This window comes from Podarcis liolepis (genome assembly GCF_965112155.1).
Source record: "Podarcis liolepis genome assembly, chromosome: Z".
In the NCBI taxonomy this organism is placed as follows: domain Eukaryota; kingdom Metazoa; phylum Chordata; class Lepidosauria; order Squamata; family Lacertidae; genus Podarcis; species Podarcis liolepis.
The window spans coordinates 49,737,269-49,857,132 of NC_139570.1; the positions used below are offsets into that span (position 1 = coordinate 49,737,269).

General features: G+C 46.1%; 1 protein-coding gene across 18 annotated transcripts; it reads right to left on the minus strand.

Moving 5' to 3' along the window:
• Nucleotides 1–3,940: 3,940 nt before the first annotated feature.
• Nucleotides 3,941–119,655, minus strand: STRBP (spermatid perinuclear RNA binding protein). 18 transcript variants are annotated; one of them, XM_083485848.1, is made up of 18 exons: nucleotides 119,182–119,287; nucleotides 63,566–63,753; nucleotides 60,798–61,018; nucleotides 48,484–48,649; nucleotides 46,392–46,536; nucleotides 35,953–36,044; nucleotides 35,363–35,458; nucleotides 33,959–34,070; nucleotides 32,682–32,779; nucleotides 31,102–31,213; nucleotides 25,799–25,891; nucleotides 23,501–23,700; nucleotides 19,589–19,747; nucleotides 17,357–17,491; nucleotides 16,453–16,593; nucleotides 13,887–14,010; nucleotides 12,239–12,289; nucleotides 3,941–6,221 (listed from the first exon to the last, which is right to left on the minus strand). In XM_083485848.1, the coding sequence occupies exons 2-18, from the start codon at nucleotides 63,566–63,568 to the stop codon at nucleotides 6,127–6,129; spliced, it is 2,043 nt and encodes a 680-aa protein (XP_083341974.1). In that variant the 5' UTR covers nucleotides 63,569–63,753; nucleotides 119,182–119,287; the 3' UTR covers nucleotides 3,941–6,126. The 18 variants fall into 18 exon arrangements, 17 of the variants coding, with proteins under 17 accessions (XP_083341974.1, XP_083341973.1, XP_083341975.1 ...); XM_083485847.1 differs by having other exon boundaries at nucleotides 35,953–36,047; XM_083485849.1 differs by lacking the exon at nucleotides 119,182–119,287 and adding an exon at nucleotides 69,432–69,569.
• Nucleotides 119,656–119,864: the final 209 nt, after the last annotated feature.

Genomic DNA, 119,864 nt, shown 5'->3' on the forward strand with positions numbered 1-119,864 from the left:
GTTCTCCTCTCCCTTCATCCTCACCTAGACGGTGGCTCTGCTGAAGGTCTGGCGACTGCATCAGAATTTAGCTGGTGAGCTTTGTAGCTGAGCGAGCACTGGAAACTCTGCACTTTTATCCTTGGTTGCAATTTGAACCCATTTCAGAGAGGACGACTGCTGAGAGAGTCACTTGGGAAGTTCAACTGCTGAATGTTTACCCTGACAAGTGGGGAACTTCACAAGACATCTCTGAGCGCCATTATGGATATATTACAGGAAATTGCTAATTGTCATCTGTTAACTATCAGCTTGTTGGTCTATAGCAGCAGTGGCCAGCTCCCAAGAGACCTACTCACAGAATTGAAAACTAGGGTTCAGGTCAAAGTTGTTGACCTTTTTTGGGAAAGGAAAGCCCCCATTTTGGGGAGTACAGGGCAGTGTTGTTAAGCTTTTTTTAAGGGGGGGAAAGGGAAGCCCCCATTTTTTTGGGGAGGGGGGAACAGTCACTCAACAACAGATCGCTGGGAAAACAAACAGCCTCACTGAGTAAACTCCGTCTTCCGTTCTGCAGATCAACAATGGTAGGCAGGGCGAGGGGGCGGGGCAGGATTCTATTTTTCAAACGCTAAGGGAAGGGACCCAGCGATCGACCATGATCTACCAAAACCTCCCGGGGATCCACCATTGGATTGCGATCAACCTGTTGGGCATCCCTGGTCTATAGGACTGCAGGAAGATGCCTTACCCTGAGTATGACCATTGGGCCATCCAGCTCAGCAAACCAGCAATGGCTTTCCAGGGTATCAGGACAGGAGTCTTTGCCACCCACGCCTGGAAATGCTGCCAGGGACTGGGACCGTCTACGTGCCAGGCAAGTGCTGTACCACTGAGCTGCACCCCGTCCTTTAGCAGGTGCTGAATTGTGCCCATGGATGAAGGAGTGTTTTCTGAGTTGCTTCCAAGGTCCACTTTTCTGCCTGCTTGTGGTACCTTGGCTAGCAGTTAGAGAACTGGCTGCAAAGGATGGCTGTCATCGGGTTCCATGGTCAATCTGTGCACATGTTTGAAGATTCAGGTTCAACGTGGAATCGAGCCCCTTCTGCCCTGTGTGCCTCTCGTGGGCTGTACATTTGTTGATGGGTCTCAGAAGGTGGTGGACTCGCCTTCATTGGAGGTTTTTAAGCAGAAGTCGGATGGCCACCTGCCAGGATTCTTTAGCTGCGATTCCTGCACTGCAAGGAGTTGTGCTAGATGACCCATCCACCTCTACAGTTCTAAGCTGTCTGTGGACAAACTCTGGATCCCTCGGCCTGAAAAGTGAGGCGAGCACCACACCCCATAGTCGCCTTTGACTGGACTTCACTGTACAGGGGTCCTTTACCTTTCAACTGCAAGCTGAAGTTTGCTCATTAGATGCAGCAGCTTCCAAAGCACGCACAGGTGTTGCCAGGCTGCCTAGCAAGGGAGATGTGCTGCAGCATTCTGCTTTGTTGCTAATTGCTTAGGAGCCTGTCTCTCCTTCCTCCCCTTTTGAATTTAACAAAGCTAAGAATAGCTTGGAGGCCACCTTGGGGCAGGCAAGGCGGCTGCTTTGTGCAGGAAGAAAGGGTGCCTGCCTGACCAGAGCATTTAAGGGGCAGTGTTGCTGTCAGGAAGCAGAAGGCGTGTGATGCTGGGAGCCCCCAGGGATCCTGCCCTAGTGGGCAGGGAGGGGACAGCCTGCTTAGAGGCTCTGTCTCCAGAGGCCACAGACATAGCAGGCACACGTTGGGGCGGGGGGGGTCTCAGCTGCTTCTCCAGAGCCATTTTCGCTGTGCAAAGGCTGGGAGCTCAAAGGTTCTCCACCATCATTTTCCTCTGGGTTCCACTTTTCTGGGGGGTGGGGATGTACCGTATTTTTTGCACCATAACACTCACTTTTTTCCTCCTAGAAAGTAAGGGGAAATGTCTGTGCGTGTTATGGAGGAAATTCCTATGGGTGGCATGCCTACGGATTTTCCTCCTCTAAAAACTACGTGCGTGTTATGGTCGGGTGCATGTTATAGAGCGAAAAATGCGGTATATTGCATGTTGTCCCTACAAAGTGCTTGCTGACTTCTTTTGTGTGAAACAATACATTTCATGTAATCAATTTTCAGGAAGTATGGCTCATTCAGTGCAGCAGGGTCGTGCCCCCCCCCCCAATCTCTTACAAGTCCTTTATTCAGTTTGTCTCAAGTTCCTTTAGCGCAGAACAGGCGACTGTATGGAGAGCCAGCTGCCTTTCTGGCACCTGACGTACCTTGCACCTTAATGCATTGAAACCTCTGGCCACAGAATTGCCTCCTCCCTCTGGGAATCCTTTTTATTGCAAGGGCCGCATGCCAGTGGCAGGTAGGGCCAAAGGTGAAAGTAAGTGGAGCAACAAATCTGAATTTTAACTTTGCACAGTGGGTTAGCTTCTGCACACGTGCCACACCCGTCTGTGTCCTCCATTCACACAAGAGGGAGGCATCGCAGTCCAAGAATAGGCAAAACCACTCTGGGTGTGAAGTGGGCTGGGGAAAGGTGTGGCTTGGGCTGAGACCCAAAGGCCAGACGAGAAGGCTTGGAGAGATGCATTCTGCCCCTCAAGGACCCCAACCCGATTTAGGCAATGCACTGCAGCTCAGTCTGCAGTGACCGCCTTGACCTTCTGGCCTGCTCTGTGCATGTGATGCAGTTGCCCTGGGCCACAGGAGTATAAGAGCCCAGGGAGAGGAGGCAGGGAGCTGGCAGGCTCATTGGTCAGGCTTGGTGGCCCTAATGTGGCCACAATCACTTTCTTCAGCCACAGGACTCTACTGTGTCCCACCAGTTGCTCTTGACTGGCCTTCTGAATTGATGTTGCCAGTCAGCACAGCCAAAGAAAAATGTTCTGAAAGTGAGCCAGGATAGCAGGGATTGAGGACACCCAACGGAATATTGAAGTTCGTTGGCATAAATCTAAAGGTAAAGGTAAAGGGACCCCTGACCATTAGGTCCAGTCGTGGCCGACTCTGGGGTTGGCCAAGGGAGCCGGCGTACAGCTTCTGGGTCATGTGGCCAGCATGACTAAGCCGCTTCTGGCGAACCAGAGCAGCGCATGGAAACACCATTTACCTTCCCGCCGGAGTGGTACCTATTTATCTACTTGCACTGTGACGTGCTTTCGAACTGCTAGGTGGGCAGGAGCAGGGACCAAGTAATGGGAGCTCACCCCGTTGCGGGGATTCGAACCGCCAACCTTCTGCTCGGCAAGCCCTAGGCTCTGTGGTTTAACCCTCCAATCAAAAGGTAAATGTGATTAATTCTATCCTTGAATAATTTAGCCAATAAGTACTAGGAGCATAATAGAAAGATGCATCTGTGGAGCTTTTAAACTTTTTTTCATTTGGCTTCCCTTGGCTTGCAAAACACCTGTTTTGATTTCAGTCACAATCTGGAGGTACTTGCAGGGCGTGTTTTTAGCACTGTGGAATCCGGCGGAAGGAGAAGTTAAAGTATGACTTCACCACGCAGAAAAAAGGAGAAAAAGGTGTGAAAATTGGCCCTTGCTTAATAAGCAGCTTTGGAATAAGATGGTGGTGTGCAGAACAGGTAGCTGCTTGAAGGAGAGAACGAGAAGCAGGCTTTTTTTATAAAAGAAAAAAAGCGCACATACAGAAGTCATTATAGCACAGGGTCTTCTTCCCACTTCACTTTTCTAGGTTCTGTTGACACAGTATGCAACATTTTAAAAATTGAACCCAAGAGCAGCTTCAGAACCTCCTGCGACATTTGGAGAGTTTATTAAAGTTTCCCATCCAGCACCAGCCTTATTAGCCTATAAGTTAAACACTCATTCTCCACGCCACCCTTTCACCCCCACACAGGAATTAATCCGCTCTATTTATAAACACGTTCTCTGCTGACTAATGTTTCTTTTTAAATAGTAATAATAAAAACATCAGAGCATCAGTTAAGTGATCAGATTTAATTATTGATAAGAAAACATTCATTTCTTATTCATGACAGTTATTATGGGACATCCTCTTCTGTTCTTCAGAAGCCAGCAATGAGGGTGGTGGTTTCAGCACAAGCCCAGAAAAGAGGGTGTGGGTTGTGGCCTGTGGAAGCACCAGCCCCCCACCTCAAGGACTGCAGCGTCTAAAATGGGTGGGGATTCAGTGCCAGGAAAAGTTTGGCAGCTTCAGCACAGGCTGCTATAAAGGGGGGAATTAGGCAGACTCACAGAGTGAAGGTAAGGCTTTTTCATCATTGTAACTGCAGGTGCCCAAAACAGAACCGTCTAGAGGTCACCCGCTGCTAAATTACTTGGTGCCGGGGACCAGGGCTGCCACCAGCAGGGGGGGCTCTGGACTAAGAGAGTGTTGGGGAAACTGGGGACTCCAGCTGTCATCAGCCCCAACCACAAGCTTCCCACCCAGACACAAACCAGGCTACTCTCTGGTCCAGCTGCGCTGCTTTTAGGTCATTCAGATGGAACACAAAAGAGAGAAAGAGAGAGCTCTAAATTGAGGATTTTTCAGTGAGGACAACAGTAATTGAACCACCTGCTCAGAAGTGTGTTAGGAACCAGGTCTCCCTATTGGGGTCCACCCAGCTCCTACGCTGATTGACAGTGGCTCTCCAGGGTTCCCAGGCCCATGTGGGGATGCCATGGGGGTTCAACTGGGACCTTCTGCATGCAAAGCAGACACTCTTCCACTAAGCAGTCCTCTGAATGCTGCCTGCCTCAGTGCTAATGGTGTCTTAAGACAAAACAGAAATAATATTTTCCTTACGGTCAATTCCTTGAGCAGGACACTAAAAACACAACTTAAATTGGTATTTAACCAAAGAAATAAATATGTAAAAAAAGAAAATCAGAAAATCCTCCCTGGATATTTACATTCCATTTCACAAGTGAAAAAAAACTACAGAGGAAAGCCTATTAACAGTAAGGTGCAGTGAAACAGCAGCATGATTGAAAAGGAAGAAACAGAAACATTCTCTGGGCCAACAAATAGAAGTGCTGTTCCTCTTCCAGCCACAGTTCAAGCCTAACTTTATAAACAGAAGTCCAGAATGGCTGGAAGCGTGATTTCTATTAGACCTCCTAAGAAGCAGGTATAGCAAGGATTCACTTGCTATGGAGATATACCCCGCAAGACACAGCCTGCACATCCTTCACAAGCTCTGCTGGAATAAGAGGGCTGCTCTTGCCCCTGACCCCCCCAAAAATTCCAACAGGACTTGAGGATTGGCTGCATTGATAATATAAGTGATACACCTGTCCTTGCAAGGGGGGGGGGGTTGCAAGGTAGGCTTATTGCTCCCATTTTATAGGAAAGGGCTGGCTCTTAACCAAAGCCACACGGAAGATCCACCGCTGAGCTATAATCTGAAGCCAAAGGTTCTGCACTCTCTTGCTAGCAATTGAGCTGGATTCCCCCCTAAGGAATTTGCTTGTTCCCCATGGACCCAGCGCCCTCCAATGGCACCCTTCAGGCCATGAGGTTTCTAGGGCAAATGCTAATGGAGAGGGGGGCAGCAGCAGGAGGGGGCACATTTATTTGCAGGTGAAAGAGCCTATAAGTTTCATAAAGTTGTGCATAAGGAGTGAAGCTTTCTTAACTCCCCCCGCCCCCCAAAACCCCCATCTAGAAACCAGGAAACTTCCCACCCCATTGCTGCAATCCAGGGGGCGGGCAGGCGGGGGGGGGGGAGTGGAGAGAGAGAGAGAAAGTGTTCCCTCCTATTGCTCAAACTCAAAAGCCCAAACTGGAGTGCCAACAATTTGACCCGAGCAGCTAGGCCAGTGCTCAGAATGCAAAAAACCCCCAAAACCTCTTTTCGACAGGGTTGTTCCTTCCTTAGTGAAATGCAGAAGTAGCCAAACAACATTCTTTTTGTACATCTATTGCTGTGGTTTTAAGAGCCGGGGTGGGTTGTATTGCTTTTTGGGAGTTCAGGAAAGTTGAGAATTAAAAAAAATATAAACGAGCTTTTTTCTTTTCTTTTCCCTGAAAGAGAAAACTAGAGAGTCCCAAATCTGATTGCTGAAGGCTGCCCCCCGCTCCCTCCTTCCAAGTCTTGCTTTTAAAAACGCGTTTGTTGGAGGGGAAAAAAGCACCTTTTTCCGAACCGCATAACCTGTTTGCTCTAGAAGTCAGAGAAGAAATCTTGAGGGCCCAAGTGAATGATAAAAGGAGCCATGTCGAGAGGTTGGCAATAAGGGCCGTCAATGAAAAAGCCACCTACAGCAGAGAGAAGAGCAGAGAAGCAAGAGGAAGAGAAATCGCAAGTTAATTAAAGAAAAGGGAAAAGTAGCGAGCGCCGCTTAAATTTCTCTGCTCTTTCAAGCTGTAAGTGGGATTTTCATTGCAAAATGGGCACATTTTTTGATATCTTTTTGGGGTAGGCGGGTGGGGTTTTTTAGGTAAATAAAAAATATATATTGAACCATCCTATATTAGCAACCTCAAAAAAAAAGTTAACAGTTACCTGCTCCCCCCCACCCCTTCATATATTTGTCGGCATATAAAAAATAAGGAACCGATAGCTTATTAGGATTTTCAAGTAAAGCAGAGAAATGTAAAATACGCAGCAAAAGGGCAGGTTTACAGACGTGGTTAGTAACTCCCGACATGACAAAAAAATAAATGGAGAGGAGAGGGCAGGGGGGAATGACTTCATATCAATTATTGGAAATGATTTTGCCATCAAGTTGGAAAAGAGCATAGCACCCACAGAGAGCTGTCACAACTGACCAGGGAGAGGATCTCTCTGGAAAGCGAATCCTCAATAAAGTCAGCAAGATTTGTGCTTGAAAGGTTTTTAGTGTGGGGGTTGGGAGAATTTCATGGCATTAACCAAAACAAAAACACACACCAAAAAACACCCCCAACCCTCGAAATTTATCAAGCTGCCAATTTGCACGGAAACAAATCTTTGTTTGGTAAGTCTTATCTGCCATGCTTTTCCAAGCTCAGTGATGGTCTTCCTTTCATCCATAGGCCAGCAAGAGAGTCAATGGTTTTATCAATACTGTTCTCGATCTGAAGGCACCCCAAGCCTCAGTCCCATTCCCAACCTCCCCCCTCCCTGCATTAAAAATAGCAGTCCCTGTACACAGATGCAAGGGGAGACGAACAGCAGACTTGATGCTGCCCATCCAAGACAGCCTTTAAAGCACCACCGCCACTGAACCAAAAAGCCAGAGGACAAAGTGGAAACAGCTGTGGAGGACGGAGAAATCACATTCCAAAGAAGCACAAATACTTAGGTGCTCACTTTCCACCGCCACCTTTTCCCAAAACCACAACTGTGGTTAACCCCGAAGAAAGCTGCTTGTTTATATACTCTGCCCCTGAAGAAGGCATCTTAAGGATAGAGCTCTTCCTCCATGGAGGTTTAGAGACCCCACAACTCAACCTCCTTCCCACACACACACACACACCCCACCACACATTGACCAAGACCCGCCTTGCCCCTGTCCAAGTACACCTGGAGGAGAGCAGAGTATATAAAGGCCTCCTCTGGGCAGCACAAAACCATCATAAAAAAGGTGAGCCACAAATGGGTGACGTTTGAAAAGAAGAGAGCAAGAGGAACACTTACGTTTTTTGTGGGGGTGATGCCTTAATAGCAGTTCCCTTAGCTAAGTCCCCTAGTGCAAAAGAGTGAAGAGCCCCCACATAACCACACATATGTCTTTCTCGAGAACAGTCTCCTGGATCTTAAAGCGAAGCAGGTATGTGCACAGGCAAACCCAATGCACATGACCCAGCAAATCGCCGCTTTTGCTTTCAATGCTCAAATGTTAAAAGAAAAGGGCAGATACTGGCCTATGGCTGAAACGGCTAACTTTCCACAGCAGCACTGGACGAGACCAGGACAATTAAGGTAGCAAGTTTTCATGGGGACCGTGTTGCTGCTTCAGATTCTTAGAATTGTACAAGGTTGTGGGTGGGAGGGATGGGAAAAGGATAGGCCTTAGTTTTAGCTCTGAAAAAGGGGGCAAAAAAATTCGCACCAATGAGCTACAAGATCCCAGACTGAGCGAAGGAGGCCACAAGAACATCCATGAGTTGGGCTCATTTATTTGAGGTTGGTTTTCTTTTTTTTAAAGGTGGGGGGGTGATTGGGGGAGCAGACTTTGGAATTAAAGGATCTAACTATTGGAGCATTTAACTCCAATAGATCTAACTACTGGACTTTTATTATATTCCAACGCTCTCATTTATGGTCTGAGAACTTTCTCAATTTGGATTATTTGATATGCCTGACTCATTTGAAATTTGAGGGGCAGGGGAAGAGGACATTCGAAACTTCTCTATAGCCACCATCTCTGGTTCCCAAAGTAGCAAAATGAATCCTAACACAAGAAGAGAGCATATTCTGGATCAAAAGTGTCCAGGTAACCCTCCTAAATTAGCAGCAGATTGCACCAGAGTATGAGCAATCCGTCGCACGTAGGCATAGCCCGCATTATCACTGTAAGTGCTAAAGAGATAGGAAGTCCTTCCAAGACCTGGGGTGGCCATATCCTAGGAAGGACCTCACAAAACCTTCACATGGAATTCATTCAAAGCTTTCTCTTTGAAGCAGTAATTGAGCCCATATTCTACTGGATTACATGACTTGGTATTTACAAAGCTAAACAGGTTTTTCAGGGGGTGGGTCTTCTTCTATTTTATTTTTAGTGCAGAGAGTATGTTTTTTAGAAAAGCAGCTACACCACATATCCAAAGGCCTAAAGGGGACAGGCACACGGAGACCATGGCCCTGTGTTAGAAAACAGGCGAAAACTCTCCATTACAACAAGAACTGATTTTATTATTCCTTTGTGATCAGCGTCTTATACTCTATACATCCTTCACAAGTTTTTTTTTAAAGTTTTACATAATTTGGGTACTTCACTTAAAAACAATGATTTTAAGCATCTAAGTTTATTCCCTATAACAGAAGGCTAGTATAAGTTATTTAGGAAAAAAAATGAGGTAACCATTTTCACAGACCATTGTTTGCTTGCTTCAAGTTTTTAGAGAACTAAATTTGCATTTTCTTAAAATAAAAAAGTAGGAAAAGATGCTTCTTTACAAATGGTTTTTGCTCAAGTATGCGTTCAAAGAAAACCAGGATTAAAAGCAGGCAGGACGTCCTGTCAATCTGCCTGTATCACTTTTACTTCTAGCATTCTGTACTGTACTGCAGTGGTCAGCCAGCCAGAGGGGACTGGTTTCTGCCATTTGCTAAAAGAAGGAATAATGGGGCATTGGGTAGGTGGGAAGCTTCATAACTGGCAACAGAAGCATTCTCTTGGGCAAACCTAAAAAGAGAAGAAACCAAGAGGACTCCAGGTAAGTCTAACCATTGGAAAAAGGCAAGTTGTCTGTTTGCTTGTTTAACTGAGACAAGAGGAAGCTTCCTAATGTGGCCTCCTGGTGGCTACCCAAGGGCAAAGCGGCCAGTGTGCTCAGGGGGACAAGGTCACCCTCCCCTGAAGCCAACTCCCCCCCAAAGCAGGCCAGAGCAGACAAGGAACAGGAAGTGGTTCATTGGGGGCCTGCAACTAGTTTTGTTGTTGTTGTTGTTTTTTTAAAGGAGAGATTCAGCTAGAACTTTGGCGCATACACCAGGGCAGGCTGGAGTTTGTTTCCCAAGCCTGCTATGGTGGCAAATACAGCATCAACACCCTGCTATGTGTGTGGAAGGGAAGCGCGTCCGAAAGCTGTCCCTGGGGGGCATTCACACCCCTCCCTCTGCAGAAGGCCTCAAAGCAGACAGCAGAAATGAGCTCAGGCAAGTAATTTGTGGGAGTTCGTCCTCTTAGGCGGGGGAAAGGGGCTGGAAAAATACAACCAGGTCTCTCTCTGCCTAATTTAACATTCTTGTGGCCTCACTAAGAGTCTGTTGCAGATGCTTGTTTTGTTTTGTTGGGGGAGGGGAAAAAGAGAGTAAAACAACAAGTGTTTCCTGTTTGAAGGGCCCTGGGTCTTTTCACCTACATGTTTCTTTTCAGAAATCAGAAAGCAGCAACAGCAGTTATTCCAAGAAGATCGAGATGATCAGGGAAACTTTCCCAACATGCAAACAGCTTCACAGAGGCAGAGAGAGAGAGAGAGAGAAAGAGAAAGAGAAGAAAAAATGGGGGAAGGTGGGTGGGTGGGTGGGAACCTTACAGCCAGGAGCAGCGCTTCTGTCCCCAGACTCAGCACCACAACCAAGCAGTCAGACATTTCCCAAAAAGTGGTGAGGATCCTTTATGCAGAGAATGAGGGCAGCATTTCTCCAGGCAAGATGTTGGGAGTCAGCGATGGGCCGTGTAAGGTGGGAGGGAGAGGGAAAGGGGAAGAACGACACAATTTTAGGTGCCCAATTACCTCAGCCGCCCCCCCCTCCTGAATTCCTGCCCAACTTTCCAGAGCTATGATGAGAGAAAGAGGCACGAACACTGTGGCACTCTCAGCCTTTCCCCCAAAACTCCACTAAGGCAGCTCCCATTTCTCCACTCTGAGGTGAGAGCCCAGTGTCTCAAGGGAAGGGACTAAAAAGCCCTAAAAGAGCAAGACATTAAAATCAGCTGCAGAAGCTCTCCTTTGCCTCTCACCTCTGAGCTGTGGGTGTGGGGAAAGGCTTTCTCTGTGGAAAGGCTTTTCTCTGTGGCTGCCCCTTTTTGTGTTCTTGCCGCTAGGAATAGAGAACTACAGAACTGCCGAGTTGGGAGGGGGCCCCAATGGTCTTCTAGCCCAAAGCAGGAATCACAGCTAAAGAATCCCTGACAGATAGCTAGATTAGATGGTTAAGATTCCCCCCTAATGCTGAAGTGAAGAATGGCTTCCATTTCCACCCGTTTTGGTTTTGCCCTCTGGTGCAACAGAGACCAAGAGTGCTCCATCTAATGTATTGCTCTCCATATATTGGAAGAGAGCAGGGCTTGCACATTCCCTCAAACTCCTCTTGTTCTGGCTGCTTTTAAATGTACAAGGAATGGTCGGAAGAGCTGGCTGTGACTTGAGCTTCCAAAACCCCTAACTGGCTGCCCCCCTCTCCACTTTGCCAAAAGCAGTCTTAAGAATGCAGTGTTCAGACCTGCAGGAACCTGAGTTGCAGGAAATGGTGCAGGCAAACAGCAGGCCTTGTTCTCTGGGAAGGATGTATCCTCAAAACAACAAAAGCTTCTGACTCCTTCAATGGAGAAATGTGTCACAGCAAATGATTCAGGGAAGGGGGGCAGTTGGGATTCCACAGGATCCGGACCGTATCGCTGACTCCAATGGGCTTTGCTCTCATTGCTGCATAAAACTACATTCAAAGTAATCCAAAGAGCCTGGGGTTTTTTCCCCCAATTAAACAAGACAAGGTTGTTGTTGTTGTTGGGTGGGGGCCAGCATGGGGGGGGGGGGAGAACTACACACTTTCGGAGGAAGGAGTGTTGAGCTTCTTTTGCTCAGCACACCAAGTGGCACTGCCTAGTTTTTTGTTCGTTTGTGGGCAGGAGAGTAAGCAGAGCCAGTTGGACTCGCTCACACAATCCTGTAGGAGGAAGAGTTCACACATTACCTTGCTCAATTAACAGCCATTGCAGCTATTGTTGCTCAATATGAGATCTGCCGCTGTGGACTGCTGCCTCTCGCCAAGCCCAGTTGAGGAGAAGAAGGGGTGCACAGCCTCAGGTGTGTGAACTTAACCACCACAACAACTATGGCTCTGTTAACATGAAAGGGACCCAGGACTGTGTGGCTTCAACACTGTGTCTGTGTGTCCCCAAAAATAGAGCAGTGACAAAGAACTGGTTCACTGCAGATTGCAAAGAGGACCCAAGAGAGCTGTACAGCCACCAATAAGCCAGCCATTTTGGGGGAGAGTTGGGCGGTGCAAGTCAATTGAGCATTGGCCCTTCGGGTTCCTTTGAATGGAGTAGGAGATGGCTGTAAGAAGGTAGGAGAGCTACTCAGGCAGGGGAAAGAGAGGTTCAAGTTCTGGTATGAAAGGGGAACAGGCAGTTAGAACAAGCAACCCTTCCACAGTCAGGCAGAAGCAGGAGGAGGAAGGAGGAAGCTACTCCAACCAGAACAAGAGCCACGGCAGGGGCCAACAGCCTTCCAGAGAGACAAAATGAGGTGCTGCGGTTTATCAACGTCACTGGGGAGTCAATGATTCCTCCCAGGCCGCTCCCAGAAGCCTTTGGCTCACGCCCCATGAGATAATAAATACTGTACATACATACAACATGGCCTGTGGGGTCACGTAAGGAAGAGGCTGTACATACCGTAAGCTGGTGCTGCAGTAGCTGTGCTGTATCCATAGGGTGCCCCATAGCCTGCAACAGAAACACACGGAGGGGGCAAAACTGATTTGTCATGGCAGAGTGTTGAGAAGAAGCAGATACTTGAAGGGGACCTCAGAAGAAGCCTTCAGGCATTTACGCACTCAAGGAAACTCGGGTATCTAAAGGAAAAGCATCCCCTGCCCGGATGTTGATTGGGGCAGTTTATTGACACCCTACCTTAAACTGAGCCCCAAGGCAGCTAAAACAATTCCAAAAACTTATGGCAGAGAATCTGGGTGGGAAACCCTTCTGTTTTTAAATAAACGCCTTGACAAAAATGCAAATGTGCAGACTCATAACCAGTGCTTTTTCTCTAGAAAAATAGGTGCTGGTCCTCACCATGAAGTTGTTACAGTACAGGACACTGAGATCCAGTGCCGAGGGCCTTCTGGCGGTTCCCTCATTGCGAGAAGTGAGGCTACAGGGAACCAGACAGAGGGCCTTCTCGGTAGTGGCGCCCGCCCTGTGGAACGCCCTCCCATCAGATGTCAAAGAGATAAACAATTACCTGACATTCAGAAGACATCTTAAGGCAGCCCTGTTCAGGGAAGTTTTTAATATGTAACGCTGTACTGTTTTTAACACTGATTGGGAGCCGCCCAGAGTGGCTGGGGAAACTCAGCCAGATGGGCGGGGTATAAATAATAAATTATTATTATTATATTATATAAGTGCCACCCCCTTTTAACAACAGCCCCTTGAAAAAAGCACTGCTCATAATCCCCAGGTTTGCTTGGTGATAGGTTTTTATGAGGAGGGTGGAGAGATCTTCAAAAATGTAGGAAGTCTCCAAAGGTTTGCATTCAGTGAAGATGGGAGCATCAATTTAATCCAAAACAGATGCCTCTTTTGATACTCCAAATACACTGCTGGCTGCAGCTCTGCCTAGCCACCACAAAGTGCCACGGCACATGGGGGGGGGGGGGAGAGAGAGAGAGATATGGGAGTAGGTGGCACATTCATTAAGAGCAGAGAAACATGCTTAAAGCACAGGCCAGTGTTAGCTGCTGGGTGCTGGTGAGCTTAAAAACCAAAATGGGATGGAAGCCTTTCTATCTATCTATCTATCTATCTATCTATCTATCTATCTATCTATCTATCTATCTATTTATTTATTATATATATCTATTGCATTTACGTCCCACCTTTTTCTCCAGGGTGCTCAAGGTGGCCTTGGGGGAGGGAGGTCAGGCTGAGAGGCCGTGACTAGCCCAACATCACACCCAGCGAGCTTTTTGGCCAAATGAGGAATTGGACCCTGTTCTCTCCCAAGTCCTCGTCAAGACACCTTAACAACAAGACCACACTGGCGCTGCCCAGAATCCTCTCATCCTCTCAGCCAGGGTTGAGGTACCTGTGACATTCTAAAATCTTGGTGGCCCCCACCTCCCATCACCCTTGACTGTTGGGACACTCTGGCTGCTGGGATCTGGAGTGCAGCAACACCTGGAGGGTGTGGGACGAGTCGGTCCCCATTCCTGCCCCATGCAAAGCTTGACCCAGTGCTCCCGAGATGTGGGGTGGACCTCTGCAGCTGGGCTTGGCTCTCCATGGCCACAACTGGGGGACAGGCCTGGCTTGGTCATACCTGGTGCTAGGTAGCCAGTGGCAGCTGTGGCCCCAACAAATGCGCCCCGTGTGAGGGCCCCTCTCCCTCTTCCTCGAGCCACTTGGACCGCTGCAGACATGGCTGTGTTTACGATCCCTTTTGTCTGCGTGGAGAGAAAAATGCAGATGAGGCACAACCAAGGAAAGATGGATCCCAGGTAGCTGGACACCTGGGCTATTCAGGACACCCAGAGACTGTTCTCAGTGGTGCTCAGAATCTGGTGCTGCCTCCTCATTCAAAAGAGCACCAAGCTCCTTGAACACAAGAGCATAATAAAAGTCTGCTGGATGAGGGAAGTGGGTCGTTAGTCCAGCATCCCGTTCTCAGGTGCCCCCAAGGGAAGTCTGCAAGCAGAACCTGCGCACAAGAGCAACTCTCCCTTCTTGTGGCTTCCAGAAACTGGTATTCAGAAGCAGAGCCATCGTGGCCAGTGGGTTAATGAGAGCCCCCTCCTCCGTGTCTCTGTCCAATCCCCTCTAACGTCATCGAAGTTGGTGGTCATCCCCGCCTCCTGTGGCAGGGAGTTCCACTGTTTAACTATGCATTAAGAAGTACTTTCTTTTCTCCGTCCTGAATCTTTCAACATTCAGCTTCACTGGATATCCCCAAGTTCACATGTTATGAGGGAGAAAAACTTCTCTAGCGACTTTCAATAATTTTTATAACTTTTTAATAATATTATTGTGCCACCTCTTATTTGCCTATTCTCTAAACTTAAAAGTCCAAAATGCTGCACCTGTCCCCTTGATCACCTGGGCTGCCCTTTTCTGACCCTCAATGCTTTGGGTCAAAATAGAGATCTTCCCCTCATTTTGTAGCACTGAGGACAAAATGTGTTGTGCTCTGGAGCTGCAAAGCATCCCTACAGTTCTTGGCTCCTTCAGATGGTCTCTTCCTCTCCAGTGTGTTTGCATGAAGAGCCTGAATCCAATGCCCTTTTCACGTTGTAACCATCTTATTCCTTAATTACCTTCTGGCTCCATCTGCTCTGCTCTTCCTCCACAGTGGAAAGTAAATATGCTCTGTTCTGGGGCCTGGTTTTAGAAACCACATACACACAGGGGACCAGGCCCAGCCAGGGGCAACTTATCTGCACACCCTCTCTATGCTTCAGGCACCCTGCCAGCCTACCCAAGGCTCAAATCGCCAGCTCAGCTCGCGGCAAGTGCCCAGCTGAAGCTGGAAAGCAGGACAGACGCCCTCCAATGACCTCATGGTGGCCTGTTCATTGGGGGAGATAGGAAGCCCAGAGCACTTGTTCTTTCTATGTCCCTTTTATGAAGAGGTACGTAGTGAGACCATTGATCCCCTGCTGGTGAGGCTCACTGACCTCCCGGAAAAGCAAAAATTTGACCTTTTCCTGTTAGGCAAAGATTATAAGATGACCCAGATGGTCGCCAGATTCTGTGTACAGATCTGTAGGCACAGACCATCCCCCGATCCAAACTAGTGAGTTAAGAAAATCCCCAAACTCGTTTCCATGGGTGACTCTGGGTCATCTCTCTGCGGTAGCTTATCTTAAAGTTTTAAGTGTCTATATGCTTATCACATTTATAAATTTTAAATTTAGTGTTGTACATCATTTTAAATGTTTGTTTTCTGAGATTGTACCCCCAAGTGTGTTTTATAAGCTGGTCTCCGACCCTAATAAATTATCTTGCTTGCTTGACTTTATGGTGTGTGTGTGTGTGTGTGTGTGTGTCGGGGCAGAGCTTTCTTGACTCTGGTCTCATGGTGAAGGGAGCAGCCTCAAAGGAACCTGGAAGAGCCAGGTCCCTCATACCTGGCAGTTCCCAAGATATAAAAGGCTGCTAGATCAGCCCAGCATCTAGTCCAGCACCCTGTTCTCACAGAGGCCAACTAGATGCCTGTGGAAGACCAGCAAGCAAGACCCAAGCAGAAGAGTTCCCTCACCTCCCGTGGTTTCCAGCAACTGCTATTCAGAAGAACTGCTGCCTCCGACTCTGGAGACAGAGCAACGCCTAGGAGCCATCAGTCGCCCTAAAACAAGCTGACAGAACTGGAGGAGGAGACAGCATTTTCTCTGGTTTCACTGAAACAGAAGGCTCAGACTGAGAACCTCTGCTGCCACAAACTGGTTGCTGGATCTGACCATCCCACCAGGAGAAGCAGCTACCTGGGCAGCTTCAGAGCATCTTTGCCCAGTGGACCCAAACCATTTAAGTCAAGCTGGCATCCTCCAGAAGATCTGGACTGCGAGTTCCTGTCAGTGTCGATTTGTGCTGGCTGGGGCTGATGGGACTTGCAGTCTCAAACCACCAGAGAGCACCATGCTGACAAAGACTGCTTTAATCAAGGCTTCAAAACAGGTGGCTGACCTGCAGCCCATCAGCTGGTGCTTGGTCCAACTCCTATCAGCCAGCATGGCCAACGGGCAGGGATGGTGGGAGCTGCAGTCCCTCCAAGAGGAGAGCTAAAGGTCCCCTGTCACTGCTAGAAAGTTCCAAAACCAGCTATCGGGTGTCAGCAACCTCGTTTCTGCTGCACTGGCCAAAAGGAAGCGGCTCTCCCAGACAACCCTCACCTGGGGCAGAATCTTCTTCTTTTTGTTGGCAGCTGCGTTGGGGCCGGAGAAGAGCTTCTCGAGAGCTGCCAAAGCTGCGCTTGCCTTGGCCACCTTCTTGTTGGGACCGGCCCCTCGGAACTTCTGCCCATCTACTTCTACCTGGAAACAAGATGCCTGGTTTTACACCTGCTGCTCTGCGTCCTCCGCTGGGGGCTCTCAAGTCCACTACTCTTTCACACTGGCACATCACAGCAAAGGTGGGGAGAATCTGGTGCCCTCCAGAAGTTGCCGTACTCCAACTCCCACTATATGGGAGCTGCTGATGGGAGCTGCAATTCCATCACATCTGAAAGGCCACAAGATTTCCTCTCCTGCCTCACAGGTTACCAACATTTGTTACCAAGTCTACGCTCCACAGCAATACTTCTGGGGGCCTATATAAGATGATGCCCATTGTATCTGCCGTACCCACACATTTCAAGGTGCAGATTTAACACATTTTAGGTGTTCAGCTCCCACCCTTTGGAACTGCCTGCCAACAGACACCAGGCAGGCGTCTTCACTGTTCTCTTTTGTGCACCTGCTAAAAACATTTTTGTCTAGGCAAGCCTGTACAGTCATGTAGAATGTCCTTTGATCTCTGTTTTAGCTTGCTGTTGATTTTTTAAAAACATGTGAAATCACAGTTTTTAACTGGTTTTACTCATAATTTCATTGTTTTGTTCTCTTGGTAAAAACAAAACAATCTCCTCCTCAAATGCTTTACAACCAAGCAGTACATAATTCCTATGAAGTAAATAAATCAATTTTGCTGCCTGACACTCTCTCTCTCTCTGGCCCAGGACTTTGTACCCCATCAAAAGGTTCGGTAAAGCAAAACTGAGGCCAGGAGGCCACCATATGCTTCCCCCCCCCTCCTCACCTCCATCACGAAGCGCTTGTCATGGCTGCCGCCTGTCTCGGAAATGAGCTCATACTTGAGACCTCGCCGCTTCTCATTGAGCTCCATCACCGGATTCTTGCCACTAGCTGTAAGGATGGGACCCTGAGTTCTCACCTGAGCGAAGTAAAATACGTCAAAGTCAAGCAAATCAAACCGAACTGATCCAAGACACAGACACACATACTTCTAAGGCAGGGACGGGCAGACTTCAAAAGCTTGTTCCCCACCCCACAGACCTCAGGGGCAGGAGGAGGAGGGAACGGTCAGCATTAAGGAACAGGAGTCTGAGTATTCCTCAGCTGAAGAACTTGGGGGGAGTGGGGGAAGGAGTCAGAAATCCTTGGTGATCTATTGCTGGTAACCCAGAGATCTTGCAGGAGGTCCTGACCTCTGAGTAAGGCATGGTTAGCCAACTGGCAAAGACACACACACACACACGAAATGCAGCAACGAAGACAGCTGTGCTAGCAGTGCCTGTGGACCACATGAATCACTGAGCTAACACATCCTTGTTTCAAAGTTTCTCATGTTGCCATAAACATGTATGTGTAAGCCAAAATTTATACAGCGGCCCTCTGGCTTATAAAACTGTGTGGCAGCTGTTAAACAAAGCCCTATGAGGGATGGCCTGACCACTGTATTCCAGGCATTTGGTAACGTCAAGGCTGCACTGCTGCACTGTGCTCTGCGTGGGGCTGCCCCTGGGTCTGGTTCTGAGGCTCCAGCGACTGCAGAGTGCAGTGGACAGATTGCTGGTGGGGTCACCTGGCCAACAATGTGTGGCCACCTTGTTGAGGCATACAGACTGTTCAAGCAGGTTTCCTTTTAAAAGAAGAGCAGGGACTCATGATTTAGGAGCAAGGACCTGTGACAGCTGGGAAAAACTATTTCCAGATTTTTGGAAGAGTTTGTAATGGCTGGGGAAGCTGCACAATATAGCTGGACTTCCAGCTCCCACCATAGCTGACCAACAGCCATGCTGGCTGGGACTGAGTCGAGCTCCATCCAGGAGGCCACAGGTTCTCCATCACCGCTGTACAGATGTGTGAAACATCCTTGCTGTCAGTGAGTACCTTGTTCAGGTGTCCAAGAGACACGGTGTCACAGCACAATATGGTCTGTGTGGAGGACTGCCACAAAAGAGCAGAAAAGCAATACAACTTTGTAGTTGTATAATGAGTTTAAGGGCTCAGAAGTATTCGTGGACTCTTTCCTGTTACCCCCAAACTCTAATGGAGGCCTCCTCCCTGGCATTTTCAATTCTAAAAAAGTATCTCAGGTCGAAGGCCCGGAAAAACTTGGGTGAACTGCTGCTGCCAGTCAGAGAAAACAATACTAGTTAGATGGACCTGTGTGTGGCCTGATGCCTTGGGCTATAGGATTTTCCCCACATTAGTTTAGGGAGGAGGGGCAGTGTCTGAGGCTGAAAGAGAACAAGGTCTTCAGTTATGGTTGCAGCCTGCAGTTCTAGTGTTGAGCACTATATTCTGTAATGTTCAATTTTCCTATTTTGAGATGACATTCTAGACATCACAGAGAAAAATGAGTGGACACAGATGCAAGTTTCTAAAGGAGATTCAAACTAGGGAGGGAGCTGGATAGAACGTGCAGCAGCTAAAGAGATTGGGGAAATCTCTTTACTGCCAGAAAGATTACCACACAGAGGGAGGAGGAAGATCCCAGAATCACAGAATTCTAAGAGACCACAGGGTCATCTAGTCCAACCCCCTGCAATGCAGGGATCTCAACTAAAGCATCCATGACAGATGACCATCCAATCTCTGTTTATAAATCTCCAAGGAAGGAGACTCCACCATCTTCCTGGGAAGTCCATTCCACTGTTGAAAGGCCCTTATCCCCAGAAAGTACTTCCTAATGTTTAATCAGAATCTCTTTTCTTGTCATTCGGATCCATTGGTTCAGGTCCTACCCTCTGGAGCAGCAGAAAACAAGCTTGCTCCGTCTTCCAAGTGACAACCCAAGAGCCCTCCAGACCAGGTTGATGGACTCCCAATTCCCATCAGCTCCAGCCAAGATGGCCAATGATTAGGGATGGTGGGATTTAGTTGTCCAGCAATGTCTGGAAGGTGCCCTGTTGAGGGAGCCTGAGACACAGAAGCAAGAAGCATTAGCACCCTGTTCTCACTAGCTCGGCCTCTCCACCTATTTACTATCTCCCACTTCCTCACTGGATGACGACTGAACAACCACCTCCAGGGTAGCAGAGGTGTCAATTGTAGAGTTTCCAGTATTATTGCTTGAGTTTGAAGAGACTGTCTCGTTTTTGCCTTCAGTGTCTGACTTCTCATCAGAGCTCGTACATTCCATGTCCATGTCGAAACCGGTGGGGTAGCCCATTGCTTGCAAAACCTGCATGTACACAAAGAAAGAAAAGAAAAATCACATTTGTGACTAGGTAGGATATTGAACCTGCCCCTCTCTCCCCTTTTAAGAAAAACCCGAACACGCCATGTGTTTAGGGTGACCTGAATTGAATTCCGTTGCTTGACTTGTTGAAGAGGAGGAAGGAGCAGTCTTACCCCAACCAAGTGCCAACTCAGTAGGCCTGATGGGAGTTGTAGTCCAAAGCACCTGGAGGGCACCAGGCTGGGAAAGGCTGAACTAGAATACTTCCTGTGCCCAATAGCAGCTTCCCAGCGCTGCTGACCCTGTGGATACCATGAAGCAGGGCTGCGAATACTCCCGGGTTTTGTAAAACAAACAAAAAACAAATCCAAACTAAATTTAAAATATCTGCTCCTAGAAGACATTGACTCCTGAATCCTGTACAAATTATGCAAATACTCAGAACTTTTCCTATTTTGTTTTGCATTTTGTTGTGTTATTGCCTTCCTTAGTGGGCTGTGCAAACCGCTATTCTGAATAGTACTTTTTATAAGATCAGGTGAGGGACATTGGGGACAGGTTTATGAAACCCAGCTGGGGGTGGGGTGGCCTGAAAAAGTTTGGGAACCACGGATCTGAACCCTTCTCCATGGTCAGTGTGCTACATTCATGAAATTATCTGTGGCAAGCATGCTGCATCCCCGCATCTAGAGGAAACTGAAAACTGTGTGATTAAAACGACCCAGAGTCTAAATGTCACTGCTTTACATGGGGCTTAAACCTGTTTTGCCTTTCCATGGATTGCGTGCAATAAGCAGCAGGGAGAGGCAGTATGGTGTAGTGGCTAGAGTGTTGCACTTGGACTTGGGAAACCAGGGTTCAAATCCCCACTCAGCGGAGCAGACTTCCAGGAGAGTTTTCAAGCAGATGCTGGATCTGTCCTGTATGATCTAGTTGAGATTCCTGCCTTGCAGGGGGTTGGACTGGATGACCCCCAGGGTCCCTCCCAACTCTACAATTCCTTGGTTCTATGAAGCACACAGAGTGTGACATTGGGCCAGTTACTCTCTCTCTCTCTCAGGCTAATCTACCCTCACAGGGTTGCTGTGGTGATTAACTGGAGAGGGGGATGAGCTATGCACATCAACTTGCACTCCTTGGAAAAAAGGTGAAATATAAATGCAATAAATAAATAAAATATATAACATGTCATAGTATGACCTTTCCCCCTGAAAATACTGTTTTTCGCATTATTTTCAGAACTGGGGCTCTTTTATTAAGAATACCAACGTTGACAGTTTGATGAGAATTCATTCATTCTATATCCCAATTAGAGAGATAGATAGATAGATGCTCTAAAATGCACAGCAAGGGGTTGGGGAGGGAAAGAAGGAATATTCAGCAACTGGATGGGAACGGACAGTGCCCTAGGAAAGAATAGAAAGAGCTTCTCTCAAATACTTTGGAGGGACTTTCATGTTCAAAGTGAGCAATGCATAAAGGAAAAGTTTCTCTGGGCTCTGAAATGAAGGAATCAAACCGCTGCCAGATGAACTCTGAAGAACGAAGGCCTCATTCCGAACACATGAAAGGAACCACGTTTTCATTTATTTTTTTAAAGACAGGTGGAACCACTGCAGGGCCTCTCATGACTGAGAATATGCCAGCTTGGGGGGGGGGGGGAGGAGTCCTCCTCCCCGCTCCTCCTCCAAGTCCTCCTTCTCAAGCTGGCTGGAGGTGAACTTCCCCTATCAACTATCACCAGGGCATTGTCTTAAGGCTGCCACCTTGCTGAACTTAAGAATAGGAGAAGCGCTGCTGGAGCAAGCCAATGGCCCCTCTGTTAAGCACCCCACTCTCACAGTGACCAACCAGTAACCCACAAGCAAGACCGGAGCACAAGAACAGTCCCTCCTGAAGCATATTTGCTGCTATGTTCATTAGGGGTATAACATTTAAGAATGTAAGCGGTGCCTGCTGGATCAGGCCAATGGCCCACCTAGGCCAACATCCTGTTCTGGGAAACACGGAAGCAGGATTGGAGCACAAGAGCAATCCTCTCCCCTCCTGCAGTTTCTAGAAACTGGTATTCAAAGGCATTGCTGCCCCCAATTGTGGAGAGCAGAGCAAAGTCATCGAAAGTCCTCCCCTCCATGAATTTGTCTAATACACTTTTAAAACCAGCTAGATTGGGGGCCATCACTGCCTCTTGTGACTGTGAGTTCCACAGTTTAACTCTGAACTGCATGAAAAGTCTTTTATTTCCCCTGTCCTGAAGCTTCCAACATCAGCTTCTTCCGGTGCCCACAAATTCTAGTGTTAGGAGAGAGGGAGAAAAAGTTTTCTCAATTCACTTACCCCATACCAGGCATAATTTTATAAACTTCTATCACATCACCTCTTACCTGCCTTTTCTCTAAACTAAGCTAAGCCAGGTCTAGGTCTTGTAAGAGTCCAAATGGGTTACCACTTGGCAACCATATATATATATACAATGCCCTGGGTTCCAAAATAGTAGTAGCAAATAAATAGAAGAAAATAAATAGAAGCAAATCAATGCTGGTAGGCTACGGAGTCATTCTAACCTGCCTCTAATGTTTAGTCTTAGCTATGGTTTGCTGAACACATCAACTTCAAACTAGAGTTCATAAGGCTTGCTTGTTTTAATAAACCCTAGTCAAGATTAGCCTTACAACTTAACCACATGCTTTTCAGGGTTAAGTACTTAAACAGCAGTTAATTGAAATCAAATGCTTTCACTTGCGCTAGAGGAGGGACAGGCAGAAGCCCAAGGTTCAAGCATGTGAAACTAACCCATTGCTTACTGTTACGTTCATGCTTTGCCTCTGTGACCTGGGAAGACAAAGCTGGCTACTGCATTTGAACATGTCTTAACCACAGTTTGTTCAACAGATCACAAGCAGCCTCACAGAGAAGCAAACAAGTCACAGGTTTCCTTCAAAGCTTTGTTTGTTTCCCAGCTGCTCTTGCCTCGTGCCAAACATCTGGGCTACAGTGGCCAAACAAACCATGGTTAAGCAAGGCTGTTGTGGCACATAGTTTGGTCACAATGCCAAACCATAATTAAAGCTTCAACCAGAGCCAGGGCCTTCTCAACACTGGCCCCGGCCTGCTGGAACGCTCTGTCTCGTGAGACCAGGGCCCTGCGGGATCTGATTTCTTTCCGCAGGGTCTGTGAGACAGAGTTGTTCCGCCTGGCCTTTGGCTTGGGATCAACTTGATCCCCTCCCCCTCTTTCCTTTTTCCTTTCTCCTTCTGTGATTGAACTCCTATTTGGGGACTTCCCTGGCTTTTTTCTGGCCCATGTAGGACCAGTCTAGATAGTTAGCCTTGATGAAGACTTGACGTTTTCATCTCCCAAAAAGTTTTTGACTTGAGTTTCTACTGAAATGAGGCTGCATTTTAATGTTGTATTTTAATCTTGCTTTTAAGTTGTATTTTAATCAGTTGTTTTTATACCTGGTGTTAGCCGCCCTGAGCCTGGTCTTGGCTGGGGAGGGCGGGGTATAAATAAAAGTTGTTGTTGTTGTTGTTGTTGTTGTTGTTGTTGTTGTTGTTGTTGTTGTTGTTGTTATTATTATTATTATTATTATTATTATTATTATTATTATTATTATTATAGCAAGCCAGAGTTACATGGCAACAACCCATGGCTTCACATCATGGCTTGTTGAGGAGTACAAACCATGGTTAGCCTGCGAACTGAGTTTGGATGTTCAAATAAACCACCTTTTTGGCTCTGCCACACATCTTTACCTTCACTGCAACATGAAGCTTGGCGGTTTTCTTGGAAGGCCCTGAAGCTTCATACGTCGTGCCATCCACATCAACTGACATGGTGAAGACCGGGGCATGGACAGGGCCAGACTGAGAAAGGAGCTTGTACTGCAATCCAGGCCGTATCTGATTGAGACGCATCAAAGCATTCATGAGATCTATTGCTTTGCTGTCAAGGACTGGAATGGGAGGAAGAGGAGAGAGAATTGGCAGTTGGAACAGAGCAGGCCACATACTGACGTGGGGCGAAAAACTTTCCACAGCAAATTTCCCACTGGAATGCTGTTTCATAAAATTAATTAGTAGCAATGAATGAATGAACACAAGGCATTTTGCCACCGTCACCAGCGCAAGCCCTCCGCATCTTGGGCTACCATCATCCCTGGTCCATTGGCCACGCTGGATGGGGCACCACATTGGCCACCCATGCTTAAAGGATTCAGTAATGCTCAGGGCACACATTACAGTGCAAGCTCTCGTGGACAAGAGTCAATTTCATCAGATGCACGATATGTTATCCTAAATTGGCTCGCATCCAGAAGTAGTGGGGTTAGAGAGAAATGGAATACAGAAAATGCAGGCTAGGGTGGTTATGTCAAACCTAAAAATGTATAAAAAATTAAGCCAGTGGCAGCAGTGCTGGTGAACCATTTCTGAAAATTTTCAACTCTACACTGTCCCTTTTTAGATGAGGCGACCAGAACGCCATACACAGTACAGTCTTACCTTGGTTCTCGAACAGAATGCGTTCCGGGGGTCATTCAACTCCTGGAACCATTTGGAAACCAAGGCGTAGCTTCCAATTGACTGCAGGAGCGTCCTGCAGGCAATCAGAAGCCGTACCGGACATACGGCTTCCAAAAATTCTTCAAAAACTGGAACACTCACTTCCGGGTTTCGATCGTTTAGGAGCCAATTTTTTCAGAAGCCAAGGCATTTGAGATCCAAAGTACAACTGTATTCCAAATGCTGTCATGCCATAGATTTCCATAACAGCATTGTGTAGGCAGTTTTATTTTCAATTCCTTTGCTAATGATGATCCCTTGTATGAAACTTATCTTTTTCAGAAATGAAATAATTGACAAAGACCCCTCCATAAGTGGGGCCAAGCATTATAATTCAATAAACACTTAGCAGGCAGCAGTGCTGGTGAACCATTTCTGAAAATTTTCAACTCTACACTGTCCCTTTTTAGATGAGGCGACCAGAACGCCATACACAGTACAGTCTTACCTTGGTTCTCGAACAGAATGCGTTCCGGGGGTCATTCAACTCCTGGAACCATTTGGAAACCAAGGCGTAGCTTCCAATTGACTGCAGGAGCGTCCTGCAGGCAATCAGAAGCCGTACCGGACATACGGCTTCCAAAAATTCTTCAAAAACTGGAACACTCACTTCCGGGTTTCGATCGTTTAGGAGCCAATTTTTTCAGAAGCCAAGGCATTTGAGATCCAAAGTACAACTGTATTCCAAATGCTGTCATGCCATAGATTTCCATAACAGCATTGTGTAGGCAGTTTTATTTTCAATTCCTTTGCTAATGATGATCCCTTGTATGAAACTTATCTTTTTCAGAAATGAAATAATTGACAAAGACCCCTCCATAAGTGGGGCCAAGCATTATAATTCAATAAACACTTAGCAGAACAGCCTTCCCCAACCCAGGGCTCTTCGAATGTTTTGGGCAGCAACTCCCATCATTCTTGACCACTAGCTATCCTGGATGGGGCTAATGGAAGTCATTGTCTAATAGCACCTGGAAGCACCAGGTTGAGGAACACTGCCAGAGCCATCAATAGCCTCATCCGCCATTGTTTTTCAAGCCACAGTCTACAATCACTTGTAGCACTACGGCAAGGGTACAGGCCTAGAAGCTGCTAAACCACTGCATACTCTCAAACACCAATGGTTGCGTAGAATGGCTGTATAGATCTGCCGTCCCAAGAAACTGAGCACATTTTTCAAGATGCCTCAATGGAAGTTCCAAGTCAGGGACAGGCCCTGCTGATGTCATTGGAGTCCCAACTCTCATCAGCCCTAACCAGTATGGCCAAGGGTAACCCGGAAGGTCAAATATTCCTCATCCCTACTTGTAAGTGCAGTACTGTGGAAGGAACAACACACACACACTACCACCCTACTCCTCGATCAACCTGGGGGTCCCTGCCTCTACCCAATCCCCACAGCACTTCAAAGGCTTTCAAATCAGCTCCCTGCACAGCGCTTTGGCTCCTCCTTGGAGCAAAACAGAGCGGGGTGGAGATATGACAACTTACTTTTCCTCAAGTTACGCTTCATCTTTTTATTTGGGTCTTTCTCATCTCCCAACCCATCTTCAAATGGCCTCTTCAAAGCGGAAGAGCCTGCACCTACAAAAGATAAAACTCTCATTAGGTGGGTTTTGGAGATGGACCAAAGTGAGCGTTCAAACAGTGGTAGTAAACAAAAAACACAACAAAACACCCACCCAAACATTTGTTAAGTTAAAATTCTGATTGCAAGTAAAGCTCTTTTGCAACTTGGCTAAAATTCGCACAATCTCCCCTAATAATTCTGCACTGCCCTCATTTTGTATTCTAGTCTTGCCAATTCCCCAACTCCCACTGAATCAGCGTTGCCAAAGCAGCTGTTGAGAGCTTGGAGATCTTGTTCAATCCATTCCCATCCGGCTTCAGAATTTTCAGTGGGCATTGCGCACGCATTTCCAATAATATCTTCAAGGTCTAAAAACTTGGTCTTTCTGGTTTGTTTCTTCAAAGAAGGAAACTCTGATTCTCGGAAATGTGAATTCTGCGCAGCCCTGCTTGCTGTTTCCAAACACTGCCATTCACCTGGAGCCTCAGCAGAGAGAGCAAATTAAACGTATCAAATGATTAGGGCTTGTACTTTGATGTCTCTGGCCCAAATCCAGCTACCTCTCACCCAGCCACCCACTGCTCTTCCCATCAAGACCACCCAGCAGATTACTCCCTTCTGCAGCTGAGGGGGTGCATCCCACGAAACTTGCAGTAGCAGCTTATGCAGTTACGTGTGGAGAAACAAGAGACTGGGGCACAGACTTGTCCTGCCTCAGAGAGCAGAATTAAACCTAAGGTGCTTAAGTCACATGGATGGAGGACTATTAGGAAAACTTCTCAATAGCAAGAGGAGCTGGACAATGGAACCCATGACCTAGAGAGTGGTGTGTGTGTGTGTGTGTGTGTGTGTGAGTGAAAGAGAGAGAGAGAGAGAGAGAGAGACTCTCTCTGCCTGGAGGAGTCTTTGAGCAGAGGCATAGCAGTCACCTGGCCCCAGCTCTGTGCTACAGAGACAGCTTTACACAGAACTCAGCAAGCTAAAGCACTGGGCTAGAGGTGGGTTGATGGTGTGTGGCGTAGGACCAGGCAGCTTAGTAATTTTAAACAAATAATGAATAAGGGCAGCAGATTGCTGCAAGGATAAAGTTGCTTTGTAAGCTGCCTAGTTTTCCACCAGGGAAAGCCAGCACCCTCATTGGAAAGGAGGTGACTTTCTCCTAGGTAAACCTGCAAAAACCAGTTCAATTACAAGGGACTCAGGGGCAAATTAATTCAACGAGGCAATAATTTGCTGGAGGAAAAGTAGGAAAGCAAGTCCAGGGATGCCACCGGTCGCTGGTGCCATCAGCTGTTGCCTAGACAAAACTTCCTACCTGCTGTATTCTAATGGTCAGTTACTAGTTTTTCTGGATTACAAATTTAGGTATTTCTTGCCTAACTCAGGGTCCTAGGATGGGAAGAGGTAGGCAGAAAACATTTAATTTGTTTTGTAACTTAAAAAAAAATGTGTTCATGGGATTCTTACTGTTAACAGAGATGGATCTTATTACCGGTGGGAATTTAACTGATTTACTGTCAGATCATTGGAACTGTCTTGACATGGATTTGTTCTGTGTTTTAATATGTATCCCGGGGTTTTGGGGTTTTTTTGCTTACTGAATATCATTCTGATACTGTGTGTTAATTCACAGAATCAGTGAATTGTAGATTTGGAAGGGACCCCAAGGGTCATCTAGTCCAGCCCCCTGTAATGCAGGGATCCTCAGCTACAGCATCCATGGCAGACGGCCACCCAGCCTCTGCTTAAAAACCTACAAGGAAGGAGAGCCCACAACCTCCCGAGGGAGTCCGTTCCACTGTCAAACAGTGGGGTTCCACTGCATTTTGTTGTCAGGTGATTTTGGCTCCTCACCCCCCAAGAAAGGAATGTGGCATTAAGAAACACAAACAGCTGGAAGAACGTTATCACTGGGAAGGTCCCTAGAGACCAACTAACTACAGGTGAAACTCGAAAAATTAGAGTATCGTGGGAAAGTTCACTGATTTCACTAATTCAACTTGAAAGGTGAAACTAATAGATGAGATCGACTCATGACATGCAAAGTGAGATCTGCTTCTACTTCTCAGAGGTCCAATCTTGCTCGATTTGCAATCCTTGTTTTGCTGATTTCATTTAATATTCTAATTTTTTGAGATTGTTAATTTGGGGTTTTCATCAGCTGTACGCCGTGATCATCACAATGATAACAAATCAAGGCTTGACGTATCTCGCTTTGCATGTCATGAGTCGATCTCACATATGAGTTTCACCTTTTAAGTTGAATTACTGAAATAAAGGAACTTTTCCACAATATTCTAATTTTTCGAGTTTCACCTGTATTGTGCTTGCTGCAGGATATACAGTGCAGAATGCATCCCTGAAAGATGCCTCCCGTGTCTCCCTGGACTGTTTCCATGCACAAGGCTTGCTGACAGATCAGTCATGGTCAAAGAGGAGCTGGCAAAGTACAATGCCACACAGAACCAACAAACTGCAACAGAATGAACAGGACTGGGGCAGGGATGGTAAAGAGACAGCACATTTGCCCTAGGCCAAATATTAATGAGGCTCACTGGCACATCCTGCGTGGGTATAAATAAAGCACTGGATTTCCACAGCCAGAAGTCACCTGGGAACAGAGCGTCTTGCTCCCTCCCTCTCTCCTTACCCTGAAGGGACTGATAAGCCACCTCCAGTCTGAGAGTCTCTCCTGCAAGTCTATCTTAGATGCTGCAAGCTAATAACTCTGCTATAAGCATCCCGGCTTCAGCATCCATCAGGTTGGCTGGAAGGGGAGGGAACAGAGAACAAGGGGCCTATCTATCGGCATCCATCATTTGCCTTAATAGCAATAAACTCGCCCGTAATAGAGGGTGTCACAGGATCAATGTTCTCACTTTAAAAATAAATGGCTGGGGCGGCCTAGGCCATCACTAAAGTGCCAAGAAGCCATTATGCTTTTGACAGCAGCGGGTACCAATAGAGGCAACAGTTTAATTGCTGGGAAGTCCCACATGCAGCCATTGGTGTGGGGCAGCTGCACAGAGCTGCTCGGGGAAAATGGGGTCTGTGGAGAGATGTAGCTGGCAACTGAAGCCCAGGGACAGCTCCTGCAGCAAGGAGCCCCCTCAAGACACCTGTATCCAAACAACCCTCTGGAGCATGGCCAGCTCTGCCAAGGCATCAATTAGATTTATGCCAGCTGGGTTTGAGAACCTTAATAAATGAACAAACAGACCAGTGTGTCTGGTAAACCACCCAAACATTGTCTGCTATTCCCACACTGCAAACAGGAGGCAATGGGGAAGGCTAACAAATCAAAGGTCTGTATAGTTCAAGCTATGGTTTTCCCAGTAGTGATGTATGGAAGTGAGAGCTGGACCATGAAGAAGGCTGATTGCCGAAGAATGGATGCTTTTGAATGATGGTGCTGGAGGAGACTCTTGAGAGTCCCATGAACTGCAAGAAGGTCCAACCTCTCCATTCTGAAGGAAATCAGCCCTGAGTGCTCACTGGAAGGACAGATCCTCAAGCTGAGGCTCCAAGACTTTGGCCACCTCATGAGAAGAGAAGACTCCCTGGAAAAGACCCTGATGTTGGGAAAGATGGAGGGCACAAGGAGAAGGGGACGACAGAGGACGAGATGGTGGGACAGTGTTCTTGAAGCTACCAGCATGAGTTTGACCAAACTGCGGGAGGCAGTGGAAGACAGGAGTGCCTGGCGTGCTCTGGTCCAGGGGGTCACGAAGAGGCGGACACGACTAAACAACAACAACAACAAATCTGCACCTTGCAAAGAGTTCGAATTCTGAGTTGCACAACTGGGATGTCTATTAAGAGAGAAAGCCTGAGCAGCTGAGAAGAACCTGAGCAGCAGGTTAGGAGGGAAACTCAGGATTCCTTGCAATTATTAATCTTTATTCTGCTTCATCCCACTTTCAAAGCAGGTTATGAATCACACAGTATTATTCATAGAGAAAGACAGATATTTATCTTACAAGCCCCTCAGGGTGGTTCCCCTCCCACACACTTTTAACTTCACAACCGCCCTCTGAGGTAGGCAAGGCGGAAAGCAATGACCGCTCTGACCCCAATTAGCAAGCTTTGTGGCTTTCATGGACTCCCAGTCCAATATTCTAGCCACTGGTTCTCAGAAGGGTAGTGGTCTCCCACTTCCCTGGAGATCTTCAAGCAGAACCTAGATTTCCTGCATCAAGCGGGGGTGGGGATGTAAGTTTAGCTGGCCTACAAGGAATCCTCTAACTATAGGATTCTATGAAAACACAAAACACATTACTTTTCCAAATTTGGAATAGACAAAAATGGAACAGCTATGTATTTGGTCCCCCAAATCCATTCAGAAATATTCACATATTCTCTCTCTCTCTCTCTCCCCCCACCCCACTGGAAAACTGTTTGTTCCCTATGCATTTGAACACTGCATAACATATCCGAACCAAATTTTGAATGATGATTCCTAAGGTGGAGGTTTTGGTAAACAGCATCTGTCATGGATGCTTTAGCTGAGACTCCAGCATCACAGGGGATTAGACTAGATCAGGGGCCAGCAAACTTTTTCAGCAGGGGGCCAGTCCACTGTCCCTCAGACCTTGTGGGGGCTGGACTATATTTTTTTTTGGGGGGGGGATGAACGAATTCCTATGCCCCACAAGTAACCCAGAGATGCATTTTAAATAAAAGCACACATTCTACTCATGTCAAAACAGGCTGGTTGCTGGACCGTCCGCGGGTTGGATTTAGAAGGTGATTGGGCCGGATCCGGCCCCTGGGCCTTAGTTTGCCTTCCCATGGACTAGATGATCCTTGAGTGTTCCTTTCAACTCTACAATTCTATGATTCTGTGATTTGGATGCTTTTTTGAATCGAGGGGCCAGGCTGAACCTTTCACAACTGCACTGATTTTAGCAACTGATTTCAAAACTGCCCTGGTGGTAGTTCTAACCCCCCCCCCCCCAATTTCTTAGAGTTCCCGAGCAATGCTGGGTAAAAGGCTGCTAATCATTTGCATTTGTTCGCTGCCCCATAAACACAAATTCTCTGGGTGGAAGATAAGATATACTTCATGCTGTTTCTGAAAGTTAAAGGAGGAAATGCTGCTCAGGGATTCTTGAGCCAAAGACTCAGAGATACCACCCTCTTAGTTCCCACCCTCCTAAAACAAAGATAGCAAAACCAGATACTAAGCCTCCTCAACTGACAGGGAGATTCCCTCTCCAGGTACCTTCTTTGTCGGATCCTGACCAGGAATATTTCTGGAACGACTTATTGGAAGGGAGAGGATCCATTTCCAGCACCTTGTAGATCTGCCCAAAAGCTGACTGTCTCAAGGCATGCTGCAAGAAAGAAAGGTTATTTTCAAGCCCCATTGCTCCACAAGGTTCTCCTAAACACATATCAGGCTATGTTCTGCCCTGCAGGCTGATGCCCACCACCTAGGTAACGGAGGTGTGAGAAAAGCACATGGAGAGAGAGAAAGCCCCACTCCCACCAGCAAGCAACACCTGCGCTGCAGGTAAGACAGGTGCCAACCCAGTTTTTTTCTTATGGGAGAAGACTCTTGAGCTCTGTAGGAAAAGCAATCTGTTCTTCCTCCCCATTCCCTGACTCCTGCAAGGAAGCCAGTTTTATGACACTTGAGAGCTACATATTTTAGAACCCACTCTATTTTTGTGACTGCAATTATTTTAAAGCTGATTTTAATGTTGTATTTTAAATTGCTGGAAGCTGCCCTAGGACCTAACGGGGAAGGATGTAGGAAATCGAAAAATGCCAGTTCCAATTTGTAAGTAGGAATTCAGGTTTGGTATTAAAACTCCACAGAGGGAAAGGCCCACTAATTCCACACCCAAACCACTCCACCGCCAGTCCATTTGTACCCCACCCCAAACCAGTTCATTTTTAATTAATCCAGTTGACTTCCCAACAGATCCTGCTCTGAATAAATGAAATTCACCTTCAAGTACCCACAAAGTCATCTCAAGATAGTCATCATAAACTAACCCCCCTGCCCAACAGATAATCTGCCTAGGAACACAGATTACCCCCCCCCCAGTTCAGTTTTTCCAAAATCCATTAACCACCCGGAAACACTCAGAGAAAGATTCAAGGCCCACAGCCCACAAGGCCAGGTTTATCAACTCCTCTGCAAGAGGGAGCCATCTGTGCTCACCCCCTGCTTCCAAAACCCAGAGGGAGGGAGGGAGAGGAAGGAAGAGTCCAGCTTGGCTCCAGGACTAGCCTGGTACCCTTAAAAAACAAAGCTGGCTGGTGAACTGAATACACATCTTGCCCATACATACAACTTAAAATGCTGGCTTTCTAAAACAAGTATTGCAGCCACAGTAGTCAATTGGTACTACATCTCCTCATACAAGGTGGTATTACTCAGGATGCTATTACCGTATACAATGTGAAGGATGCAGATGTTTTCCATAGCCAACGTTAATGTCACAGGCTACCTTGGGGTTTTTTGTATTCATAGAACGTTGGTCTGGAAGCCAATGTGCTTATTTTGTTTTGACCCAAACGAAAGCTCTGACCTAAGGGTTTTCCTAGGCTTGCCATACGTCAGGAAAATTCCTGACATGTCCTGGTTTTCGGGTGTAAAGATGGCATCAGGGGTGAATTTTACTGAATTGGCAAAATGTCAGGGAAAACCCGGGTGTATGGTAACATGATGGAAAAAGCAGCAGAAACAGCTCAAAATATGGCGACTCTAGTTTTCCAACCACTTGTGGCCACAGGAGATGAACAAAAGGTGGTCCAGGATGCTCTCCCACCCAGGTGTCTGGCACATTTTACCTGGGCACTGTGGGTAATGGCTTCTCTCTGTTGAACAGTCAGATTGGACAAGGCATCCGTTGGCTCCCGCTCACATGGGTCATGCACACCAGGCCCACCTGTGGGGCAAGAAAGCAGGACAGCTCAGCTCAGCACCAAGGACTTTAGGACCAGGGATTGGGGATCCTTGGCCCCTTCCAGGTGCTGTTGTGGCTGCAACTCTCCGCAGCCCCAGCCAGCAGGGCCAGTGGTCAGGGATGGTGGGAGCTGTAGTTCAGCAACCCTGGCGGCCCATCGTAGCCCTGTGCTTCCTTCTTTTCTGAACTGCTGTGAGGACAAAATTATTAAGGAAACCAGGTAGTTTCAGCAGAATAGGGGCAGGGGGAATGGCCGCCCAAAAACACCTGGGTGGAGGTGGGGTTTCTCCAAATGAAAATCATAAGGGCCCAATTTCTCTATTATTCTAGGACTGTTCATTCTGCCATATGCTGATGCTTTTAAGCCAGCTTCTGCTGCGTTTTGTGGGATTTGACCATGTATGCTTGAAGAATGTGAGTCCTTGTGACTGCTCAGTGGGGCAGGAAACAGGGATACCAATGGGAAGGATGGGAAGTCTACACTGAAGCCTTCACCCAAGTATCTTTTCTCACAGTGAGAGATCAGGAGCAGACCTTGGGGGAGGGGGAGGACTCTAGGTCAGTGGTAAGAGAATCTGCTTCCACCGCAGAAGGACTTAGGTGCAATTCCTAGCAGATCCAGTTCAAAAGAGCAGGCACCAGACCATGGGGAAAGACTCTCCTTTCTGCTGCCAGCCAGAGCGGACACCACTGGAGTAGACAAAGAGTCTGACCAGATATAAGGAAGCTCCCTTAGTTCCACTACACTCTTCTTAATGTAGGGAGAAGGGAAGAAGCAAATCTAAAGCCGGCTCTCCCCACAAGGAGAAAATAATGTCCAAATGAACCAAGGCATTTCAAAACCTATCGTAATGTAAGCGAAAGAGCCCCTCTGTGTTCAAGCACCACCTATTTCAAAACAGAACAAAGACTGCAAAATGGTACAGATCGCCCAATAAAACCACTGTGTTATTAAGAGACTTTCAGTGGTGCATGTTTGTTCCTTCCAAAGGTGTTAAAAGAACACTCAATTGATTCACTTGCTTGGGGAAATACTACTTTAAAAACTCAGAGGACTAGGACTGAGGCTGGCGCACAAGTAACAAACAGGACAAGTTGCAGAGATGTGTGCCCAGGCATGTACCACCCAGCACCTCAGGGAGTTCCTGTGGCAGCTCTTACCAGGTAGCAGGATCCCTGATGCCAAACACTCCATCACTCGCCGCAGAGCTTCACCGGCACCCAAGGGTCTATTGCACGTGCCTATGGCTTTCTCACAAATGAGCTCCAGTGGCTAGAAGACATTGAGACCCCTGTCAGTACGAATACCACCCATGGGGAAGAGGCAATGTTTGTTTGACACTTGGGTGCTAGGTTTTCTACTTTCATTCTGCATCAAGGGGTGGGGATTGTAAGTGTGTGTAAGGGAAGGTGGTGTATGCTTTAAAATGTTTGCATAGCAGGAAATGGTGGCATGAACTGTGCATTAATGAACTGTGGGGTTGAATGTTTAAGGAAGGAGCTGCGTGCAATGCCTGGGCAGACAAAGGGGACAAGAGGGATCACTCACAGCAAGGATGGGGAATCTGTGGCCCTCCAAATGGGTGTAAGACTACAACTTCCAGCAGCCCTAGCCAGCATGGCCAAGAGTCGGGGATGATGGGAGCTGTAGTTTAGCAACATCTGGAGAGGGACAGGTTCCTCATTCCTGAGCCACAGACTGCTCTTCATGCCCAAGCCCTGGTTAAATGAATGGGAGCTACATCAATTACTATCCATTCCAATGGGCTTTTTCATAGGAGAAATCCCCAAATGGATTGTGTCTGCGGCAAAAGTAATTCAACCCACTTCCCACAAGGGTATCAGAAGATCCATGTCGAACTGTGCAAACAGTTATAGCTCTGTTTACTAAGGTAAGTGGCCCAGGCGAAGGGCACTTTCTCCTGACGTGCAGTCAGATTACTGCAATGTGCAGAGCTGCTTTTGAAGATAGTTCGGAAGCTTCGGCTGGCGCAGAATCCAGCAGCCAAGTTGCTCACCAGGGCAAGATGGCTTGAGCTCATAACGCCTGGCCCAACTGCACTGGCTGCCAATTAGTTCCCAAGCCCCATTCCAAAGTGCTGGTCTTGACCTATAAAGCCTTTTGCAACTCGGAAGCACAATAACTCAAGGACTGTCTCTCCTTATATGAACCAACTCAGATCCCATGATCATCATCTCAGGTCCTTCTTCAAGTTACCCCCCCATGGGAGGTCTGGAGAGCAGCAACACAAGAATAGGCCTTCTCAGCAGTGGCTCCCTGTTTGTCGAATGTTCTCCCTAGGAAGGCTTGCCTGGTGCCTTCCTTACATATCTTTAGATGCCAGCCAAAACGTTCCCCTATAAACAGACCTTTCTTTGGCCCTTCAACTATCTGTGACCTTTTACAAGTTATGTTTTTAATAAAGAATGATTATATTTTATTTTTAAATCCTCAATACTCTTTGGAATGAAGGAAATGATGAGCTTGTAATCTCTCTTTCCCCCACCATGCAATTTAACAACCCTTTTCCTACTGGTGGGGCTCAATTTCATTCCAGTACTCACCCATCCTTTCAGCGGCGCCCAAGTGTGGACTCTGTTGCACAAATCTCGCAGAATACGCAGCACAATCACACAGGACTTTAGTCCATTTGCCCTTGCCTAAAACAAACAGAATTGTTCCGATCCACTTGAAAAATGCCCAGAATATTCAGGGTTTTGTTTTTTTTTTTAAAAAAGCAAGCCTCTGTGTTTTGTTTTTAATGTACAGGGATATAAAGAACACTCTTTTACATACAAACATGCATAACAACAATATGACAGTAAAAAAAGTTACCCAAAACAAGGGGTGGGGGTAGAATTGCTTTATTTTTTTAAACAGGAGGCAGGATAAGAAAAGGAAGAAAGAATTTTTTTAAAAAAGCAGCATTATGACATCGCTTTGTAACCATTCCAGACCATGACATGTGAGAAGCAAGTGGCTCACAGATCTGCAATATCTCAGCTGTTGAGTAGAGAAGGGTACTGAAAACACTAAAATATAAAAATAAAAATAACAGAGGCAGCATTTCTGATGTGTTTCAAAATAGAAAGACAAAAAAGGAAAAGGGGGAAAGCAGCAACTTCTACAATAAGGTAAGAACGAAAAGCCCAACCTGGAACCATTTGGCGTGCCGCAGAGACGCCAAAGCATCAAGGCATTTTTGCCTGTCGAGTAAGTCCGGAGGGTCTTTCATCGGAACACTGTCTACTGGGAAAAGGGGAATATAAAGAAAAACAGAGACAGACACCATTTGACCAAGGGGGTTTCTGTCACAAAAACACAGAAGACTTGGCAGCATGAAGGGGGTGGGGGACTTAATAAGGCTCCCAGAAGTCCTTTTGATTCCACCCCAAATTTTATTTTCTTCTCCCAACACTGCAAAATGACATTTCATAAAATAAATGAAGCCAATTTTTGAAATAGTAAATATGTGTCCGTGTAAAAGAAGGCATTTTCTCCCCAATTGGCCACAGTGAATCTGGGATCTTATTAATTTTTTTAATTTAAAAATGTAACACATCGGGGGCAGACCATAAAATGTGTGACGCTTTGCATCATCCCTGCTACTCTTAAAGACTTTTGGAGTCAAATGGAAAATAAAACCAGAAGAGATTTATTCCGCACATCCTGGCGCCTGGGAAGGACTTTGGCAGTTCCCCTCTCTCTGAATGTAGTGATCAATTCTTTATTATTCTCACCCCAGCGTCCCACTTCCAATTTACAGGGAGCGAGGTTGGGATGTTTAACAATGATCAGATATTGCCATTAAAACCCCAGGAGCCAAGAAACTCTGTGCATTTGGCAATTGGACAAATGTCTCAGCCAGAGCTGCAACCCAGACGCAGTCACAACTTGGCAAGACAGCAACACCTCTATTGACGTTTATGCTCTTTTCTCTCTCTCTCTTTTTTTGCAAAAAAACAACATACTTCTTTGCAGCAATTAAACATGTTTTAGCCAATTGCAACTGGACAATCTACAGCATCTTTATTTTTTCAGCACAGAGAAATTCACATCCATAAGGATTCACTTCTCTTTTTAAAGCCACACCACATTAAAGCTCAGATGGCTTTAAAGGGGGATTAGACAATTTCGCTGGAGGAAGAAGGCAAAGTTATTAGTGGCAACTAGTCCCAATGGCTGCATGGAAGTTCTGGATTCAGAGGCAGTATTCCTCTGAATAAGAACCACTTGGGACCATGAGAATGAGGGGGTTATTGCAACCGCACCCCAGAGGCATCCACTTGGCCACTATGGGAAGCAGAACACTGGCCTTGGCCCAGTAGACCTGAAGGAGCGTCTCCACCCTCATCGTTCTGCCCAGACACTGAGGTCCAGCACCAAGGGCCTTCTGGTGGTTCCCTCCCTGCGAGAAGCCAAGTTACAGTGAACCAGGCAGAGGGCCTTCTCGGTGGTGGCGCCCGCCCTGTGGAATGCCCTCCCTTCAGATGTGAAGGAAATAAGCAGCTATCCTATCTTTAAAAGACATCTGAAGGCAGCCCTGTTTAGGGAAGCTTTTAATGTTTAACAGAACACTGTATTTTAATACTTTGTTGGAAGCTGCCCAGAGTGGCTGGGGAAACCCAGCCAGATGGTTGGGGTATAAATAAATTATTATTATTATTATTAGGACTTTGATCTGATCGAGCAGAATTTTTCTTACATTCACAGGAAATATATGAGATGACTGTGTGGGTCTCAAATATTAGTATGGGTCATGTCAATACCACACTTCAGAGCACATGCACAAGATCCCAGCTCAATTTCCAGTATGTTTCTTCCCAGAGATTTCAAGAGACCTGTGGTAAGGAGGGAGGGAAAGCTGTGGCCTACCTGCTGCTGCAGGTCAGCAGCTCAAACCACCCCTGACACGCTAGCTGGGTTGGCCGGAGCTGGGAGCCCAGCAGCGACCCTGAAGTAAACAGGAGCATGCTAAACGGACCAATATATGGGGGTCATAGCTCAGTGAGAGCACCTGCTTGGCATGCAGAAGGCCTCAATCCTGACCACTGCCAGTTAAAGGGTTCAGAGTGATGGCTAGCCAGAACAGCCTGCACTGGGTTACCTGGGCTAACACAGCACAAAGCAACTTCACATACGCAAAGCAGAAATGCTTGTATGCTTTGGCAGGGGCCAAGCTGTGCTGATAGTCATATGCAGTATTTTGGAGCTCCAATAAAACAGTCTTCCAACATCTGGGCAAAAGCTGTCCTGATGCATTGGGCTGCCCACTATCAGAGACAGGTGATGGGGGGAAGTCAGGAGCCTTGGATTTCCAGGAAGGCAGGCAGGTGAGGCAAGGTATGGTCAGCACCACGGAGAGGGACCATGGTGTGAGTTTTGGGACCATAACTAGCAATCCTGTAGCTGAGCCAGAACATCAGCAGCATCCTGGAGCAACTTGCAGATTGCCAAGTCCAGGTGTTCATGGGGCAGAGCCCCACACCTTGAACTCTGTATCTGGCAAGGTAAAGGCCTAGTGCCTTTTTCTGCTGCCAGGAGCTTCTTCTAGGTACTGGATGTGAAGATCTCTGGATGCCAGATTAGCGACTGACATCGCCATCTGGCTGGCCACTCCAGCTTTCTTAAGCAGGTAGGCAGAAGAGCTTGTTTATTTCATTTATATCCCATATTTTTCTCCAAGGAGTACATGGTTAAACCCCCTCCTCAGTTTTAATCACTACAGTGACCTTGTAAGATAGGTTAAGAGGCTGTGAATGGCCCAAGGTCAGCCACTGAGCTTCATGTTTATGTTTATGGATATTGTTTTACGTATTTTCTTATGTGTATCATTTGACATGTTTTTGCTGTGCTTACTGTGCACATATGCTTATATATTTACCTGCTGTAAGCTGCTTTGAGATTTTTCTAATGTTAAATGGTCTATAAACAGAAATGATGATGGTGGTGGTGGTATCTCATCAGGGCAATCTCTCTGAGCAACCTGCAAGAGAAACACCTGAGTCTGATGGCAAAGGCTCCTCCTCTTCAGGACTGTGGGGAGGAGATGTGGACTCTGGTTCCTACAGACCAAGACATGGCTCTATCTCCTTGGGGCTGCTGTCATCAGAGGACTGTATCTCTGAGGATCCCTGCTCTGGAGCCATAAAGAGAGTGACTTAAAAGCTTAAAATTGTTCTCTCTCATTGATGGTATGGACATGGCTTACTGGAACATTAGATATTCAAGAAATTTCATTTCCTGAAATAAAATTATTTAGGCATCCTCTCTTATTGCTGAAAGAGGATCCAAGTTTAGTTTATAAAAAGTAGCTGGGTTTATCATTTTATCTACTGCGGTCTGGAAAGCCTGCCGGTTCAGCGTGTCACAGCCCTATGCAACCCGTAATCTAGCAGAAGAAATTAACAAGTGTAGAAGAGCATAAACCTCAAAGAAAATCCAAAGCCGTCTTGATTTGCAGCTTTCAGCTCTGGCTGTGACAAAAAAGGAGCCACAAAGCGCCTCACACTTATGGTTCAACCCATATTAACTTTGCAGCAGATATTTGCATTGTTCTTTGCATTACGCACATCAACAGGATTGCAACACTCCCAATAAAAGCTGCAAAGTCGTAAATGGGATTAGCTGCTGGATGTTTTTACAAGCACAATAAAGGACAGTTTGGAGATTTATTTTAAAAAGTTGCTGTTTTGTTTCTCCCCTCCAACCCCAACTCTTGCCAGCATCTTTTAGTTCTGTGAGTGGAAAGGGCTTTGCCGTTTCCTTTCTCCAATGGTTAAAACCAGGATATTTTCTGATGCAGAACAAAAACATTTTGCATGCATCTGGTGGGGGGAGTTGGGGGAGACAATAGAAACATCTGCTTCAAGATCATGCTTTGGACAATACAGCAACCAGTGGGTGAGAAAGAATCTCTTTTGATAAATTGCGGGGGTGGGGGAAAACAACAAGAGAGACTGACCGGCTGCAAGGCCGCTCCACCAACCATGCAGAGACCACCTGGGCCCACCTTGCAGGGAAATCGTGCAACCAGGTAACCATTAAAGCCGCTGGCAAAGCAAGCACAACCTTAAGAGCGGCACAAATAAGGAACTTTGCTCAAGTAAGACAGATTCTGCCTGCCTTAATAAGTTACCCGGAAGAAGATAACTATCACCAAAAAAACCAAAAAACACCCACAGGGGCTGGGCTTCCACAGTGCTCATTTAGCATTAATTGAAGAGGCCATGGCGAATGTGTTAGGAAGCCTTTGAAAGCAGCGAGGCTCTGAGAAGCTCAGTTTATCCTCTCTGTTTTCGCAAGGCCGAGTCCCCCACGTCGCAGGCAGCCAATGCGTGAGAGTTAAGTGTTGCAGAGGAACAGAGAGATGGAGAGAAAAGTGGAATCTTCAAGGGGGTGGCTCACAGCGTCAGGACTCGTTTTGGCGACCCTCACTAGAATAGGTGTGCCAGCTCATGCTCTGACCGTCAGGGAGGCAAAACATCTGCAAAAAAGACATTCGGGTGGACAGGACTGGGTGACTTTAACCACTTCATTACACGGGTGGAGGGGGGAGAGGAATGTAAGCAAGGAAGAAAGGACTGTGGGGCAGTGCCATAAACACATCTGGGGTGAAATGCAGCCATGGGGAACTGCCCTCCAGAGTGAAAAGCTCTGTGCCACCTGTGCTCCTGCTCACCCAACCTCCACCTGGCCCATTAAAACTGCAACCCTTCAGTTATTTGTATGCTCCCTTAACCCAAGAGATTTATTAGTTTTTAAAGGAGGCAGGGTCAAAAAGCTGCAGGCTTTCCTTGGGGAGGTCTTCTCCCTTCTGCTCACCCACCCTCCAAATTCAGCCCAGAGCAGCAGCCCTGGCGCTGGGTCCCTCCGCTGCCACCAGGAAGGCCAGGCCAGGTGACATTCCTTGCGCTTGCCACCTGGGTCCAGTCTTCACAGCTGCAGCAGCGGCTCCAGCACTGGGTCCCTTTGACAATGGGGGGGAAAGGAGGAGGGAAAGAAGGGAGGGCAGGCTATCAGGATCCACGTCAGCTGCACGGCTCCCTTTGATGGGGGCATGGGGGGGAAGAAAGGGCTGGCTGGGGGGGGAGCTGCTTTAGGGGGAGAGAGAAAGGGCTGGCTGGGGGAGAGAAATAACTTTTGCCTCCCTTTCCTCCCCCCATAAACTTGCAAAGTTGGCCGACGCTACCTCTTGTGGCAAATTTCAGAGTCTAACCATACGCTTTGGGAAGAAGTACTTCCTTTTGTCTCTTTCAGATCTCCCAGCATGTGGATCCATTGGCTGTCTCCCACTGGCTTGTAGTTCAGAAGAGAGGAAGATTCCTATCCACTTCTCTACACCACACAGAATTTCATTTTTCAAATGAGCAGAATTGGATTGCTTTGGTACATCAGTGAAGTACATTGTCCTTGAGAAGAAAGTGTTATCCTCAAAAATATATTGGGATTTAAAAGAGAGTATCTGTTCCTCTACCACTGTTTCCATCCCTCCTTAACAACTCAGTGATGCTTCACATATCTTCCATTAATTCCCAATTCTTTCAATCCATGCCTGGAGGGAAAGTCTGGATTCTAATAAAATGCTTACAATTACGATTGCTAAGCCAGGGGCTGGCATTTATCCCTGCTAAATTAATGGGTTTATTAGTTGCAGGGGCCCACAAATTTAGGCCAGGCTTGGTAGTCAACCGTTGCCTCTCGTAGTTTGCAAAACTGGGCCACCTTGCTGCCTGCCTCACAAAGGTGAAAGCAAGAAAAATCCCTCTGAATTCACTGCCTACAGAGAGTTTTATAAGAAGCAAGGATTTCTGCTCCCCACTGAATCCCTGCAAAGGCGAGGGCTTGGTGTGAGGCATTCAGACTATTACCTTCCCAATTCCCACTTGCACACATCTACATCTCCAACCTACCCAATTTGGCCATGAAGCACCCCTATTGCCATTCCACCTGCACGAAACACTTCTCCTAGCAGTGAAAAGGATCTAGGAGTCTTGGTTGACCACAAACTTGACATGAGCCAACAGTGTGACGCGGCAGCTAAAAAAGCCAATGCAATTCTGGGCTGCATCAATAGGAGTATAGCATCTAGATCAAGGGAAGTAATAGTGCCACTGTATTCTGCTCTGGTCAGACCTCACCTGGAGTACTGTGTCCAGTTCTGGGCACCACAGTTCAAGAAGGACACTGACAAACTGGAACGTGTCCAGAGGAGGGCAACCAAAATGGTCAAAGGCCTGGAAACGATGCCTTATGAGGAACGGCTAAGGGAGCTGGGCATGTTTAGCCTGGAGAAGAGGAGGTTAAGGGGTGATATGATAGCCATGTTCAAATATATAAAATGATGTCACATAGAGGAGGGAGAAAGGTTGTTTTCTGCTGCTCCAGAGAAGCGGACACGGAGCAATGGATCCAAACTACAAGAAAGAAGATTCCACCTAAACATTAGGAAGAACTTCCTGACAGTAAGAGCTGTTTGACAGTGGAATTTGCTGCCAAGGAGTGTGGTGGAGTCTCCTTCTTTGGAGGTCTTTAAGCAGAGGCTTGACAACCATATGCTCTGATGGCTCTGATGGTGTTTCCTGCTTGGCAGGGGGTTGGACTCGATGGCCCTTGTGGTCTCTTCCAACTCTATAATTCTATGATCCTTCCAGGGGCTCCAAACACCTGTCCCCAATTCCATCCTGAAGGAGACAAAATAAAACTGACCAACGCTTCTCATAGTGATGATGGTTCAGTGTGGGGTGGAGGGCAGGGAGGGGAGAGGGGAAACAGAGGAATATGTGGTATGTCTAGAAATGGAGAAAGAGCAACCAGGAGTCAAAAGTCTGACATTGCTCAATGGCTAAATTATGGGGAGGGGGAGAATAAAAAGCACTGGAGACACGAGTAAGGAATTCTATTCCAGTGGGGATGAATGGGACAACCCTATGTGTGCCTACTCATAAGTAAGTCCCATGGAGTTCAATGTGGCCTACTCTTGGGTAAGGGGGTACTTGGGGTAGGGTCGGTGGGTAACATGGCAAGAGCCCTGAACACCATTGCTGGTTTCCTATGAATGCAGAGGAAACATCCTCCATCCATGTCTTTTCTTGTGCCTGAACAGCAAAGTCCAAGTGCGTAACAGGAGATGGGACAAGACACGGTGAGGAGACAGATGACACCCAGAGAACGTTATGTGCAGCGGTTTAAGTATGGCACTTTAGCAGTAACCTCAACTCTGTCCTGCTCATGGGTATTATTGGCTTAAAGGTAAACACACACCAATAATTAGCAGAGAAGGGGAGTCTTCTGGAGAAGGAAAAATTCCCAACAGCTTCATCACTACCATGTTGGGCAACGCATTTGTGAGAAGCCCCTTCTCCCGAGTATCCACTGTTAAGACTCAGATTATTTAACACAGCATTTAATCAAAAAGCAAACAGACTTGGTATCTGTTGTTAACCGATAGCAAAATTGAAAGGGAGTCAGCAATGGAATTTGCTAGGTGTGCCAAAGTCCAAGCTGAGAAGGTATAAAAGTAGGATCTGACACTCGTCCTGAAAGGAGGCAGCAGAGGCACAGCACACTGCCTCTGCATACACACAAAGCCAAAGAGCTAGGGCGGGGGCCAAAAATCCCAGCCAAGGGGTAGGCAACCTGGTGACCCTCCAGGTGTCACTGAACTACCATCACCCTTGACCACTGGCCACTCTTGGCTGGGGCTGAAGGGAGTCCAACAACATCTAGAGCAGCCTTTCTCAACCTGTGGGTCCCCAGATGTTGTTGAACTACAACTCCCATCACCCCTAGCTAGCAAGGCCAGAGCTCAGGGATGATGGGAGTTGTAGTCCAACAACATCTGGGAACCCACAGGTTGAGAACCGCTGATCTAGAGGGTATCAGGTTGTCTGACCCAGTCCTGTCCACCCCTTCCCCACCCCAGAAATATGAGCTGATCAATTTAACAGTGGTTCCCAAAGACCAGTGGTTCCCCAAGTGGGTAATATGGCCCGGGGGGGGGGGGACTGGGGAGGGCAAGGGATATGTAAATGAATACCAGAAACTGAAAATCTGGTTTCGCTGTTCATTCATTTTGTTGAATTAGTAAATTAAACTAAAATATTTTAAATTGGATTTTGAATAAATGTGCAATTAATTCTTACTGTTTTGGGTTTTGTGGTTATCATCTTCCTCATTGGGTCATGCAAACCACTTTTTTGAATACTGCTTTTATGGGGGTGAATTTATGGAACCAAGGGGGCAGTGCTCCGAGTAAGTTTGGGAACCACTGGTCTAGACCAAATGATGTTTGCAAAGCTAAGAGTTATGTATATGGAAAGATTCTCTTCCATCTGGATAGGAGACCAGTCTGTTTCTGAAATAAATTTAAAGTCCTGTTTGCAGCATACTCAACGTCAGGGACAGGAACACAACCTTGTAGTCCAAACACTCAATGATAATCATTTTCCATGAGCAACATGTTAAGAGTTTGGGTTAGAAGGCTTCTGGTCCTGCCTGTCTTAATGGAGGCAGCCCCCACAACAGCGGGGGATCGTTGACAAATGAAAAACAAAGATGACAGAGGGCAAATCATCCTTGCAGGTTTTCCCCAGGGACGGGGGACGGGGGGACGGGGAGGGGCTTCAATCACAGTTCATCTCGGTACCTGGCTCTCACTCTAGCATGGAATGCAGGAGGCCGGGGGCTGCTGAGTGCAAAAGCACTTTGCCTGACGAAAACCCTTCTACGCCGTCATTATGAAACAGAGGTTCTCCTTTTAACTGGCTTTAAAATACCGGCATAAGGATTGCAACAACATATTGCCAAAGATACCAGCTACATGGATCAAAAGTTTGAATTGAAATAAGATTTTTTTTTGGCGTGAGTATCGGTTGGGGGGAGGGAAGCCCACGGTTTGTTTATTCTAAGCTTCTTTTATATATCTATGATTTGGCAACCCTCTCCAGGATATAAAATAAAAAAGATATTTACAAGTGAGGAAGGGAGGTTGGAGTAATATTGATACTAGCAAGCAAAAATTGAAACTGTGTGATCTGAAATGAAGAAAGGAGGGGAGGGAAAGCTCAAATATGACTGTGTTGGAAAGACAGAGCAACAGACAAGGAAAGAGAGACTGAGATTTGTGTGTTCTACTAACAGAATGTACAGTAAGATAAAGTTTAATTGGGCCATAAATCTCCAGCTGGAAGGAAAAGAATTTGGGGGCTGTGATCAGAACCCTGCAGAGATTCTGGGAGTTGGAAAGGAGTATTACCGTATGTTTCCGTGTATAAGACACCCCCTATCTTTTGGGACTACAAATTAAGTAAACACCCCTCAGAACTACCTGTGCATAAGATGAGCCTGAATTTTAAACCTATTTTTTTGTTTAAAAAATCCTAATATTTTACACGAAAAAATACAGTAAATCTTCAGTGCATTTGAAAACTGCCCACCTTTTCCTAGGTTGAGGGGGAAATGGCAGAGATCTACGACATGTTTTACTAGTGAGACAGAATGGTTTCTAGCAGACTGCCATCTGTTCCGAGACATCAAAGCAAAGGATGGAGAAATAAGACCTCTGAGAAACTTGGAAATTCAGTTCCGCCCGAAGCCATGATGGGAGAAAACAACAGCTGGGACGTGAAAGAGCAACACCATATATGGACAGAAGGAATCTCCATCGATATAACAGTTTTCACACGCAGGACAGGAGAAAGATAATAGTTTTGAGTTCCACACGTGAAGCTTTATAAACATATATATTATAACATAACAAATGGAAATCACTAATTCTGTAGCAGTTGATTAAGGATTATTGTAATTGTATTGTAACTGATGCAGTGAAATGCACCCAAACCATCAGGCAGGGAGTCACTAGAACTAAAATGTATTAATTTGAAGTTGATTGCCACTTTGATAATTGTATAATTTGGGGATTAATTGTTATTGTTATAATTTGGCTATTATTTGGGGTACATTGGAAAACTAATAAAAATTATGTAAGAGTTGGGGATTAGTAGCAAAAGCAGTATCTCAGAGGGAAGAAAACGGGTGAGTAAGCTGTGACCCTCTAGATGGGCTCCAGCTCCCATTAGCCCCAGCCATCATGGCCAATGGTCAAGGATGGTTGGGAGTTCAACATCATCTGGAGAACCAAAAGGTTCCCCACCCCAGGAATAAAAATTAATAATATTTTAGACCAAGACCTGCCTTAACAGAGAGATTTTCACACAGGGGTGAGAAGAGGGAGCAAGAGGAGGAGTGCATTCTAACATCTAAGGTCAGCCATGGAAAAGGCCCTGAGTGTACCATGTTTATATGATACTGAAAGCTGACTTGGGTGGGCTGTTCTGAAAATAGTGTCCTAGTAACAATCTCATAAACTAACAGAGTTAACTGAAGGTTAGCAACTGTACTCCTGCATACAACTTTCTCTGAATGGGGCTGTCGAATCCCTAGTGAGATCAGATGCTTCTGCCCATTCTTTTGGCAAGTAAAATGAGGTTTGCTGGTAGCACAACAAGGAGAGAGAACTCCTTTTTCACCTGCACAGTATAAGGAGGAAAATCATTAGCGCAATCAGGAAAACAAGGGAACTCCTCTCAATACCTCCGTCCTTCTTCTCAGCTTCGTCCCGGATTAGAGGGGAGGTTAGGGTCACCTTGAGAGTTAGTGGGAGCTCCTTTGTGCTACGGATGATGATGGCTGCCTCACCCACATGATGCTCCACATGGTATTTCTCCTCTGTGAGTTTCTGAAACAGTTCAGAATTGCTCAGTTGAGTCACTGCGGTGGGAAATCACAATCTCAGCAAAGAAAAAGACGTGTTTATGCTGGATGGAGCTGATGGGAGTTGTAATCTGAATTTTCAGGAGGGCAAAGTATTGACTAACTTCCTAGAAACTGTTGCTTTGAAACAATACCAGAACACTTGAAAACCAAACAACCCATATTCTCATTTTCCTTCCACTGGAGATGGTGAGGCCAATATAATCTTCTCCCTCTAGGTTGGGCTGAGAATTTGGAAGTTCTCATTATTTATGCATAATTCAGGGAAGTTTGTAGTGGGTCTATCTGAGCACCCAGGGTTGACGGGGAAACCCTGTTGGCATCTATGTAGATTATTCCAAAAGTGAATCCAACCCCAGCAACAGTTAAAGTAGAGGTATTAGAGCTGCCAAGGGTTCAAAGGCCAGTCTAAACCAACACATATTTTCCTTTTTTATAAAGGGCAAGCCAGAAGGAAGATACCCCTATCCATTCTCATCCTCCACTAACAAAGTGGACAATATATACTAAATAATAACAACTTCTCGACACACATAGTTTATTAGGGGAGTTGGAGAATTTGCTTTATGAGACATCTATGATTACTTTTTCTAATAATAATAATAATAATAATAATAATAATAATAATAATAATAATAGTACTATTACTTTTAAATTGTGTGTGAATTTTTAAATTATTTGTTCTGGCAGCCGGAAAATTAAGAGCTAAAATTGTGGCTCCCAATGTTGAAAGTTCTTTCTGTTTTGCAATGGCTTACAGCCAAACAAATAAAGTTGTTACTTAGCTGCCTACCAACCTAGAGAAAAAGTTTATTTCCTTCATAACATTATAATCATTAGTACTATTTATTAGATGTAGCTTTACAGATAAATGAGAGGGCAGCTCCAATTCTGCGAGAGAACAGAAACAAAGAAGGCACTTGGGCTTTGTTAGATCAGGGCAGAGGGACCCATTCCCTCCCCCCCCCCCATTTGTGTTGTCTACATTTGTTACTGTGATATCTGGGTTTCTTGACTTCCTTGAAACTGATGTTTTCAGAACTTCTTGACCCAAATAATTTTGATGCACATCTGGACTTTCCAAGAGACATCCCACTGAAAGGAACCACTGCAGGACAGATAATACACTCATACAAAAGAGGGGCAGGCTAGGCAGATGCACAGAATTTATTTTTTGTCCATTCAGTTTATATAGCATCCTTTATCAAAAGATCCCAATAACAGTAAGAACACATTATGGAGCACCAATTATAAAATTCATAATAAAAAGCATAATAACCAAAGATGAGCATATCCATGGCTATGTGTCCCATGTGCTGGGGACAAACTGCAGAGGATGCTTATCACTTCCACACCTTGTGGGGAGCTTCTGTTTGCCCACAGTTGAAAACAGAACACTGGGTTTGGTCTGGCCTGGTCATTCTCAAATATGAGATCTCACTGTTAAGACAAATGAGTCTTCTGGCGTTTTAGGGGAGAAGGGTGTTGCAAGAGAATTGCATGCTGAGTGTTCAGCTTTCTGCAAACCTGTAAAAAGCCAGCACTCTTTTGGGTTACAGAATTTTGGTTCCTGAACTGTGGCCGTATATCATGGCACAGCAAGGGCATACTGAAAAGAAAAAAAGATGTTTCCAAACCATCGCCCTGAGCAACAGTCAGAAGGAACAAAGCAGAGAAAAGCAAGGCACTTGTGCCATTTCTGCTCACCTTCTCTGGAGGATAGCCTAGATTTAAGGGCAGAGAACAAGCAATTCATCTTTAAACTGTTTCAGGTTTTCCGTGGTGGAAAATTCAGTTAATGTTTCTTCTTTGCCCAGGACAACATTCAATTTTTAAAATAAAAAACACCAGCGCTGAGGAGTGCTTGGCTGAGCCATTCATCACAGCCACAGACTGCCCTAATTTTACTCACCTGGATTTGGATGGGGAGGTTGTCTTTGACGAGAGACAGTAAGGTCTCAGTGGGCTTCTCTTTGCACATAAGGACCAGCTCCAAGTCCATGTCGTCTTTTATCAGCAGACCTTTCGCTACCAAGCCAATCCTCATCACTCCACACAAGACCCGGCCACCATGCTCCCTGAAGACAGGAATAGATATATTTTCCCCAGAACAATAAAACTGCAGTGATATTTTGCACACTCAACATGTGTGTGCATGTAACAATATGTTCTGCTAAACACCCTTAGCACAGGGCAACAATTTTGCTGCCCCCTTATTTCAAACTCCTGAAACAGACAGAGGGCTGTGAGTAATAACAAGGAGAAAATCTGTAAGTAATGAGTTTGTTTTCCAGAGGTGTAACTCTCTTATCCTCTCTTGCAGCAAAAAGAGCAAAGAGTTTCGGGGCACTTAAAAAACTTCCTCTGCAACTAACCTTAGGGAAACCGCCCTTGAACAAAGAAACTTCAATGGGAGCCTCCAAGGTGACACTATTGAATTGCCACACAAAAAAGCTCAGTGCTGTCATTTGTGGGCCGAATTGGCATAATGGATTTTTATCATATTACACGTCTTAAGAAGCTTGCCAGTTCCCAAATGCCTGTCCTGTCAATTACTAGTTTGTTTGTTGTTAGCCATCACATAAGATAATTATTAGGATCTGTACTTTTTGGCATTTCCCTTCCTTTTGACACCACTGTTCAAAATCCTACCCACTGGGTTGTAAACTTAACGCATCTGATGAAGTAAACTCAAGTCCATAAAAATTTATGCCATAACACATTTGCTATTCCTGAGCTTCCCCTTAAAATAAACAAGATCCCTCATGGTTCTAAAGCAGGGGTCAGCAAACTTTTTCAGCAGGGGGCCGGCCCACTGTCCCTCAGACCTTGTGGGGGGCCGGACTGTATTTTGGAAAAATAATAATGAATGAATTCCTAGGCCCCACAAATAACCCAGAGGTGCATTTTAAATAAAAGGACACATTCTACTCATGTAAAAACACACTGATTCCCAGACCATCCGTAGGCCGGATTTAGAAGGCGATTGGGCTGGATCCGGCCCCAAGGCAGTGGCGATGGCAGCTACCCAGAGTTTCAGGGAGTCCACCTAGAGGTGCCAAGACTGGACCTGTGACCTTCTGCCCCTTCCCTATTTGCAGTCTTTGTAAGTATTAAAATACTCTTAAAAATAAATGAAACTGTTGCTGTATCAGGGCCATATTTAGTTGAAAGAAAGTTATTTTTAAATTGATTCAGCTGACTGAGGGATGATGAGCCTGTGGGCTTGTGGGAGCTGGCAGCCTGCAACTCCCACCAGCATCCCTGACCACTGGCGTTGCTGGGAGCTGGAGTCCAGTGACATCCAGATGAAGACAAGATCCCCAGCTAATTATGTTGGAAGATTCAGGACAGAGGGAAGGAAGTCCTTCTTCACACTGTTGAGCTATGGAACTCTCTCCCACAGCAGGCAGAGATGGCAACTGGGAAGGCTTTAAGAGACAAGTTCATGGAGGAGGAGAGGCTCTCAATGGCTGGGCTCTGCCTCCACCGCTAGAGGCAGCAGGGCTTCTGAGTAACAGTTGCTGGAAACAAAAACAAAAAAGTGTGTGTGTGTGTGTCCGTGTCCTTGTGCTCAAATCCTGCTTGTTGGTCTCCCACAATGGGCATCCTGTTGGCCACTGTGAGAACTGGATGTTGGGTTAGATGGGCTGTTGGCCTGATCAAACAGGCCCTTATGTTCCTTAAATGTTACATCCCTAACAAATGTAGCAAGAAATGTGGCTAATTAGGCTGATTTCTATTGCAATCAGTATAACCCTACAAATTTTTATTGGCAAACCATCCCCACTGTGCTCCATGGGGCTTAGTCCCAGGACTGTGTAGACTTGGGGCACAGCCTACGAACAGCCTTTGTCAGCACGAGGAGCTTAGACATCATCTGTGGCTTCGACAGACTGGACCATTTTTCATCACTGCACCATGTATTCAGTTCTCAGTTGTCCGGATACATTTACCCTGTACACGGTCGCTTGGCGAAACCCAACTGGCTTCTTTCTTTGGAGGTTCCTGGAGGCTTTCTCTCCATGATAGCTAAGCTGGCCAGACAGCACTCCTTTCATACAAAGCCATGGGAATCAAGTCCCTCTCCCTTGGAGGCAACTGTGGGAGAGGGCTGCTTTCGTCCATCCCAAAAAGACATTGGAAAGCAAGCTGATTGCTAAAGGTTAAACAGACTATGCTAGCCTCTAGGCTGCGGACAGTTTAAAAGGGCTGGAGTGTCACACAGCCATCATAGCCAAGCGTTACTGATGTCAGGGCTCCCTGTAGAATTAACCACCGGGGGCCAAATTCAGCAATTTTCCGGGCCTTAAGACGACCTGGAGAAAAAGTGTGGACAATGCCAGGCTTGTCAGCTTCAGGAAATGGCTTATCATCACCTGTTCTTACATTAATATCCTACCTTTCCTTCAAGGAGCTCAGAGTGAGATGAATTTCATATTCACAACAAGCCACGGAGGACGGAGGTAGATTAGACGGAGAGAGACGCAAGCAGCTCAGTCACCCCAGTGAGAGCTTTGTGGCTAAATGGGGCTTTGCACCTAGGTCTTCCCAACCCTAGTCCAACACTCTAGCCACCAAGCCAAGCTGCTGGCTCTCAAAAGATGAAGCCAAGCTAGGATTTCTAATAGAAGAGGTCAAAGACTTGTTCTTTGCTGCTGCTGCTCCCGCTGCTGCAAGAAGCAAGAGTAGATACAGGGGAAACTTGAAAAATTAGAATATATAAAATGAAAACTGCAGAATGGAATTACAATCTTATATAATCCAAAACCAAGATGGAGGGAAATCAATTCGTGTGTTTCTTTTTTGGTCCGTTTAGGTTTTCTGTTGTTTGTTCTTGTTCTTGTTTTTGTTTTCTTTTTTTCTCTTTTTTATGTACGGTTGTTTTGTTTTTCTGTTTGCTTATGAAAATTAATAAAAAGTATTTTTAAAAAAAATAGAATATCGTGGGAAAGTTCATTTATTTCAGGAATTCAACTTAAAAGGTGAAACTAATATATGAGATCGACTCATGACATGCGAAGTGAGATCTGCTTCTACTTCTTAGAGGTCCAATCTTGCTCCATTTGCAATCCTTGTTTCGCTGATTTCATTGAATATTCTAATTTTCTCAGATGGTTAATTTGGAGTTTTCATCAGCTGTACGCCATGATCATCACAATTGTAACAAATCAAGGCTTGACATATCTCGCTTGGCATGTCACGAGTCTATCTCATATATTAGTTCACCTTTTAAGTTGAATTACTGAAATCAAGGAACTTTTCCATGATATTCTAATTTTTCAAGTTTCACCTGTATAACAAATAACGGCTTGACATATCTCACTTGGCATGTCATGAGTCGATCTCATATATTAGTTTCACCTTTCAAGTTGAATTACTGAAATAAATGAACTTTTCCACGATATTCTAATTTTTTGAGTTTCACTTGTATACTAGGCTTAAGTTACAGGATGGAAGATTCTGGATGAACATTATAAGAAACTTTAAGGTTAGTAAGGAAACCAAACCTTAGGAGGAACGGTTGAGGGAGTTGGGTAAGTTTAGCCTAAAGAAGATAAGACTGAGAGGTGATATGACAGCCCTCTTCAAATACCTGAAGGGACGTCACACAGAAGATGGAGCAAGCTTGTTTTCTGCTGCTCCAGGGGGTAGGGTCCAAATTAGTGAATTCAAATTAGAAGGAAGTGGATACATTAGGAATAACTTTCTGACAGTGAGAGCTGTTCAACTGTGGAATGGATGGCCTCAGAAGGTGGTGGGCTCTCCTTCTTTGGGGTTTTAAAACAGAGGTTGGGTGGCCATCTGTGGGGGATTCTTTAGTTGTGGTTCCTACTTTGCAGGGGGTTGGACTAGGTGACCCTTTGGGTCACTTCCAGCTCTACAGTTCTATAATTCTATGTTAACAGCAGCTCCACAATGAGTTGGCAATTAGGTACCCCCCCCACACAACCTAACCAGGAGATGCAGAATTATTTAAAAAACAATTAAAATGTATGCAAATACCGTATTTTTCGCTCTATAAGACACACCAGACCAAAAGACGCACCTAGTTTTGGGAGGTGGAAAACAAGAAAAAAAATATTCTGAAACTCAGAAGCCAAAACAGCAAGAGGGATCGCTGTGCAGTGAAAGCAGCAATCCCTCTTGCTCTTGTGGCTTCTGGGATAGCTGCGCAGCCTGCATTCGCTCCATAAGACGCACACACATTTCCCCTTACTTTTCAGGAGGGAAAAAGTGAGTCTTATAGAGCAAAAAATACGGTATGTTTCTGGGAGATCTACTCATGATAGTTTTCTTCTAAGCCTGATGTGTTGTAGTAATTCTCTTTAAGCACAGAGCCTACCCTCTCAAACTAAACCATGAAATAATGGTATGTGTGCTTTGTATGCCTGGTAAAGGTAAAGGGACCCCTGACCATTAGGTCCAGTCATGGCCGACTCTGGGGTTGTGGTGCTCATCTCGCTTTATTGGCCGAGGGAGCCGGCATACAGCTTCCGGGTCATGTGGCCAGCATGACTAAGCCACTTCTGGCGAAACAGAGCAGCACACGGAAACGCCATTTACCTTCCCGCCGGAGCGGTACCTATTTATCTACTTGCACTTTGACGTGCTTTCGAACTGCTAGGTGGGAGCTCACCCCGTCGTGGGGATTTGAACTGCCACCCTTCTGATCGGCAAGTCCTAGGCACCCACAGTGGCACCCGCATCCCTAAGCCTACAGCACCCAGTATTCCCAGGTGGTCTCCCATTCAAATACTAACCAGACCTGACCCTGCTTAGCTTCCAAGATCAGACAAGATCGGGCATGTTCAGGGTAGTACGGCCGTAGACTGTATGCCTGGTGGTGAGTCACAAAAAACATATAGGGTGCTCATGAGATACCCAGACCTGCAAATGATGGTGGCAGAAGTGGGGGTGCAAGGTTCAAGCCACTGCAAGTAGAAGACATACAACATCTGGTGACGAAGACCCCTCCTTTAAGCGACCCTAAACAGGAATGTTGTAAGCACCAGAGAGATGACAGAGGTGCTCATTTATTGGCCATTCAACTGAAGCCTGGGGTGGGAAGACTGGCCCACCCTTTTCTTCTTCATGCAGCACTTAGTTAAGCTGGTTGGCCACAGTGAGAACAGGATGGGGACTAGATGGGCCACTGGGCTGATCCAGCATTTACACACAGCTCTGCTCAGAAACTCCAAAACTGACCTCTTCCCTCAAAAATTTGGACCATGTAGGAGAAAAGCATCTGTTGTCTCCTGATGGGGACAGTCACACAGCCAGCAGGCACGATCTGTCGTCTTGCTGGCTTTTTAACCAGACAAGAACTTGCTCTGTCCTGGTTTTGCTGTTCAAAGGCTTCTTCCAATCACATCAGATTTTCTGCTCTGCAGAAGCTATGACATGAACATTCCGTGTCTTTTCAGCAAAACTCAGCAGAACAGAACCCTCACCCACTGAGAAAGCTTTTCATCATAAAGGTGCGCAGAAAGGAATGAGATTCGATTTTCCCTTTTTCTTTTTGGTGGGCCCAACAGGTGAAACCCCTGGCCTTGATGCCATTCTCCAGCATGCTATTCTGCAGGCAATCAGCTCTTTGTGGGAACATCTGGACACAGACGTTTGTGTGCGCACGCACACATGCACAAAAACACACTGTGCCCTAAATTTAGAGTGGGCTCATGAAAAATCCGGCACAGAAAACCAGGAAGAAAGAGCCACCAGGCTGCTCGAGTGTCTGAAACAGCTCTACTCGCAAGCCTAGAGCTTACACCAGAAATGTTTTGTTAAAAGGGCAATCAGCGCCTCATTTATTCCCAATCAAAAATAGGAAAGAAAATGCATGCTGCTAATGCACTTTGAGGAAGAGATGCTGATGATGAACTGCAGCCAGGCAGGAGGAAGGAAGGAAGGAAGGGCAGTGGCTCAGAAATGGATCACAACAGCCCTGCTGCCGCCACCACAGCGATCAGCCTCCAGCTTCCAGGAATGAGACTTTCACCTGCTCTCTTGCCTTTGCTAACAAGGCATGGCCATTCAAAGCAACTTGCTGCTTGATTTCATGCACAGTATGCAGAGATCTGTCTTATCCTTATGCAATGTCAACTCTCTACTTGTGCAGGGGAAAAGTTGTTGTTTGACCTAAGGCAAGAAGTTAGCACGAAAGAGAGAAAAGGAAGGTCTAGTTAGCGCATCAACTATGGATTAGTATGATGTGAACAAGCAGAAAGGAGCAACGGCTGGCCTCTGGCTCCGAGTCTCCTGCCCTCCCTGCGCACGGCCAAGAGGAGATAAGAAGCTTTTGCTACCACATTCGACTGACCACACTTTGCTGTGTTGTATGAACTCTGAACTGCAGTTAACGAAGCCAGTTTTGTTAACCATAGCTGGTTTGTAACTGTGGTTAACATCAACCCACAGTTAAAGTATAGGTTTCTCAAATTCCTCCCTCTGACAGCACAGAAGGGAGAAGAGGGAAATGGCATGAGCAGAGGTTGTGCAAAGTGATGGTTTAGTGTAGGGCTAGGCGTGGCCCAAGGATGTTGACAAGCTGCTTATAGCGGTTCAGGCCACAAGATCCACTTGCCCACCGAGGCTTATTTGAGCGGGTGCAGAGAGGAGGGAGGAGGTTAGGCAAGTGGGTTCAGGAAGGGGTTAAAGTCTCTTTGCCTGGCACCTTGAAGGAGGTGGCAGTGCAGGTGCTCCTAAAAGGCCCTGGCATCTACTACACTTTTATTAATAGCAAGGTCACAAGACATAGGGATAACCATGGATTTTACTGAAAGGGGGAATTAGACAAAACCATGAAAGAAGAGAGATCTATCCATGGTGATTAGCCATGACAGAAAAACGGCATGCCTGCATTAGGGGCTGCTGCCCTCCTGCCCCTCTTGTGGACTTCCCAGAGGCATCCCAGTTATTGTCCAGTGAGAAGATGCTTGCTGGACTGCATAGGGTGCTGGTCTGATTCTTCTTGTGCCACACTCGTCATGGAAATTAGGACTGGAGCACATTCATGGAATTGCAGAGTTGGAAGGGAGCCAAGAGTCAGCTAGTTCAATTCCCTGCAGTGCTGGAACCATTCAGACCACTGATCCATCTTACTCAGTACTGTCTACACTACCTGGCAGCATCTCTCCAATGTCTGCAAGAGGGGTCTTGAAAACCCTACCTGGAGACACCAGGGATTCAACTTAGGTTCTTTTGTATGCAAAACCATGAGCTCCACCCCTGCGCTATGACCCCTCCCTTTTCAGAGAAAGCCTTCCTCCCAGAGTACCAGATATTGATGCTTTTTGGCCTTCTCAGTGGATCTACTAAGGAACAGCTGGGCCTTTTGCCTGATTCAACAAGGTTCTTCTTCATACAGTAATGGTCGCGCATTGTGTGAAGTATACTTGCAGGACTTAAACAGGATCAAACATGAAGGAGTGATTTTAACTAAAAACCATTACTCTAGGAAATATTTTTATGCCACAACGGGGACTAAAAACATGCTCTACAGAAGTCAAGATGCCATGTTGGATACAGGAGGCCCCATATAGCATCAATTCCCCTCGCCCCCCCCCCCGTCTGCCAATACATGGGCAGCAAAAAGGGTCCAACACAATTCCAAGAGGCAGCGCACTCTCCTGGGATGGGCAGTGAGGAAATCACACTGGCCTGGAAAGCACAGTTCCCTTCCAAAGCCCCGACAGCCTGGACCAGACTGAGAAATGGCAGTTATTACCATAGCTGGTATATCGCTGGGATATCCCACAAGTGAAAGGAGGGTGCCTCCCCATTGTTCTGAAAATGTTTCTTATTGTACAGTATTTTGCTTTAAAAGGATCTTAAAATTTATTATTGTTGGCGAAAGACATGCAACATTTTGAGTGCAAATGTGCCTCTGAATCTGACCTCAAAAGATTCCCCCCAGGCATCAAAAGTTTGGGAAGAATTAAGGGAAATAGTCAGATGGTGTAGTTCTATTAATATGCGCTCTCTCTCTCTCTCTCTCTCTCTCACACACACACACACACACACACACACAGAGCTGGTGCAGCACTGCAACCACAAAACATTGATTTGCAGACTCAGCTCTGCAGATCCTGCCCAGGCACCCGCTTACACTAATCAAACACCATGCAAACACTTTGGGCTGGCAAGGAGGAAATGCATTTTAAAATATTAATACACAAACACACAGCTTTTGACTGTTTAACATAACCATCATTAATTACAAGTTGAGCAGGCCAGAGACGCAGAGCAGTGAAACGGTGTTCTGAGACCTCTTAGGCAGCCGTTACCAAATCAATCTTCTCTTTTAAGTATAGATAATTTGCTTCAAGTGATTACCCGTCTATCTCTTCTTCTCCTCTCACTCTTCCATTTGTGCACACGCACACATGCACGGCTTTCTACGCTAAATGTTCGCTGCAGCCTTCAAGTCCCAAGTCTGTTTACTTTCTGAAAAGCAGAGGCACGTGAAAACACAAGCAGTTGTTCCAGCTGTTTTCCAAACAGCCAGGACAGGGCTAGAGAGTCAGAAACTGGCACAGCTACAAGAAACAGACACGGACACACGGCAACATATGTTTTGCACACAATCTGTCATCACAATGGATTCACAACTCCCTTCTCGTAGCAGAGGCTATCCCTCCCAGCTAAATGAGACATGGTTCTTAAGCTCACCCACGGCTGCTAACCTGGCATGGAGCAAATCCACATGCCTCAGCAGTTACAGGGGCTTAACTGCACTTGTTAATTCTTTCTGCTAGTAGGGAGCTCCAGCAGCTGAACTGCAAACGATACAGAGTGATCCTTCCAAACTCAGCCCCCTTTCAGCATTAGTGCCTTGCCTTATTTAACCCCAGCACACTCCTAAGTTGGCAGCTGCAGGAGTCTCGTTGCAAGAGGAAAGGCAGATGGATGCTCCATTCCTTCGTAAATCGGGGAAAGGGATGTCCTCAGGCAATGACCTCTCCTTACGACCCCAGTGGGCAGCTAGATTAAGATCAGGCAATGAGTCCTCTTGTCCCACCAGCCGCTCATTTCTAGGCAATCCTGGGAGAAGGCTAACAGCAAACTTCAAATCTTCTTCCTTTGGATCAATCAAAATCGTGGCTTGGAAGACCTCAGGAGTACAGAGGGAGCTCTTTCCTACAGAGCTGCTGGTCCCCTGATCATTACAAAGCTTTAGGTTCTCCAGATGTTGCTGGACTCCAACTTCCATTAGCTCCTGCTACCATGGCCAATGGTAAGTAATGGTGGGAGTCAGGGTCTAACAACAACTGGAGGCTCAAAGCTTTATGAGTACCAACTTGGTCTTCAGAACTCAGTTCACTAAGGCAACCTCATCCAACCTAGTGCCCTCCTGATGTTGCTGGACCACTTCTGGCACCATTGACTACTCTGGTGTAATAGGTGTACAGTGTAGCAATGGGAAAGGGATCAATTCTCAAAAATCCTTGAATCAAGCCGTGGAGCAGGGATGAGCACAGTGGGGAAACCCAGATGCTGCAGAACTACAGCAGCAAGGTCTCTCACCACAGGCCATGCTGGCTGGGGCTGGAGGGCCACAGGTTCCCAACTTCTACCCTAGAGACAAGTTTCATACTTAGGAGTAACCTCAAGACTGGATTGTTGCATTGCATGCTGTGTGGGAGGTCTGGAAGCTGCAACTGGTGCAAAATGCAGCAGAGCACCATTCTGCTAGCATGCAACACCTTTGCCAATACACTACTGGGCCAGGCATACAAAGCCCTGATAGATTAGAGAGAGAGAGAGAGAGAGAGAGAGAGAGAGAGAGAGAGAGACTAAATAAGAAATGAAGCAGCTATGGGGGAATATATTGGACATATGATGCAAAGGGAGTGGGAAACCCGATTTTAAGAAATTGTATTAAATTAAAGTAATTTGGTTTCATTTGTAATAATTTGGAAAATTAATAAAAATAATTATTGTGTTTTTGTAAAAAAATGAGAATGTAGAAGAAGGTTGGTAGGTATGACGCAGAAATCAAGAGGAACAAATGGAGTGAAAGATAAGGAAATGAAAAATGTTATTCTTGCTTTGAAGCAGGCTCTTGTGTCACCTCTGTGCTGGCACTTCCAAACCCCTATAAACCATTTAGACCAGTGGTGTCCAAACTTTATTCAAAGAGGGCCAGATCTAATGAAGTGAAGGGCTGTGAGGGCCGGCCAAAGTTGTTGAGTTTTTTTGTTTTTTTTTTACTCCAGACCCCCGAAACGGACTTTGGACATGCCTGATTTAGTCTAAATGTACACGAAGCAAAAGGAGTGGCCTCTGGGGTCCTGATATGACGATGGAGCCCAGCCTGGAGGATGGTGGGATATTATTCAAAGAATCTGGACCTGGCAGTAAAGTCTGGCTGGCATGTTTGAGAGTGGTGGCAGCTTCTAGCTTACTAGTAGAAGAGGCTAACAAGATAACTTTGGGCGATGAGATAGAGGTTGGAGCCCCACATGGAGTCCCTCAGATCTTAGGAACTGATGGGGGAGAACTGTTACACCCAGGGCAGCAGTCACGCTATGAGGTTGCCTTGCTCACCAACCCAAATGTCACATTTAGGTGGGTAAACACAGTGAACCCAGCCTCCCTCCTTCCAACTACCAGAAGCTTGGAAGCCCATGATTGTGTACAGGTTTTGAATGAAAAGATAGTGGTACATCCCAATTTACAGGATTTTCCATTGGAAAACATTGAAATGGAGATGTTTGTTGATGGGTCCAGTCACATGTTGGATGGCAAAGGACATTCAGGCTTTGCAGTGGTCACACTGGAAGAGGTTCTACACCAGGAAAGAATTTCCTCACAATACTCAGCACAAATGGCAGAACTGATAGCTCTCACTAAGGCCCTTCAATTGGCAGAGCAAAAGCCGGCTGACATTTACACAGATAGCACATATGCTTATAATGTGGTACATGCCCACTGACTTTTATAGAAAGAGCGGGGTTTTGTAACTGCCTCAGGGCAGCATGGAGCCCATGGTGAGCAGATCATTGCTCTATTAGAGGCACTGCTCTTGCCAGCAAGAATAGCAGTAATGCTCCTATTAGCACATGGGAAATGTGCCAATACAGAAGGGAATAAGAAGGCTGATGCAGCCTCAAAGATGGCAGCTCACTTGCCCACTATCACACAATAGCCTATTCCCAGAGAACCACCAGCATATTCACAAACAGGGAAGAAGGTGATGAATTGTTGGGTGGTTGGTGGGCTTTTCGAGATGGTCGTTTCTTGGTGACTACACCCCTTCTCAGACTTTTACTGAAAGAATTACATTCCAAAGCCCAAATGGGAAGTGAGGCTCACCTGATGGCGAGGACTATAGTGGCTTGAGGGCTGTTCATGGAGGCATACTCTATAGTCTATAGCTATGATGTTTGCCAGCAATCGCACACGGTAGGAAAGGGACCGATACCCACCCCCCTGCACCAATAGGAGGTCGCCCATGGGCCCAGTACCTAATGGAAAGACTGTCAGTGGACTGCAGAATTACCACCCAGTAACAGATACAAACATATATTGGTGTTTGTGGACCAGCTCGCTGGATTTGTTTAGGCATTCCCATGCCGCAACTGTACAGCTCAGGAAGTGGTCAAGAAACTACTTGAAATAATTCCTAGATTTGGAATACCAGCAGTTTTGGATTCAACTCAAGGGACACACTTTACAGCTCTAATAGTTAAGGAACTCTCAAGAGCTTTAAACATACAAGTGTTCTCCCCATCATGTTGACCCACATTTTGACCCCCCGAAAACCAAAAAAACAAACTGGAAAAACCCAGAAAAACTCCCCGAAACCTTACTAAAGTACAGATCAGTACAGGTCCTCAGCTAACCAGCAAAAAACAAGCAAGAAAGGGAAAAAATGTTCACTGTTCGGATATCTGAATCTGCAGTGTGTATAACGAGCTTTGAGTACCAATTCCTCATGTTCAGATAAGTGAGTTTTCGCAAAGTGAGCATTCAGAAAGAGGGATCCAACTGTAATAACATATTATATTACCTATTATACATTAGATATGACATAATACAATATAATACACACACACTCTCTCTCTCTCTATATATATATTCACACACGATTATATCTTATTGCATGTTTTCATATATATTTTTACGCCACTTGAGTTATTTTCTGAATATAAAGCAGATTAAAGAATGAGGCTTCAATAAACCTTAGCCCTTTTAGGGAGTGCATTTTAACCCACTCACTTGCCGCTGCCCACGTCTGAAGGCTCCTCCTTGCTGTCCATGCTGCCCTCGGCCCTGCTGGCCCTGCTCATTTCATCCATCCAATCGGAGACCTGCTTGAGGGCGCACTCCACTGTGGAAACCATGTTCTGGACAGCTTCGAGTTCTTCTGGAGACGGGTAAATGGTTGAGTGCTTCATCATCACGTGCCGGTCATCGTTGGCAAACGATCGGATGGATCTCTGTTGAGAGGGTTAGGAAATAACAGGGAGAAAGAAGGTGGGAGGAGGCAGAAGAAGTTGCCAACAGCTCTTCTTTTATGAAATGAGAGGATGAGGGCATTATTTGAAAAAGGGATGGCTGACTCAAACCTGCTGGGCATTTTAGGGCATCACACTTCTGTCCCAATGGCAGCAGACAAACCTATCAGAAGGAGGCACAACACCTGTTCAAACCTGTGAAGTCTGCTTTAAAACCAAAAGAAACAAACAAATGGAATCTCAAAGCCAACGTCTACTGGCCATGTTGGCTAGGCTAGGCCTCTACAGCCAGGGGCAGCAATGCTTCTGAATACCAGTGACTGGAAGAAGATGTAGGAAGGGAGAGTGCTCTTGTGCTTGGGTCCTGCTTGGGGTTCCCCACAGGGGCATCTGAGTAGTCACTGTGGGAACAGGATGCTGGTCTAGATGGGCCACTGGCTTGAAAGAGTGGGCCTCCTCTTATGTTCCCTAAGAACTAGCAGTAGGGAGCTACCTTACCCCAAGCCTGACCACTGATCTGAATGTGCCTCCAACTGTGGAGGTAAATGACTAGCAAACATTGACAGCCCTCACTTCCTCCATGGATTTGTCCACTTCTCTTTTAAAGCCATCCAAGTAGGTGGCCATCACTGCCTCCCATGGGAGTGAGTTCCATAGTTTAATAATGCACTGGAGGAAGAGGAGGTGCTGATGGTCTACCAGCAGCAATTGGTTATGATCACCAAATGTCCAGAGACAGTCTTCCTCTGACTGCCATATACTGGGGAATGGCAGCAGGAGAATGCAAGTGTCTTCTTGTCCTGTTTTGATGTTTCTTGCGTAGATCTGGCTGACCACTCTTGGAAACAGGATGCTGGACTGCACAGGCCAGTCTTTCCCAACCTAGTGCCCTCCAGATTTTGTTGGTTGGAGTTCCAGCTCCTACCAGCCCTAGCTGGCATGGGCAATAGTTAAAGATAATGGGATGTGATTGATCCAACCATATCTGGGAGGAACCAGGTTAGGAAAGCCTGAGATAGGCCCCTGACCCAATCCTGGAGGACTCTATAAGTAAAGGTAAAGGGACCCCTGACCGTTAGGTCCAGTCATGACCAACTCTGGGGTTGCGGCGCTCATCTCGCTTTATTGGACAAGGGAGCCGGCCTACAGCTTCCGGGTCATGTGGCCAGCATGACTAAGCCGCTTCTGACGAACCAGAGCAGCGCACGGAAACGCCGTTTACCTTCCCGCCAGAGCGGTACCTATTGATCTACTTGCACTTTGATGTGCTTTCAAACTGCTAGGTTGGCAGGAGCTGGGACCGAGCAACGGGAGCTCACCCGGTCGCGGGGATTCGAACCGCCGACCTTCTGATCGGCAAGCCCTAGGCTCTGTGGTTTAACCCACAGCGCCACCTATCCTTAAGCAAATGCAAGTCCAGAATTGTTCTATCTTCATCTGTCTTCATCCCCACAAGATTTGGAGGAGGAGGAAGAGGAAGCGACCCCTTTCAGCAGTGCCCCTCCTGGCGCTCAGCTACCCTCCCTCTCCTGCCTCCGCCACCCACAGGAGAAGAGGGGAAGCAGAAGGGCACCAGAGCAATGAAAACCTCCACTCCATTGCCCTATGGCTCATGGATTTCCAGGCTGCTTCTGACTCAGATGCACTGGCAGGCAATAAATCCTCCTGAAAGTCTGTCTCCCATTTGCTTCTGAACTGGCACCTGAAACATGTTCTTTTCCCTTCCTTCCTTCCACTCTGTCTCTTAGCAATAACATTTGGAGGACCACAGAAGAAATCAATAGGCTTGCGATGCTCTCCCATCAGTTGGCCAGCAGGAATTCATTAATTGTGAGTGTGCCACCAGCCCTACACCCCCTCCTGCTCGTCAGCCATTGGTCCAAAATGGATTTTAAAGAAACGGCAGAACATGGCAATAGTTCAAGTGCAGGAAGGCACAGCTGTCTTTCTCCCCTCTCTCGGCACTCTACAACCAAAAAGGGGTAAGGAGGAGTGGGGACCAAGAGTAGCATCCCTGGAATCCCTGTGACTGGGCAGGTGAGTTTGAAAGCCCACGTCCCAAGCCCACAGCAGGGGTTTCACTTTGTGGAAGGGCAGGGAAAGGGCTGGACTGAGCTGAGAGCATCAGCATTTGGTTATACAACCCAGCAGAGTTCAAGGTCGCCTGCGCCACTCTCTCAAGAAAGATAGCTGGTGCCACTTCCAGCAAAAAAAAGAGTCACTTTATTCTTGAGCGTTCTCCCCCCCCCCCCCCCATGCCTTCACTCAATAATTCATAGACTGCAGCCTCCGTGCTCCCCGGGTTTTGATGATGCCCCAGCCATAAATCAAAGACCATTTTGCTCTGCTTGAGAGTGGTGCCAGACCACCTCCCTTTTAACTCAGCAGCATCTCCTCCTTCTCCCCCGGAAGCTGTTTTGGCAAGTCTGCTAGCAGGCCAGGAAGGGAGAGGGAGAGAGGGAGGAAGTCTTCCCATGGCCTCCTTCCTGCCTGCTCATTGCCCCAGCACCTGCAGCCATGGGCACCTACCATGGCTGGCTACAGTGAGCTTCAGCTCTGGTACCCTTCCCCTTCCTCTTTCTCCTTCTCCCTCCTCCGGGGTGTCTTCGCTAGGCACTGTTTCGCCTGCCAGAACCTCCTCATAAGCCTCTCAGTCGCTTGACGGCTCAGGAGGTCACGCAGGTGCAATGCTCCAGAAGTCAGACTCTGCAGCACACCTGCAAAAAAAGCACAGAGAAGGAGGAGGGGCGTGTTTCAGAAACAGAAAGCTGAAGTCAAAAGTGGTGAGAGATTGGGAACAAATCCGGAATGTGAGAATATGGGGGGGGGGGGGAGGCTGATGGGGGGAACAGAAGCCACACTGTGTTTTCAAGTAACTTTTTTTTTTAAAAAAATGATTTTCAGCATACAGGAAAGTAAGAAACAGTTTAATACCAACTGTATATAAAAAAAGAAAACAAAAGTTAACTGTAAGAAATAAAGTTGACTTTCTGAGCCTGTGCATAATAAACATCTTGCATGAGTGATCTACTCTGGTAAGTACATCAGGCAAGCATCTGAATCAATTTTTGAACTTTCTGTCCCATTTTTCCATTTTGGGGTCTAGGGAACTGGAAACGCTAAGAAGGGTGTATGGAAACCGACAGAACTCAAACCATCCAAATCCACTTAGAGGCTGGAGATGGAGACTGTGCATGTTCCTGCATTATACCCTTACATCACAAAATCATACCGTATATCTTTTTTAGTCTGGCCTCTAAGAACTCTTAATTTGAACAATTTTCAAGCAATGCAACGTCCCATACTTTCATATACCACTGGAAACAAATCTGAAATATGGGGTGGGGGAGGTTTAGGGGGGAGCAGAAGCCCCCACGGAAGATGGAAGCCACTATGAGCCCCCTTCACCAGAACTAGCCAGCCCAGAGAATTTGCAGCACTGCCTACCCTCTAAGCTTCAGTGGTGCGGTTATTCAGGAAAACACATTCTGAGCATGAGAAATGTTCTGCGGAAATTTCTGCTGCCCTAAAATCAATGGGAGATCAGATCTGGCATGTTTGTTTGACTTCTGCTCAGTAAACAAAACTAACAACAACAAAGTATTTTATATTAATGTCATGCACGGCATAAATATCTGAATTCCCCACCACCACCACCAACAGGAAAAAAACAGCTGAACTGAAATATTTTATCGGGAAGGAGCAGGGGAAGAATCAATAAAGTGCACTTAGTGCAGTTTAAATGTTATTTTCAAATAAATTCAACGTTTTATTTAGAAATTTGTTTTAGTGGAGCACTTTTTGTGGCCTGCTTAATTTTATTCTTACCTATTATATGCCACCAGAGTATCCTCGTGAGATGCAGTGTGGCTTAGTGGTTAGAGCTCTCTACGAGGACCCAGAGACCCAGGTTCAAATCACCATTCAGTCATGAAACCCAAGGGGCCCAGACACCACTTCTCAGTTTACCCTACCTCACAAGGTGGTTGTGAGGATAAAAAGGAGGGGGGCGGAGTACATACATCACTATTAGCTCTTTGGAGAAAAGGTGGCGATATAAATGAAACTTTATAAAAAGAAATAAATCCCTGCCGGAGCCAGATTCTCTCTCTCCACATGCTGAATCAAGAACTGTAGAGTTGGAAGAGCTATCTAGTCCAGTCTAACCACCTGCAATGCAGAAATATCAACTAAAGCATCCATGACAGATGTTCAGGTACATATTTGCATCATATACCTGGCCTTTCTCTTCGAAGGGCTTCTACCTGCCGAAGGAATGACCCTGAGAACGATGGTGAAAGGGAAGCCCAGTGCACAGAGTCTTGAATTTCGTTTGCATCCTTATAACCTGACGCCTGTTTTATCTGTAAAAGCCGTGCATTTCCAGAGAACACATTTCTAACCTTTCTCAGCTGCCCTACTTGGTCCTCACATTTGCCTTCTCCTTTCTCTCTGCCCCTCCTGCCCCATTGCTGAATTTACAGCTGGGAAGTCTGCAAATATATGTTTTCCTGCAGAACTGATGGATTTTGTCCGGGAGGTTTGCAAGTTGCAATTATCTTTGCTTGTTTGTCAAGTCTGTTTCGCTCTGTCTAAATATGTCATTCGCCACCGCCCCCCCCCCCATTTAATTGTTGGGATCCTCTATGCCCTGCCTTGGCATGCCCTGGCACTCTCTGTCTCTCTCTTGGTGGGTACAATGGTTTGATTATTCCCAGTCGTGGTCCAACCGCCAAAGAGTGCCTTTGCCTGCTTTCAAATCACCCCCCCCCAAACACACACCACCCCCTTGTTGTTGCCAAGCAGAAGTTTATTACCTCAAATAAAGGGTTGGGGGATAGGGCAAGAGAGACTGTTTGATAGACAGCAACCCAATGGATAATTATTTCATATTCAGGTCAGCACAGCGTGCAGGCAGCTGCAAAAAGGGAGAATTCCATACTGGGAATCATTAGGAAAGGGGTCAAAAATAAAACCGCCAATATCACAGCACCGCTATTCAGATCTATGGTGCGGCTGCGCATGGAACATTGTGCACAGCTCTGGCCTCCTCACTTCAGAAAGGATAGTTGTTTAGCAAAGATCCAGAGCTGGAGCAACTTACCTCTGAGGAAAGGCAGTAACCTTTTTTGTGGGGAGGGTTAGTTATGGGGGGGGGAGCAAGAAGGGGTATAATGTAAGAGGTGTCTTAAGATTGTGCATGGTGTTGAAAGAGACATTTTTCTCCCCATTAAAGCGATATGCAGGTCCCTCCATCCAATCACAGTGTCAGGAAACTGTGTGTTAGGCGAGCAATTGCATAACAAGTCAACAATTCCCACTGATTCCTATGGGGAAATTTCTAACATGTTTCTGACCACCCCAAAATGATCAAATAAAACCGGGGAAACCCTCTGAAACCTTGCAGAAAGCAAACAAGGAAGGAATAAGTGCTCTTTTGTTTATCCGATCTCCTTCCCTCCTTCCCACTACGGTTTCTAACGAAACAGGTGCCACAGACCAGCAAAACACAAAAAGTAAGGATTGTTTAAGGCTGCTTATCTGTTTGCAGTACTACACGCAGGTCCAGCTGCCTGGATATCTGGATCTGTGGTGTGTATAGTGAGGTTACTAATTCCTCGTGTTTGGATAAGTGAATTTTCGTATAAATGAGCACCAGGATAGCAGGACCTGTATATATATATATATATACCTGTATATATATACAAGGTGTATAACCTTGTGGAGCCATCCAAATGAAACTTAATTGTTATAAGACTCAGGACAGGCAAAAGATAGTGCTTCTTCGCACAGCGCACAGCTAAATGACAGGTTCTGCTCCCACAAGAGAATCAACGTGGATGTCTTTTAAAGAGGTTCAGACAAATCCGCAGGAGGGCGGAACTAGCAGTGGCTACTAGCCATGATGTCTACGTTCTGCTTCAAGTGCCAGAGACAGCATGGCTCTTCTGTTGGGTACCGCAGGTGGAGACAGGTCCTGCTGAACTCAGGTCCCACATGCATCCGACTAGCCAGTGTGGTAACAGGATGTTGGACCAGATGGGATTTTGGCTCTCCTTATGTTAACTTTCATAAAATGCAATGGCAAATAAGTTAAGTTTTGACATCCCTGGGACTTAATCTCAGGGTTGTGAGTTTGAGCCCCATGTTGGGCAAAATAATAATAATAATAATAATAATAATAATAATAATAATAATAATTCATTTATACCCCACCCATCTGGCTGAGTTTCCCCAGCCACTCTGGGTGGCTCCCAATCGAGTGTTAAAAACAATACAGCATTAAATATTAAAAACTTCCCTAAACAGGGCTGCCTTCGGATATATTTTAAAGAGAAGACAGTTGCTTATTTCCTTCACATCTGGTGGGAGGGCGTTCCACAGGGCAGGCGCCACTACCGAGAAGGCCCCCTGTCTGGTTCCCTGTAACCTCACTTCTCACAGCGAGGGAACTGCCAGAAGGCCCTCGGCGCTGGACCTCTGTGTCCGGGCTGAACGATGGAGGTGGAGACGCTCCTTCAGGTCTACTGGGCCAAGGCCATTTAGGGCTTTAAAGGCCAGCACCTGCATTCCTGCATTGCAGGGGACTGGACCAGATGACCCTTGTCACAGGAGCCAACTCCAAGAGCCCAAGGTTCCTTCCAATTCTACAATTCTATTATTATACTATTCTGTGATTCTCTGACCTGGCACCAAAAAACAGGGGTGGGGAAGAGCAACTAAGCTCCTAGCCCTAACTTTGCTATCACATCACACACACACATCCACACACCAATACAGTTTAATAAAATTGGCTACTGCCATCCATACAAAAACATTTGTGGTTTCATTGCATAATTACAGTGCAGCCAAAACAGCAGCGATGCCAAGCCAAGAAACCATGGTTTAGGAAGAAGCACATCCTACCTAGGAAACCTTCTGGGTGCCCCAGGCCAGCAGCAGGCAGAGCAACGAATGCAAATGTTACCTTTGTACAGCAGGCTAGTTTCTGCACCACCTCTCTACCCTCCGTCCAGACAACCAAGGGGCATAAGCAGAGGTTCAAGGACACAGTCATGCCAAGCCAAAACACTCAAGGGGGGCATTAAGTAGGGCTGGTGTGTGGCCTAGGGAGAGTGAGTGAGGCTGAATGGGAATGCAGAGTCTCAGGGGCCAGACAGAGAGGCTTGTAGGGACATATTTGGCCCCTGGCCTGAGGTTTCACACCCCGGAGTTAGCGTAACAGATGGACCTGGAATCAAGGCTCATTTCTCCTTAACGAATCATGACCACTAGTCCGCCTTCAACCATTGGTGTAGGCTTAAGGAGAATGAGCTGTCTGATAATGGAATCGACTATCTCGGAAACGGGTGGGCTATCCTTCACTGGGGGGTTTTAAGCAGAGCTCAGATGGCCACCTGTTAGGGGTCCTTAAGCTATGTTTCCTACCATTACAGAGGGCTGGACTAGATGGCCCTTGGGGGGGTCATTTCCACCTCTACAATTCTATGATTCACTGGGGAGAAACAATCCACAATTCTGATTTCTGGAATCACACTAAGTTAAATCCTTTGTGGCATGTTTACCCCCTCGTAAGAAGACTGATGTGGGGTGCGCAGGCTGAAAATGTTAAAATGCACTGCGCACGCAGAGTGCAGCCTACAGTGACATGGGCTTTACAGAGAAAAATGCAAATATGACAAAAATGCAAAAGCAAACATTTTCAGTTTACACTGGAAACTTTTCTTATATCCTATGGAATGACCTAGTTTAAGCATGTTTACTTTACTTTGTATTTAGCAAACAAAGTTTGTATTTTACTTGTGTGTTGTAAACAACACCCACCCATTGTTACTAATGAACTCATAAAATGAGGAAGCGATCCCCCCCCCCCCCACGGCAACAAAGCACTAGAAAGTTTTTCACTTTGGAGGCGTTCAACCCCACTTCACTGCTTACTAAATCAAAATTTACAGCTTAGAAATACATGCAAACTCGCCCAGCAGGCAAAACTAGATCAATGGAATTAAGTTTCAAATTCTAGTGAAATGAAATCATACAAGGGATAGGCTGGAAAGCTAGCTACTCTGAGGTCAAACCCACCTCGATCATGCTTAGGGTGAGAACACCCCTTTTCAGAAGCCCCATTGATATAGGTCATTCCTGCTCAGAAACCACCAGAGTTCTTGGCTTGCCAAGCAGATTCTCAAAGCAGCCATGTCCAATCCCACTCCCTAACTCAAAGATTGAGGTTTCCTCCCTGGCCTCGTTCCTACTTTGACACCCATCCAGCCAGAATGCAATACGTTTTACTCTTTTCCTGCAATCCCATCTCGCCATCAACAGTGCCGTCCTTGAAGCTTTCCTGCTAAATTACTGGATGTGCCCACATCCCACCCCAGAATTCAAGTCTTACCTCTGTCAAGTGTCTTGGATGCACCAAGCTCAAGCGACCTCTTTGGAAAACCCAGAGGAGCTTGTAAGTGCTGACAAACACACCTTGGTTTATCAGAACGCTGTCACACTGAGAAAACTGCACTCGGTAACCTGTGGCTAATTTGGAGGTGCAGCAACAACGCAGCTTTGCAGAACCTCCGTGCTTCGCTAGCAAGGAGGACGAGTTTGACAGGTATCATTGTTAGAGCTTGTTCAACCGGCCTTTCCTCCCAGCAGAGAGAAAGGAAACAAAAAACAGAAAGGTATCTGGGCAGAGACTGCTCATTTTAAGCAGATTACAAGAAACACCTTTGTGTTAAGACTGAGGCAGCTGAGGAATCCATCCCTCTCTCCCAAAACGCTTCTCCAGAGCAAGAAATCCACACCTCCATACAAAAATGTTTAAAATAGAAGACATTGTGCAGGTAGCTTCTCTCGCTACACAGCTGAAAAATTAGAAAGCGCATTGTGTTCCTTCTGCAGTATAATTTTAATTCCTGGCCTCTGTCCAAGGTGCTCTCTGGTAGCATCTGTCACAGTCGGAAACTGTGCATCTGGGTCACAGGAGAGAGCGAGAGCGGCTCTGAGAAGCCCTGAGTTTCGGTGCTGGGAACTGATGTTGTAAATTGAACTCTTTTTCTGGGTAGGGGAGAGACAGAGATCAGAATGAAGGTTTGCAGAGCTGACCAGAGAAAGATACCTTGCTAGCAAACAAATGGAATGCTTAACCACGGGTGACAACTGAGCACAAAGTCCAAATGCAGCCAGTATATCTACTGGGGTCCTTCCAGCTCCCACAGTACATGCTACTGTACTGAAATTCCCTTCAGCTCTAAAAACAACATTGCCCTGTGACACAGGTAACCTATATCTGCCCCTGCTTTGCACACACACAGCCCCAGGGTTCCATCACATTATCACCAATTAAAAATAATCAGATGGCAGGTGAAGGGAAAGGCCCACCTCTGCTGGAGATTCTGGAGAGGTCCTGTCAGTCAGAAACAGGCAATTACTAGACTAGAGTAGAGGGATCACTAATCGGGCCTGGTGCAAAAGGCACCTTCCTGTGTTGCTAGGAAGCACTGCTTGTAGAGAGCATGTAGAACCAGTTCTTTGGATTTCCATACTCAAGCTTCCAAAACATAGACCAACAAATCTACCCAGAACACCAAAATGTTCAGAAGAAGAGTAACTGCTCCTTGTGAGTGCCTGTACCAGCTAACACTCCCAGAAGGAGCAGCAGCTGCAGAGCTTGTTGGTGTTTTGCAACTTTGACCTGTTGCAGGACCTTAGCCAGACCTTAGCAGAGCATACGCAGAGTTCCAGAAAGCAATCAGTTGCAGGCAGGATGGGCGAAGCAGGAACCAGGCGCTGCCACCAGTAACTTGTTTACTTAGAGGTGTTTATTATTTACAGCAGACTCTACAAGTTACTACAAGTAAAGATAAAGGGACCCCTGAAGCTCCTGCAGCCAACTGGAAGTCACATAAGCTGCGTCAGACATTCAGGTACCAAAGAGTGTTCACAAACCAGAACACTTGATTCTGGGTTTGTGGTGTTCGCGAGCCAAAACGCTCGACTCACAAGGCGTTTGGGATCCAAGGTACGACTGTAAAACCTAACCTTCAAAGGTAAAGAGTCACATCCACGGCTGCTCCCCCACTTTGCCTCTCATCACACCCACTGCTGGCATGCTGCCCCTGGAAGGCTAACGTGGCCCTCGGAGCTGCCCTAAACTTTAGTAAATTCATTCTTCCTTGCACACAACTTGAAAACAGGCAACAAGCAGCATTAGAAACTGGGATAGAAAAGCTAGGAGCCAAATGGCTCCTGGGACCTGGGTTGTGAGCGCCAAAACAGAATGTCGTCGCCATTTGCGGGGGGTCGGCAACACTTATTTGTTATATTCATAAGCATAAACTACCGTATTTTTTGCTCTATAAGATGCACCACACCATAAGACGCACCTAGTTTTTGAAGGAGGAAAACAAGAAAAAAATATTCTGAATCTCAGAAGCCAGAACAGCAAGAGGGATCTCTGCGCAGTGAAAGCAGCGATCCCTCTTGCTGTTCTGGCTTCTGTAATAGCTGTGCAGCCTGCATTAACTCCATAAGACGCACACACATTTCCCCTTACTTTTTAGGAGGGAAAAAGTGAGTTATAGAGCAAAAAATACAGTAATTCACATAAGTTTGTTAATATAGCACATTTCTAACAAAAATTGCTAATATGTTTAATTTGGTGTTTACAATAAAAATATTGGTACCATACTTCAATTTTTGAAATACTCTACTCTTTATTGCTATACGCCTTACCATATTGTCTATCCTTAACATATACTTCAAGGCTTCAAAGCATATACATTTCGGTAATCCTTGAGGCTCAACCAGGTGCAAAAAATGGCACTGGGTGAATATGCTCCCATGGCAGGGACCCTGTGAGGAGTCTGGCTGCAGTATTCTGCACCTGCTGGAGTTTCTGGGACAGTTTCAAGGGCAGCCCCGCGTAGAGTGAATTACAGCAGAAGGGCTTGGGAGAGTCTTGAAGGCCAGGCAGACAGGCCTGGAGGGCTGTATTCGGCCCCCAGGCCTGAGGTTTCCCACCCTTGTGATAAAGGATCTAACGAAGTAGCAGATCCAGACATGGCCCATCCATGATGCAAAGGGAAGCAGTTTGCCTGGGCAGCAGCTCCCAGTGGGGCACTGCCATGCCCAACACATGCTGCTTGGGTGCTTGCTTGTGGCTGCCAGATGCATAACTCCTTCTCCTGCTTGTCCACCAACAACAGACGCCAATGGCTGACCAGCTCATTGAAACCTCTCAGCACAGAGAGGCAAGTATTTAAGCTGAAGTGGTTGTGGGAGGGTGATTTATTCACAGGAGAGCTGTAGGGGCGCTCTCTGGGGTTAGAAGACTGAACTGCCTTTTCAGGTTTGTGTAGAGAATAATCCTCAGCTGGCATCTTCCCAGGGGTAGTCAACCTTTTTATACCTACCGCCCACTAATGCATCTTTCTTGATGGTAAAATTTCCTTACCGCCCACCAGTGCTGCAGTAACTCAATTATTTTAGCACAAGTAGAAAGGAGGTTTTTGTTTTTTAAGTACTTAAATTTATCTTTTTATTTCTACTTTATGCATGTTTATAATGTTTTTAACTTTATGAAGTTAAATGTGGAAACAATAAATTGAAATTACTTTTAACTGGTGATTAATGAGATCCTTGAGGCTGATGCTGTGAGACTAAGTATGTGATATCTGGTTCAATTTTCGTAAGGGACAAACGAAGGTTTCCTCTTTCGGTGATATTCAGATGGTTTCTCTGTTTGCTCATAATATGATTAACAGCACTGAAGCCTGATTCTACAAGATATGTGGTAGGGAAAGGTATCAATAAATTGAATATCATTTTCCACATATTTGGATATAATGCAGGCATTTTTTTATTTTGCCAGAGTTTTTGGTATCCACCACTGCCGAAATTACATTTACTCTCTTCGTCATTTTTAAGTTCTAATAGTTCTTCTTGGCAAGTTATATCAACCTCAGCAACATTGGCTATAAAAGGATTTATCATCCAGTCATGCACCTTCAAGTTCAAAATACATTCGTACCTCGTTTTGTGGCCAGGATCTGTTCCGGAGTCCCGGCTGCTAGCCGAAAAGGAGGCAGGGCAAACTGCTGCGTCTACGCAATGTGCAGGATGGTTTGCGCTTCTGCACATGCACGAAGTGCGATTTAGTGCTTCTGCGCATGTGTGAACGGCAAACCCAAAAGTAACCTGTTCCGGTACTTCCGGGTTTGCTGTGGACGTTCGCCAGAATAGACGCTAGATGAGGCGGACGTTCATGGAGGTATTACTGTATCTTAAAATCGTTTTTCCATATCCAATTTATTATTATTGTCCTGGCACAGCTGTCAAAACATTCTATTATCTTTGGTGTTAGATTTGATCTTATTTACAGCTCTAATTATTATACTTAATGATGAATGGAGACTTGTACTTAAATGTTTTCCTACAATATGTTGTCTGTGTACAACACAATGAATACACAAAACGTTTGGCACTTCTTCCTTCAAGTAAGCAACAAATCCACAATAGCGACCTACCATTGATGGTGCAACAATATTGTTCAAGGGTATATTATTTTGTGCAAAGTATGATTTCACAGCATTAAATATTGATAATCCTTTTGTATCTGTAATCAGAATGACAGTGAATAGCATTTCTTCTTGCAATGTTTTCATCAAGGTACCAGACATATGTCATCAGTAGAGCATTATTATCTGCAATGACAGACTTGTCCAATTGTATGGAAAATGAAGAATTTTGGAGAACACCTATGTTTATTTTCAACATTAGCCACTATTTCATCAATGTGTCTCTTTACTGTGCTATCACTAAGGGGCAGTGTTTTTTTTCCCTAATAAATATTTTATTCAGTTTTCACAATAAAAAGCATACAAAGACAAAAAAGGTACAAAGTCACAAAAAACAATACAATACAAGAATACAGACATTAAGAACATTAAAAGAAAAAGAAAAGAGATAAAAACACAAATAATAACAAAAAAACAAGAATTCCCTCTTTCTTAATTTCTCATTTTCAATTAACTTATTTTCCCGACTTCCTCACGTCTCGCGTTCTTGTATCCCTTTTTAGAAATTTATTCAGCAAATTCATATCCCTAAGGGGCAGTGTTTTTAAAACTTCAGGTATGTCCTGATGCATTACTGTTGAGATAAATTCTTAATAGAGGGTATTATCAAAGTTTCTCCAATATTATGGCTTTTTGCAATTAATTGTGATACACAATAAACTGCAGTTAATCCATCGTCATTCTTTGCATGTTGTTTTTGAAACGATGCAGCTATTGTTGAACGATTTTGAAATCTTTCATAGATTTCTTGAAAATATTCAATGGGCTTATCTTTATCTTGTGAATACTTTGTAGCAAGATGCTCTCCAAATCGACTTGGCTTCATTGCTTCATTAGATAATGTCTTGTGGCACAGTAAACACATTGGAAGCTGTTTATTTGTAACAGATTTCAACAAAACCCATCTTCAGGTACTCTGGTAAATAGCCAAGAGCATATTTCTTTTTTCCAGACATGGGTTCTATATTTGTTGCACAATTTAACAACTACTTTTACTCTTACCATGTTTTGATCTGCGCTCCACACAGTGCCCCCCCTTTCCCCTTTTATTGAAACATCAAAAACAACGCTGTATTAGGTGGCAATTTTTATTATGTGTCACCATAAAAAGAAATCCCCCCCTTTTCTACTTTTCCTGTCTTCTTCTTTACCTTCCTTATATTATATCAATATAACAGGGGTCTCTTTTTCTCTTTCACTTTATTCTCTCCATCTCCTTCCTTTCCTTCTTTCTTTTACTTTCTAAGATAACAAAACTTAACTTGCCAAAACACGAGCCACTCCAAACACCATGATTTTGCCTGTCCCTGTTTTCTCTACTCCACTATTTTCGGCCATTTTTTCTATTTTTCTTCCTTTTTTCGGTTTTCCCCCTTCCTTTTCCTTTTCATGTCCTTTTCAAATTCTGTTCTTTTACCTTCCTTATGGCAATGCCCAGAAGTAGGGCTGAGCTAGTTAGCCCAGTTATTATTATTAGTCAACAACAATTCCCTCCTTCTCCTGCCTATAACTTTTCTTTTCCCTCTTTCTCCTATTTTACAAGCACTCTGCTCCACTTCTGCCTGTCCTTGAAGAAGAAGAAGAGTTTGGATTTTATATCCCGCCTTTCACTCCCCTTAAGGCAGCCTTCCCAACCTGTGGGTCCCCAGATGTTGTTGAACTACAACTCCCATCACCCCTAGCTAGCAAGGCCAGAGCTCAGGGATGGTGGGAGTTGTAGTCCAACAACATCTGGGGACCCACAGGTTGAGAACCGCTGCCTTAAGGAGTCTCAAAGCGGCTCACATTCTCCTTTCCCTTCCTCCCCCACAACCAACAACTCTGTGAGGTGAGTGGGGCCGAGAGACTTCAAAGAAGTGTGACTGGCCCAAGGTCACCCAACAGCTGCATGTGGAGGAGCGGAGACGCGAACCCAGTTCCCCAGATTACGAGACTACCGCTCTTAACCACTACACCACACTGTCCCTGCTATCGTGCATCAGTTCCCACTCCTCCCCTTGTTGAAAACATCTTATAACATCACCCCACCAATCACTCTCCTGCGTTTAGATTATTTCCCTTTTTGGCGTTACTTTCTTGATTATCTTATATCAGGCATAGGCAACCTCGGCCCTCCAGCTGTTTTGGGACTACAATTCCCATCATCCCTGACCACTGGTCCTGTTAGCTAGGGGTCATGGGAGATGTAGTCCCAAAACATCTGGAGGGTCAAGTTTGCCCATGCCTGCCTTATACGGTACACCAGGCCATACAAGGCGGACACAGTCACAGGCAGGGCCACTGGATACTTTTCTACTGCAGCTGCCCTGCCTATGCATGTAGTAATAATAATACTAATAATAAATAAATAAATAAATAAATAAATAAATAGATAAATAAAATTTATTTATACCCCACCTTCCCTGGCCAAAACTGGGCTCAGAGCGGCTAACATCTAATATATAACATATTACCATAAAATCAAGCAATCAATTAAAAATACATCCTAAGATCAAATCAGAATCAAAGTGAAATCTAATCAGATGGCAACCCACAAATTAGGGATGAGGACCTTAAATGCCCACCAGGTCTAACTGTTTATACTGATCTTATATGAGCCTAAGAGAAAAGCTGGGGGGCACTTTCATGCAAGTTCTTATGGGGGAAAGTGGAGTCAGACTGAACCCCGACCAAAGGCCTGGCGGAACAGCTCCATCTTGCAGGGCCTGCGGAAAGATGTCAGATCCCGCAGGACCCTGGTCTCTTGTGGGAGAGCGTTCCACCAAGTCGGGGCCACAGCAAAAAAGGCCCTGGCCCTGGTCTGGTCGAGGCCAGTCTAATCTCTGTGAGGCCTGGGACCTCCAAGATGTTATTATTTGCAGTAAGGTCCTCCATGGGGCATACTAGGCGAGGCGGTCCCATAGGTACGAGGGCCCTAGGCTGTATACCCACTTGGTGCCTCAGAAACATAAGCAAAACACAAGGGTGTGTTACACTCACTCTCGTTCGTGCTTTCATGTGCGCTTGCACCCGCCCACACTTCCTGGTAACCACCGAATGTGAATAGAGCACTCATCTCTCTCAATGGAAGGAGGATTCAGATTGTGCCGTAGAACCCCCTACCGCCCACCTGGAATCCTGAAATGCCCACTAGTGGGCCATGCTCTAGCCCAGTGTTTTTCAACCTTTTTTGGGCAAAGGCACACTTGTTTCATGAAAAAAATCACGAGGCACACCACCACTGTGTGCAGAGAGGGAGATGTCAGAGCCCCGCTGCTCTCTATGGGGAATCGGATGACAGCGGACCGCCTGTCCGCTCTCATCCGATCCCATCTGATCTGATCCCCACCCAGGACAGATGGAAAATAGGGTGGACACAGTCCGGCGCCCGCCTAGTGGGCAAAAATTTGACATTTTTTAAAAAAATATTTCAATTTTTCCCACAGCACACCAGGCAACAACTCGCAGCACACTAGTGTGCCATGGAACAGTGGTTGAAAAACACTGCTCTAGCCCATGGGTAGGCAAACTAAGGCCCAGGGGCCGGATCCAGCCCAATCGCCTTCTCAATCCGGCCCGTGGACACTCTGGGAATCAGTGTGTTTTTAAATGAGTAGAATGTGTCCTTTTATTTAAAATGCATCTCTGGGTTATTTGTGGGGCATAGGAATGCGTTCACTTTTTTCCTTCAAAATATAGTCCAGCCCCTCAAAAGGTCTGAGGGACAGTGGACCGGCCCCCTGCTGAAAAAGTTTGCTGAACCCCTGCTCTAGCCTATCACAGTTCGTTCCCTGTATACTTGAAACTGCCTTTCAGAACACCCCCGTGATCAGCCATCCTCCCCCTAATTCTTTCACATCTCACCTCGTCCTGTAAGTCTGGTTACTCTGAGAAAGAACTTGTGTGTAAATGTCCCTGGTCACTTTCCACCCCACACCCTCAGCTTCTGGTTTAGTGCCCTACAGCTTAATCTGCAGAAACCCAGACATGGAGCAATTCAGGCTGGAGATGGACCACAACTCTGATCAGGAAGAAGTTTATGGGTGTTACTCGCTGCCTACGATGACACTCACGCATGATTCTTTTGGCCCTCAATTGCCCCAGTTAAACAGGCTCTGGAAACCATGACAGAGACCCATTTACCAGAGGCAAAGAAAATAAACAAATAAATAAACACATAAATACAGGGTGAGCACGCACATCATGCACAGCGAGCCCACTTAAATGCACTTTCGATGTGGGGTTGGGTTGAGAGACAGATTGGTCTGCCTCCAGTCAGATACACTAAAATATTTAACGAAAGGGCACGCAGGAGTAGGTTAAATCAGCAGTCGTGCTAGCAAGGAAAAGGGCTGTCCTTGCACATTACGGCACCTTATGGTTTGTGAGCCGCACCACCACCAACCGTCATAGGGACAGACAGAGAGGATCAGCTGCAGTGGAAGAATCTCTGCCCCATTTTGATTCCGGTGTCAGGTCCTGTTACCAACTGTATTTCCGAGTCCCTGACTTCCCTTGCCTTTGCATCCCACTTTTTTTAAAAAAATAAATAAATGCATAAAATCATTGAGGCAGCAACTGACAAGCTAGCAGTGCATTTAAGCGAAGGCTCATTAAACTTTAAACCAGCTAAGAGAGACAAGGAAGGGGGCCGTGGTACCAATGCAGATTTGCAAAATGAAAAGAAGAGGGACGGGGAGAGAAGTGCCAACTTGTTCAAAATACAGTCAATAAGGGACAGCCAAGGAAATAATTCAAGAGGGCAAACAGCTGCTGCCACTACTGCATTCCTTTAGTAAGGACAAGCAGGGTTTGGAACCAGCATAAAAAATGAAATGAAATGAAAAATAAAATAAACACTTTTTGGATTGGATTTGAATGTCTGCACTATGTTTTAAAATACGCTTCCTTAATAGAAACCAGATGTTTTGGATTGTCTTTAGACATTTCAAAATGGTGTGGACAAGATAAATAATGAGGTTCGTATGAATATGCACACACACACACAGCATTTTTTTTAAAATAAGCCAAACCAAGCCTGTTTGCAGGTTTCATTAAACTTCTTCCCTGCACTGCTTTCTACTTTTCTCAGGCGCTACGATGGCTATGATTCACAGTGATGCCATCAAGGCAGGACACTGTGGCCATCAGGAGCACCTGCCATTGTCTCCCAACACAACAGGACTGGCTCATCACATTTTAAAGCATGTGAAATAATACATTTTACCATTTAACTAGGGCAGATTGGGGGGGGGGGAGGAGGTTGGACATGATGCCATTAAGTCCAGAGTCCACAATCACGCAACGGCACCACTGGTTATTCATGGACCAGGCATTGCTCAAAATAAGGGAGGATCACTATTCGTCTTGAGGGTACTTTCTGTAAGAGACCCTCAGTCCCAATCCGCAAGCCAGAGGATACTGTGAGCTGCAGCTAAATAAGTCAGTGAGCCAGTGTGTGGCAGATCCCAACAGTGAGGAGCCCAAAAGCTGCATCTGCCCAAGGGAGGAGCCCACAAACGGATTTGGCTCCTACACAGGATTATATGCAACTTTTCACTTGAGTCAGAATGGATGTGGCTCTAGTTTTCGTCCCACTTCAAAGTCTGCAGATTGACTCACTTGCAAGAACTGCCATTTATTTATTTATTCAGCTACATTTATACCAAGCTTTTCCTGAAAACAGCTCAAGGTGGCATGCAGAGTTCTCCCGCTCCCCGTAATTATCCTCACAACAACCCTGTGAAGTAGGCGCAGCTGAGAGACAGCGACTAGCTTAAGATCACCCAGTGAGATTCACGGCTGAGTGGGGACTAGAACACCCCCCCCCCCAGGTCTCACCCCAGCACTCTAAGGACTGCACCACAGTGTCTCATGAGTGGGGAAGGGCTGTAGCTCAGTAGTAGACCTTTTGCTTTCCTTGTGGCATGTTCAGGTAGGGCTGGGAACAGGGGCCTCTGGACCAATGATCTGACTGGGTGTAAGGCAGTTTCCCATGTTCCTATCCGGCTCTGCAATAACCTTTGTGCACTAAGGCAGCTTTCTTCAGTGAGTACAAAGTGCCTGGTTTGCACCACGATCAAGTCTGTGGTGGACAGAAATTAGACAGCAGTTCAGTGGCCACTTCCTAGTGGCAGCCGAGAATTTCAGCAGAGCACTTCTTCTGTTTGCTAGCAGAAGTCCTAACTCCAGATTGCTTAAAGCACACACTTATAGTGTGAAAGCTTTCAGGGTTTCTTGAGCATGCAACCCTTGCTTTGCAAATTTAAGCATACTTCAGCAGACCCGAGATTCTAGCATAAAAGGAAGTGGACCAGGTAAGACTGCAATCAAAGATCGTCCTTGGTGCAGGGTGATCTGACAGGAGGGGCGGGGCTGGGAGGAGGGAGGAAGAGAAACAGCAGGTTCTGCTTTGCATACTGGACCAAAGAATCTCTTAGCATGCAATCCAAAAAACAAAACACCAAACCCATTTACTTGGGAACATGCTCTGCTGGTTATAGTGGGATTACTTGTGAGTATGCATACATAGGACTGTATTGCTATGAAAAATGTCCATGCATGCCCAGGAAGAATGACACAACTACCACGCTTCCATTTTAACTACAGGCTCCATTCCTCATCCCCACCCCCACCCCTAAGCATGAAATATGTGCTGAGACGGCTTGCATGTCAAAAGGCGCTGATTACGCATCACATTTCAGCAGTGGCTTCTCTTGGGTTTCTGCTCTTGCCTCAGCCTGAGGTGCCTCAGATGCAGCCACACAGATCTGTCACTGAGAAACAAGCACGCAGTCATTTAGTGTCAGAGCAAATGTCCCTTTGGTGTGCCTGCACTGGGGGGGGGGGAGAGAGAAGAAAGCATAGCTGCAATTCTGCGCAATTGCCTGATTAATCACAGCGCAAGCAGCACCGCTTTGCCCCCTTCGGTATTTGTGGCCATGGAAGGGGGGGGGGGAGAGAAGTTGCTGCTGGTGCAAGAGAGGGGAAACCACCACCCACCCCTCGCACAAGTCCGTCTTGCAACCTGGGCACCCAGCACTATCCAGGCCAGAGTCCAGAAGGGTTGTCTTGAGGGGCAAGCAGTGTTAGCCATGATGTCTGCGCTCTGTCTCCACAGCTGGAGGCAGCGGTACTTCTGAATACCAGTTGCTGGAAGTTGCAGGATGGGAGAACGCAGGTGGGTTTAGGGGAGAGTGACCGGTTCAGTCGCACTGGGTGCGGAGTCTCAGGGGTGCTGCAGGGGATGCCACAACTATTATTTAGAATGGAGTGCAAGAGGTGGAGGCGCACCAAATTTTGGCATTGCACAGGGCGCCAATGAAACTTGAGACCCTACTAGGGAGAGGGCTCCTGTGCTCAAATCCTGCATGCTGGTTTCCCACAGTGGGCATCTGGTTGGCCACTGTGAGAACAGGATGGTGGAACAGATGGGCCACTGGCCTGATCCAGGATGCACTTCTTACACCCAGTACACACTGAATAGCAAGATGGGGCTCCCCCTGGAGGGGAAAGGGTTGTGGCTCACTGAAAGAGAACATGCTGTGGATACAGAAGGTCCCTAGGTTTAATCCCTGGCTTCTCCAGGTAGGGCTACAAGAGATCCCTGTGCCTGTCAGCCCACACAGGTAACACCGAGCTAGATGGTCTGGCACAGTGTGAAGCCATTTCCTACATTCCCTTGTTGCCTAAGAGCCCCAGCTGCAGTACTGTCAGAATCACAGAACTGTAGAATTGGAAGGGAACCCAGGAATTTCAACATGCAGTCGCCCATTCAATTTCAAAGCATACTGGACCGTACTTAACTTTGCAAAAGTGCTAGGAGTTTTATTGCTGCACCACTAGGTAGGAAGCTAGGCCTTAAGCTTTTGCACCCCTAAATTTAGGGCCAATGCTATGTTCAGAAGCCCATCCTCAGGTCCTCCAACCCAGCTATGAGAGGTGGGTGGCAGGTTAAGGAGGAGTTTTTCAGGGGTGGTGCCTCACCTGCCCTGTTCTGACAGTGGCCAACCACTGAGGGGCTTGGGGAAACCAGAAAGCAGGTCCCAAGGGCAAGATCATTCTCTCCTTCTGTGGCTTCCAGAAACAGAGATTCAGAAGCATAAGTGCCCCTGAGCATGGAGGCAGGACAGCGCCATCTTGGCCAGTAGCCATCGGTAGCTGCCTCCTCCATGAATTTGTCCAATCCTCTTTTATTTTAATTTTATTTTTATTATCCCAATCTTTATTACATTCTAAAAATTTACAAAGAAAGCATATATTAAACATTACATCCAAATATTCAAAACCAAAAAGAAAAAATACAACACAAAAAAGTATAAAAATATAAAAGGGAAATAAAAGGGGGGGGGAGAGAAAAGAGAAAGAAAGAAAAGAATTGATAAAGCACACCAAATTATTCAAAGGATACAAACAGTGATTTGATTATTCTATACATTTGTACTCCTTCTTTTCTTTACAGTCTCTTTCTGTTCTGGAAAACTAGTTTGAATCCCTTCTATTGTTGATTGGCTTCCCTCTATTTCTTTGTGGTTTCTATACTTTTCTTAAGCAGCGAGTATTCTGTATTCATTTATTAACATCAATCTATCCCATATAACTGTGAAATTAATCTAGGCACAACAAAGTATTATTTTTGTAAACATATTTTATCAGATAGTTTTTGAAGCAATACCATTCCTTTTTTACCTAATCGCTTGAGTGGTTTCTTATTAGGGCTGTCATTTTGGCTAGTTCAAGGTACTCACACAACTTTAATTGCCACTCATCTTTTGTTGGTGTTAATTCACTTTTCCAATATTTCACTATTAGCACTCTGGCCGCTGTTGTCACACAGAGAAGCACTCTTTTATTTTTGTTTGGAATGCTTATTGTTAGAATGCCTAATAGGAAAGCTTCAGGTTTGTTTAAAAATGTGTGTTTTAGCATTCTTTTTAGTTCCTCATAGATCATGCCCCATTTTTTTTTAATGTGGGGACATGTCCACCACATGTGGAAAAAGGTTCCTTCATTTTGTTTATTTTTAAATAAACACTGTTTTATTGTTGTTAGCCGCCCTGAGCCCGGCTTCGGCTGGGGAGGGCGGGATATAAATAAAATTTACTATTATTATTTATTATTATATCTCCAACACATATTGTTATTCTTTTTATATATTTTTGCTAATATGGATGGGGTCAGGTACCATCTGTATATCATTTTCATAAAGTTTTCTTTTATCAGATAGCACACGGTGAATTTTAAGTCTTTTTTCCTTAATTTTTCCCATTTTTCCATCTCAATTGGATAACCAAAATCATGTGCCCACTTCACCATCACCTCCTTCACCTCCTCGTCCTTACGGTTCCAGTCTAGTAATAGTCTGTATGTTTTAGATAATATATTTTTATTGTTTAATAATAATTCTTTTTCTAAATCCGATATCTTTGTGTCAAATCCATTTATCTTTTTATCTGCTTTAAAAATTTAATTTAACTGATAATATTGTGGCCAGTTCAGCTTTAATTCTTCTTATTTTTAAATTTTCAATTGGTTATTTTCTTCTTCTAACATTTCCTTATACATTAGCCAATTATTGCCCATATTTTTCTTTTTTACTGCTATTACTTCTACCGGGGACAACCACCAAGGGGTTTTGGGTACCAGTATTTTTTTTTTGTTTGTTTGTTTCCCATACAGTAAATAGAGATTTCCTAAATATATGATTGAGGAACCCTTTATGGGTTTTAACTTTATTATATCTCAGATAACTGTGCCAGTGTCCAAACCTCTCTTCAGCCTTTCCAGGCTGGTGGCCATCCCTGCTGCAGAGGACAGCTTGCTATCTTCCTATCACCAGGGGACATTCCTTTCTAAGTAGGGCTCGCTTTATCAGGTTGTAAACCTTATTTTGAAGGAACCCCTGGAAAGCAGGCAGGGACAGGTGAGCCAAATAGAGTGAAGGGAAGCAAAGACTCACTGCTGAGCTAAAAACTGGAAATTAATTTGCAAAGGCAACAATATTCCAAGCAGCGGCACATTCACTGCTGGATGGAGAGGGGTGGCAAAGCACCTTTCACCATTCCGCTCAATCTGGTTCCCCTGTGGAAATTTCTTAAGGTATTTTTTATAAAGGGTGGGATAAACCACAGTCATAAGACAAGAATACAATGGGATCTGCTAAACGCTGCACTGCAGAGCTAAAAATAGTTACACGCTGCAGGACGCTTGCATATCCAGGAATAATTCCTAAGGGACTAATGCTGAGAAAACAAGCAGGGCAGCGGGGGGGGGGGGGCAGGTGGATGGAAGAAAAGCATGGAGACAGCAAAAGTAAGAAATGGGGGCAGGTGGGAGAAGAGGGGAAGGAGGATGAATTTTGCAATGCTTAACGTTTTCCTCCCGTAAGTTAGCATCAACAGAGAGACTAGTAAGAAGGAGTTACTGCATGAATCTTTTAATAGGAAAAAATGCAAAAATTCATCTGCACAAGGAAATTAGAAAGTGTGCAGTGTGGGAAAGGGACAAGTTGGGGGGGGGGGATTCTGTCCTTCTACAAGCAGTGATAAAGATCACAGGAAGCAAACTGTAAGACTAATTGCTGCCAACCTGGTGCCCTCCAGATATTTTGAACTAGAGCTTCCATCAGCCATGCTGTCTTGGGCTGATGGAAGTTGCAGACCGAAACATCTGGCAAGCACAAGGTATGGGAAGGCTGGATTAGATCACAATTTTATGGCAAGGGACAAAGCGTTTCTCTCTAGACTAGGAGCCTCTTCACACCTTATGCTCCAAAGTATACGCCTAGATGTATTTAAAGCTGCAGCTAAAAAACTTAACAGAACAATCAGAACAATCAGAACAGGCATGCCCCCCAGGGCCAGGGTTGTCTATACACTGTGGGCAAACACAAGGCTGCCCTGTGCAGAACTCAAGGAGTTCCTCATACTCTGGACTGGAGCAAACTGATCTAGGGCAATAGTGTGAAATGTCTTCTAGCTACCCCACGTGCCAAAGGGACAACCCAAAACACGTGACATCAAGTTCCAAGGTATCAACATTCAAGAACAGGGTAGCAGAAAGCTAACGATGACTAACAACCTTTTGGGGACATATCCCAGCAACTTGTCACATGTATCCAAGCATGATTTTTTTAAAAAAAATAATAATAATAATACCATGCTAAACCACTGATCCTCTTGGGCCTGCAGATCGGAAGGTCGGCGGTTCGAATCCCTGCGACGATGGGGTGAGCTCCTGTTGCTCAGTCCCTGATCCTGCCAACCTAGCAGTTCAAAAGCACGTCAAAGTGCTAGTAGATAAATAGGTACCACTCCAGTGGGAAGGTGAACGGCGTTTCCGTGCACTGCTCTGGTTCGCCAGAAGCGGCTTAGTCATGCTGGCCACATGACCTGGAAGCTGTACGCCGGCTCCCTCGGCCAGTAAAGCGAGATGAGCGCTGCAACCCCAGAGTCGTCCACGACTGGACCTAACGGTCAGGGGTCCTTTACCTTTAAGAAGAAACAGCACCACCACAAAAACAAAAACAACTGTGAAAGTAATGCACCTTTGACTGTCCCTGAAAACTAACAATATGACTTTCAATAGGGTAAAATTTACGGTTCTGCACATAGGCAGAAATAATGTAATGAGTGCTGTGAGTATTCGCAGAGACCAGGTCCTGAGTGCTGTAAGCATTTGCAGGGATCAGGCCCTGAGTGCTGTGAGTATTCGCGGGGACCAGGCCCTGAGTGCTGTGAATATTTGCAGCTTGGCGGTTCAAATCCCAGCAACGGGGTGTGCTCCCGTTGCTCGGTCCCAGCTCCTGCCAACCTCGCAGTTCAAAAGCACCTCAAAGTCCAAGTAGATAAATACTTCACCGGTGGGAAGGTAAACAGTGTTTACGTGTGCTGCTCTGGTTTGCCAGAAGCAGCTTAGTCATGCTGGCCACATCACCTGGAAAAACTGTCTGTGGACAAACGTTGGCTCCCTCGGCCAGTAAAGTGAGATGAGCGCCGCAACCCCAGAGTCAGCCATGAATGGACCTAGCGGTCAGGGGTACCTTTACCTTTACCTTTAAGAAGAAATAGCACCACCACAAAAACAACTGTGAGGGTAATGCAACTTTGACTGTCCCTGAAAACTAACAATATGACTTTCAATAGGGTGAAATTTAAGGTTCTGCACATAGGCAGAAATAATCAGATGCACAAATACAGGATGAAGCACACCTGGCTTGACAGCAGTACATGTGAAAAGGATCTAGAGGGGGGTCTTAGTCAACATGAGTCAACAATATGATGGAGCAGAGGGGAAATCCCTAATGCAGTTCTGAGCTCTGTTCTTGTTGGATCATTTAGTTGTGTCCGCCTCTTCGTGACCCCCTGGACCAGAGCACGCCAGGCACTCCTGTCTTTCACTGCCTCCCACAGTTCGGTCAAACTCATGCTGGTAGCTTCGAGAACACTGTCCAGTCATCTTGTCCTCTGTTGTCCCCTTCTCCTTGTGCCCTCCATCTTTCCCAACATCAGGGTCTTTTCCAGGGAGTCTTCTCTTCTCCTGAGTTGGCCAAAGTAATGGAGCCTCAGCTCTGAGCTCTATAGTGTCCAGATAAAGGGAAGTTATAGTACCACACTTTTCCGCCTTGGTCAGACCCCACCTGGAGTCCTGTGTTTAGTTCTGGGCATGACAGTTTAAGAAGGATGTTGACAAGGTAAAGCTTGTGCAGAAAAGGGAAACCAAGATTATAAAGGGCCTGAAAAACGAGCGTTATGAGGAACAGTTGAGGGAATTGTGTATATTTAGCCTGAACAAGACAGAGAGGTGAGAAGATTTCCATCTTAAAATACCTGAAGGCTGTCACATGGAAGATGGAGTAAGCTTATTTTCTGCCGCTCCAGAGTGTAAGACCTGAACCAACGGATTCAAATTACAAGATTGCAGCTATACATTAGGAAGAACTTTCTGGCAGTAAGAGCTGTTCGACAGCGGGGCAGTGAACGATCTTGGAAGTTCTTCACTGGAGGCTTGTTTTAAAAGAGGTTGGATGGTCACCTGTCAGGAGTTCTTTAGCTGCGATTCCTGCACTGCAGGGGTTGGACTAGATGACCCCTGGTGTCCCTTCCAACTCTACAATTCTGTGATTGATTTTAATCCTAAAAACGGAAACATTTCCCAAGCAGCTTTGTTTCCAGAGCTAGACAATATTTGAGATACTTGAACTGTTCATGCTCCAGTGCTTCTTAATCAGCACATTAATCCATAGTCACTAACACCATGGGCTTTCAGACGGGTTTCCTAAAAAGACCAAGATTAAAATAGGATGTTTTTCAACGGTGACCTGTCAAAGGCCAAATGGCATCTCCCATTAGTCTTCTAATGAGATTCAGATATATGACCAGCCTTTGTTCAGGGAGTGTGGTGCGAGCTGCTCCAGAGATGGCAATCAACACTTGTGCCAATTTACAGTAAGGTAATTTTCGTAAGGTAGGAAGCCATCGCAAGGGGATTTCACCTCGTCCGATTTAAGCAGGGAGTGTTTCTTGCAACCGACCTGCGTGTGGAGATGGCTGGCTGTGACATCACAGAGGCATTCTCATACCTACAAGCCCATGTGGGTAGAAGCCAGAGGCTCGCCACACACAGGTTTATTTCATAAAAACAGGCAGGACTACGTGGCTCCAACGTGTAGGCACTCCCTTAAGAGAAGGGGTCAAACGCAAATGTGAAGATTTGCACCAGAAACCTTGTTAAGCCACCACAAGGATGACTGCTCATCCCAGATACTGTTAAGTAGTAAAAGGCTGAGGAAGGCAATGGAGAATGCCTGGCTGTGCTCGACACAGTTCTATTTTGAAGGGATGAGGGCTGGGGATTCACACTTTCAGAAACAAAATGGAAAAAAAAACAACAGCTTACAACAAGCCAAAGCCAATGGCTGGAACCAATTACTATTCCAACCAAGCGCAATAGAAGCTGCCACTGCAACCAAGCAAGCAAAGGAAAAATATTCCAACACTGATGAGGAATAAATTGAATAAGACATCCTCAGGAATGACAGAAGAGACCGGCTGGGGAAACCATTTCTCCATCTGCCAGTAAGGTGACGGAATGACTCAGAAAAGACTTGGGGGTTGGTAGAAAAGGGAGGGGAGCGATAATGCCTCGGATCTGCCTTCACAGTCATCGAAACCCTCATTTTGCACCTTACACAGAGGCCTAGAGGTGTATTCTTCAGCATTACTATTTATATCAAGGGCATATGTCCCGAGTTCTCCCTCAATCCTGAAACACCAGAGAAGCTTTCGCCAAACTAATGTTCTCCAAGTTTTCTGGACTAACATTACACTGAGATCCAGCGCCGAGGGCCTTCTGGCGGTTCCCTCATTGCAAGAAGTGAGGTTAGAGGGAACCAGGCAGAGGGCCTTCTCGGTAGTGGCGCCTGCCCTGTGGAATGCCCTCAGATGTCAAGGAAATAAGCAGCTATCTGACTTTTAGAAGACATCTGAAGGCAGCCCTGTTCAGGGAAGTTTTTAATATTTAATGCTGTATTGTTTTTAACACTCGTTTGGGAGCCACCCAGAGTGGCTGGGGAAACTGAGCCACTTGGGCAGGGTATAAATAATAAATTATATTAATAATAATAATAATAATAATAATATTATTATCATTATCATCATCATCATCCCTGGCCACTGGCCATGCTGGTGGGAGTTGCAGCACAACGCACCTGGAGGACACCAGGTTGAGGAAGGCTGTTCCAGGTTGTGGCATCAGAGAGCAAAGGATCCCGCATGCGCACTGGAGAACATTAGAAGCACAGGAAGCTTCTTTATTCTGAGTCAAGCCACTGGTCCTAGCTTTGTGCTGACCAAACTGAGTGGCCATGACTCTCAGAGTCTGACAGAAAGTCTTTCCCAGTCCTACCTGGGGATGCCAGCCAATGAACTGCCCAGGCTTGTACCGCCATCCCTCCCCAATGCAGCTGCAGCAGGAGATAAGCAGCATTGCATTAAAGCTCATCAGACCAAAAATGAAAGGGTGGTAGAAGGTTAGCAGGACACTCCTCTTAAAGGGAAAGGGGCCAATGACCATTAGGTCCAGTCGTGGCCGACTCTGGGGTTGCGGCGCTCATCTCGCTTTACTGGCCGAGGGAGCCGGCGTACAGCTTCCGGGTCATGTGGCCAGCATGACTAAGCTGCTTCTGGCGAACCAGAGCAGTGCACAGAAACGCCGTTTACCTTCCCGCCAGAGCGGTACCTATTTATCTACTTGCACTTTGATGTGCTTTTGAACTGCTAGGTTGGCAGGAGCAGGGACCGAGCAACGGGAGCTCACCCCGTCACGGGGATTCAAACCGCCGACCTTCTGATCGGCAAGTCCTAGGCTCTGTGGTTTAACCCACAGCGCCACCTGCGTCCTGACACTCCTCTTAAAAGACACTTATTCCCAGGATCAATAAAGCTTTACTCCAAGCAAAGTTCGTTTAAGGGTGTGTGCATGTTTAAGGAATAGTATATTAAAAGGGGAGCATGAGGCATAAAAACACATGCTTTGCAGCAGGTATGGTGAGGTCCCCTGTGTGATCTGAACGGCTCCAAGGTGGAGAGACGACTTTCAAAAGGATCTCTGCTTCCCAAGAGGAAGCAAATCTGTCAGGGTCACTGAGGCAGCATACCCAAATGCCACCCACCCACCCACCCACCAGGCTACGTTCATTGCAGGTCCCACTAATGAGTTGCCCAGGAAACAGAGAGTGGGGATAATATTCTGTGCCTGCAGAAACACCCACCAAAATCCTCTCTACTTCACTTGACACCACTAGCCAGAATATGACCTCTGACTTTACCGGGAGCCTTTGGGCTGGACTCCCAAAGGTATAGGGTTCCCCCAGGCTATTTCCACTCAAGGGTTACAAATACACTCTGGAATACAGCTATAATGGAGAAAAATATGCATAATTTGAGATTTTGACAAGGACTAGAACCTCCAGATCCTTTTTGCATATACAGTGGAATCATCATTTTGAACACGAGCCTAAGCATAAGCCTGGCAAATCTTGGATTATGTTTGATATTCAGATAACGCTATTATTATTTACTTGGACTTTGTTATTTAACCCATGCACAACTGGGCCCATGCTATGTGCTATTTTGTATTTTTGTTCTTAAGCTTTTAATTTTAATGTGTTATAACTGTTCTCTCCATTTCAATATACATTACAAAAGGGTTGCAAATGAAGGCCACATCTTTGCTTTAGAACCCTTTCTCCACGGAAACTTTATACCAGGGACACAGCGGTGGTGTAGAGGGAGAGTAGCACAGTTTTCTGCTGTCAGGGTAAGATAAGAACAGAGACGCCCTTCACATCTAGGCCACCACCTTTCCAAAAACAAGCCCAGATGGGAACATTTCTTGGTATCTCAGGCAGCGACCTTCAGCGTCAGTAAACAGCTGGTCAGCCTTGGTTTAGTTTGAAGGTTGATTTCCTCATCTTGTACATCAGGGGCAAGTAGACTTCAGGTTTGTCAAAATCCACTGTTTTTTTGCAGACCTCCGCAAACTTTCAACCACAGACAAGCGAGTTAGAATTAAATGTGCAATTGAGCACATTCTGAGCAGGGGACTTCAGTACCAGGACTGAACTGAGCTCACAAACCTTTCACCAGGGCCAGCCAAGGACATTTTGAAGCCTGAGGAAACCACAAAATCCCCCCTCCCATTTGGGAAGAAGGAATGAGTGAAAGCTTACATCAGTAACAGGGCGGGGAGGGAAATCAAATCAGAATTAACCAATAAAGGCCATCAGAGTGAGAAAGGGGCCTTCTCTGAATCACATCAGGTGGGCAAAGACCCCAGGAGACCCCAGAGGGCAGCCCTTGCCATTTCCTCTCTAGGGGTGGGAGGAGATCAGCAGTATCCCCTACAGTGGTACCTCTGGTTGCGAACGGGATCCGTTCCAGAGCCCCGTTCACAACCTGAAAGGAACACAACCGGTGTCTGCGCATGCGCAGATAGCAATTCGCCGCTTCTGCGCATGCACGTGATGTCATTTTGCATGTCTGTGCATGCGGCGCAACCCGGAAATAACCCTTTCCAGTACTTCGGGGTTGCCATAGGACGCAACCTGAAAAGACGTAACCTGAACCGAACATAAAAAGAGGTATGACTGTATTTGCCAACAGGTTGCTGTTGAGGCAGCATTTGGGGAGGGGTCTCGCCAAAGAAGAAGCAGACCCAGCCTCCAAGGAGCATGCACAGCTGTTGCTGCCACTGTGGCAGAGGCCAGGTCTGCTGCCCCTCTGCGTCCTGCCGCCTGAGGTCCTGCCTTCCATACACAAGCCGGGTCCCAGTTAGTGCTCTGCATTTCAGCAGACTACTTTACGTGGAACAAGTCGGGCTTTTGTTGCTATGGTTCAACAACTGGGAGCAAGAAGCCCTTGCAGAGCTGCTACAAACCATCCAAAGATCTGCTAGTAGGTTCAAGTCTGACTTCTGCCCATCCTGGTTGGATGTTCAGCTGGAGGATCAAGCAATCCCAAATGCTATTTAAACAAATTACTTGAAATTGTTTATATGCTGGCTTGGGGGGGGCATGCCCCACCCAAGAAAGCATATAAGATTATAAAATGGCAAGCAACCATAGCAGTTAGTTACAATAACATTAACAGCTATTAAAAAGACCATTGAAAATAAATAACAGGGCTTAATGACGGTGCCTATGGTGCATTCTGCAATATACACCAAGAAAGTGGGTTTTTAAACATCAAGGCCATGCACATCTCTGTGGGAAGGGAATTCCACAATCTGGGGGCCACCAGATAAAAGGCCCCCAACTTCCATGCATGTCAACTAAAACACAGGCCGGCACACTAGCAGGACCTCTGGGGCAGATCTCAATGCCCGGACAGGATCGTATTACACTTCAAATAAGTCGGCCCCAAACATATAGGGCAAGGGTAGCTAACATGTTTTGGGTTAAGGTCAATCCTCCAAGAACAGAATAGTGTTAAAGAGTGGCCCATAGCCAATTTTAACTTTTTGAAAATTGGGCAATTTTATTGGCGTCTTGGGGCAAAAAAAAAAAACTCAGCAGAATTCGCTAGTTGCGCTGCAACTTAACCACCCCCTGGTCTTGCGCTTTATGAAGTTAAAACCAGCCCTTCGGGCCTTAAAAATGAAGTCTTAACCAGTGCAACTGGTACAGAATTGGTGTCCCACACTCTGACCACCTTACCACTGCAAGCCACCAAGCAGCAACAGTTTGCACCAGCTAGAGTTTCTGGGTGGTCTTCAAAGGCAGACGGACATAGAGCACATTACAGTAGCCTAACCTGGACATGACTAGTGAATGGATTACAGAGACAAGGTCCGATTTCTCTAGCTAGGTTCATAGCTGGCACCCCAGCCTCATGTGGTAAAAGGTACTCCTAGTCACTTGTGCTTCCACAGACAGCAATGAGTGCAGGTGTCAACACCACCCACCCTACTCCCAGCAAAGCTATGAACCTGATCCTTGCTCCTCTTGCCATGCGCAGCACTAAGGTGCGTGATAAGGAGGTGATTTTCCCCCCTCCGGCTTTAATTTTTTTCTAATTGTTATTTTCCATCCCTCCCCCAATCTGCTGAGCAGCACTTGAAACCAAAATATTGTTTTGCGACAGATGGGAAGCCTCAGAAACAGAAGAACAGGACTTATAATAATCTGCAGCCTCATTTCCATAAAGTCTCTCAGAAGCCCTGGTGCCTTTTGCGCATGGAGTGATTTCAGAAAGATATGTCCAGATGACAACTGCTTCTGCATTTAACACTCAAGGCTAAGTGAAGCCTGTTTGGATCCTTATGAAATAGGCAGCACAATCCGACCTTTTCCTGCACTAGAAAAACCATGGCACTTTCCATGACGCATAGGGAAGTTGAGGCAAGTGTCAGTTGAAGCAGAATTTGAACCCTGAATTGAAAACTTCAGAATTCATATTATGTCTGGAAACATCTTTCATTAATGATTTGGAAGAGCCTAAGCTTGGCCACGGTCTGATAGGAGAGTTTTAGCCATGTAGAGGTATAGTTTGCTCTTGGCACCTAGATTTTACAAATCCTGTTCACTTTAGGTTGGGTGAAATTCACCTAGCAGGCAGAAGGCATACACGGTGGGCTTTCTCCCTCTCCCTGTGCAAATTGGCCCTGTAGGTGAGAATATTCTCCAGAGAATATTTTCGAGAATGAGAATATTCTCAAGAATATTCTCTACTAGAAAATTCTCCAAAGAATATTCTCCACAAACTGTAAATTCTAATGTAAGAACCAGTTTTACAACCCACATTTAAAAAATCTTGTAAATAGTAAGTCAAGCTGTGATATTGCCAGTGTAATGAATAATGGTTTTTTTGATCCAGTTACATCATTGGGCATTGTGTCATTTACCATTGGCAGTTGTGAAATGTGAGCTACAGAAAACATTTGTTTTGTTTTGTTTTAGTTTTTAAAATGCTATTCATTTAATTTGATGAACATTTGAATTTGTATGTATTTCAACTATATATAATAGCCTTTTTTCTATTTTGGTGTGACCTTATTCTTAGCAATTCTATACCCTTGGCCATACAGTGGTATCTCAGGTTAAGTACTTAATTCATTCCGGAGGTCCGTTCTTAACCTGAAACTGTTCATAACCTGAAGCACCACTTTAGCTAATGGGGCCTCCTGCTGCCGCCACGCCGCCAGAGCACGATTTCTGTTCTTATCCTGAAGCAAAGTTCTTAACCTGAAGCACTATTTCTGGGTTAGCAGAGTCTGTAACCTGAAGCGTATGTAACCTGAAGCGTATGTAACCTGAGGTACCACTGTACAGTGTGATTTTTCTTACAGAAAGTAGCTATAACGCTTAACGCAGGAGCCAGTGTGGTGTAGTGGTTAAGAGCGGTGGACTCGTAATCTGGGGAACCGGGTTCGATTCCCCGCTCCTCCACATGCAGCTGCTGGGTGACCTTGGGCTAGTCACGCTTCTTTGAAGTCTCTCAGCCCCACTCACCTCACAGAGTGTTTGTTGCGGGGGAGGAAGGGAAAGGAGAATGTGAGCCGCTTTGAGACTCCTTCAGGTAGTGATAAAGCGGGATATCAAATCCAAACTCTTCTTCTTATACACTTAAAGTACCTAGGCTAGTGATGTGACTTTAAAAGCTACATTTAATACATACACAACATAATTAGAATTCAAAGTTGATGGTAAATATACAGTCAGTGGCAGGTTTAGTGATTAATGTGAGTCATTTACGCAATGTGAATCACGTTGAATTTTCAATTTCAAGTTTGTTGCAAAAAAACAAAGAATGTGAATTCACTGCATTGCCCCAATGAATAGAAGTATCTGTATAGTTTTTGGCTGCCATCTGAACAAGTTTACCCATGAATAAACATGTATATTAACTAATTATATCATTTTTGATGTATTAAATAAAATGAATATTCTCCTATTTTAAATGAAAATTATCTAATATTCTCATTAATCAAGAATATTCTTGAGAATATTCTCCAAAAGATTATTCTTGAGAATTTAACATCACTAGTCCTGGGTGGGTTGGGAGAACCCCCAGAACAGGAGCACGTGGGGGGAGGCAGGCAGCAGTGCTTATGCAGACAGAACAGATGTTATAGTGTGACACTGAATTCCACCCTAACCACGTTAGTCCTATTCAAAGCAGATCCACTGAAATTAATGGGCATGACTAAATGTATGTCTATTAATTTCAGTAGCTCTAGTGTGACTATAATGCAGCTGAATGCAATTCTATATACCCAAAATTATGTGAAATAGACTATATTTGAATTTTATGCTTTCATTGTGATACATTTGCGGGTTCTTTTCCCAAGATGCAAACATCATTTCTTTGGGCTTTTGACATGCCCAATCTCGGTACATTGTGATTCAGACGTACACACACACTCTCTCTCTTAGAGACCCAGCATAGTGTAGTGGTTAGAGTGGAGGTGAGCAACCTGTGGCTCTCAAGCACTGTTTGAAACTCACCAGTCACATTCCACAACAGCGAATGGTCCAATTGCAAGCAATTTCTGAAGTCTTGTCTGCAATTGATTAAAATTGCTGACCCTGCTAAGAAGCTGTTGCCCATTGCTGGCTGACCGTTTCATCAGCTGACGTTTGCGTCACAGCATGGGTCAGGCCAGCTAATAGGTAGCAACATTTCATGCGCAGGGCTGAGGTGAATGGGCCTGAAGTGTGGGCTTGTTCGGTGTGGTTCTGGCCTGACAGTGAGGCTGCTTATTTATTGAGATTATTATTCCCATTGCAACTAGACATTCTGCTGTAGCAACTGTAATCTAGGTTTAAGGTGGCATGCGGCACCTAGTTTATATATACCTGAGTTTCTAACCTCTCACAGTATTTGCCTCACCACAACTCCCATCATCCCTGGCCGCTGGCCATGTTGACTGGGACTGATGCGAGTTGTAATCCGACAACATCTGGCAGGCCACAGACTGGCCACCCCTGCTTTAGAATATTTAGGCTAGGACCAGAGAAAGTCAGATTCAAATCCCGAATCCACCAATGAGGTCACCTTTCATTCTCTCTCCATGCCTTACCTTCCTGACAGGGTTCATGCTGCCTATGTTCACCAGACAAAGAGAAGGGAAAATGTAATCAACGAAACAATAAATTAAGCCAAGCCAAGTAAAACACAGCACTTGTCTTACCCCCTTCAAATCCCTATCCCAAAACCCACCTTCCCAAGGATGTCATCAGCCCTACCAAATTATGTCTGGATACATACAGTGGTGCCTCGCAAGACGAAAAGAATCCATTCTGTGATTCTCTTCGTCTAGCGGTTTTTTTCGTCTTGTGAAGCAAGCCCATTGACGGATTAGCGGATTAGCGCTATTAGCGCTATTAGAGGCTTTTAGCTGCTTATCTGCTGATCGAATCAGCTGATAAGCGGCTTAGCGCTATTAGCAGCTTTTAGCTGCTTTTAGCGGCTTATCTGCTGATCGGATCAGCTGATAAGCGGCTTAGAAAAAGGGGGGAGGGGGAAAAACCAGCAGGAACTCACAAGACATTGTCTTCTTGCGAAGCAAGCCCATAGGAGATTCGTTTTGCGAAGCACCTCCAAAACGGAAAACTCTTTCGTCTAGCGAGTTTTCCGTCTTGCGAGGCATTCGTCTTGCGGGGCACCACTGTATAAACTTAAGAAACACAGAGAGCCAAAGTGGTGCAGTTATTAGCGTGTCAGACTGAGGCTCAGGAGACCAGGGTTCAAATGTCCACTTGCCTATAAAGCTCCCTGGTTGACCTTGGGCCAGTCACTGCCTCTCAGCCTAACCTACCTCACAGGGTTGTTGTGCAGATTAAACCAAGAGGGGGAGAACCATGCATGCCATCTTGAGCTCCTTGGAAGAAAAAGGTGGGATATAAATGCAATAAATATTAAAGACAACGACAATAATATTATTAATATTCCTGCTTTTTCACCTGCCTCAATTTCCTTCCCCTTCCTCTTTTATCTCCCCTGTATCAAATTATAGATTGCAAACCCCACAGGGCACAGATTTGTCCACTTGCACTCTAGAAAAGCAACAAAGCAGTTTGATGGTACTATACAAGTGACAGAATTCTCGATTAAGAGTTTAATTACTGTTACTGCATATTTAAACCCATCCTTCACAATCACACCTCCTCTTCTGCCAGGAAAACGTGCCTGCCTTATGCCAAGCTGCATTTGAGGGGCTCATCCATTCCCCACACCATGCACAAGCGCATGCATTTATCCTACAAGGCCTGCTCCTGTTTTGCAGCATTTGAGCAACTGAAGAAGACTGCCAGGGCTCATTCCCGGCTCACTCCTTGGCGTGCTGCAAGGCAGCATGTACTGTAGTTCAGTGCAGGAAGCACAATCGGTTTTGCTCAGCACTGCAGAAGTTTCTGCAAAGCTAAGCTGCAAGGGGCAGGGAGAGCTCACTTCCCAAAAATTCATTCAATCACTGTGATGTCTTTATGGGGGAGGATGCTAAAAAAAAAATTGACATACAGCCACCCTTGCAAAAAAACAACAATACCCTTCCCTTCTCAAACAGTGAACTTCTGAGGCCCTTTTAGTGGGAGATATTTTTTTAGAAGTCTCTCGCACACCAAACAACCCCTACACAGCAGCCCACAAAAGTCCCAAGCCCAAATATCCATTTTTAAATATTGCTGGTTTCATGGAAATTTCATCCAGAGAAGAATTTCACACAAAAAACTGCCAGTAAAAAAACACCATCTCTCCACCCGCAAACGTGGTGGGCCCCCAACTGAATGAGTTCTTTCTTTTAAAATCTATTTTATTGGTTTTTAATAAACAATCATACAACATCAAACTATGTACGGAGTTCAGTCATCTAAGCCCGTATCATACAATGCACAGGATGCCACATCCCTCCGCAGGGTGACATGTGCTGCAGGAAGAAGCTGATTTATTAAATGTAAGGAAAAAACAAAAGCTAAACCACATCAATCCTATCCTATCCTATCCTTTTTTAAATAAAAAAAAACCTGACTTCTTATCATCCTGCTCTGCTGAGTTAGATGCCCTGATACAGCTGCCTCCCACCCTCTAGCAAACCACTTGTGAGGAGTTGAGTCCTGAACCAGTTTGGTTGCTAATTCACTCCTAAAGACTGTAGTGATGAGCCCTCAAAATCAATGACATATGCAGATGTGATAAGAGTACAGGGACTGAAGACGTTATACGCCACTAGAGAGCCAGAGAATTCACTGTGCAGCTGCTTTGCTATCCCTCTCCTGAGAAGAGAATCTGGGTGATCAAGTTTCTGGTGCACAGCCATGGCATGGGGGGGGGGGTAGACGCATTGCCGGCTGACAAGTACTAGGCACAGGTAACTTGCACTATCAAAGCACAGCAGAAAAAGTGCAAGTGCAGGCCGGCTGAAAGCTAAGCCACCGTCTTGCCTAGCAAGCAAACCCTCCTGCCCTTCTCTCCTTCAAAGTCCTTGCCATTTACATCACCAATATACAAAAAGGCTGGTGGTGGCACAGGGTCTTCCAAGCGAGACCACTTAATTCTTAATTCTTTCAGATTTGAAAATAAGGGATCAGCAGCCTCAAAAATAAAGGATCAGCAGCCTCACCTGTCCCAGGGACAGTCTACGGGATAGCTAACAATCTGGGATAGCAGCGGGAAACAGCGCTGGAGTAAGGGAATTTCCAGCAAAAAAAGGGATGGTTGACAGCTATGTATGGAACAGCCACCCCAGACAAGACAATTTCATCAGAGCTTTCCAAAAGAGCAATAGGAAACATCTCACCAGAATGCAAACACCAACTCCCCATGCATGATTTGCGGCGGCACACTTCGGCTGCCGCGGTAATGGAGCAATTTCCAAGAGCTGCTGCTAAATAGAGAGTTTTTCTCCCAGAAATACACAATCATGATACTTTCCACTAAGAACAGAACTCTCCCCAAGTTAAGAGAAATGTATGAGATGTACAGGAAATCAGCCAACTTTTAGAGGCCGCTTTGAGATCATTCCCCTGGTCAACTGGTTGATTGCGGCAGCAGCACCATCTGGGTCTGGAAGTTTGCTACATGGAGAGGGTTCCCCCCCCACACACCGCCACTGTAAGTCTTCCATATAATGTTAATATAGCTGCAGTTAACAAGGTGGGCACTAAGAGGAATGCAGAACACACATTCTCCTGGACAGACATAGAACTAAACATCAATATAAAATAAGCACGAGACCTGGATTTAACATTCTTACATCCTCCATTCAATTCTGTGCGCACACACAGACATGCAGTATAATCTTTCTCACCTACAAACACAATCACTTTCTTACCCACACCCCCAAGTGTCGGCCTATAAGAAAACATCCAAATCCATAACATCCTTGCTAAGCCCACCAAAATGTCACAAAAATGGTTTGCAATCTCCAGAGCTCTCTTCAGCAGATTAGATGCTAATCAGCTAGAAAGTGGAGCAGAGGAAAAGTTGTCTGGTGGCGAAGGCAGGCTGTCTGCATCCAATCAGACAACAAGGAATAACCATTGCATGCTCCTAGGTCACAGCAGACTGAAGCGCCACATGAAACTTGTACAGGTTAAACTTGAAAAATTAGAATATTGTGGAAAAGTTCCTTGAGTTCCGTAATTCAACTTGAAAGGTGAAACTCATATGTGAGATAGACTCGTGACATGCAAGGCGAGATATGTTAAGCCTTGATTTGTTATCATTGCAATGATCATGGCGTACAGCTGATGAAAACCCCAAATTAACAATCTCAGAAAATGAGAATATTCAAGGAAATCAGCAAAACAAGGATTGCAAACTGAGCAAGATTGGACCTCTGAGTAGAAGCAGATCTCGCTTTGCATGTCATGAGTCGATCTCATATATGAGTTTCACCTTTCAAGTTGAATTAGTGAAATAAAGGAACTTTTCCATGATATTCTAATTTTTTGAGTTTCACCTGTATAAGCAAGCACCTAACAACAGTCTTGTTTGAATGCCTGCTACCTCCTCACATCCCATCTTAAGACCGTCACCTGATGCAGGTTCCATGTGGTCACTACCAGTCAATCTTTTTTGTCAGCTGTAGCAGGAAACATTTGTCCCCCAGCTTCCTAAGTTAGTTAACTGCACAGATTCTGAGAGCTCTGACATCACAGGTGTTCCAGGGGCTCCCAAACAGTCAGCTGCAATCTGTGGCAACACCATTACTCTGACGAGGCCAGAAGGACTGACCCGAGAATAACCTCTGTCCATCACCGATGCGCACCAAGGACTCAAGAGACTACTTTAAGCACAGCGTGAGTGAGTGCCCAGATTCTCCCACGCCCACTGTGCAGAAGCCAATGCCAATAATTAACAATCCATGATAGTTCCGTTTGGCAGAAAGGAATCACCAGCAGCAAAGCTTCGCGACATAGCCCTCATTTGCAGCTGCCAATAAAACAGAGCGGAGAAAGCAGCTGTAAGATGGTTGTTTGGCTGATCCAGCCTCCTCAGACAACCTATAAATTCAAGGCTCGTTACGGACTGCTTATCTCAATGCAATTTTATTGTAGTCACATATATAGGTTTTTAATGGGGCCATTCAGTGAGGTTAATAGCAATTTTTGAGAACTCAAAGCACACTACATGTCTTTTCCACAATGCTTACAACAACCCTGTGAAGTAGGGAAGCATTATCCCCCCCCCCCCGAACAGGGAGTTTTTCCAAGGCTATCTTGCAGATTTAATAGCAGAGGTAAAATTCTTATTTAGTTATTTAATAGGTGAATATGCTTTTCGGTGGTGCTGTGGGTTAAACCACAGAGCCTAGGGCTTGCCAATCAGAAGATCAGCGGTTCAAATCCCTGCAACGGGGTGAGCTCCTGTTGCTCGGTCCCTGCTCCTGCCAACCTAGCAGTTCGAAAGCACGTCAAGTGCAAGCAGATAAATAGGTACTACTCCAGCGGGAAGGTAAACGGTGTTTCCGTGTGCTGCTCTGGTTCGCCAGAAGCGGCTTGGTCATGCTGGCCACATGACCCAGAAGCTGTACGCCGGCTCCCTCGGCCAGTAAAGCGAGATGAGCGCCGCAACCCCAGAGTTGGTCACGACTGGACCTAATGGTCAGGGGTCCCTTTACCTTTATGCTTTTTCCAACTCTCTGGAGTGGCCGACATAAAAATTAAACCACACCCAAGGAAGGAGAGAAAAGTGGAAAGCAAGAATCACAACATCAAGGCAGCAATGTCAACTTTAAAATAGCCACAGAACACCTATTATTTGACAGTTCCTGGTTCTGAAGCTGCCCTTTCAACCTAAGCACAAAAGATTGCCAACATCAGATCTGCAGATACGGCTGGAGTGCAGAATTCTCAGGAAACCGAAGTGAAAAGAGAGGGGGGTCGGGGACATCAAAATGTGTGGCAGAAAAGCCTTGGAATTCCTCATCCAGGTAGACAGGCAGGGCTAAGCCTAAGCCTTTTTTCTGCTCGAGTCAAAGGAGAAGATGGTGCCACTCCTATTCATTTCAGAAACAGAAGCTGACTGGACTACCAGTTTAATGTTACTTTGAGAGGATGCTATAACTCCCCAAGGAGAAATGAGGAGACAGCGCTTGGAACTTGTCAGTTTAGAGAAAGGTGGGTAAGAGGTGCCACGAAGGAAGCGTGAAATGATGCATGAAACGTGGATAGAGAAGGTTTTCTTCCTCTTGTGTAACACTAGAACTCGTGGACATGGAAGGAACCCGAATGTTGGAGGATTCAGGGCAGACAAAAGAAAGCACAGTGGTACCTCTGGTTGCAAATGGGATCCGTTCCAGAGGCCCATTCGCAACATGAGCAGAACACAACCTGGGTCGCGATTTGCTGCTTCTGCGCATGACGTCATTTTGAGCGTCTGCACATGCGCGAGCGGCGAAACCCGGAAGTAACCCTTTCTGGTACTTCCGGGTCACCGCGGGACGCAACCTGAAAATGCTCAACCTGAAGCAAACATAACATGAGGTATGACTGTACTTCTTCATGCAGCACACAATGGCTACCGGCCACGGTGGCTGCGCTCTGTCTCCACAGCCAGAGGAGGTAAAGCTTCTGAACCACAGTGACTGGAAGCCAAAGGACAGAGAGTGGCCCTTGAGGTCAGGCCCATTGGGGGCATCTAGTTGGCCACTGTGAGAACAGCATGCTGGACTACATGGGCCACTGTCCCGATTCAACAGATTCTTCTTATGTGCTCAACACTGGTAACCAGGACAGTATCCTCCGCAGGACCCAAGTACACAATATACAGACCTGTATCTCCAACACTTTGCTATTGCTCTGCACCCCCAGCATCTACTGCCGGGCAACATCAGTTTTTCAACACTGTAATTTGTCACCAGCTAAACATCGGGTGGTGCTGTGGGTTAAACTACAGAGCCTAGGACTTGCCGATCAGAAAGTCGCCGGTTCGAATCCCCGCAATGACGGGGTGAGCTCCCGTTGCTTGGTCCCTGCTCCTGCCAACCTAGCAGTTCAAAAGCACGTCAAAGTGCAAGTAGATAAATAGGTACCATTCCGGTGGGAAGGTAAACAGCGTTTCCGTGCGTTGCTCTGGTTCGCCAGAAGCGGCTTAGTCCTGCTGGCCACGTGACCCGGAAGCTGTATGCTGGCTCCCTAGGCCAGTAAAGCGAGATGAGTGCCGCAACCCCAGAGACATCCGCAACTGGACCTAATGGTCAGGGGTCCCTTTACCTTTAAACATCGCAATAGTGATAAATCACGATGTCTCAAATAAGGAGCAGGAAGGAAATAAGGTGAAGAGAAGCAGCCAAGATACATCACTACAGCCCTACAGTATTGGCCCCACACCTGGGGAACACCAAGGGAGAGGAGATCACAAGGCTGGGCAGACATGGCACCGCGCACACAAACAAGGTGTCCTGGACCACATAAAAGACTGCCCCTTGCCCAGGCGAGGCACCAGGTCGAAGCTGCCTCCACCAGTACCTGGTGTGCAGAGGCAAGAGGACGGAGCCCCGGCCCCAGGCCAAGAGACTCCAGGTTGAAGCTACTGTCACTTCCATCATCACCTGTGCCCAGTACGAGGAGGTAGGAGGAATGAGCACCGGCCCTGTACCCACAGGGCACCAGGGTGACGCTGATATCGCTTCGCTGCCAGTGCCCGGTGCGAGGAGGGAGGGAGGAGCACCGGTCCTACAAGGCACTGGGGTGAAGCCACCACCCGCACCCTGTACAGGGAGAAAGGAGGCAGCCCACCTGCTTGGCCAGAGAAGGAAGTAAGGTGCCGGCTGGCTGGCAAGCCTCATTTGCAATGTACCACCAGGTGAAAAATCAGGTAATTGCCATCGCGATCTGGCCTTCCAACTGGTCCTGGATGATGTATTGATACATCACCCAGGCCTACTGCTGCCTGAGGCAGCTTTTCCTCCACCTGACAATAGGGCTTGTTTCACTGTGGAGACTTGTTGCTCAGGAGGGCTGTTGCTTTAGGCCTTGCCTGAGAGCTTCCTAGAACAGTATTTCCCAACCTGTGGGTTGCAAAGCCTCTGGCAGGTGCCTTAAGTAGGCCCAAAATAACCATTGTTTACAACCCTTACAACTTTTTGATTTGTGATTTGATTTGTGGCTTATTATATTGCTATGTTGGCATTTGCAACTGAATGTTAGCAAGGTGTCTTAACATTCCCATAAACAAAACAGTGAATGATTTTGTAAGTAAAGTACTATAAATACTTCAACCAATTCCACATTAATAGGGAATTTTTGCTTCAAGTAATGATAGAAGCTAACTTACTGGTAAAATCAAGTTGTCAAAGACCTAAGATCCAAAATTCATGTTAAATCAATGGGTCACCATACTAAGTTTGTATGTGTGAGTCGCCATACCAAAAAGGTTGGGGACCATTGTCCCAGAGGCACCTAGGAGGCCACTATTGAAAAACGTGTTCTCCTAGATGAACCATCGGCTCTTCTTAAGTCCTTAACAAAAGGCAGGAGAAATTGCCAGATCTGTCCTCTTATCAGTAGTTCTTGTTCATGGTAGCCAAGACTTTAAGTTGCATTTTTAGAGGCAGGATACTTCTAAATGTTAGGTACCGGAAACAAACTTTCATGGTCAAGCTGCGTATTATTATTATTATTATTATTATTATTATTATTATTAAGAAACACTGGCTGGCCATTGTTGGCTGCTAGTGGGGTAGATAACCTGTGGCCCCACAGGCACTGACAGATCACAATCCCTGACCATTGGTTATGTTGGCTGAGGCTGCTGCAAGTTGGAAACCTGACAACATTTGGATGGACATGAGAGTCTCAGCCCTGGACCACATGGTCTGATCCAAAAAGGCTGTTCTTGTGTTCCTAACAAGTACAGTGGTACCTCAGGTTCAGTACTTAATTCGTTCCAGAGGTCCATTCTTAACCTGAAACTGTTCTTAACCTGAAGCTCCACTTTAGCTAATGAGGCCTCCCGATGCTGCTGCTCTGCCGGAGCACAATTTCTGTTCTCATCCTGAAGCAAAGTTCTTAACCTGAAGCACTATTTCTGGGTTAGCGGAGTCTGTAACCTGAAGCGTATGTAACCTGAAGCTTATGTAACACGAGGTACCATTGTACTCAATAAATGACCTCATAAAGCCCTTTTGGTGAAAACCAGCCCTAAGCTCTCTTAAATGTCATTTAGAAATCACACAAACAGTAGCGAAACCTCACAATGGAAAAACAAACTTTATAGTTAGGGGTGTCATGTGTTTTCTTCCATCCATCCCCCCTCCAAAAAAAAAATTACACAATTTAATATAAATGTTTCTTCCGCACAAAATGACACATTGGAGAGAAAAGCCACTGTAATGAGCAGCCCTGAGCCTTCCTGACATATAAACCTCAAAACGGATGAATTAGTGCCTAGTAAAACAGCATATAATTTACATTTTGTTATGTCAATCACTGGAAGCAACCAAAGGCTCTTTATGACTAAGCAAGCCAAAACCACAACATGCAAGAACGGCTCTAAATCATCCCCCACACAGAGAGAGAGCAGTCTACAAGCAGGAGGAAGGGAATCTCCCAAAAGGAATGAGAGGGTCCTGGAGTGATCTCCCTCCCTAGGAATTCCACGCCGGCAGCGCAGGCCCATTATTTTTCCTGACAAGTCACTAAAGATGTACATACCACAAACAGCCATAAATTAACGAACTGGTTGTACCACAATTTCCAGCTTATGAGCACAAGCAATTAAATACAACTGGGCAACACGGCAGCTTGATGGTTTTGGCAACTCCCAGCTCTGCCCAATACACTGCTGGAATAAGGATAGGAATTCCGGCTTGACCAAGAACATCAACCGAAGCCAAAACGCCAGTACCACTGCCAAGAGCCACACTCCTCACAAGACTTGGTGTAAGGACTTGACCCCAGGCTGATGTGAATGGACAGGGAATGCGTTTCTGCTGGTAGTTTACCACTTCTTTGCTGTTGGCTATGATCCTGAGGACACACGGTTTGCCTGAGAGTAGGAGGAGCACAGGCAAAGCAAAGACTAGTATATCCATGGGATGGAGCGACTCTCTTATGAGGAAAGGTTGCAGCATTTGGGACTCTTTCGTGAATACGTAGCAACATTATAGAAGCTTATAAAACTATGCATGGCATGCAGAAAGTGCGCAGAGAAATGTTTTACTCCATCTCTCATAACACTGGAACTAATGCACATCTAAGGAAGGTGAATGTTGGAAGAGTTAGGACGGATAAAAGGAAATATTTATTCACACAGCACATAGTTAAACTATGGAACTCCTTCCCACAAGAAGCAGTGGAGGCCATCAACCTTAGGTAAAGGTAAAGGGACCCCTGAACATTAGGTCCAGTCGAAGACGACTCTGGGGTTGCGGCGCTCATCTTGCTTTACTGACTGAGGGAGCCGGCGTACAGCTTCTGGGTCATGTGGCCAGCAGGACTAAGCTGCTTCTGGCGAACCAGAGCAGCGCACGGAAATGGTGTTTACCTTCCCGCCAGAGTGGTACCTATTTATCTACTTGCACTTTGACGTGCTTTTGAACTGCTAGGTTGGCAGGAGCAGGGACTGAGTAACGGGAGCTCACCCCGTCGCGGGGATTCGAACCGCCGACCTTCTGATCAGCAAGTCCTAGGCTCTGTGGTTTAACCCACAGCACCACCCGCGTCCCGGCCATCAACCTAGATTGCTTTAAAAGAGGGTTGGACAAATTCAGAGAGGGCTATTGGTGGCTACTAGCCATGATGGCTACACTCTGCCTCCATCGTTGGGAGGCAGCCATGCTTCTGAACACCAGATGCTGGAAAACACAAGAATCCTAATTGTGCTTGAATCCTATCTACTGGTTTCCCCTTGGACTTCTGGTTGGCCCTTCTGAGAAAAGATGCTGGACCACTGGGGTCTTAGGCCTGATCCAACTTGAAGCCTCCTGGCCAGAAACAGTTAGCTAGAGTGCCCTTTTCTAATGTCACCACCCTCCTAAACGCAAGGAGGGATTGGAGGCCCACTATGCTTTCTTCTCGGCATGGGGAGGAGGAGGAGGAGGAGGAGGAGGAACAGCAGTCGACATCTCCCTGCCCCCTGCAAAAACAGTGGCAGCATGAGCCATACAGAAGCAAAGTCCATTCCAGTCAAAGGACGTGGGAGAAGCAAAGGAGAAGAAAGTGCTGACTGGGCTGGGGGCGGGGAGGCAAGGTAGGCTTGGAGATTTCATTTAGGCACCACCCCATTTGTTTTGGAAGTTTTACTGTGCTTCATTTTAAATCAAGTTTGCCATGTGCTTCTACTACAGGTGAGGTAGTGTATAAATGTTTTAAAGTTTTAATAAAAAGGAAGCATACATGTGTGAACACACATTGCAGTAAACTGGCAGCATTAGAAATTTGCTAGGTGCATTTTGCACCTGGCTATCAGCCACTTGCAACCAAATGAAGATGCCTGGATGCCAGGATAGTGCCCAATGTCTCCACTACCCGGAGGTGCACGCCTGGGGATCCTTGGATCTTGTCTGTTTCCACACATTAACAACACATCCTGTAGACTTCTATCTGTGGTATTTTATCTGCACAATCAAAACAAATTTCAGGAACCAAAAATTCCTATCGAATAATACGACTTCCAAAGCATTTGGCCCCAAAATAGCAACTAGACCTTCCATTTTGGTGACTGTAACCCTGGTTTATGGAGCCATTTGGCACCTGGGTTATGTATCTGAGTTTCTAATATTGTTCCCATGACTTAAAAACCATTTCATATTCCTAAGCATCTATATAATCCCGTAATAATAAACACAGCAACACTTAACACTTACTTTAGGGGTGGGTAACCTCCAGCCACCTCCAGCCTCCCCGTTTAGCCTGCAAGGATGTTTTCCTTAGGTTGTAACCACCTGACATCAGGTGTGACACAGGTAGAGATGGGGCTACAGAAAGCATGACTGAACTCCCTGCACATCAACTGATGCACAGAGAGTTCGATTCTGCGTAAGCAGTACTCACTCCCTACTTTGACAGTTGGGTGGCACAAACCACCTGGGGTCATTATTATGTCAGATGAGTGGCAGGTGGGTGGTCCGACCTTGCTGTCAAAGTTGGCCTACAAAGGGCAAGATACAGGTCTGGCCCACTGGGCTGAAAGGGAACCCCATTCCTGAGTGACACAGTGAGCTAGTGTGGCACAGTGGCAAGGAGTCCAAGGTACAAATATCCCCAGTTCAAACTTCATCTCTGCTATTAATTCAACAGGTGGCCTTAGGCAAGTCACTCTCTCCCCCCAGCCTCAGCCCTCCCATTTGCAATATAAGGAGGGACAGTAATAATACCGGTTTACTTTACACAGTTGCTGCAAGTATTATGATTAGGTAGTGCATATGAAATGCTCTGAAAATATGAAAGTGTCAGGCAAGTATCATTTAGCAAATGACATTTAGAATGTTTAAAGCACTTTACTGAATTGAAGTAACTCTTACAACAGCCCTCTAAGGTAGACCAGTATTGTTATTCTGCAAACTACAAGGGAGAAATGAAGAGGGAGAAGTAGGAGAATGTGCTTTACCTTAAGGTGTCTTAGGGATTTCACAGCAGAAGAGAAATTTGCACCAGGGCCATGCTAATCTGCTAGATTCCCATCCAGTAGCAGAATAGGTGGGATATACTTTAATATGACATGGACCCTCAAAATTTGTCAGGTTAGTGCAAAACAATCACTGAAGAACAGAATCCGAAGACAATAATACATAACCTTATGGGAGCAAAATGGTTGCCTCTGCAGTGTGGGAGTAAAGGGACCCCAGGAATGCTGCTTGAGTCAGAACTAAGGGGCACAGACCCTGAATCTTCTTCCAAGTCTCTCAAGAGCTTCTGTGTGTGAAATGAATTCAGGAGAAATTCAGTGGAGGTGGTCTTGGTTACTGGGTAGTACAGTGGTACCTCGGGTTACATACGCTTCAGGTTACTAACCGCTAACCCAGAAATAGTGCTTCAGGTTAAGAACTTTGCTTCAGGATGAGAACAGAAATCGTGCTCCGGCGGCCCGGCGGCAGCAGGAGGCCCCATTAGCTAAAGTGGTGCTTCAGGTTAAGAACAGTTTCAGGTTAAGTACGGGTCTCCGGAACGAATTAAGTACTTAACCCGAGGTACCACTGTATATTTATTTAGGGGAAATAATTTAAGCCGACTGACTAGAGTTTATTTGGGGGTGATGGATGGGGGCAATTGTAGGGGAATTGATTTGGACATTCATTGCGGCAAATCAACTGAAAAGTGGGAGTACAGTGGTACCTCTGGTTACGAACCTGATTCGTTCCAGAGGTCCGTTCTTAACCTGATACCGTTCTTAACCTGAGATACCACTTTAGCTAATGGGGCCTCCTGCCGCCGTGCCATTTCTGTTCTCATTCTGGGGCAAAGTTCTTATCCCAAGGTACTACTTCCGGGTTAGCAGAGTATGTAAACCGAGGTGTTTGTAACCCGAGGTGTTTGTAACCTAAGGCACCACTGTAATCTGAAGAGGGGTGCAAATTAGCATAATTTACCTGGGGTGATCTCGGTGTTAAATTTTGTTGGCTTGCCTTCTGTGGCATTTAAAGTCAACATCTGCATCTATACAAATAAATCAGCATTTTTGCAAACGTGGACCCAAATCTTTAAAGTACTGTACATATTAACATCACTGAGCTACCCATTATACTGGTTCCTTTCCAAATATTAACCAGCCTGTGAAGGCAAGAGCATGGGGAGCCAACAGTCAGGTCAGTTGGCCTTCTAATCTTCTCTTTGCAAGAACCCTTGCAGAGGCAGCTCAAGATTCAGACAGCTTGGGAGGGGCGGGGGGGGGGGAGATGTCTGCAGGAAAAGTGCCGCTGCCCATAAGCCTTGCTAAGTACCTTACCAGATGCCCTGCTAAGTCTCAGCAGCATCTCAGGTGACTTCTCCTCTGGCCTAAGGAACGGAGTTTGGTAGCAAAGGTTGGCCGGAGCTCTTATTCTCTCTGCATCCCCTTTCTTTCTTTCTTTCTTTCTTTCTCTCTCTCTCTCTCTCTCTCTCTCTCTCTCTCTCCCTCCTTCCTCTCCACCACCTCCAGAAAGCCAAGTCTCCAAAGCACAGTTGGTTCTACAGCTGTGTGGAAAAAATGTGTGGGTGCTTTTTTAAAGCATTATTTCTATAAAAAGAATTTAAGTTTTCAAATCTTGCCTAAGGCAACAGGCACACTCACCAAAAATAAAGGTAGAAAAGGGGGAAGAAAGCAACAGCAACGCCCACCTGGTTAATTTTTTCTTTAAAGTCTAATGATCCGTTATTATTTTTAGTGAGAAAGGAAAGGGAAGGCTTCTACGCACCCAGTGAAGGGCATATTGAGAAGGGTACAAAGGGCCAAGAATCAAGTGGAAATGTTTAAACCACATCATTTTTATTACGGAGCGGGGGAATGAGGCACTGTTTCCATTAAAAGATGCAAAGCTCTCCAAAATGCAACCGTGGTTCAGACCACTCAGTGGTAGTATTTTAAGCAAGTGTAAACCCACACCCACCGCTTTGCCTGTCAGCATTTCAGGCATTTAAATGCCCTTATCTGAGCATCCAGGAAGGTCTTTATTTAGCCTCCTCACCAACAGGGAGAGGCTCCACACACACTAAGCCAGTAGGACACCCAGTGGTTCCAGTGGTGCTGCGGGGAGGGGCGCAAAGGAGGGAAACCAACTATGGCGTACGGGTAGCAATACAGCAGGTTCTAAACCTTTTGGGGTCCATGGGTTCCTTGACCAACAACATGCTTTCTGGGGCACCCCTGTGGGGCTCAGGAACCCCCCTTGCTTACAGAGCTGGCAGCCTCTCGCCCTTTTTCGAACACCCTCTCCTCTCCCCTCTCCTTGGGGGTCCTCCGGGCAACTGCTACTGCTGTCTAGGTCTCTGAGCTGCCCCCTCCCGACCCCAAAGAGAGGCACCATTCACCTGGAGAGTTTATAGTCAGGGCTGCTGCAACAAACAGCCACACAAGCCTTTGGGAGGCAGAGAGGCAAGAGGGCATCAGAGGAGGGAGGCAAGGAAGGAAAGAGGGACAGAGGCCAGGGTTGCCCACGGCACCCCTGAGCATCCTTCAAGGCACCCCAGGGGGCCACGACACACTGGTTGAAAAGCGCCTTTCTTTCAAGCTGAACTTTTTGTGTAGTCCTGCCATGTCACCCTGACCAGCAACATTTTGTTCACAGGAAGGTACCGGTAACTTTTGAGCCCATAGTAGGAAATGGTTTCCAACTTCTAGAAACAAACTTGGAAACAGCAAGAAGCATTTAGGCGTCACCTTGCACAGGAAAGGAACACGAGTGTCAAGATTTCTTAACACTGAGTGTCCGGGTACCTCAAAAGTTTTTGCTGCCCAGACCATGAGTCATCCTCCCTGGAAACAAAGCAGCGGGGAGTTTTGCAGCCTGCTAATGTCATTTGTAAGACACAAACCTGAACCCCGGACTCATTATTCCCACCCTATGAGTAGAAACATTTCTCCTCCTTGCTCAAATACTGCTACACCAAGAACCCATCTGCAAGTCATGGTCTTGCATGTGAAGAAATCACAAGGGTCAGATAAGCCAAGAGGTCTTTAAGCAGAGGCTTGACAACCATATGTCAGGAGTGCTCTGATGGTGTTTCCTGCTTGGCAGGGGGTTGGACTCGATGGCCCTTGTGGTCTCTTCCAACTCTATGATTCTATGATTCTAAGAAGCCATTGTTATATAATGGAACTGTTTACATGGTGCCTTACAGAGCAGCACAAGCAAAACTAGAGGTTCCTGCACCATAGACCTTACAATATGAATATACCGTATATATCAACAAAGAGGTCTAGCAAAAAAAGAGGAGGAAAGGAAAAGAGCTAGAAGAAACAGAGATGTGCTGATAAATTGGCTTTGGGCAAACTGAGGTCAGGATTGGGCACAGGCCAGAGGGGCACAGAATCAACAACAATGAATCTCCTTTAGAATGAAAGCGGGCCAAAGCAGAATGCATAATGTGTTTAGATGCACAGTGAAGTGGTACATCATCAGGCTTCTCTCACACCTGAGTCCCAATTCTTAAGTGTCGGCTGGTACTGTAAAAGACCACCACCAACTGACTGCACAGTGGTTCATTAAAAAAACACAGGGGTCTTGGGTGTTGTTGTTTTTTTAAAAGAAAATAGAGATACAGAGCAGAAGATGACATTTAAATGCACAGTCATGGCCAATTCCAAATTTCAACACCTGGCTGGCAAGAAAACCTTTCACATCCCTGAGAGTGGCCAGCCCTTCACACCAGGTGAGTGTGCAGAATGACATTCCCATTGGATGTTCAGCAAAGGAGCGAAAGAGGCCCCACACCTGCTTCTAAAGGAGAATGAAAGTGCAATACGACGACTGTTAGGATCACGAGCACACTGAGCATGAAGTGCTGTTGTCTTGCTTAAACCTTTGGCACTGGAACTGCAAGTCAAGATAGTCATAACAACCTCAGTATTGCCCCCAGTTGCTGGGGGAACACAAGTGGGACATAACAAATATTTTATTCACTTATATTTGCTTTCCACCTGCCATAGAACCCAGGCAGTGGTGGTTCCAAAACTAGTCACTCATCCAGGCATTGATCAGAATCAGATCTGCCTCATGTGTCTTTGGACCTTGGATCTCATACCCTGGTAACAGGCTTCTTATAGACATCTGGTTGGTCACTGTGAGAGACAGGATACTGGACCAGATGAGACTTTGGTTTATCCAGAAAGGCTCTCCTTATGAACAACCCTTTAGTTCCAATACTCTACAACAGGCTTCCTCAACCTCGGCCCTCCAGATGTTTTTGGCCTACAACTCCCACGATCCCTAGCTAGCAGGACTAGTGGTCAGGGATGCTGGGAATTGTAGTCTCAAAACATCTGGAGGGCCGAGGTTGAGGAAGCCTGCTCTACATTAAAAAATCCAACTGCAATAATAACATATTGTCCTGTTTACCCCTGACCACATTTCTCTGCTTCTATTTTTAGACTTTAGACCCCTTGAGAGAGCCAGTGTGGTGTAGTGGTTAAGAGCGGTAGTCTCGTAATCTGGTGAACCGGGTTCGCTTCCCCGCTCCTCCACATGCAGCTGCTGGGTGACCTTGGGCTGGTCACACTTCTCTGAAGTCTCTCAGCCCCACTCACCTCACAGAGGGTTTGTTGTGGGGGAGGAAGGGAAAGGAGAATGTTAGCCGCTTTGAGACTCCTTCAGGTAGTGATAAAGCGGGATATCAAATCCAAACTCCTCTTCTTCTTCTTCTTCTTCTTCTTCTTCTTCTTCTTCTTCTTCAGGCAAGGGCTTATCAAACCTGTAGGAAGCTACCTTGTACCAAGAATCAGATCATCAGTCCACCTAGCTTAGAAAAGTCTATACTAGCCTTTCTCAACCTGGGGCCCTCCAGAACAGGTTAGCCTACAACTCCCATCATCCCTAGCTATTGGTTATGATGGCTGAGGCTGATAGGAATTGTAGTCCAAAACTTCAGGAGGGCACCTGGCTATTTCCCAGCCTCACAAGGAGTTATCAGGGATTAAACTTGGAACTTTTTTGCATGCAAAGCAAAGCTACAGCCCTTCCACATGAAGTCCCATATACATAGGTTATGCCATATAAATACATGAAATAAGCATGATAATGTGGATGCCTGCTCTCATTACTCTTCAAGCCAATACAGCCATCTCCCCCCCCCCCAGCTATAGAATAAAGTTCAGAGAGAACAAGCATCCTGCTTACAAATATTTGTTTTGTTAGAAAGAAGAAGAAGAAAATGCTTGGCAAAGCCCCTCCAGGAGCAGTGATGGGGGGGGGTGGATAAGCCCACCCTGAAGACTGGCTGCTTAAGAGGACCATCATCTGTATAAGGTAAAAGTAAAGGGACCCCTGACCATTAGGTCTAGTCGTGGCTGACTCTGGGGTTGCAGTGCTCATCTCACTTTATTGGCCAAGGGAGCCGGCGTACAGCTTCTGGGTCATGTGGCCAGCATGACTAAGCCGCTTCTGGTGAACCAGAGCAGCGCACGGAAATGCTGTTTACCTTCCTGCCGGAGTGGTGCCTATTTATCTACTTGCACTTTGATGTGGTTTCAAACTGCTAGGTGGGCAGGAGCAGGGACCGAGCAACGGTGGTTCTCAGAGCTCCAGCCCTGACTATACAACATTTGTATCTCACCTTTCAAGAAAAAGTTTATTGGGGGGGGGGGTTCTTTTAGACAGACAGCAATTAAACCGATCTTCATTTAAGTTTGTCACAACTTGTGTTGCTATATAGTCACATCACATTCCAGTCAATGGATCAAGGAAGGTCTAAGCTCTGTTCGCCTCTACATAGTTCCATCCTTATTTCAGACGTCGTGATATATTGAAATGTTTAGCTGGTGATATACAGTGGACGCTCGGGTTGCGAACGTGATCCATGTGGGGTGCACGTTCGCAACCCGCATCTGCGCATGTGCGGGTTGCAATTTGGCGCTTCTGCGCATGTGCAACCACCAAAACCCGGAAGTAATCTGTTCTGGTACTTCTGGGTTTTGTAACCCAAAAAAACCGCAACTTGAAGCGGCTGTAACCTGAGGTATGGCTGTATTGTGAGGTTGAAAACCAGATATCACCCGGCCCTAATTATGGCCCATTCCTGAGCTTCTGAGGAAATATGACCATCCGCTGTTAAGAGACAGAAACTAGCAACTATTATTATGGAACTGTATATTTCAAAGGGACCCCAAGGGTCATCTAGTTCAACCTCCTGCAATGCATGACAGATGCTTTTAAAACTACAGTGGCAGACTAGATGGACATTCCTACTTGCAGGCAGTTATTAGCTGAAGACAAACACCACTGCTGTAGAGAAAGGTGGAGGGGTTATGCCAATGAAAATGGGCGAAAAGAAGCAAGGACTTCCAATGGCACTGGCAGAGGCTCTGGAGGGACATGACCCCTTTGACTGGGCGCAAAAATCATTAGGTACCCAGAGCAAGTAACATTTGACCTGTTAGCCAGACCTTCACTCTCTAGTCAGAAGAGAATGAGGCACATTTTGATGCCGGCCAGTGAGCAATTCTGTGCAACTTGCAAAATCTACATCAACAGAAGCCATTTCAGTCAAAGATACCAGAGCTGCTACCTTGTACGCAAGGATCAACTGCAGTGAGGCAGATGCTATCGACAGCCATCAAACACCATCCCGTATCCATCTCTTATCCTTTCATGCTGGCAAAAAGCCAGGAGGTCCCAATGCTTACAGTAGCCCTTCTGAGGACACACATAGGAACTGGATATCTCACTGCATGGAAAAAGGCCCCGTGGTGTTATTGCTGGAATATTATTATTTTTCCCTTTAAAAAGGAACATAGGATCCATTTAGAAAGCCTTTGCATATCTTTTCTTTTTTAAAAAAAGAATACAATTCCAAGGTGAAGGCTGTTCTATCCAAATCACGCAGCTTCACCCATTCTCATTGACATCTCTCCCTTTGTATCCAGCAGGTCCCCAAACCAAAAAACTCCATCTTGTCCTTTGCATCCCTCTTAAAGAGACATGACTCCTACCTTGAAAGTCACCAGGTGGTGTGAGCAGCCATTTCTACAGCACCACAAATTTCTAAAGATTCACACACACACACACACACACACACACACCCCAGCAACACCCCCCCCCAAAAAAAATCCTGATTGCATTGCCTCCTTTTAAGCTCTTGGCAATTACTCTCATTTCGCAGGAGGAAACATTTTTTTAAAATCAATTTCCAAACCAGATATTTTTTCTCAGTTTGTTCCATTGCACTCAGCCCTGCCAATCTCCCAAACGCTAATCAGAAAACATGCCTGAAAACTCTGTGGAAGGCCACTGCAGCGCACACAGTCTCAGATCTTGACAGAACAGTTCAATGTTCAAATCCAAAGTTCAATGCCTCTTAGCTGAACTCACTCCAAGTCCTGTTGTGACGATAAGATGGGAGAACAGCCCACACACATATGCGCAACACTATGTATATCACTCTGTGCTCCATGCTGGAGAAAGCATATGCAGGGATAGCCAGCATGGTACCCTCTAGATGTTCTAAACTATAACTCCCAACTAACATGGATTAAGCTACAAAATGATGGGACTTGCAGTTCAGAACAGCTGTGGCTGGGCACCATGCTGGCTACACTACGCAATCTAAGTAATAATGACTATTCCATCCAAATCCACTCCTAAAGCACACTGAATGCCCTTCAGCTGTCCCCTCTTGCTAACGATATAATCCTAAGCACACTTACTTGAATGCAAATGCTATTACAAACAGCGACACTTACTTCCCAGTAAAGATGGTTGTCCGTCCCTTGCTCATTTTGTTGGGTATGCTTATAATGTACACTTAGGGGTTAATTTTGAGTGGGACTTTCCCCTGGAACCTATTTTCCTCAGCCCACCCCAGGCCTGAGGAATACATGATGAAATTCAGTGTGTCTGCTCTGCATGCAGAATGTCTCAGATTCAATCCCTGAAGTCTCTGTATGAGGCTGGGAGTGTTTCCTGTCTGAAACTCTGGAGTATAACCAATACTGAGCTAGATGGATCAAGGTGGAGTCTAAGGGGACAATCCTGTATTCCTATACACACAAAGTACATTTTCCTCCTAAGTGAATGACCACAAACCCACCTAGACTTCTGAGATTATGCGGCAGTGCTTCCAGGTCAGAGGAGGCAATTTCAAGGCAGGTTTCAGAAATTTCCAAATGTTTTAAAGAATGAAATAATTAGGTTTTGGAAAATTGAGCAAGCACCAGGGGATTGGTATTTTTTTTATTTATATATATTTTATATAACACAGATAAAGAATTACAGAAAGGATAGTATTTTAAAGAACCTTTTCAAAATGAATGAAATTTAATTATTATTAATGAAATTAATAGTTTTCATTTATTGAAGAAAACAAACGTAAATTGTCTTCTCTGGAGTAGCAGTAATGTGTGTTAATTTAAAAGAGAAGTTACCATATTGTTGATATCTAACAAGATAATGAACATTTTTTAAAAAACCAAACAAATAGGTTTGTTGGGAATGAGATTTAGTAGCAACAGAACTTCTGCATTTGTGGTGGTCTTGCCCCAACATTTAAGAATTTTGCTATCCAGAGGATTGTCACGTGGTGGGATCAAAAACAGTGCCTATAGATACCAATTGTTCAAGCATACCCAAAATATATTGAGTCATGATTTCTTGCTGACGGACAGCCCCTAACTTGGTTATAGCACAGAACTGTAAACATCCCAAAATTCCATTGAACCAAGATTGAGCAAATAAAATCTGGCAGTCAGCACAGCTGAAAATGCAACCCTTGCGCTAGCAGTCCTGCACACACCTTTGCACCAGCCATTCGTGGCCTAGAATGTTTTGCAAAGCTTCACTTCTGGGTTAGCCAGAGGACATTTTTACATACCAACTGACAACTGACATAAGCTTACTAGACATCAGGCTATGTAATGATAAAACTACAGCATTAACGAATTTCACTGACCCGGATAGTCACTAACAAAGATACTAACAGAATCAGAAACACTAGAGCAGGGGTAGGCAACCTAGGGGCCAGATCCAGCCCAATCGCCTTCTAAATTTGGCCCACGGACGGTCCGGGAATCAGCATGTTTTTACATGAGTAGAATGTGTGCTTTTATTTCAAACGCGTCTCTGGGTTATTTGCGGGGCATAGGAATGCATTAATTTTTTTGTTCAAGGCCGGTCCCCCCACATGGTCTGAGGGACGGTGGACCAGCCCCCTGCTGAAAAAGGTTATCATGGTCACCAGTTAGACGGCAAATGTAAATGGAGTTTTGGTTTTGCGGGCAGGTGAGAGCCAGTGGAGGGAGGGGAGCGACAGCAGGCAGAAATGCTGCACATCAGGAGGTTAGTAGAAAAATTCATGTGCTTTCTGTTCTATTTAAGCATACCATCTTCTACAGATGTTGCTCCTCCTCCTCCCTTTCCACATTCCTCCCCAACATCAAATCTGGGGTTTAATCATTAATAATCAGGAGACAGTAAGTTCAGAGAGAGAGAGAGAGAGAGAGAGAGAGAGAGAGAGAGAGAATAAGGGCAAGGGGGGAGAGAAGCAAAAGCAAAGCATGAACATTTGCAATTAAGAACTGCATACAGAACTGGTGCTCAGGCAGAGCACGGAGTGTTCAGAAGCCACCAGGAAGTGCAGTTGCTTCATTTTTGGAAAAATCAGGTCAGCCTGAGAGACAATCTGATGCGCCATGCCAGCTGCATGAAGGCTGAATTTCGATGGCTACGGATAAGAGAGGAAGCAAGGTCAAGCAAAGGAATACGCCTGCTTAAACATTAAGCATGCACACACTCATCCTTGCTCTCTTTAAAATTAAAACTCCTCAAAAAACCAAGCACCTGAGGAAAATCAGGGCCCCATCTCTCATTTGTTATTACCGCTGGTAATAACAGTGTGGCACATTCATCGCCACACTAAAGGAAAGCACATCTAACCCCAGTTGTGTACAAGGAATTGGACAGTTCACTTTCACCACAGCTGACAGCTGTCAATACTTCACAAATTCAGCACCGACCCCATCTCTTGTCCCCACAAACAGCCTGGAACAGACATTAAGACAACCATTCTAGCAGTGAACTGTCCTACAATACTCTTTCAAGCCATGGGATTCTCCTTAGCAGACAATGTCCACACCACAAGCAGAACAGACAATAAGACAATAGCCAAAACGTTTTTTTTACAGAAAACCCCCCAAAACAGAAGCAATATAGGAATGACTAGAAGTTATAATGCTGGATGTAAACTTGCAAGTCATACTGGAATCTTCCTCATGCTGGATGCTGGGAACCCGGGTTAAGAAAAATAAATAAGAAAACCAGGGTTAAGAAAATAAATAAGAGAAACACACAGTAGTTATCTTCGAGTTTGTGTCCAAACGAAAAAAGAACGAAAAAGCAGAAAACCTGATATGCTTCTATCACTCTTACAGGACATTGGTTCTGAGAAAGAGTCCTGTGTTACTTACAAAGTTTACACACATCATCACGCCAGTGAAATTCATTCAGAATCCATCCCCAGTTCCACATTCACAATAGCTTAAAATGATTACGTGATATGAAAAGGAAGCAAGATTCAAAGGTTATTAGCATCCCCACTTGAGCTGTAAACATGGGTTCAAAAGACAGGTGGGGAATCCAGCCTTTTACTACCCTCACTGTAAATGCAACAAGGTGGGGTTAAGCAGTAAACAATCTATTACTTGTGTACAGTGGGCTTCCTGTCTTTCTCATGGCACAATATGAATCAGAGAACCCAAGAGCAACCAATTCCATCCAAAACACTGGTTGGTATATCCCAAAATTGCTGCCCAGTGGCTCTTACCTTCCTCACATCCCTGTTGCCCCTGAGCTTCACACTCACCCTCCCATCAGCAGACCTTCGCTAGATACCTGAAAGTCTCCACCCAGTTCTGCATTATCTCAGGGTACAGCCCCAGCACCCTATTTCCCAAAGCCACCACTGCCAGCCTTGCTCTTACCCGCCCAGTCGAATCTCTCTCCTTTCCTGCACCCAAACTGCACCAGGTACCCCTTAATCTGTGGAGCACCCCCAGCTCTCTCACACTAGTGTCCTCTAGTCTAGCTTATATGGTCAGCTGTCCAACACTCAGTGGCCCCTTCAAAGTCTGAAACTTAAGCTTCCCTACCTGACATCCATGGGCGCTGATTACAGTACTCCCTTCTCTACAACACTTCACCCAGTGCTTCACAACCCAGCGGGGCAACCCACTGCAAAAACAACACCCTCGGCAGGACTTATTCCTGCTACTGCTCCAAGGGGGCACCCAGGAACCCGCAACCCCGCTCCCACCTCGCAGCCGCGCTAAACCCCGACCAGACCCCGTCATAGCTGTCAGCGTTTCCCTTTTTTTAAGGGACATTCCCTTATTCCGAATAGGATTCCTCGGAAGAAAAGGGAAAAGTTGACAGCTATGGACCCCGTGCACGCAGATACCACCTTCTCCTAAGATCCAACCCGCACCCCCCAGTGCTTGTTCTTGACCCCCGAGCGCCTTTATTGCGGCTGCAGCTGCTCCTCTTCCAGCCTCCACAACTCCCCTTCTCCCACCACACCTTGCTGTCCCACGCACCATTATGACCCTGCCACAGCAGCAGCCTCTCTTCCCACGGACCCCTGCCATCACCATCAAGGGGGAGCCCCCTCCCACTGCTTCGCACAGCAGGATCCTATGCAAATTTACTTGGAAGCGAACCCGCACGGCGTCCAGTGCGGGGGGGGGTGCACTCGGTAGCAAGGGTGCATGTGTCAGGATCGGAGATTCGGAGCTCTCAGCGGAGACGCCTGTGCTGCCGGGGCCATATGGCCCTCCGTCCCCAGCTGCACCCCCTCGACGCCCCCCTCCCCAGCCCCCCGAAGGATGGAGCCCCATTTTCCCCTCGATTTCCACTGCACCGCCCCTTTTCCATCTTGCACGTTGCACCCCCCTCCCGCCGCCTCCAGACCCTTTGCATGCTCCGCGCTGCATCCCCCCACCACGTTATCCCCAGGGTGGGGGGGGTCCTTACCCGCCTCCACACAGTCCCCCCGGCCCGGCTCGGTCCGGCTCTTGCAAGCTCCGCAGCAGGCAGCGTTCGGGGGCTCCAGGGCCACGTGACAGCGCCCAGCGCCCCCATAGGCTGGGCCCGGACCAGGGCTGCCGGGCAACGGTGAGCCCGCCCTCTTTCCCACCCTCCCTCTTTCCCTGCACCTGAGAGAGGACGAGTGAGCGAGGCAGAGCCGCCTTACGCCGGTAGCGCAGCCCGCCACGCAAGTGGCGTAGCGCGGCGTTCCCCGAGTCCCTGCGGAACAGCGGCACGGCCAACGGAATTGGCGTAAGATGCCCGCCGATGTTTTTTTCTACCTGTGACGTCGCTCCCCCCTCCAGGCCTCGTTACGCACATTACGCACCCCGGCTCTTCTATCTCCCGTTCCGCGCAAAGTGCGTAAGTCTCCCCTTTCGGCGTCCCAGTTGCTGTACCTGAGGGGTTAGCGCGTGCGCAGAGCTGAGCAAAATGCGTAATGCTTTGGCTTAGAATACGGAGCGCCTCCTCCACCTCCCCTCGGGGGCTTAACCAGAAAGGGGCGGGGCTTATGGTCTTTTAAAAATATAGAGGGGGGTGATGAAGGTGCGGTTGGGTAAGGTAAAGTAAAAAGGCGTCAGGCAGGTGCGGAAAGAAGAGGGTTTGGGGGAGAAAGGAGGGAAAGGAGG

Coding starts and splice junctions, on each gene's coding strand:
- STRBP (XM_083485846.1), bottom strand. Junction 36,048..46,391: donor AGCTGAGAAGAAGGACGGAG/GTATTGAGAGGA, acceptor CCCTTTTCCCAG/TAGACAGTGTTCCGATGAAA. Junction 16,594..17,356: donor ACAAGCGCTTCGTGATGGAG/GTGAGGAGGGGG, acceptor TCTTGTTTCCAG/GTAGAAGTAGATGGGCAGAA.